This window comes from Nomascus leucogenys, chromosome 13, assembly GCF_006542625.1.
Source record: "Nomascus leucogenys isolate Asia chromosome 13, Asia_NLE_v1, whole genome shotgun sequence".
Taxonomy (NCBI): domain Eukaryota; kingdom Metazoa; phylum Chordata; class Mammalia; order Primates; family Hylobatidae; genus Nomascus; species Nomascus leucogenys.
The window spans coordinates 49,139,283-49,283,461 of NC_044393.1; the positions used below are offsets into that span (position 1 = coordinate 49,139,283).

Sequence of the window (144,179 nt, forward strand, 5' to 3'; positions counted from 1 at the left end):
CCAACTCCAGCTCTTTCTTACCTATTATCTAGCTAATAAATTTGATCCATTTATGGGGCTAATTTGAATATACATTCCTATTCTATATATTTTATACAATTTATGTGATTATAATTTTAAATTATGTCTACAAGAAAACTTTGCTAATTTAAAAGAGCTATGCTGCTATGTAGTCATATTGTTATTATTATCTATATTATCAAATAGCATTAAAAAAAAAGCAAGATTAGCTAGAAATAAGAAGAGCATAATATGTCCAATAAGGTAAACTTCCATGAGGAACACTAAGGAGAAAAACTATGAGTAATCTCTTTATAAGGGCTAAGAGGTATTCTTGACATTATTGGGATACAAATCAAAACATGATGAAGAATTTGGGCCATTTTAAAATGAAGTACAGTCTTACATTAGGATTATCTTTTTCTCTTGTTAAATAAATAATTGTTCTGGTAAGCTGATCTTTTAAAAATATCAGATTTTGCTTTGTAAATGGGAAAGTCTTTCAATGATGGAAGTAAAGGCATATGTCTAAAAGTTTAAGTGATTCCAGCAAATTAACAACATGGATTTCACCTTTCCACATCTGTCAATTTCAACTGTGATTTTACTGTGTTGTTATTTACCTTATGGTAAAGTTTAGCCATCCTTTCAAACTTCAGTGGAAAAATACCAAATATTAGTTGCAATCTCTCCCATTAATTTAATAGGTTTGAAAACAGAATCAACAAGATTTTCTTTTTTGTATAGACAGATATGCAGATTTTAGGCAAAGGTAAAAAAAAAAGTGTTTATTACTCTGTAACCATTCTCAAGCTCATAAACAGTTTCTAGACCATAAGGCTTTCGATGTGCTGTTTTAGAAGGCTCTAATCAAACCATGTTACATTATACCTTTTAAATTTTAACAAAGAGAGCACCCATATGTAAAACAAATAGACATACAAAAAAAAACCCACAAAAGGATTAGTAGACAAAACAGAAGTTTTGAAAGTATCCAATTGACAGCACTAGGGTAATAGCACTGGTAGGCTATTTTAAGTCAATTTTTCTGTACTATTGAGTAGCTAGTATTTCATGATTGGAATATCTATGATAAGCTGTGGGACCTATGGGTAGGTAGTAATACTGATTAATTCACCTGTTTTTATTCTCTGCATGTTGGTAGAAACTGCTTTCTTGTTCTCCTTTCCAGTAAACACTTAATATTAAGACTTACAGTCCTTCGTTGTAGAAATAAGGGAAAACTGGCCTTGGGCCACATTTGTAAATCTACATTCAAGTATGCCATCAATCAAATCTTACCGAAATGCCAGTGTGCAGCTGGGTATTACAGATGTTCAGTAGAGTCACTCCTTTCCTTTCCACAAAACAGATCTAGGGAACAAATTTAAAACAAAACAAAAGAAATTAATTTTATATTAGGACTCCTTCTTTTTCTATCAACCAAAACTTCTTGTTATTGACTGATACATGAGTTTGTGTTATTTACAAATTGACTGTTATTTGTACACATTTAAGGATATTCAGAATTCTTTTTCTCTACATGTTTCCATTTCATTACTTTTTCCTTTATTCTAAATATTCACGTGACTAACCATAGGATAGTTGTTACTTTGAAACTACTCTATAGTACCTTTTACATTGCATTTTACCTTGGTGAATGTTTTTTGCTTGAATGGGTTCGAATATTTGGAACACTGGTTTTAATATATTGGTTTGACATGAAGTGACACTAAAATGATATCCCTGAGGCCTTATGTTCATTCAACCAAGTTAAATAAGATTCTTGTTCTTAAAATGAAGAAAATGTAGATATCTGCATTATTCTTGGAAGCTTATTGAAAATTTGACTATTTTCAATAACGCCTGCATTCTTCAAACTTTATTCTATACTTTCCTAATAGTTAACATATGCAAGTATTTTATAACATTACATTTCAGTTCATGAAAGAATCGTAAATATTTTTATTTTAAAAATATTTTTTTAGCCAAGTATTACATTTTGTACATTAGGTGAGCTACATTATAGATTACATTTGCCAATAAGTCTTTCATAAATATTATGTAGGAAATAGCAGAATTGGCTGAGAATAGGCACATTTGTAATCTTACATGCATGAATTTTGGAAAGGAACACATGATAAAAATTTATAAAGAGTTGAATTATAGTATTAAATTACATGCAGCCACACTTGTTTTAAAAGAAATTATCAATTTCCATACTAAAAGAAGTGAAGAAAAAAAAGACTGTGGTACTCAAAGAAAATATTTAATGATGAAAAATTTCAAAAACTTATACTTATTATTCTAACCTTCTGCCATTTTTGGTCAACTCTCTATCTCTCCAGAGATATAATTCATAACATGGTCTAAGGATACATCACTTCTTATAAATAACCTAACTGTACCTAGACATTTTAGAAGCTGGCAACATGAATTGAGAAAAAAAAAAGCAAACATCATTCTTAGTCATGTTTTTAAAGTTAATACTTTTCACTAGGAATATTTTTCAAATGTAGAGAGTAGAGAATACAAATATAATAAATGCATCCCTATCTGATGAAAAGCAGTGACTATTCAGTCAATGTCTTCTACTCAGTTGGGTCTACCCAAGTTTCTCATATACGCATTTGTTTTCATATTTTGTTTTAAATGAAGCAACACTACTGGCAAGTCCTGAGTTTAATTTCCTAATTAGTACAAAAGCTGGTAGGTGAATGGCAGATTCACCAGCCAGTTTTCCCTTATTTCTACAATGAAACATTGTAGGTCTTAATAATCATGTAGTTTGGCTCTTTTCATTATAGATTTTGATTTTAGAATATTCTAATAAATGTTTTAATTTTAAAAGGTACTTTAAGTTGGGAGAACTTAAATTACATCAAAGAGTTAAAATGTAAGTTCAGACCCCCAAGAGAGTTTATAATTTTACTTGTGTTTTAATACCTGAAGGGTTTTAAATTTCATCATATCAGATGATTTTTGAATTCTTCATTGTAAGTGGCAAAAACCACAATTACCTTTGCACCAACCTAATATTAAGGCTGTATTAGAAATTCATCATAACAACAATGTAGAGAAGTCAATTGCATGGGACAACTTCAGAAACTGAAACTGTCTTCAGATGAAAGCCTTTTCTTTCATCTTAGTAACCAAATGTACTTGAAAAGGATTTAAGTTAAACTGATGACCCCTCAAATGTTGTTCTTAGGCTATCATTTGTATAAATATTCAACTTCTTATCATGAAATATTTTTACCAAGAATTCAGTTTTTAATCCAAACTTTCTTTAATCTAAACTTTTTGTATCATTGTTTATTGCGGTTGTTAAATGGCTCTGTGCACATAGAATAACATCACCTACGTAAAGCATATTTGTGTCTTTAAAAAATGAGCTCTAAGTCATTTTAAACCAAGGAAAGTCGTAAGTGAAAAATCTAAAATCAAAAATGATTAGTGAGAAAGTTGACTTCATCTTATAGAAAACAAGTGCATTTAGAAAGTTACTTATTTTCTTTCTTATACATCCTATTTTCATAATAAAATGTAAATATGTGTTTTTCAGTACAAATGTGTAAAATTATATTTAAGTGTATGTTATAATTTTCAAATAAAATAGTATAAATTTATTTCTAATAATATATAAGTGAAATTAACAGCACTCAATAGCTATAAAAGATATCTGGGTTTATTTGAACATTTGCTTCAAAAGTTGTCAAAGGGAAAATAAATACTGTTTATATGACAGAAAACAAGTATCAAAAATCCTGTCTACAACAGGCTACAATTCAATTTTCTATTATATTCTGATTATTCCCCAGCACATTTTTAAAAACTACCGATAATCTTTTTTGAATAAAAGTAAAAAGGAGATTTAGACACACAAGCTGAAATTGAGGAAAGAGATTAAAAATGTATTCATAGCAAACAAACTGGAACAAGGAAGAAGACACATATAAAATTGTACACATATTTTTCCTGGTGCTCTGCCAAGCATTTTTTCGTTTTTGACCTCTTTTAATCTTCACGGCAGTCTTACACAATAGGCATCATTATCCCTTTTTTATTGGTGAATTCAGACTTGGTCAGAGTGCTAGTAACAGAAAACACACACACACACACACACACAATTTAAAGCATAATTTAATCATAAACTCAGTTGCCTTCAAAGATATGGCTTTTTAATTTTTCTTTTAACCTCAAAATGTTCTGAAATAGCAAATTTTAGCATATCAAGTTTGATCAGCTAACAGTATTTATTAATGCCTCTAGTTTCCTACTGGGTGACTTCAGTCACTTCCTATCACAGCTCCAACCTGCTATATGTGCAATTCCTGACCTGGCTGTGCACAGATACTAATGGCCTAAAGTGGCAAAGAGATCTCTCTGGGAAAGTGCTCACTCACCTAAGATTACTGGCATACTGCACCAGTTCTAACACGCCAATCAGAAGCCAGTGATTGCTATTAAGATTTTGGCCATTTGACATCCCTCTAAGTCTCTCTGATCAAATTAACAGTGAACCAAGGGGAAAAGGTTTGATGGTCTCCCTTTTTTGCTCATGAATTATAGGTGCTCTCAACCTTCAGATTTATATTAACTACGAAGGTCCTGTTGAAGAACAAACCTTTACTATAAAATTTAAGAAACTACTAGGCCATGAAACAATACACTATTTAACTTACTTTATTTGCCCAACTCTTTATCACTCTTATGAAGTATCCATAAGGTTCCTTAAGTTTTGCTTGTGGGCCTACATCACAATCAGCTGCAGGTACAAATTAAAATGCGGATTCCTAGGGCCTCTACAGACGTAATGTATTAGAATCTCTAAGTGTGGTTCCTAGAAATCTGCGTTTTTAAACATGCTTCCTGAATTAGTTTTAAATACACTGGCATTTAAAAGTTGCAAACAAAGCATCCACACTGGTCAGTAAACCCCAGGACCTAAAATTAAGATAAAAGACATTTATGCAGAACAAAGATGATTGGTATCAATAATTATTTTGTATCTTTAATTAGCTAAGAAACCCTGGGTGAAGGGTTTTCAAGGAATACAATAGGCAGAAAGGACTCAAGGTAATCATTTTCAGGAAGATTGCATACCCAGCAAGAATTTAGTAGATAACTTAATCTCCTTTTTGTTCTGAGCTTTCATATTTTTCTTATTTGTAAAAATAGTACATATATATTCTTACATATATACAAATTTATTGAAAAATCTTACAAATATAATAAACATGAGACAATAAAACAAGTGTCTAACTGGCTTTTTTTTGCAACAGTCATTTTATACAGAGAAAAACGTTAAATGGCTATGAGTGTTTACCAAGATACTATAATTTAATCAAAACTCTTTTATTGGCTATATTAGGAAAACTTCTCAAATAGGAGCTCAAGTTTGACTCAGGTTAAAACTGGTTTGTTCTAAATAAATGTATTGATGCACACTACATTTATTTAAACTTTAATTTGTCCTCTAGAACAAAATTATAAAATTGTTCATTTAATTGCCAGCAGTTGCTTGGGGTCTTTAAGAGAGACATTTGAGGCGATTCCTTTACAAGAATGGTATCAATTTTAACCACCATTGTGTAGCAGGATAATTTGCTCCAGAGAAAAACCCATTGTGCTTTTGTTCTCCAATTTGCTATCTATAAAAATGCCTATCAACCAGTCATCTAGGTTTTAAGCCCTGCATACATTAGGTATTTCTCCTAATGCTATCCCTCCCCCGGTCCGCCACCCCACGACAGGCCTCAGTGTGTGATGTTCCGCTCCCTGTGTCCATGTGTTCTTATTGTTCAACTCCCACTTATGAGTATGAACATGCAGTATTTGATTTTCTGTTCCTGTGCTAGTTTGCTGAGAATGATGGCTTCCAGCTTCATCCATGTCCCTGCAAAGGACATGAACTTATTCTTTTTTATGGCTGCATAGTATTCCATGGTGTAGATGAAGTTACAACAGAACGATGAATCCCTTTATCTAAGGAAAAATGTGGTGGTGATAGTTCTCAATTGGTCACCCTCATTTCTCCTGACCTCAGAGAAATTTTGTTTAGTTTGTGTCTCAAAAAACACAGGCGTCTTTCTTCTCTCTCTGGTTTAATGACCTAGCAAGATAGAACTGAAGGCACAAAACACTCATTAGACAAAAGGTGTCACTCTTACTGTTTACTTTTTTTATTAATACGTTCCTAACAGTTGCATCTTAGTATGTCTGCAGTACATATAAGAATTTGAGATGAAGAAAAGTTATCCTGACTAGGAAGATAATTTTTTAAAAAATGCCTACTTCAGTAGTATGCTTCTGTTTTACATTTAGTGTAGTTAAGGAGCCCACTACATTCTCTGTGTAGTATTATTTAAAAGTATGGAATGAGAAAATAAAACTACAGTATTTAAAATCAACTAGAAAGTGTCTTATGCCTCTGGCATATTGTTATACCATCTTTACTGTCACAGGAATATCTAATAAGTTTTCTCTGTTTCCCAAGAACTGATTCTATTTAACTTTTATTTCATAAAAAAACTATTGACTGCTGTTTGTTTTGTATTTTCCCATTTTTACTGCATATTAGTAAACAATGAAGGTGTCTTCTTTTAAATGGTTTATTTAATAATTATAAATCCAATAGGATACGTTATTTCTGATATAGTCTAATTGAGTGCATTTCTTAGAGAAGCTACCATTTTACTAGACTTTTCACTGTCAGCATTCCGTGTACACATCTTACGGAGCTTCATTTACTGATGCCTAAATCTTTAACATGAGAGATAATTATAAAGATAAATACTAATTCAGAACCCTTTACAATGTAAAAATCATTTAAGTCCTTTCATTTACAATGTATTATTTAATTAATCAAGAATGGGTTGCCCATTTAATTTATGAAGAAAAAAAGTTAATGCCTTTGAAATCTTTGCTACAAACGTAGGTGGACTAAAAAACAAAATCTGTGCTACAAGTATATTTCACAGCTTTCTATTAGTTAGATGACTTTTATTCCTGTAACAGTTTCAATTTTCTTCACAGTTTAAAGAAAAATACTGGATTTGCTTCTACATAAGACTGTATCTGTTCATAAAGTCTACCTAGATTAGCTGAACCAGTAAAATTAATCAAGGATTAAAATTAATACATATATATAGGCACAATCTAAGTTGATTGATTATTACTGACATATAAATCTGCATTTGTTCTTGTGACTCGAGTCTTGAGAAAATTTGAGAGCTCTTGGGAGGTTGAAGAAAACTAGTTAAGATTGGTGAAGCTGTGGAGAACAAGAAAAAAACAAAAACAAGAGTTCAAATAGCCAAACACTTTATTGGCAACCATTTGTTTGATCTACAGTGGTGAGTGATTTGAAGTGAAGCCTGGTGATGAAGTGTTTGGGACCAAACATCTCGTCCACCAGATGTCTGTATGACAAACCAAATTGATGGAAGCAGAAAGGGTCTGAGAATTCAAAATGGTACCACGACTCCCAGCAAATTGGACTGAAGTCCTCGGCTTGGCCTGGAACTAATGAGAAATGAGACCTGACTGAAAAGACTATTTGAGCACAGTGGCTACAAATATTGAGTGGTAAAATAAGGTCTGAAGGCCAGTTTCCTCATTGTGTGCCTGAAAGACTATAGTTACATGGAAACATTAGGAAAAAAGAAACATCATATTTGAAAATAGCAAAATTTTAACAGACCTGAATAAGAAGTGAAGAAGAAACTTCCAAGGGAGCCTCCAGTGGCTCAAGATCAGCTCTTCATAAAGCACCAGAGTAGTGGGGAGTGAAAACTGTGCTTTTCCAAGATTTTGCAGCATTTAAAGGGTAATGCTTTCCTGGAACAGACGTTCACTTTCTTAAAATTCAAAGCTCGTATAGGGTTTTTTTGCTTTGCCGTCTCTTTCAAATCATACAGAATCACCCAATCCTAGTTATATTATAATGTGTTGGCCAGAAAATTGCTATTCTCCACTAATTTTGTTCAAGTGTCCAGTTGTTCATCTAGCACTTGTTAAATATTTGATAAGTTCTTTCCAGGAAAGTGGTATTTTTTTTTTCTGTCTGTATCTGTATCTCCCTCTGTCATTGCACGTAGCTCTAAATATACATGGCCAAACATGTGTATGTTTGCATATATGAACCCCACTACCCAAAGACCACCAGAAACATACTTATTATAGTCAAACACATTTATGTATATTAATTTGCTACAGTAAGGAAAATCATGCACCATGGAAATTGTGGAGAGGGAATTAAGTAAGAGGGACTTATGATAGGATTATTATAAATTCAATCTTATTCTGGATAATTTGAGGGAAAGTTTAAGGAACTATTGGTTTGTTTGGAATTAGGTACTGTCAGGTAGCAGAACCAATTTGTAATTGAGTATCCTATTAATTTGTCTAGGAGGTGGGAGATGCTAAGTTGGGCTGGAATTGTCACTGGAGAAGAAGCAGTAGTTATTAATATTTGCCAGGAGAGGATATTTGTCATTGTGATGTTTGCATTTGTGGTGTGTTGTCTTGTTCCAGTTTGGTGACAGAGTGATCTCATCTGATGCTAACATTCTCTGAAATTGTTAATGCCCAGCAGGGCACACCACAGCACAGTCGTGAGCTGCCAAGCTGGCTACAAGCTATCAGCAGCTATACAATTTTTTCTCAGCAGCTATATTTTTTTTACCAGAAGCACTAGCTAATTAAACTTTAAATTCATAGTAGCTTAATTAAAACCTACTTAATGTAGAATGGATAAATCTGAGATGAGTCTTATAAGCAAGTAAGAAGAGACTTTATAATCATCTAACAGATTGGTACCTCTATGCTTAGTCAAATGGATAGATATGAACATACAGTAAGGGATGCTGCAATGTTTTGCCACACATTTTGTGAAACATTGAAGTATAAATTTTTAAAGACATAATTTTAAAAGAAAAGAAAAGCAAATTAAAAACACACTATTAGGCTTTGAGGAATTTAGGATCTATTAAAAATTGTAAGTAGCCACTAATTTAAGGTGCAAGATTTTTGAGTAGATCAAGATAATGTGTGAAGAGTGCTTTAACCATTTGATGTGCAAATAGAAGGCATTTTTTTCTTTATTAATATTAAATGCGGTCTATTCTTCTTTAGACTGGGGTTGGGGGAAGACTAATATTATGTAAAGTTGAACTTAATTTAAAGTTTAGAATTCAGTTCTATTTCGATGATTTGGATGAAACTTTAAAAATTTTGTAATTTAAAAGGAAGTCAGTCTGGTAAATTAAAACTATCAGCAACAGGAAAATGTAGATTCCCCACCAAAACTTATACATTTATCTTCTGGGTGAGTTTTACCCATTTCTCCTTGCAGAGTTTCATGAAAGCTTTATGTTATAACCATGAAATGGACTTATTAAACCCTAGGATTAGAGTGTATCACATGTCATGCAGACAGCTGCCAAGAAGTACCCAGAGAAAAAAATAATTTGTAGGGCACCTTGTGGTAGTATAACTTCAAATATTTCCTCATACTGCCTCCAAAGGTAAAAGTGAAGAGAAATTACTGGAAATTATTGGCAAGAAAAAGCAACATGTTATACTTACAGGATATGCTTGAAAGTTCTGTCTAAAAATGACAACCATAAAAGTTAGTTTTACAATTTCTTGGGTAATGTCTTAGAACCTCTATTGCAATATGAGTTTTATATGTATGGTAGTTATTTACATTTTACCTAAACTATGAGATAGATATGTTGCTGAAACTGGTTTTGAGCAACAATATCTGGCAGAAAAAAGGAAATCTTGTAAGATTTTTTTTTTTTTTTGGTCATGGTTGCTTCCTTGCCATCCTAATTTTGATGACTTTTTGTAAAATTAATTATCCTTATATACTCACATATATGTACATGTTGTCAATATGGCATGATACTACGATGCCATCTATTTTAATCTTCTGGCTATGCCAGTAAAATATATATTATGGTCTTATAAGTTCAATGCCCCTGTGAACCTATAACCTAATTTGATCTGCTTCCACTGAAGGTTCGTTCAGTCTCTTTTCAAACTCTTAGATTAATGACATTTCTAAACAGAGCGATTTTAAGGAACCCTAGGTAAAATTCAGCAACTTTGCTTCAAACAGAATTTGCAGTGCACCTATCTGATATTCATTTAATCAGAACTTCAACCATCAATTTATGTCTTTTGCTGTGCGATTTCAGCTAGCTGACGGTACCTGGTTCTTCTCCACCATCAAAATTATCTTGAAGACATCAAGATTGGAAAGAAAAAAAATATATCTTTATTTGCAAATGACATGACCTTATGAAAAATTCTAAGGATCCACTAAAATACTATTAGAACTAATATAGATTTAGCAAAGTTGTGGGGTACAAGATCAATATAGAAAAATTAATTATATTTCTATATACAAGTGATCCAAAGTGAAATTAAGAAAACAATTCCATTTAAAAGAGCATCAACAAGAATAAAATGCTTCTGAATATACTAAATGGCTATCCCTGACCCCACCTGGTGGTCTTTCTCTACCCACCCTGGTAGCCAAAGAAAAAGGTCATAATCTCTTGGGAGCTCTATGGCCCTGCCCACCACCTGAGAAACCTGAATACATAGCCAGGTGTCCCTAGGGCAAGTTTGCAACCTCCTTATAAGACTGCAGCTGAGGCACTCTTGAAACCTCCACTTCCTGGCTGGAGGCCAACCAACACAAAACCAGTGCACTAAACAAAAACACAACCAAGGACCCTCACAGAGTCCAATTCACTCCCCTACTACCTCCACCGGAGCAAATGCTGGTATCCATGGCTGCAAGAACTGAAGACAGATAACATCACAGGACTCTGTGCAGATACTCCCCAGCACCAGCCTGGAGCCCAGTAGCTAGATCCAGAAGAGCAAAAACAATTACTAGTGTTTGGCTCTCAGGAAGCCCCATTCCTAGCGGAAGGGGAACACCACATCAAGTGAGCACCCCATGGGACAAAAGAATCTGATTGTGGTGGATAAGCTTTTTGAAATGCTGCTGGATTCAGTTTGCCAGTATTTTATTGAGGTTTTTTGCATCGATGTTCGTCAGGGATACTGGCCTGAAGTTTTCTTTTTTTGTTGTGTCTCTGCTAGGTTTTGGTATCAGGATGATGCTGGTCTCATAAGATGAGTTAGGGAGGAAACGGTTCTTTTCAATTGTTTGGAATAGTTTCGAAAGGAATGCTATCAGCTCCTTTTTGTGTCTCTGGTAGAATTCAACTGTGAATCTGTCTGGTTCTGGGATTTTTTTCATAGATAGTCTATTAATTGCTGCCTCAATTTCAGAACTTGTTATTCGTCTACTCAGGGATTTGGCTTCTTCCTGGTTTAGTCTTGGGATAGTATATAAGTCCAGGAATTAATACATTTCTTCTAGATTTTCTAGTTTATTTGTATAGAGGTGTTTATAGTATTCTCTCATGGTAGTTTGTATTTCTGTGTAGTCACTGGTGATATCCCCTTTATCCCTTTTTATTGTGTCAATTTGATGCTTCTCTCTTTTGTTCTTTATTATTCTAGCTAGCGGTCTATCTATTCTGTTGATTTTTTCAAGAAAAAAAAACAGCTCCTGGATTCATTGATTTTCTTGAAGGGTTTTCCGTGTCTCTATCTCCTTCAGTTCTGCTCTGATCTTAGTTATTTCTTGTCTTTTGCTAACTTTTGGATTTGTTTGCTCTTGCTTCTCTAGCTCTTTTAATTTTGATGTTAGGGCATTGATTTGATATCTTTCTAGCTTTCTGATGTGAGCATTTAGTGCTATAAATTTCCCTCTAAACACTGTTTTAACTGTGTCCCAGAGATTCTGGTATGTTGTGTCTTTGTTCTCATTGATTTCAAAGCTTTATTTCTGCCTTAATTTCATTATTTACCCAGGAGTCACTCAGGAGCAGGTTGTTCAATTTCCATGTAGTTGTGTGGTTTTGAGTGAGTTTCTTAAACCCCAGTTATAATTTGATTGCACTGCGGTCTGAGAGACTGTTATGATTTCAGTTCTTTTGCATTTGCTGAGTAGTGTTTTACTTCCAATTATGTGGTAGATTTTAGAATAAGTGCCATGTGGAACTGAGAAGAATGTATATTTTGTTGATTTGGGGTGGAGAGTTCTGTCGATATCTGTTAAGTCCACTTGATCCAGAGATGAGCTTAAGTCCTGAATAGCCTTGTTAATTTTCTCTCTCATTGGTCTGTCTAATATTGACAGTGTGGTGTTAAAGTCTCCCACTATTATTGGGTGGGAGTCTAAGTCTCTTTGTAGGTCTCCAAGAAGTTGTTTTATAAATCTGCCTGCTGCTGTATTTGGTACATATATATTTAGAATAGTTAGCTCTTCTGGTTGAATTGATCTCTTTACCTTTATGTAATGCCTTTCTTTGTCTTTTTTCATCTTTGCTGGTTTAAAGTCTGTTTTTTCAGAGGCTAGGATTGCAACCTCTGCATTTTTTTCTTTTGCTTTTCAGTTGCTTGGTAAATTTTCCTCCATGTTTTTATTTTGGGCTTATATGTGTCTTTGCACATGAGATGGGTCTCCTAATACAGCACACCGATGGGTCTTGACCCTTTATCACATTTGCCAGTCTGTGTCTTTTAATGGGGGCATATAGCCCATTTACAATTAAGGTTCATATTGTTATGTATGAATCTGATCCTGTCATCATAATGCAATCTGGTTATTTTGCACACTAGTTGATGCAGTTTCTTCGTGGTGTCATTGTTCTTTATATTTTGGTGTGTTTTTGCAGGGCCTGGAACTGGTTTTTCCTTTTCATATTTAGTGCTTCCTTCAACAGCTCTTTCAAGGCAGGCCTGGTGGTGATGAAATCCCTCACTATTTGCTTGCCTGGAAAGGATTTTATTTCTCCTTCACTTACGAAGCTTAGTTTGGCTGGATATGAAATTCTGTGTTGAAAATTCTTTTTTTTGAGAATGTTGAATATTGACCTCCACTCTTTCCTGGCTTGTAGGGTTTCTGAGAGGTCCACTGTTAGTCTGATAGGCTTCTCTGTGTAGGTAACCTGGCCTTTCTTTCTGGCTGCCTTAACATTTTTTCTTACATTTCGACCTTTGAGAATCTGATGATTACGTGTCTTGGGGTTAATCCTCTTGTGGAATATCTTAGTGGTGTTCTTTGTAGTTCCTGAATTTGAATGTTGGCCTGTCTTGCTAGGTTGGGTAAGTACTCCTGCATAATATCCTGAAGTGTGTTTTCCAACTTGGTTCCATTCTCCCCATCTGGTTCAAAATACACAAATCAATAAGCATAATCCATCACATAAACATAACCAATGACAATAACCACACGATCATCTCAATAGATGCAGAAAAGGCATTTGATAAAATTCAACATCCCTTCATGTTAAGAATTCTCAGTAAACTAGGTATTGATGGAACATATCTCAATAAGAGCTATTTATTACGAACCCACAGCCAATATCATACTGAAGGGACAAAAGCTGGAAACATTCCCTTTGAAAACTGGTGCAAGACAAGGATGCCCTCTCCCACCACTCCTATTCAACATAGCATTGGAAGCTCTGGCCAGGGCAATTAGGCCAAGAAAAAAAAAAAGGGTATTCCAATAGGAAGACAGGAAGTCAGATTGTCTCTGTTGGCAGACGACATGCTTCTGTATTTAGAAAACTCCATTATCTCAGCCCCAAAACTCCTTAACCCCCAAAACTTCAGCAAAGTCTCAGGATACAAAGTCAATCTGCAAAAATGACAAGCATTTCTATACACCAACAATAGACAAGGAGAGGGCCAAATCATGAGTGAACTCCTATTGACAATTGCTACAGAAAGAATAAAATACCTAGGAATACAGCTAACAAGGGGTGTGAAGGGCCTCTTCAAGAAAAACTAAAAACCACTGCTCAAGGAAGTAAGAGAGGACACAAACAAATGGAAAAACACTCCTTCCTCATGGATAGGAAGAATCAACATCATGAAAATGGCCATAATCCCCAAAGCAATCTATAGATTGAATTCTATTTCCATCAAACTACCATTGACATTCTTCACAGAATTAGAAAACTACTTTAAATTTCATATGAAACAAAACATGAGCCCATATAGCCAAGACTATCCTAAGCAAAAGAACAAGGCTGGAGGCATCACACGACTTGACTTCAAACTGTACTACAAGGCTACAGTAACCAAAATAGCATAGTACTGGTAGCAAAACTGACATACAGACCAATGGAATGGAACAGAGACCTTAGAAATAACACCACACATCTACAACCATCTGATCTTTGACAAACCAGACAAAAGCAAGCAATGAGGAAAGAATTTCCTATTTAATAAATGGTGCTGGGAAAACTGGCCAGCCATATGAAGAAAACTGAAACTGGACTCCTTACACCTTATACAAAATCAACTAAAATTATACCTTATACAAAAATTACACCTTATACAAAAATTAACTAAAGATGAATTAAAGTCTTAAATGTGAAACCCAAAACCATAAAAACCCTTGAAGAAAACCTAGGCAATATCATTTAGGACATAGACACGGGCAAAGACTTTATGACAAAAATGCCAAAAGCAATTACAACAAGAGCCAAAATTGACAAATGGGATCTAACAGAAACTATCATCAGAGTGAACAGGCAACCTACAGAATGGGAGAAAATTTTTGCAGTCTAACCACCCGACAAAGGTCTAATATTCAGAATTTACAAGGAGCTTAATCAAATGTACAAGAAAAAAGCAAACAATTCCAATCAAAATGTGGGCAAAGGACAAGAACAGACACTTCTTAAAAGAAGACATTTATGCAGCCAACAAACATGAAAAAAGCCTAACATCCCTAATCATTAGAGAAATGCAAATCAAAACCACAATGAGATACCATCTCATGCCAGTCAGAATGGTGATTATTAAAAAGTCAAGAAACAATAGTTGCTAGCAAGGCTGTGGAGAAATAGAAACACTTTTACATTGTTGGTGGGAATGTAAATTAGCTCAACCATTGTGGAAGATAGTGTGGCAATTCTTCAAGGATCTAGAATGAGAAACACCATTTGACCCAGAAATCCCATTACCAAATACCATTTGACTGAGAAATCCCAAAGGAATGTAAATCATTTTACTATAAAAATGCATGCACATGTATGTTTATTGCAGCACTATTTACAATAGTAAAGACATGGAACCAACCCAAATGGCCATCAGTGATAGACTAGATAAAGAAAATGTGGTACATATACACCATGGAAACTATGCAGCCATGAAAAGGAATGAGATCATGTCCTTTGCAGGGACATGCATGAAGCTGGAAATCATCATCCTCAGCAAACTAACACAGGAACAGAAAAAAAAAACACATATTCTCACTCAAAAGTGGGAGTTGAACAATGAGAACACATGGACACAAGGAGGGGAACAATACGCACCAGAGCCAGTCGAGGGGTGGGGGAAAAGGGGAGGGAGAGCATTAGGACAAAAAGCTAATACATGTGAGGCTTAAAACCTAGATGATAGGTTGATAGGTGCACCAAACCACCATGGCACACATATATCTATTTAACAAACCTACATGTTCCGCACTTGTATCCCAGAACTTAAAGTAAACAACAACAACAAACCAAGAATCTGATCAACAGCCCTTGAATTCCAGATCTTCCCTCTGACATAGTCTACTCAACTGAGAAGGAACCAGAAAAACAATTCTGGTAATATGACAAAACAAGGCTCTTTAACACCCCCAAAAGATCATACCAGCTCAACCACAATGGATGCAAACTAAGATGAAATCTCTGAATTGCCAGAAAACAGAATTCAGAATGTTGATTATTGAGCTAATCAAGGAGGCACTAGAGAAACGTGAAGTCAAAAACATAATACAGGATATGGAAAGAAAATTCTTCAGTGAAATAGGTAGCATAAACACAAAAGGATCACAACTCCTGGAAATCAAGGACACACTTAAGAGAAATGCAAAATGCACTGGAAAGTTCCAGCAATAGAATTGAACAAGCAGAAAAACAAAAATCAGAGCTTAAAAACAAGGCTTTTGAATTAACTCAATCCATCAAAGAAAGAAAAAAGAATTTTTAAAAATGAATAAAGCCTCCAAGAAATTTAGGACTATGTTAAACATCCAAACCTAAGAATAATTGGTGTTCCCATGGAAGAAGAAAAATCTGGAATACGTATTTGAGAGAATAATCGAGGAAAACTTCCCCAACCTTGCCAGAAACCTAGACATCCAAATACAGGAAGCTCAAAGAACATCTGGGAAATTCATCACAAAAAGGTCATCGCCTAGGCATGTAGTCATCAGGTTATCAAAGTTAAGACAAAGGAAAGAATCTTAAGTGCTCTGAGGCAAAAGCATCAGGTAACCTATAAAGAAAAGCCTATCAGATTTATAGCAGATTTGTCAGCAGAAACCCTACAAGCTAGAAGGGATTGGGGTTCTACTTTTAGCCTCCTTAAACAAAGCAATTATCAGCCAAGAATTCTGTAACCAGTGAAACTAAGTTTTATAAATGAAGGAAAGATACAATCTTTTTCCAGACAAACAAATGCTGAGAGAATTTGCCACTACTAAGCCAGCAGTACAAAAACTTCTAAAAGTAGCTCTAAATCTTGAAACAAAGTATCAGAATACACAAAACAGAAAAAGCATAAATCTCACAGGACTTACATAACAACAACACAATAAAAAATAGGTATTCAGGCAACAAATAGCATGACGAATAAAATAGTACCTCACATCTTAATACTAACATAGAATGTAAATGGCCTAAAAGCTCCACTTAAAAGATACGGAATGACAGAATGGATCAGAATACACCAACCAAGTTTCTGTTGTCTTCAGGAGACTCACCTAACAATAAGGACTCACATAAACTTAAGGTGAAGGGGTGGAAAAAGATATTTCATGCAAATGGACACCAAAAACAAGCAGGAGTAGCTGTTGTAGTATCAGACAAAACAAACTTTAAAGCAACAGCAGTTAAAAAGGACAAAAAGGAACATTATATAATCATAGAAGGACTAGTCCAACAGGAATATATCACAATTCTAAATATATATGCTCCTAACATCGGAGTTCCCAAATTAATAAAACAATTACTACTAGACCTAAGAAATGATATAGATGACAACACAATAATAGTGGGGGACTTTAGTACTCCACCGACAGCACTAGACAGGTCATCAAGACAGAAAGTCAACTAATAAATAATTGACTTACACTGTACACTACAACAAATGGACTTAGCAGATATTTGCAGAACATTCTGCTCAACAACTTCAGAATATACCTTCTGTTCATCAGCACATGGACCATTTTCCAAGCTAAGCCATATGATAAGTCTCAGTAAATTTAAGAAAATTGAAATTATATCAACTACTCTCTCGGACCACAGTGGAACAAAATTGGAAATTAATTCAAAAAGGAACCCACAAAACCATGTAAATACATGGAAATTAAATAACCTGCTCCTGAATAATCAATGGGTCAACAATGAAATCAAGATGAAATTGAAAAATTATTTGCACTTAATGATAACAGTGAAGCAACCTATCAAGACCTCTAGGATACAGTAAAAACAGTGCTAAGAGGAAAGTTTACAGCATTAAATGCCTACATCAAAAAGTCTAAAAGAACACAAATAGACAATCTAAGGTCACACCTTACGGAACTGGAGAAACAAGAACAATCTAAACCCAACCCAGCAGAAGAAAAGAAATAAAAAGATCAGAGCAGAACTAAATGAAATTGTAACAAAAAATGAAAGATAAACGAAACAAAAAGCTGGTTCTTTGAAAAGATACATAAAAATGATAGACCATTAATGAGATTAACCAAGAAAAGAAGAGAGAATATCCAAATAAGCTCACTTAGAAAAGAAATGGAAGATATTAAAACTGATACCACAGAAATACAGAAAATTTTCCAAGGCTACTATGACCACCTTTATGCACATAAACTGGAAAACCTAGATGAGATGGATAAATTCCTGGAAATATACAACCCTCCTAGATTAAGCCAGGAAGATGTTGAATCTCTGAACAGACCATTAAAAAGCAGCAAGATTAAAATGATAATAAAAAAAATTACCAACAACAACAAAAAGTAGCCCAGGACGAGACAGATGCACAGCTAAATTCTATCAGACATTCAAAGAAGAATTGGTACCAATCCTATTGATACTATTCCAAAAGATAGGGAAAGAGGGAATTCTCCCTAAAAATCATTCTGTGAAGCTAGTATCACCCTAATACTAAAGTCAGGAAAGAACATAACAAAAAAAGAAAACTACAGACCCAATATGCCTGATACACATAGATGCAAAAATTCTCAACAAAATACAGAAAAATTTCTGTATTTCTGTGGTATCAGTTGTAATATCTTCCATTTCATTTCTAAGTGAACTTATTTGGATATTCTCTCTTCTTTTCTTGGTTAATCTCATTAACTGAATCCACCGCATATCCAAAAGATAATCCACCATGATCAAGTGGGTTTTATACCAAGCATGCAGGGATGGTTTAACATATATAAGTCAATAAATGTGCTACACCACATAAACAGAATTAAAAACAAAAATCACATGATAATTTCAATGGATGCAGAAAAGGCATTTGTCAAAATTCCACATCGCTTTATGATTAAAACCCTTAGCAAAATCGGCATAGAAGGAACACACCTTAAGGTAATAAAGGCCATTGATGACAAACGCACAGCCAACTTTATACTGAATGGGGAAAAGCTGAAAACATTCCTCCTGAGTACTGGAACAAGACAAGGATGCCCACTTTCACCACTTCTATTCAACATAATCCTGGAAGTTCTAGCCAGAGCAATTAGACAAGAGAAGGAAATAAAGGGCATCAATATCAGTAAAGAGGAAGTCAACCTGTTGCTGTTTGCTGATGATATGTTTGTATACCTAGAAAACCCTAAAGACTCATCTAAAAATCTCCTAGAACAGGTAAATTAATTTAGGAAAGTCTCAGAATACAAAATTAATGTACACAAATCAGCAGCTGTGCTATACACCAAAAGCGACCAAGCTGAGAATCAAATCAAGAACTCAACCCCTTTCACAATAGTTCCAGAAAAAATAAAATACTTAGGCATATACCTAACCAAGGACGTGAAAGACCTCTACAAGGAAAACCACAAGACACTGCTGAAGGAAGTCACAGACAATGCAAACAAATGGAAACACATCCCATGCTCACTGATGGGTAGAATCAATATTGTGAAAATGAGCATTCTGCCAAAAACAATCTACAAATTCAATGCAATTCCCATCAAAATACCACGATTATTCTTCACAGAACTAGTAAAAAGAATCCTAAAATTCATATGGAACCAAGAAAGAGCCCATATAGCCAAAGCAAGACTAAGCAAATAAAAACACATCTGGAGGCATGGCATTTCCCACCTTCAAACTATACTATAAGGCCATAGTCACCAAAACAGTATGGTACTGGTGTAAAACCAGGCACATTCACCAATGGAACAGAATAGAGAACCCAGAAATAAGGCCAAATGCTTAAAGCCAACTAATTTTTGACAAAGCAAACAAAAATGTAAAGTGGGGAAAGTATACCCTATTCAACAAATGTTTCTGGGTTAATTGCCAAGCTACATATAGAACAACAAAACTTGGTCCTCATCTCTCACCCTATACAAAAATCAACTCAAGATAAATAAAAGACTTAAATCTAAGACCTGAAACCATAAAGGTTCTAGAAAATAACATTGGAAAAACCCTTCCAGACACTGGCTTAGACAAAGACTTCATGACCAAGAACACAAAAGCAAATGCAACAAAAACAAAGATAAATTGATGGGACTTAATTAAACCTAAAATCTTCTGCACAGCCAAAGAAATAATCAGCAGAGTTAACAGACAACCCACAGAGTGGGATAAAATCTTCACAATCTATACATCCAACAAAAGACTAATATCCATAATCTGCAAAGAACTGAAATCAGCAAGAAAAAAACAACCTCATCAAAAAAGTGGGCTAAGGAAAGGAATAAACAATTCTCAAAAGAAGATATACAAAGGGTCAACAAGTGTATGGAAAAATGCTTACCATCACTAATGACTAGGGAAATGCAAATCAAAATAACATTGTGATACTACCTCACTCTTGCAAGACCGGACATGATCAAAAAATAAAAAAATAATAGATGCTGGTGGGGATGCAGTGAAAAGGGAACACTTTTACACTGTTGGTGGGAATGTAAACTCGTACAACCACTATGGAAAACAGTGTGGAAAACTAAAAGTAGATCTACTGTTTGATCCAGAAATCCCTCTACTGGGTATCTACCCAGGGGAAAAGAAGTTATTTTACAAAATAGATACTTGCACATGTATGTTTATAGTAGCACAATTTGCAATTGCAAGAATATGGAACCAGCCCAAATGCCCATCAATCAATGATTGGATAAAGAAAATGTTATATATCTGTATACACACCATGGAATACTACTCAGCCATAAACAGGAATGATATAATGGCATTCACAGCAACCCAGATGGAATTGGAGACTATTATTCTAAGTGAAGTAACTCAGGAATGGAAAACCAAACATCGTATGTCCTCACTCATATGTGGGAGCTAAGCTGTGATGACACAAAAGCGTAAGAGTGATACATTGGATTTTGGGAACTAGGGGAAAAGTGTGGCAGGTGGCAAGGGATTAAAAAAACTACACATTGGGTACAGTGTATACTGCTTAGGTGACGGGCACACCAAAATCACAGAAATCACCACTAAAAAATTTATTTGTGTAACCTAACTCCACCTGTTCCCCCAAAACCTGTTGAAATAAAAAAATTTAAATAAATAAATTATATAATAATTTAAGAAAAAGAAGAAAAAAATACTCTGAAAACTACAAGACATTACTCAAATAATTAAAGTAATGACCTTAAGAAAAAGACATTCCACGTTCATGCATTGAAAGACTGATTGTCATTAAGATAGTAGTATTCCTCCAAATTGTAATCCCTATCAAAATTCCAGCTTGCCTTTTTGCAGAACTTGACAAGTTAGTATTAAAATTGATATGTGTAGGGAAAAGAAAGAGGGATCAGACTGTTACTGTGTCTATGTAGAAAAGGAAGACATAAGAAACTCCATTTTGATCTGTACTCTGAACAACTGTTTTGCCTTGAGATGCTGTTAATCTGTAACTTTAGCCCCAACCTTGAGCTCACAGAAACATGTGTTGTATGGAATCAAGGTTTAAGGGATCTAGGGCTGTGGAGGATGTGCCTTGCTAACAATATGTTTACAGGCAGTATGCTGGGTAAAAATCATTGCCATTCTCTATTCTCGAGTAACCAGGGGCACAATGCACTGAAGAAAGCCGCAAGGATCTCTGCCCAGGAAAGCCAGGTATTGTCCATGGTTTCTCCCCACTAAGATAGCCTGAGATGTGGCCTCGTGGGACAGGAAAGACCTGACCATCCCCCAGCCCGACACCCGGTCTGTGCTGAGGAGGATTAGTAAAAGAGGAAGGCCTCTTACAGTTGAGATAAGAGGAAGGCTTCTGTCTCCTGCCTGCCCCGGGAATGAAATGTCTTGGTATAAAACCCGATTGTACATTTGTTCTATTCTGAGATAGGAGAAAAACCGCCCTGTGGCGGAAGGCAAGACATGCTGATGGCAATGCTGCTCTGTTACTCTTTACTCCACTGAGATGTTTGGGTGGAGAAAAGCGTGAATCTGGCCTACGTGCACATCCAGGCATAGTACCTTCCCTTGAACTTATTTGTGACGCAGATTCCTTTGCTCACGTTTTCTTGCTGACCTTCTCCCCACTGTCACCCTGTTCTCCCATTACATTCCCCTTGCTGAGATAGTGAAAATAGTAATCAATAAATACTGAGAGAACTCAGAGACTGGTGCCAGTGTGGGTCCTTCACATGCTGAGCACTGGTCCCCTGGGTCCACTTTTCTTTCTCAATACTTTGTCTCTGTGTCTTGTTTCTTTTCTCAGTTTCTTGTCCTGCCTGACGAGAAATACCCACTGGTGTGGAGGTGCTGGCCCCCTTCAATATGGAAATTCATTTGGCTTCAGAAATCTGAAAACAAAACTTACTACAAAGCTACAGTAATCAAGCCGGTGTGGTACTGTCATAAGAACAGACATACAGATAATGAAATAGAATTGACAGTCCAGAAATAAGCTCTTGCACTTAAGGCAAATTGATTTTTGAGGAAGGTATCATGATAATTCAATCAAGCAAGAACAGTCTTTTCACAAAACGTTCTGGTTCAACTGAAAAAGTTAACACGCAACAGAAAAAAGTTAGACCCTATCCTCATACCATATACAAAAATTAACTCAAAATGGATCATAGACCTAAATGAAGGAACTTAAAATAAAACTCTTAGATGAAAATATCAGAATAAATTCTTGCAGCATGGAATCAGTCATAGACTTCTTAGTTAAGACCCACAAAGCACAAGTGACAACTGACAAAAATCCGTAAGTTATAAATTAGACTTCATAATTAAAAATATGTGTGCTTCAAAGGACACCATCAAAAAAAGTGAAAAGACAACATATGGAATAGAAAAAATATTTGCAAATCATACATTTGATAAGGGACTTGAATCTAAAATCTATGTATACAACTTTTATTATCCAATGATAAAAATAGATAGAACTTAATTTTTAAATGTGCAAAGAATATGCATAAAAATTTCTCCAAAGAAGATACATAAATGCCACTAAAAACATAAAAAGACGGGCCATGTCATTAGCCATTAGGTAAATGCAAACCCAAACCACAATGAGATACTACTGCTTCACACCTTCTAAGATAGCTGTACAGTAGCATTTCCTTATCTGTGGTTTCACTTTCCACAGTTTCAGTGTCCTGCAGTCAACCACAGTCCAAAAGTATTACATATAATAAGATATTTTAAGAGAGACCACATTCACATAATTGTTGTTACAGTATTTTGTTATAATTATTCTATTTTACTGTTTGTTAATCTCTTACTGTGCCTAATTTATAAACTATTCTTGATGATGTATGTATGTATATACATTTATGCATGTATGTAAACAGGGAAAAATAGTATTTATAGTGTCCATACTCTCTGTGCTTTCAGGCATCCACTGGAGGTTTTAGAATATATCCCCTGCAGATAAGAGAGGACTACTGTAATAATAATTTTTAAAAAAACAGAAAACAATAAGTAGAGAAACTGAAACCTCATATATTCGTGGTGAGAATGTAAAATATTGCAGTCTTTTTGAAAAACAGTTTGCCAGTTGTTCAATAACTTAAAAGCATAGAGTTAACATGTGATTGAAAAATTCCAGGTATACATTAAAGAGAAATAAAAACACATGTTCACACCAAACCTTGTACACAACGTTTATAACAGAATTATTTATGGTAGTCAAAAAGTGGAAACAATCCAAATGTCCATCAGCTGATAAATGTATATGAAAATATCCTATTGATGAGGAGAGACAGAGAGAGAGAGAGAGAGAGAGAGAGATTTTTCTTACAAGTCCAGTATTTGTAATTCTTTAGATATAAATTTATTTCTGTTGTTTCTGTGAATTCTCATCTAGGATGGCATAATTCTTTATTTTTGATGATGTTTGATTGACAGCCTATTGCTGATTTTAATCTCTGGGAATTCCATGAGGGAAGCTGAGCCTGGTACTCACTGTTTGAACTAGAAACTTTGAGAGTGGCTGAAATATTGCCAGGTTGTTGTTCCCATATATCCTTTCTGGAGAAAAGCATCTCTGATATACATGTACATATTTATCTCTCTCTCTCTATCATCTATCAGCTCTATCCATCTATCTATCCATCCATCCCTCCCTCCCGCCATAGAAATACAATAGCCATATATGTAATGTATAAACAAATAGGGGTTGGCAAACTATATCCCATATTCCAGCCACATGTTTCTGTAAATAAAATTTTATTGAAACACAGCCACTCCATTTGCTTCTGCATTACTATACCTGCTTTTATACTATAATAGCAGAGTTGAATGGTTACAACAGAGACTGCATGGTCCATGGCCCCAAAATATTTAACATCTGGATACTTAAGAAAAAGCTTGCCAAGTCCTGAAATAAGAGGATAGAAACAAAACACTAAGCTGTCAATAAGAGGCTATCAGGGATGTTCAGCAAAATATGAAAAAAAAAAAATGAAATTGTGTCTGGAATTGGTTCCTTCCAGTGGGTTCTTGGTCTCGCTGACTTCAAGAATGAAGCCGTGGACCCTCACGGTGAGTGTTACAGTTCTTAAAGATAGTGTGTCTGAAGTTTGTTCCTTCAGATGTTCAGATGTGTCCAGAGTTTCTTCCTTCTGGTGGGTTAGTGGTCTTGCTGACTTCAGGAGTGAAGCTGCAGATCTTCGCAGTGAGTGTTACAGCTCTTACAGGTGGCACGTCCGGAGTTGTTTGTTCCTCCCAGTGGGTTCATAGTCTCGCTGACTTCAGGCGTGAAGCTGCAGACTTTCACGGTGTTATAGCTCATAAAAGCAGTGCAGATCCAAAGAGTAAGCAGCAGCAAGATTTATCGGGAAGAGCGAAAGAACAAAGCTTCCGCAGTGTGGAAAGGAACCCAAGCGGGTTGCGGCTGCTGGCCTGGGTGGCCAGCTTTTATTCCCTTATTTGACCCCACCCATGTCCTGCTCATTGGTCCATTTTACAGAGCACCGATTGGTCCATTTTACAGAGTGCTGATTGGTGTGTTTACAAACTGTTAGCTAGACACAGAGCACTGATTGGTGAGTTTTTACAATCCTTTAGCTGGCACAAAAGTTCTCCAAGTCCCCACCTTATTAGCTAGACACAGAGCACTGATTGGTGTGTTTACAAACCTTTAGCTAGACACAGAGTGCTGATTGGTGTGTTTACAATCCTTTAGATAGAAAAGTTCTCCAAGTCCACACCCGACCCAGAAGCCCAGCGGGCTTCACCTCTCAAAATTGCTAAGAAAATAATAATTTTAATTTAAAATATTTCATGGGTGGATTAAAAAAAACCCCAAAACATTCAAAATCCTGGAGGCTGAGGTGGGCGGATCAGTTGAGGTCAGGAGTATGAGACCAGCCTGGCCAACATGATGAAACCCCATCTCTACTAAAACTACAAAAATTAGCCTGGCATGGAGGCAGGTGCCTGTAGTTTCAGCTACTCTGGAGGCTGGGATACAAGAACCTCTTGAACCCAGCAGGCAGAGGCTGCATTGAGCCAAGATTGCACCATGGCACTCTAGCCTCGGTGACAGAGCAAGGCTCTGTCTCAAAAAAACAAACAAATAAACAAAAATACTCTAAATAGATATTAGAAAATTGGAAGGAATATGCAGTATAGATAAGCCAGAAGACAAATATAAATGAGAAGTTTAAAAATATTGAAGATAAAACAATGCGAGTGGAGTTTAGTGGAAAAAGACAGTGGAAATGGAGAGGAGGAAACAAACAAACAAAAAACACTCGGAACAGATGTTAGAAAATTGAAAGAAATATGCAGTATAGATAAGCCAGAAGACAAATATAAATGAGAAGTTTAAAAATATTGAAGATAAAATAATGCGAGTGGAGTTTAGTGGAAAAAACTGTGGAAATGGAGAGGAGGAAATATTTAAAGAAAAATGACTGACAACATTTCAGGAGTAATGCCAAACCTGAAACCACAGATATAAGAAGCTAATAAGCACAATAAATATTACACACTTAGTCACATGATATGGCAGTTGCAGTGCACCAAAATTAAAAAAAAATTAAGGAAAAGAAAAAAAAACTGGAGGGTAAAGACTAATCATTGCAAAGTAACATAAATTACACCAAGGGAAGACTTCCCACAACAATAAACGAAACCAAAGACTAAAATAATATCTCTACAGTATTATAAGAAAACAATTAGAAATCAAAACTTTTTTACCCAGCAAAAAGTTGTCTTTTAAGAGAGAATAAACTTTAAGACAAAAAGAATCCTTAGGATTAGATAATTTCCCTGCAAAATGCTCATGAGGAAAATAGGCATACATTAATAAACTAGCCTCAAAATATATTAATAGAAATATTGATAAAACAATAGGGAGAAACTTTACACATCTATTCCTATAGTAGAAGATTTCAATTCATGTTTTTAACTATTGATAGATAAAACAGTTAAAAAATTGGTAAAGATAGAAAATATATGAACAACACAGTTAACAAGCATGGCTTAGAGGGTGAGATCTGGAATTCTGTACCCAAACAAGAGAATACAATTTGTTCTCTACCAAATATAGAACAGTTTTTAAATAAGCACATTGTAGGCAGTGAATCAATTATCAATAAATGCCAATGAATTTCTATTATATAGAAAACATAACACACAATATTTGAAAAGAAAAAAAACACACCAAGGTAATTTTTCTTCTGAGGTGCTAGGAGAACATCACAAATAATAAGCATAATATAATGGGAAGATGAAGATTTCTGCCCCACAATTAAACAATACGAGTTGCTCTCAGGAAAACACACATTTACAAAAACAATGATCACAATTTAAGCTCATAAATCAATTATCAATAAATTCAAACAATTACTGTTATAAGGCTGCATAAAGACATAAGGTTTTAAAATGATAGAACACTTAAATTAGTACAGCCACTATGGAAACCGCATAAAGATTTCTCAAATAATTAAAAATAGAACTGCCATATGATCCAGCAATCCCACTACTGGTTAGATATTTAAAGGAAATTATATCAGTGTATCAAAGAAATATCTGCACTCTCATGTTCATTTCAACACTGTTTGCAATATACAAGATACAAAAGAAAATCAAGTATCCAACAACACATAAATGGATAAAGAAAATGTGGAATATATACAAACAACGGGATACTATTCAGCTATAAAAAGAAGGAAATCCTGCCATTTGTGACAACATGAATGGACCTGGAGGACATTATGTAAAGTGAAATAAGACAGGCACAAAAAGAGTGGCACCATATAATTTCACTTATATGTGGAAAGGAAAAGAATTGGACTCATAGATGTAGAGAGAAGAAGGGTGGTTACTAGGGACTTGTGATGGTGGGGGAGGCAGGGAGATGTTAGTCAAAGGATACAAAATATGACTTAGGAGGAATAAATTCAAGAGATCTACTTTTCAATATGGTGAATCAAGTTAATAAAAATGTAATATATTCTTTAAAATTCCTAAGACTAGATGTTAAGTGTTCTCACCAAAAATAAAAGGTAAGTAAATGAGGTAATGCATATGTTAATTAGCTCAACTTAGCCATTCCATAATATATACATATTTAAAAGCAATGTATTGTACACAATAAATACATACAATTTTTATTTTTCAATCAAAATACAGGAAATAAGTTATTTTTTTCTCACATGGTATGATTCATTGTATATTAGGAAATTCAGTTAAATTTATGAATAAATTATTAGAAATAACAGAATTTAGCAGGGTGACAGGCAGTAAGATCAAATTAAAATACTTTTCTATATATGAACATCAGTTTCATAGCTATGGAAACTTTGTCAAGTTAGTATCTCTGGAATTATAAATTTCTCAACTATAAAATAGGAAAAATAATAGTAACTACTTCATATGGCTGTTAGAATATCAAATAAACTAACATGTATAAACTCTTAGAATAGTGTGTGATACATAATTTCTAAATAAGAATTAAATAATAGATACATTCGTATTTATAATATTTTAGGTAAAAAGAAATATGTAAGCTATTGGAAACAGCTGTTTATGATCTTCCACTATAATTAGGAACTGAAAAGTTTCTACAACATTTATAAGGCTTTTGAATTACAGATTAGTTCCAGTAAATGCCACTCTCAAGAAAAATGTCCTCAGCTGGTATTTTTTGAAAAATACCCATGGTAGGAGGAGGAGCCAAGATGGCCGAATAGGAACAGTTCCGGTCTACAGCTCCCAGCGTGAGTGACACAGAAGACGGGTGATTTCTGCATTTCTGTTTGAGGTACTGGGTTCATCTCACTAGGGAGTGCCAAGCAGTGGGTGCAGGACAGTTGGTGCAGCGCACTGTGCGCGAGCCGAAGCAGGGCAAGGCATTGCCTCACTCGGGAAGCGCAAGGGGTCAGGGAGTTCCCTTTCCTAGTCAAAGAAAGGGGTAACAGACGGCACCTGGAAAATCGGGTCAGTCCCACCCTAATACTGCGCTTTTCCAATGGGCTTGGAAAACGGCACACCAGGAGACTGTGTCACGCACCTGGCTCGGAGGGTCCTATGCCCACGGAGTCTCACTGACTGCTAGCACAGCAGTCTGAGATCAAACTGCAAGGTGGCAGTGAGGCTGGGGGAGGGGTGCCCGCCATTGCCCAGGCTTGCTTAGGTAAACAAAGCAGCCAGGAAGCTCGAACTGGGGGGAGCCCACCACAGCTCAAGGAGGCCTGCCTGCCTCTGTAGGCTCCACCTCTGGGGGCAGGGCACAGACAAACAAAAAGTCAGTAGGAACCTCTGCAGACTTAAATGTCCCTGTCTGACAGCTTTGAAGAGAGTAGTGGTTCTCCCAGCATGCAGCTGGAGATCTGAGAATGGACAGACTGCCTCCTAAAGTGGGTCCCTGACCCCTGAGCAGCCTAACTGGGAGGCACCCCCCAGTAGGGACAGACTGACACCTCACTCGGCCAGATACTCCTCTGAGACAAAACTTCCAGAGGAACTATCAGACAGCTGAATTTGTGGTCTCATGAAAATCTGCTGTTCTGCAGCCACCGCTGCTGACACCCAGCCAAACAGGGTCTGGAGTGGACCTCTAGCAAACTCCAACAGACCTGCAGCTGAGGGTCCTGTCTGGTAGAAGGAAAACTAACAAACAGAAAGGACATCCACACCAAAAACCCATCTGTACATCACCAACATCAAAGACCAAAAGTAGATAAAACCACAAAGATGGAGAAAAAACAGAGCAGAAAAACTGTTAACTCTAAAAAGCAGAGCACCTCTCCTCCTCCAAAGGAATGCAGTTCCTCACCAGCAACGGAACAAAGCTGGACGGAGAATGACTTTGACGAGTTGAGAGAAGAAGGCTTCAGACGATCAAACTACTCCGAGCTACGGGAGGAAATTCAAAACACTAGCAAAGAAGTAAAAAACTTTGAAAAAAAAATTAGATGAATGGATAACTAGAATAACCAATGGAGAGGAGGGCTTAAAGGAGCTGATGGAGCTGAAAGCGAAGTTTCAAGAACTATGCGAAGATTGCAGAAGCCTCGGTAGCCGATGTGATCAACTGGAAGAAAGGGTATCAGTGATGGAAGATGAAATTAATGAAATGAAGCAAGAAGGGAAGTTTAGAGAAAAAAGAATAAAAAGAAACGAACAAAGCCTCCAAGAAATTTGGGATGATGTGAAAAGACCAAACCTACGTCCGATTGGTGTACCTGAAAATGACGAGGAGAATGGAACCAAGGTGGAAAACACTCTGCAAGATATTATCCAGGAGAACTTCCCCAATCTAGCAAGGCAGGCCAACATTCAGATTCAGGAAATACAGAGAACGCCACAAAGATACTCCTTGAGAAGAGCAACTCCAAGACACGTAATTGTCAGATTCACCAAAGTTGAAATGAAGGAAAAAATGTTAAGGGTGGCCAGAGAGAAAGGTCAGGTTACCCACAAAGGGAAGCCCATCAGACTAACAGCTGATCTCTTGGCAGAAACTATACAAGCCAGAAGAGAGTGGGGGCCGATATTCAACATTCTTAAAGAAAAGAATTTTCAACCCAGAATTTCATATCCAGCCAAACTAAGCTTCATAAGTGAAGGAGAAATAAAATACTTTACAGACAAGCAAATGCTGAGTGATTTTGTCACCACCAGGCCTGCCCTAAAAGAGCTCCTGAAGGAAGCACTAAACATGGAAAGGAACAACTGGTACCAGCCACTGCAAAAACATGTCAAATTATAAAGACCATTGAGGCTAGGAAGAAACTGCATCAACTAATGAGCAAAATAACCAACTAACATCATAATGACAGGATCAAATTCACACATAACAATATTAACTTTAAATGTAAATGGGCTAAATGCTCCAATTAAAAGACACAGACTGGCAAATTGGATAAGGAGTCAGGACCCATCAGTGTGCTGTATTCAGGAAACCCGTCTCACATGCAGAGACACACACAGACTCAAAATAAAGGGATGGAGGAAGATCTATCAAGCAAACGGAAAACAAAAAAAGGCAGGGGTTGCAATCCTAGTCTCTGATAAAATAGACTTTAAACCAACAAAGATCAAAAGAGACAAAGAAGGCCATTACATAATGGTAAAGGGATCAATTCAACAAGAAGAGCTAACTATCCTCAATATATATGCACCCAACACAGGAGCACCCAGATTCATAAAGCAAGTCCTGAGTGACCTACAAAGGGACTTAAACTCCCACACAATAATAATGGGAGATTTTAACACCCCACTGTCAACATTAGACAGATCAACGAGACAGAAAGTTAACAAGGATAACCAGGAATTGAACTCAGCTCTGCACAAAGTGGACCTAATAGACATCTACAGAACTCTCCACCCCAAGTCAACACAATATACATTTTTTTCAGCACCACACCACACCTATTCCAAAATTGACCACATAGTTGGAAGTAAAGCTCTCCTCAGCAAATGTAAAAGAACAGAAATTATAACAAACTGTCTCTCAGACCACAGTGCAATCAAACTAGAACTCAGGATTAAGAAACTCACTCAAAACCGCTACTCAAAACAACTACATGGAAACTGAACAACCTGCTCCTGAATGACTACTGGGTACATAATGAAATGAAGGCAGAAATAAAGATGTTCTTCGAAACCAACGAGAACAAAGACACAACATACCAGAATCTCTGGGACACATTCAAAGCAGTGTGTAGAGGGAAATTTATAGTACTAAATGCCCACAAGAGAAAGCAGGAAACATCCAAAATTGACACCCTAACATCACAATTAAAAGAACTAGAAAAGCAAGAGCAAACACATTCAAAAGCTAGCAGAAGGCTAGAAATAACTAAAATCAGAGCAGAACTGAAGGAAATAGAGACACAAAAAACCCTTCAAAAAATTAATGAATCCAGGAGCTGGTTTTTTGAAAAGATCAACAAAATTGATAGACCGCTAGCAAGACTAATAAAGAAGAAAAGAGAGAAGAATCAAATAGATGCAATAAAAAATGAAAAAGGGGATAGCACCACCGATCCCACAGAAATACAATCTACCATCAGAGAATACTACAAACACCTCCACGCAAATAAACTAGAAAATCTAGAAGAAATGGATAAATTCCTCCACAAATACACCCTCCCAAGACTACACCAGGAAGAAGTTGAATCTCTGAATAGACCAATAACAGGTTCTGAAATTGTGGCAATAATCAATAGCTTACCAACCAAAAAGAGTCCAGGACCTGATGGATTCACAGCCGAATTCTACCAGAGGTACAAGGAGGAACTGGTACCATTCCTTCTGCAACTATTCCAACCGACAGAAAATGAGGGAATCCTACCTAACACATTTTATGAGGCCAGCATCGTCATGATACCAAAGCCTGGCAGAGACACAACCAAAAAAGAGAATTTCAGACCAATATACTCAATGAACATTGATGCAAAAATCCTCAATAAAATACTGGCAAACCGAATCCAGCAGCACATCAAAAAGCTTATCCACCATGATCAAGTGGGCTTCATCCCTGGGATGCAAGGCTAGTTCAAAATATGCAAATCAATAAATGTAATCCAGCATATAAACAGAACCAAAGACAAAAACCACATGACTATCTCAAGATGCAAAAAAGGCCTTTGACAAAATTCAACAACCCTTCATGCTAAAAACTCTCAATAAATTAGGTATTGATGGGACGTATCTCAAAACAATAAGAGCTATCTATGACAAACCCATAGCCAATATCATACTGAATGGGCAAAAACTGGAAGCATTCCCTTTGAAAACTGGCACAAGACAGGGATGCCCTCTCTCACCACTCCTATTCAACATAGTGCTGGAAGTTCTGGCCAGGGCAATCAGGCAGGAGAAGGAAATAAAGGGTATTCAATTAGAAAAAGAGGAAGTCAAATTGTCCCTGTTGACAGATGACATGATTGTATATCTAGAAAACCCCATCGTCTCAGCCCAAAATCTCCTTAAGCTGATTAGCAACTTCAGCAAAGTCTCAGGATACAAAATCAATGTACAAAAATCACAAGCATTCTTGTACACCGATCACAGACAAACAGAGAGCCAAATCATGAGTGAACTCCCATTCACAATTGCTTCAAAGAGAATAAAATACCTAGGAATCCAACTTACAAGGGATGTGAAGGACCTCTTCAAGGAGAACTACAAACCACTGCTCAACAAAATAGAAGAGGACATAAATAAATGGAAGAACATTCTATGCTCATGGAATGGAAGAATCAATATCGTGAAAATGGTCATACTGCCCAAGGTAATTTATAGATTCAATGCCATCCCCATCAAGCTACCACTGACTTTCTTCACAGAATTGGAAAAAACTACTTTCAAGCTTTCAAGTTCATATGGAACCAAAAAAGAGCCCGCATTGCCAAGTCAATCCTAAGCCAAAAGAACAAAGCTGGAGGCATCACGCTACCTGACTTCAAACTATACTACAAGGCTACAGTAACCAAAACAGCATGGTACTGGTACCACAACAGAGACATAGATCAATGGAACAGAACAGAGCCCTCAGAAATAATGCTGCATATCTACAACTCTCTGATCTTTGACAAACCTGACAAAAACAAGAAATGGGGAAAGGATTCCCTATTTAATAAATGGTGCTGGGAAAACTGGCTAGCCATATGTAGAAAGCTGAAACTGGATCTCTTCCTTACACCTTATACAAGAATTAATTCAAGATGGATTAAAGACTTACATGTTAGACCTAAAACCATAAAAACCCTAGAAGAAAACCTAGGCAATACCATTCAGGACATAGGCATGGGCAAGGACTTCATGTCTAAAACACCAAAAGCAATGGTAACAAAAGCCAAAATTGACAAATGGGATCTAATTAAACTAAAGGGCTTGTGCACAGCAAAAGAAACTACCATCAGAGTGAACAGGCAACCTACAGAATGGGAGAAAATTTTTGCAACCTACCCATCTGACAAAGGGCTAATATCCAGAATCTACAATGAACTCAAACAAATTTACAAGAAAAAAACAAACAACCCCATCAAAAAGTGGGCAAAGGACATGAACAGACACTTCTCAAAAGAAGACATTTATGCAGCCAAAAAACACATGCAAAAATGCTCATCATCACTGGCCATCAGAGAAATGCAAATCAAAACCACAACGAGATACCATCTCACACCAGTTAGAATGGCCATCATTAAAAAGTCAGGAAAGAACAGGTGCTGGAGAGGATGTGGAGAAATAGGAACACTTTTACACTGTTGGTGGGACTGTAAACTAGTTCAACCATTGTGGAAGTCAGTGTGGCGATTCCTCAGGGATCTAGAACTAGAAATACCATTTGACCCAGCCATCCCATTACTGGGTATATACCCAAAGGACTACAAATCATGCTGCTATAAAGACACATGCACACCTATGTTTATTGCAGCACTATTCACAATAGCAAACACTTGGAACCAACCCAAATGTCCAACAACCGTAGACTGGATTAAGAAAATGTGGCACATATACACCATGGAATACTATGCAGCCATAAAAAATGATGAGTTCATGTCCTTTGTAGGGACATGGATGAAACTGGAAACCATCATTCTCAGTAAACTATCGCAAGGACAAAAAACCAAACACCGCATGTTCTCACTCATAGGTGGGAATTGAACAATGAGAACTCATGGACACAGGAAGGGGAACATCACACTCTGGGGACTGTTGTGGGGTGGGGGGAGGGGGGAGGGACAGCATTAGGAGATATACCTAATGCTAAATGACGAGTTAATGGGTGCAGCAAACCAACATGGCACATGGATACATATGTAACAAACTTGCACATTGTGCCCATGTACCCTGAAACCTAAAGTATAATAATAATATAAAAATAAAATAAAATAAATAAAATGATTCATGCAAAGATAAAAAAAAGAGAAATACCCATGGTAGTAATCAGATAAAAACCATTGTAATGGTCTGCTAAAATTTTGAAACAAAATAATATAATATAGTGCTGGAAATAACTTTTTCATCAAAGTATTTTCTTATGAATGCTTCCTGCAATATTTTCTGTTTGGGAAAATTAAAGAATTTTGCTGAGGATTTTATAGCAATTATAGAATGTGGAACAATTTTGCACTTATTCTAAAACCTATAACTGTACTTTGACCACTAACCATATTTTATAACACAAATCTTCTTTTATTTGCAAATTTCCTTAAGAGGAAATTAGTATTTTCTCACAAGTACTAAATAAATCAGAATAAACATTTATATAATATTTATTTGTAGATGTGGCAAATGTTAGTTTAATCTATAAATTTCTCTTTGGCCCTTTTAATATCAAATCTGTTTTGTATAAATAAAAAAGTTACAATATCTTTTGTCCACATTCTCATTGTGCATCAAGAGGATAGTAAACTGGATGAAATCAAGCTATTAGGAACAACGTGAAATATACATATATTTACATGGCTTTCAAATGGAAGAGACGATCATAAAATGAATAATAACAATATCTTCAATGTATGTGCAGTGAATAGAGCATCGGATACTTAGTAAAGTGTAATAAATAAAGTAGGAGAGAAACTAAAGAAATTTTTAAGAAATAGGAGGAAAGGGATTAATAGAAAAAATATTGAACAATTAAAGGATGAATGACAAGATCAAGTGAACCAATTAACAATTGTAGAAGCAAACAGAGAAAATGGAGATGAAGCAATAATGAAAGAAATAAAGGGATATTTAAGAACCCCATAGAAATAAAGATTGACATAAGCAAAAATATTAAATTAGAATAACATTAAGACAGCCTAGTGTCTAAGTCTGATATTTTCTTAACATTAAGAATAAAAAATAGAACTTCAAATGATATCTGAGATCAATATTTGCCTGCAAAGTAATTAAACTAAGGATAATCTAAGACTTTTTTTAGGATAGATTCTAGAAAACCATGATCAATCTACACAGTGGTTTCCTGAAAAGTGACTTGGGTCAACCTGAATATCACTGCTTTGCCAAATGGAAAGAAACATAATGTTAGCTACATAAGAGCTTAGAAATGAATACTAAAGTCAGTGTATATAAAAACTTGAAAGATACAGGTGAAAAGAGAAACACATCATAAAAATGCTTTTAAAAATAATGAATATAAATGAACAATTTAATCCCTTAATGGATGTAGAATAGAAACAAAATAAGTCCCAAGAAAGCAGACACTCTCCCACCAAAAAGATAAAGCAGAAATTAAATCAGTCCAGGCCTCATGGCTCACACCTATAATCCCAGCACTTTGGGAGGCCAAGGGGGATGAATCACTTGAGCCCTGGAGTTTGAGATCAGCCTGGGCAATATGAGGAAACTCCACACAAACAGAAAAAATAAAAAAAATTATTAGGTTAGCGTGGTGGCATGTACCTGTAGTCTTTGTTACTTGTGAGGCTGAGGCAGGAGGATTGCTTGAGCCCATGAGGTCAAGGCTGCAGTGAACCCTGATCTTGTCACTATACGCTAGCCTGGGTGACAGAGCAAAACTCTGTCTTAAAGAAAAAAAAAATAAATAATAATAAAAAATATAGTAACACAAAACTAAAAACAATTGATATTATCAATAAATACTTGCCTAAAATCTAGATGAATCTTTAGACAGGAAAAAAGTTTCAATAGGTAAAAAAAGAACAAAAATAATTTACTCAGCATTTAGTATAAGGAAATGTAAAATCAACAATCAAATAATCATACAGAAAGAGAACAAATGTAGTAACAATATAGGCAAATGGAGGAATTTACAGATGCTAACCTACAAAGATAGTTTAAAAAGTGAAAAAACTCTTCAATTTGCTTAGTGAAATTTGAGACACCCTCCTAAGTGGTGTCAATCAAATTAACAAAAATAAGAAAATGCCAATACAAAAAAGTAGAAATAGTGTATACTAAACAGCAGAGAAACGATTTTAACAAAACCCAAAGGATATTATTCAAAATCATACAAATTTGAATAAAACATCAAACATATGAAATAATTTCTGGGAAAATGAAATAATTGAAAATGACTCAAGGTAAAATAGAATAATTTTTTAAAAGTAAGGAAAAATGAAATGCTTTGAAAGTACTACCTTGAAAAAAAGTCATTTTATAGAATTTTAAAGATACCATGGGAACAATTACATCTCAAATAAAATAAAAATTTCTACTATTAAGAAAAAGAGGAAAATTGTGCTAATTTGTTCCACACCGCTGTGAGATCTCTAATGCCATTTTGATTATGATGGATTTTCCAGTATCAAATGTGCCAGCTGACATAAACAAATAAAAACGGCAAAATATATTAAACCACACTTTAGACATAGGAAAAGGGCAATCCAGGACTGTAGTCCTTGAGAGAAAAAAAATAATGAAATTATTCTTCCCTTTGCCTTAGTTTTCTGAGAAACTTTTTGGACAGTAGAATGGGCTGGGGTTTGGGAGAAACCCAAGTAGAGCATACGTCTCTTGCTGGGTTGAGGCATAAAAGATTAGAGTGCAGGGAGACTGCAGCAGATGAAATTTTTGGTGCATAATATCAGCAAAGAAGGAGCCACATGAGGCCGGGCGCAGTGGCTCACGCTTGTAATCCCAGCACTTTGGGAGGCCGAGGCGGGCGGATCACGAGGTCAGGAGATCGAGACCACGGTGAAACCCTGTCTCTACTAAAAATACAAAAAATTAGCCGGGCGTGGTGGGGGGGCGCCTGTAGTCCCAGCTACTTGGAGAGGCTGAGGCAGGAGAATGGCGTGAACCCGGGAGGCAGAGCTTGTAGTGAGCCGAGATCGCGCCACTGCACTCCAGCCTGGGTGGCAGAGCGAGACTCTGTCTCAAAAAAAAAAAAAAAAAAAAAAAAAAAAGAAGGAGCCACATGAAAAAAGAGCTCCAGAAACCTGCATGGGATTCCCCTTGACAAAAAATAAAGGACACATGTATAAAGATTCTCTGCTATGCTGAGTAAAGAACTACCAGGAGGCTATACACTGAACAAGTTCCTGATCATGCACAGGACTAAGAGAACTTGAGATTCTGAACAGCCAGAATAAAGAGGCCACATTGGACATCACGGAAATTCAGTAAAGACCACAGAAGGTCTGTCTTTCTAGTCAGGCTAAACTAGTCCTAAATTAAAAGCAACTCTAAACTCACCCTAAAATCATGGAGAAATGAGACTCCTGCCAACAGCTATGTGAGTGAGCCACCTTGGGAGTGGATTCTGTATCTCCAAACAAATCTTTAGGTGATTGTAGTGATGGCCAACACCTGATGGCAACTCCATTAGAGACCCTGAGACAGAATTTCTGAACCATGAAAATGGAAAGAGATACAAAATGTTTATTGTTGTTGTACCCACTAAACTTTGGGGTAACTTGTTACACAGCAATTGATAAATAAAACAATTACTTATCCAGCTACCTTTACTGCTGTGTCCAAACTGTAACACCAGAGGCCAGTGGTCATCTCCCAAACTGTAATCTCCTAGGTAAGCCAACCTGAGGGTCCACTGATTTCACTGTACCCCTTCCATACATTGAAGAATCTTTTTGTCCTATCAAGAAAATACAGCAGCATAGGTATAGATTTGCCTTTCCTACAAAAAAAGACTTATGTAAGAACCACCGTTAATTAGTCACTTGACAAAATGCTTATCCTGGATATTTTACACAATATTGTATTTCACCTGGAGATGCAGTTCATGGCAAAGAAAGTGTGGTAGTAATCTCACATCTACAGAAACTTGTCTTTCATCATTACTCATCATGTAGAAGCAGCCATCTTGATAGAGCAATGAAATAGTCTACTCATGTATGATCTGAGCTGGGAGACAGTACACCATGAGGCTTGGCATAAACTTGCCAGATCTGGCACATCTTTTGAAGCTGCAACCAATATATATTGCCAGTCTCTCCATGAGTAGGGTACAGAATCAAGATGGTGATGTGAGTACTGTTATTATTGAACTTAATATATAATTGAAAAAAAATTTCTTCATCTTCCCACAATTGGTGGACTTGGACCAGTCTTAGTGGAAGAGTAATATTCCAAATAAACAAAATCAGGTTTCTAATGGATAGGGAGATGAGTCTGTCACCTGATCAATTTGCTCTCAGAATGTCTATGAAACAACCGTTTGAGAAGGACAGTTGTTAAGGTAACATGGAAGAAACAATGTTAACTTAAAATATAAAACATTTCTTATTTCATCCTTATTTTATGAATATTTTATTGGACCTCGTGAACAGGAAAGCATGTAGAGACTGTAGCAGCTATGTTTAATGTTTTCAAAGCACTTCTCTTTTTTCCCTCCCCACCTTACAAAAAGTACCAGTGAAACTTAAAATTTCAAGTGGGAATAGGACCTGAGTTATTCCAGGACTCTACAATTACAGTGAGGCTGATGAGACAATGATATGTTGTGCATCTGCTATGATAGGGAAGTGTTCTCAAGCAGGAAAAGGATATGAGTAGATGGTAAGGGGCAGAATGGGTGAGCTGTACTCTCTGCTCTGTACTCTTCTCCATTCTGCCTTCTACACCAAGAGGCTGAAAAATAAGAAGTCTGCTTTCCACTGGTTTCAGCCAATCCACAAAGAAGATCCAAGGTAGAGAGGAGAAAGAGATGACAACATATATTTCCCTGATTTCTGCTGCTCAAGGTCACACTGAGCTGGCCATGTTCCTTAGCCAAATGCCACTACCTCTTTCAAAATGGCCAGCTTTACATAACTCTCCCTCTGTAAGTTCTTCAGACACCTTCCTTCCTTATTCTTGCTGGCCTAGGGAACAGTTGTAAGAACTGTTATGCTGCAGGTAACTGCTGATTCCCTTACTCTTTTACTTTTGTAGTTAGTTCTTTTAAATAAGCCTTCTTTGAGTTCTGTTTGAATGTACCGTCTTATTGGGATCCAGACTGATACACTAGGTTAACTGTTAATAGCCAGAAATATTTAAGTTAAGATAACTCTATCAAGAATCATGAAAAAATAAGTTGATCAAAGTCAGGTACCATTACTTGGAACTCTTGATTACACAGGATTAAGTATCCAGCAGACATTCAGATGGTAGTGCTGATTAATTAAATGATATTTTTTAAAACATAAGATTATTCTTAATTCTGAGATGTGATTATCAATTTTATAAATAACACCTCTAAGAAACACTAAAATATTATTTGCATAGAAACATAAAAACTGCCAGGTAATAGATGAAGAAACAGTACAACAATTTTTCTCTGAAATTGGCATCAAGGACCTTTACAATTACATTGTTCTGTTTTTATATAATACATGTTAGGAAGATTTTCTCACCTCGGAATTTACATGATAATAAATATGAATTCTTTTTAAATCTGTTTACACTATTAACTTATATACCCATTGTCAGTAATATCACCATTTTCCATTTAAAATTTATGTTCTTGTCCTACATCTACCTCTTCTGGGCTTTCAGGGATAGTCTCTCATTCTGCCTCTGGTTCTCTTAAAATTCACATTTTTCCACTCACCAGGGCCATTTTCCTGTAAACCATTAGGCTCCAATCTTATTTCTCTATATGAGCAATTTATTTTTGTTCTTTCTTCATTAAAATTTTGATTTCTTCATGGCAGACAATATTCATGAGGAAATGTCAACTTAGCCACCACATTCAGTCACCTTTAATTTTAAGCTGAGAAATTATTCTGGATAATGAATTACACCTTTTAAATTGAGATAGTTGACCACAGTGATATATCTGGGTATGTTAATTCAACATGTATAAAGCACCTACAGTAATTAATAAAATTTTTCTAATTTGCTATAATATAAAAATTATGCTGAGAGTAAGGTTATGAATAAGACATAGTTTCTGTCTTGAAGGTGCTCACAGGCAAGTTGAGTTATGATGAGAGGTAAAAATCCCAGAGGTGTATGACTCAGGATTCATTACATTTAGAAATTTCCCCAGTAAGTCCTCTGCGTTTTGTTGCATGGTTCTCTCCCCAGTCAAAAATAATTTCACACTGTTCATCAGAAATTAAAGTTTGTATTTTATTGAAAATGGTTTAGAACATATTTTATTTTATTTTTTACTTTTGGATATTTGTGGTATGACTTTGTTCATCTCTTATTATACTGAAACAAATAGGTCAACATTAAACAAACCAACATAAATGACTAATAAATCAATCTTTTGTTTTTACCAACATTAGTATTATAGCTGTAAAGCGTTTGAATCCCTTGGAGTTTGGATGAATTATTTATTGTAATTCAGTAAAGGTCTATATTAATTTATCGTAACAACTGCCTAAAAACAATGCACTGATCATGCATTCAGATCCTATGTAAAAATAGAGAAAAAAATATAAAAAGACAAAGAGGGGGAGAGAAAATTAAAAGAAGAAAATTTAAAAAATAAATTAATAGAGCTGAACTATCTTTTGTCTTAAATTCTTAACCTTACTTTTTTAAACACAGTGTAGAATTTATTAGAATTACTTTTGGTGGGTGATGCATATTTATTTTGTTTAAGATTGGGTTTCTTAATTTAATAATTTGAGTCGTGTAGGTAAGGAGAAGAGATATTAAAATAATATGTTTGAGGGCAAGATAAATCTATCTGGTCAAAAAGGCTGTCTATAAGTTTGATGATTTTTGATAATTCAGATAAACTTTAGCAAAATCTCGCTTACTTGAAGTTAGTATATAGAACTTCAAATATTCATAATCCAGTCAAGAAGTCTGAAGAAAACACCCTGCTCCACCACAAAAAAAAAAAAAGAGAGGACACTCTAAGAAGCAAAGACTTATAATGACACAAAGTACTGAAAGTCTATGCTTAACAGATGGTAAGATTCAGTTACAGTGCTGAATGAATAAAATATCACCATATTTAGACAGCGAATAAATTGGAATTCTTAAGATTCTTTAAGTTGCATGTGAGATAAATGTCTATATTAAAATAAACTTGATATGCAAAAATGCTATTTTAATTAAATAATGCATAAATGGTAGGAGAATTAAACGCACTTCAGATAATTTCAGATGTTTCATTATATTACTATTCTTGACTTTATGAAGGAATTATAGTATAGAGAGCATCATATTCATAAATTATATCAGAAGTGAGTAAAGCAATTCAAGAAGTAACTGGCCTTACTAGTGTACCCACAGGGAGACATTCCTCTAGAATAGTTAGACATAGTGGGAGATAGGAGCAAGGATAATTCGATCATGACAGTTGTTCAATACATAGAAATGCACATTCAGCAAATTGTGGAAGAATGAAAGAATAAGTCAGAAGAGAAAAACAGAGATTCTACAGTTTTACCTTATAATATACGCTGAATATAGAAATGAATTTGAATCACATGCTTGAAATCTTTCTAGGCACCAGTGCCCTTGTGCCTACAGTTCCACAAGATGCTCCTCAAAGACTTGCAGTTTGATTTTTTATGTATTTTTGAAATGTAGGAGAAAAAAGATCTTTTACCTATCACAAATTCATGCTCAAGACTCCTCTATCAAAAAACAGATTAACAAGTGCAAAGAATACAGATGTATTTAACACAAGTTTTACGTGACATGAGAGCCTTCACAAATCAAGATGGTAAGAAAGAGGGAAACCTGAATATTTTTATGGACTGTAATGCAGACGCGTGATTGGAAAAGAAGAGGGTATGGTAATAAACTGAGGTGAATTTGGCTAGCCTGTTTCTTCATACATTCCTTATGTGTGGGTAGAGGGTGGACACCTCTGGAATAAAGGTTCTATGACCTACTTCAGATTCAGATAATTCTCTTATAGCCTGCTTTATGGGAGAGTAGCGAGAAGAAAGTGAGAATAAACTTCTGCTGCTGCTTCCTTGAATGCCAAAATGCTATATTTTAGAGTAGTATGTCCTGAACTCCATCAGAGAATGGAAAGAAATATACAAACTAAAATATCTTTTCAGGCCACACAGAGATTATAATTCCTTTAGTGTTAAACTGAAATTTAAATTATTTCTTATTTCATCTTTATTCCATAAATTTTTTAAAATCCTATAAAAATATCTCATTGGTATGTTTTCTGTCTTCCTTTTTAGTAAGTATGAAATTGATGAATATATTTCTGAATATATAAATTCCTCTAATTTTCTTCACATTGTTCAAAAGTACATCAGAAAAAAGCCATGGGTCATTTAATCTATGGAACATATTAAGAGTAATTAAAGACTGAAGATTTTGCAAACCTAAACTTTTAAGATAATTTTTTTCAAAATACTTATTTCTCCTTCAAATTTCTTTTGTCTTAACTTTTATTCTAGGTTCAGGGGTACATGTGCAGGTTTTTTGTGTAGGTAAATTGTACATCACGAGGGGTTGGTGTACAGATTATTTCATCACTCAGGTAATAAGCATAATACCTGATTGGTAGTTTTGTGATCCTCTCCCCTCTGCCACTCTCCACCCTCAAGTAGGCCTGTTATCTCTTGTTCCCTTCTTTGTATTCATTTGTACTCAATGTTTTGCTTCCACTTATAAGTGAGAACACGTGGTATTTCGTTTTCTGTTCTCACGTTAATTTGCTTAGGATAATGGCCTCCGGCTCCATCCATCTTGCTGCAAAGACATGATCTCGTTCTTTTTATACCTGCATAATATTCCATGATGTATATGTACCACAGTTTCTTTAACCAGTCTACTATTGATAGGCATTTAGACTGATTCCATGTCTTTGATATGGTGAATAGTGATTAACATATATGTGCATGTGTCTTTATGGTAGAATGATTTATATTCCTTTGAGTTTACCCAATAATGAGATTTCTGGGTTGAATGGTAATTCCATTTTAAGTTCTTTGACAAATCACCACACTGCTTTGTACAATGGCTGAACTAATTTACATTCCCACTAGCAGTGCCTAAGTGTTCCCTTTTCTCAGCAACCTCACCAACATTCCCTGAGGAATCACCACACTGACTTCCACAATGGTTGAACTAGTTTACAGTCCCACCAACAATGGAAAAGTGCTCCTATTTCTCCACATCCTCTCCAGCAACTGTTGTTTCCTGACTTTTTAATGATTGCCATTCCAACTGGTGTGAGATGGTACCTCATTGTGGTTTTGATTTGCATTTCTCTGATGGCCAGTGATGATGAGCACTTTTTCATGTGTCTTTTGGCTGCATAAATGTCTTCTTTTGAGAAATGTCTGTTCATATCCTTTGTCCACTTGTTGATGGGGTTGTTTGTTTTTTTCTTGTAAATTTGTTTGAGTTGTTTGTAGATTCTGGATATTAGCCCTTTGTCAGATGAGTAGATTGCAAAAATTTTCTCCCATTCTGTAGGCTGCCTGTTCACTCTGATCGTAGTTTCTTTTGCTGTGCAGAAGCTCTTTAGTTTAATTAGATCCCATTTGTCAATTTTGGCTTTTGTTGCCATTGCTTTTGGTGTTTTAGACATGAAGTCCTTGCCCATGCCTATGTCCTGAATGGTATTGCCTAGGTTTTCTTCTAGGGATTTTATGGTTTTAGGTCTAACATTTAAGTCTTTAATCCATCTTGAATTAATTCTTGTATAAGGTGTAAGGAAGGGATCCAGTTTCAACTTTCTACATATGGCTAGTCAGTTTTCCCAGCACCATTTATTAAATGGGGAATCCTTTCCCCATTTCCTGTTTTTGTCAGGTTTGTCAAAGATCAGATAGTTGTGGATGTGTGGTATTATTTCTGAGGGCTCTATTCTGTTCCATTGGTCTATATGTCTGTTTTGGTACCAGTACCATGCTGTTTTGGTTACTGTAGCCTTGTAACATAGTTTGAAGTCAAGTAGCATGATGCCTCCAGCTTTCTTCTTTTGACTTAGTATTGACTTGGCAATGCGGGCTCTTTTTTGGTTCCATATGAACTTTAAAGTAGTTTTTTCCAATTCTGTGAAGAAAGTCATTGGCAGCTTGATGGGGATGGTATTGAATTTATAAATTACCTTGGACAGTATGGCCATTTTCATGATATTGATTCTTCCTACCCATGAGCATGGAATGTTCTTCCATTTGTTTGTACCCTCTTTTATTTTGTTGAGCAGTGGTTTGTAGTTCTCCTTGAAGAGGTCCTTCACATCCCTTGTAAGTTGGATTCCTAGGTATTTTATTCTCTTTGAAGCAATTGTGAATGGGAGTTGACTTATGATTTGGCTCTCTGTTTGTCTGTTATTGGTGTATAAGAATGCTTGTGATTTTTTCACATTGATTTTGTATCCTGAGACTTTGCTGAAGTTGCTAATCAGCTTAAGGAGATTTTGGGCTGAGACGATGGGGTTTTCTAGATATACAATCACGTCATCTGCAAACAGGGACAATTTGACTTCCTCTTTTTCTAATTGAATACCCTTTATTTCCTTCTCCTGCCTGATTTCCCTGGCCGGAACTTCCAACACTATGTTGAATAGGAGTGGTGAGAGAGGGCATCCCTGTCTTGTGCCAGTTTTCAAAGGGAAAGCTTCCAGTTTTTGCCCATTCAGTATGATATTGACCCTGAACACGCCTGATCTCGTCTGAAATGAGTTCTTATTGTCTTTCACAGATTCAGAAATCTAGGCTTAGAGGAAATATGCAATATTCTTCCATGTTAAACTACTAGTAACTAAATATAATTGTTATTAAAATCTAAGTCTGCTTGTACCCAAAGATCTCATTTGTTAGCTAATATATCATCTTATACATTCACCCAGTACATTTTAAAGCCCTTACCCTGTCCTAAGTACAATACTAGACAATTTTTATAATTGGAAACTTATCTTTTTGACAAGGCCTCATTCTTATTAAGAAAAACACTCTGATTGTCATTAAGAGTTTGCTGAGTTAAGAAAAAAAACCTCAAAACACTCAGAAAAAAACTTGTTACAATGAATATAAATAAGATTTGAAGTTTTGTCTTATTCACCTATGTGAAAAATAAAACAGATTAATAATAATGTTAGAATTAAGAGAGTGCTCACAGCTGTACTACCATCAGTTGGGTTATGTGAAATAGTCTGTATTCAGAGGATAATTTGTGATGTATGCTTCTTCAAGGGGTGTAATACCTGGAGAGAATAATATTTACCTGAGCTATTACAGGATTCTGCTTTAAAATAATGACTTAGTTTAGCTCTGGATGTGAAACTTGTAATAAGTTCTAAATACAGACATACAGAATTTATAGATATAAAAAAAAACTGTAGAACTAATTAGTTTTGCTGAAACATTTGAGCTGAAAAATTTGCTCTGATCAGTCACTGGGAACAATTGAGATATCCATAGATGTCAAGGCAAACAAGTTATTTCATTGCAGGTTCTGGGAGAAAAAAGCCCTTTTTAAAATTTTCATAAATCCTTACATTATCTCAGAGGTTCTGTACTTATTTTTAGACCTTGATTTCACCAAGATCATGTTCACCTACAAAATATTTTAAAAATTTAAATTATCAGCTGCTGAAAGATAACACAGAATGGTCACATGCGATTTGCAAATAGGCGCTAGTAAGAATACCATTGAGTTCTCACTGAATAAAGTGTTGTGATTGCTCTTTTGTCTTCCCACTGGAGAAAACTGTTACCACTGTGCCTTTGGTTTACTATCTAAGTAGTAGAAATAAAAATCCTCAAAGGAACCATTTATTATTAAGTAAGTGAAATAAATTAGTCACAGTTCAGCACTTGGAAATGGTAGTTATTTAGGAAACGTCTGTCTCTAACAAAAATTTAGTTTGTGAAAAAAATAAAGAAACTCTTACCAACCATACTTATTTTCATATTAAAATTTCAGCTAATGCTGGGGAGGTCATCTTTCTCTTAAGACTGACATTTATTTTCCTCACAAAGAGTAATATCTTTTATAACTTTATATGCAAAAGAACAATATTTGTGACAGAGCACAATGACTTCTAGCTTACATTGCATTTGGGTTGATTTTATGGTCTTTTCTTGTCATTCAGAGTCAACCATACTGTTTAAACAGAGGAAGACATGACTGCATCTGAATTAATTTTCTTCTTTTTCACAATATTAAAATATATATATTATTATCACATTCATAAACTTAAAACTTTCCAAGTATTTACTTTAACCAGTTAAACTCATAAACTGCTACAAGCACTAAGTACCATAATATACAATAAAATGTAATTTTATATTTCCCTTTTTTAATGTGATATATTCTATATTTTAAAAGTAATATTTGCAGTTCCATTTTTGGTAATGAATGCATATACTCCCACAGATAACAATTAAACATTTTATTCAAAATATCTATAAACAACTATTTGAAGTACTGGTGAGTGACTAAAAACAGGCAGAAACTGCAGCATAAAATAGATAAAAACTCCATTTAGTGACATTTGTGCTTATGTAAATTTTTTTCCTGAAGACACCAGTTCACAAGATGAAGATAGCTGAAAGTCAAACAGAAATCCATAATTTTACTGATTTGAGGCATTAGAGGATAAAGTTATAGGATGCCAAACAGCTGAAAAGTGAATGAAGAAATTCTGGAAAGGAGAAAGAGATAGAGAAAGGAGCCCTAATGTTTGTCTTTAAACTCCACCTAAAGTGTGGAGTTTAAGACAAGCATGCTTATTACTACTGTTTGTATTCAAATTTGTGGCAGAGATACTAACTACAGCAATAAGATAATAAAAAGGAACAAAATGCATACTATTGTACAGACACTAAAAGATGATAAAGATGATAATGAAATCTTTTAAAAATGTTACACCAAGAAATTTGATGACTTACACAAAAAAGTCCCTGAAAGAGTCGAACTAGTAAAGCTCACTCAAGAAGAAATAGATACTCTGAATGGTACTGTGTCTATTAATGAACATAAATTTGTAATTAAAAGCCCTTGTGGCTTCACTAGTTAATTCGACCAAACGTTTATAGAAGAAATAGTATCAATTTCACACAAAATCATATAGCTAAAAGAAGAGGAAGGAATATTTTCCAGCTATTTTTAGGAAGCCAAAAGTAGAGAAAATTATTACGAGAAAATAAACTATGGACAAATATTTCTCATAAAGTTATATGTGGAAATCAGTAAATCATATCCTAAAATATGTAAAAATACATGATTCCCTAATAACACAAATAAATCAATGTATAATTAAAATATGAGAATGAAGGAAAAGCTCTTCTCTAGAATAGAATGTCAACCAGTATACATATAGACACAATGAAGGCGTAAGAAAATCACGAGACTCTGAAGTCAGTAGGTAAAGATTTTTAGAGAATAGGGTATTTTCATTGTCTCAAGGTATTCTCTACAAATTGGTTATCAGTTGATAAGGAAAGAGCCACATCATAATGGAGAAACCTGGGGGACCCACTTTACCAAGTGATCAAAGTTGAAATCATTAATATTGGGTCTGTACTGAAAGGAATTAAAATAATGGCCTGAGACTGCTGTCTTTACAAAGGCTTCTTGCAAGGTTAGTCACCAGCATCTGGGAACTTGGCTCTCCAAATGTTCCCTGGGCAACAGTTAACTGATAATATCGGTGGGGTTCACTGTGCATAGACTGCACGTGCAAACAATATGGTTATGTTAAATGCCTGCTTTTCTCTTCAGAGTCTAGAATTTGTGTACATGTTAGGTACAGGGTGCCTACAAATAAATAAAATCTTAAATAAAAAATAAGATTTTTTCTTTTTTACAATATGAATGCATATCTACTAATTATCACATTCACAAATTAAACGTTTATGAATAAAAAATAAAAATCTTAGCTACTTAAATTAAAAAACAAAAATCTTAGCTGCTTAGTCTCTAATGAGCTCTCCTACGCAGGAATATTGCACATTTGTTGCTGCAGTTGGGGTTCAGGACATGCCACACCAAAATATGGCAGCTTGGCCTTTAGAAAACAGCAGAAGCAGGATGTCCACTTACCTTCTCCTTTCCTTTCTTCTTTGAAGTAGGCCATAAAACCTAGGTCATTCTTTAACCTTCCACCCTCCCTTCTCTTCTGAAGACCTTCACGTGACAGGTATCCTCCCCTGCCCAGATGGAAGGAATGTTACACAGGGATGCCAAGAAACATTTGAACAAGCCGGCCTTGCTAAGTTCCTCCCAGTTTATTACCAGAGATCATACCCTTTTGTCCTCCAATAATACTTCTCTATGACTGTCCATAAAAATACACAGATTCTTCTGTTTCTTGGGGGTCTTCATTTCTGGAGACTGCAATATCATGTAAAACTTATATTAAATAAATTTGTATGCTTTTCTTTTGTTAATTCATCTTCTGTTATGGGGCCTCAGCTATGCACTTGCAAAAGGTGAGGAAGAAAAAATATGTAATTTTTTTTCTCCCCTACACTACATTTTTGTTGCTGAGGAAAAGTGCACTCTGGGTGACCCCACGTGGGAGGCAGAGAGCATAAGGAAGACAGGCTTCATGTGAATTCCTCCGCATTCTGACTTTTTCCTTTCTGATTCGACCATTTGTCTGTACTACATTGCTGTAATAAATTTTAGCTGTAAGTACTACTGTGTCCAGAATTGGTGGGTTCTTGGTCTCACTGACTTCAAGAATGAAGCCGCGGACCCTTGCGCTGAGTGTTACAGCTCTTAAGGTGGCGCGTCTGGAGTTTGTTCCTTCTGATATTCGGAGTTTCTTCCTTCTGGTGGGTTCGTGGTCTGGCTAGCTCAGGAGTGAAACTGCAGACCTTCATGGTGAGTGTTACAGCTCTTAAGGTGGCATGTCTGGAGTTGTTCGTTCCTCCCGGTGGGCTCGTGGTCTCGCTGGCTTCAGGAGTGAAGCTGCAGACCTTTGAGGTGATTGTTACAGCTCATAAAAGCAGTGTGGACCCAAAGTGTGAGCAGTAGCAAGATTTACTGCAAAGAGCGAAAGAACAAAGCTTCCACAGTGTGGAAGGGGACCCGAGTGGGTTGCCGCTGCTGGCTCGGGCAGGCTGCTTTTATTCTTTTATCTGGCCCCACCCACATCCTGCTGATTGGTAGAGTCAAGTGGTCTGTTTCGACAGGGTGCTGATTGTTGCGTTTACAATCCCTGAGCTAGACACAAAGGTTCTCCACATCCCCACCAAAGTAGCTAGATACAGAGTAGGGACACAAAGGTTCTCCAAGGCCCCACCAGAGTAGCTAGATACAGAGTATCGATTGGTGCATTCACAAACCCTGAGCTAGACATAGGGTGCTGATTGGTGTATTTACAATCCCTGAGCTAGACATAAAGGTTCTCCACTTCCCCACTAGATTAGTTAGATACAGAGTGTCAATTGGTGTATTCACAAACCCTGAGCTAGACACAGGATGCTGATTGGTGTATTTACAATCCCTGAGCTAGACATAAAGGTTCTCCACATCCCCACCAGACTCAGGAGCCCAGCTGGCTTCACCCAGTGGATCCTGCACAGGGGCTGCAGGTGCAGCTGCCTGCCAGTCCGGCGCCATGCACCCGCACTCCTCAGCCCTTGGGTGGTCGATGGGACCAGGCACCGTGGAGTAGGGGGCAGGCGGCGCTCATCGGGGAGGCTCGGGCTGCATAGGAGCCCATGGAGCGGGTGGGAGGTTCAGGCATGGCGGGCTACAGGTCCTGAGCCCTGCCCTGCGGGAAGGCAGCTAAGGCCCAGTGAGAAATAGAGCACAACACCAGTGGGCTGGCACTGCTGGGGGACCCAGTACATCCTCCACAGCTGCTGGCCCTGGTGCTAAGCCCCTCATTGCCCGGGGCTGGCAGGGCCGGCCAGCTGCTCTGAGTGCGGGGCCCGCCAAGCCCACGCCCACCCGGAACTCCAGCTGGCCCACAAGCGCCACTTGCAGCCCCATTTCCCACTGGCGCCTCTCCCTCCACACCTCCCTGCAAGCTGAGGGAGCCGGCTCCAGTCTTGGCCAGCCCAGAAAGGTGCTCCCACAGTGCAGCGGTGGGCTGAAGGGCTCCTCAAGTGCCGCCAAAGTGGGAGCCCAGGCAGAGGAGGCGCCGAGAGCGAGCAAGGGCTGTGAGGACTGCCAGCACGCTGTCACCTCTCACTACTGTATGCTTTGTCTCTTGAATTTTTTAAGGGAATATCTGAGGTTCTCTTGGGTGCTTCTGTCACAGGGGCAAACTGACCTGCTGTGCATCCTAACATGAAGCAATGAGAAGAATAAAACACCATTTTTAATGTTTCTGTCAAAACTGTATAAGCTAAATGTAATCATGAGAAGACATCAGACAGATTAAAATTGAGGGACATTTTACAAAATAAGTTGTCAAAAATGTCAATGGGAAGAAAGACAAAGAAGCGCTAGGGACTTTTTTAGAATAAAAGAGACTGAAAGAGACATAAAAACTCCATACGATGACCCTGGAGTGAATCCTGAACCTCACAAAATTAAAATAGTTTTACAAGACTGTTGAATAATTTAAAATTTTTGATTTGGGACAATGAAATAAATAATAGTGTAACATTGTGGTTAAATTGTTCACACTTTAATAATTTTACCATGGTATATAAGAAAATATTACTTTTTAAAGAAAAAATATGAAGATATTTAGGAGATAGAGGCATGATGACTCCAACTTACTCCCTAATGATCCGGAAAAAGAGTAATAGCAGTGTGTGTGTGTGTTTGTGCATGTGTGTGTGCATGTGTGTGTATGTCTGGAGAGAGGGGAAAAGAGCAAGAAGAGCATGAGAACAAGAGCCAGAAAGAAAAAAACAAATGAGGCTAAATATAAATAAGTGACAAATCTGGGTAAATAACACATGAGAGTTCTTTGTATCATTCTTGCAAATTTTATTCTAGTTTGAATTTATTTCAAAATTAAGATAAAAATTAAAAAATTAAAAATAAAACAATGTATGCATTAAATTTAACAATGCAATGTTGTATAAAGAGAAAGGTCAACAGCCTCCCGCCAATCCCACTTGTGAAGAATAACCATGATAATAAACTCATGGGTGTCATTGTGCAACTTTCTCTTCATTATACAAAAAACCCCAAAGAGTGTTATGTTATATAATGTATTAAAATGTTATATTATATATATATATATTGCATTTAAGTATACATATAAAGTGTTAAGCCTTGTGTGTTTACTAAATGGAATAATAATATAAATACTACCCAACAACTTATTTTTTTCACTGAATAATATGTCAAGAACAACCCTATAGGTCAGTACATAAAATTCTAATTAACCGTTTTTTTAAAAAATGCACACACAAATATATAATTTTGTATGAAAGAGTATTTTGTTGTTGTTTTTAGAGCAATCTTTTTGTTTATTTCTCTTTTTTTTTCTTTTGCCTCTCGCTTACCTTTTCTTCCACCACTTACTTATTTCTCCACACATCCTCTCTAACCAAGTAACACATGCTAAAAATCTGGAGTATTTTGTTCTATTCCTTACTTCCTGTCTGTTTAAATTATTTTTATAGCTTTTAAAATTACTGCTATAAATGAACCATTTTCACAATTCTATTTCTATGTTTATTATTAGATTTATAAGGTTAAAAGTATAACTATTTTTGTCTCTGATTTTGCTAAGTCTGCAAAACAACAGCTTTCACATTGCAAAATGAATTGTGAGACTAACATCATCTATTTGCATAAGGAGATGAAAATCCATTTTTCAATATTTTTAACAGCTACTTACAGCCCATAAAGTCATTGGGTTGTGGGAGGTTAAAGTGGTTCCTTAAGGAAAATCGGTGCTGTCTCCAAGGGAGAGGGTGTATGGCTCCCACAATCGCCTCCGGTCAGGGAAAGGGGCTTCAGTGGGATCATTGGGGTAGCTTCCTTTGTCTTCTATTTATGTCTGAGAAATATAAAGGAGGTGAGCAGCACTGGCTTCAAATATGCTCTTAACATAGAGAAAAGCAGAAGTGGCGCTTTGGATGGTTTTTGTATCCGAAGTTTGAGCGCAAAGGATTCGTTAAGTATTTTCTATGGATTAGAGCTGAACCAGATGCAAGAAAGTCAGAAAGCATTAGAGCTTAAACAGCTTCCAAACCTGGGGATGGCTTTGCCACCTGACAATAGCACTAGTCAAGTAAAATCTTTACTGTTTCCTACTCTCCCTCCAACTCCTCTCGTCCAGTAAAAAAGAAACTGTTAATTCTGTTGTCCTTTATTTGGGCAATGGAAAAAGTAAATGATGGGGGAAGGAGAAGCAGCCATGCACTCACACTTCTTTCAATACCACTTGACCATCTTGCAGTGGTCCAAAAATGGGAAAGAAGAGAGATGAGGGGGCTGTCTCAAAAAAAAAAAAAAGAAAGAAGATAGATGAGGATGAAAAAGTTGATGACATTTAAACTTTTTATTACTTCATTGAACTGGACTTAAGGATACTGAATATTAATTACCTACAATGACCTGAAAAGTCATGAGAATGTCTATAAATTTTATCTAGGAGAATGAGAAGACTCAGCATCATAGAATAAACATAAACAGCTTTGAGAAACTATTTGTATTATTCTAAGGTAGACATTTATTTTTTTCAATGTTTTATTGACCAGTTTTCTGATACAAAATAACAGACTTTTGCTGTAGTCTATTAACTTTGTAATCCAGTGCTGAATTTTATTTATCCAATTTACTAATATTTATTCAATCTTTATAATTATTTAAAATTTTTATATTAAGAAATATAATTTGTCTTATGCTTTTCTATTCATGTCTTCTTTTTAGATTTTATTATTGTTATAAAGGCTTTAAAATATGCATCAGAGATAGTGTCATTTCTTTTGGAGTGAAGTAGTTTAAATATTATTGGAAATCTTTTATAATTCATTTAACCAATTTTTCCGTGTGATTATTTGTCATTCCAAATCTTACATAGTTTTATTCTTTTTAATTTATGTAATCAAAATCTCAAGAATATTATTGGCATTCTTAGTCAAAGAAACCATGTTCGAATCCACTTATGCTTTTACAATTTTCCATTTTCTATTTTATTAATCACATATAATCTTTATGAAATTCTTCTCTTTTCTTGTTTTTGCATTTTTGAAAGTACTATGAATTTTTTTTTAATGAAGGCTATACATTTCCCACGGAGCAAAAATAAATAAATAAATAAATGGATTACTCTTTGTAGTGTAGGTGGACGTCATCCAATCAGTGGAAGGCATTAAGAGCAAAAACTGAGGTTTCTAAAAAAGAAAAACAATAGTTTCAAGTGGCAGTGCACACCCATAATCCCAGCACTTTGGGAGGCTAAGGCTGGAGTATGGCTTGAGCCCAGCAGCTTCAGACTAGCCTGGGCAACAAAGTGAGACCCCATCTCTACAAAAAATAAAAAAAAAGTCAGCCAGGAATAGTGGTGTGTGCCTGTGGTTCCAGCTACACCATACCCTGAAGTAGGAGGGTCAAGAGCTATGTTCCTGCCACTGCACTCCTGCCTGGGTGATATATTGAAATACAGTCAAAAAAAAAAAAAAACAGACTAATACAGGAAATTGGTACCAGAAGTTTGGGGCACTGCTCTAAAGATATTTGACAATGTGGAAGCTACTTTGGAACTGGGTAATGGGCTGAGGTTAGAACAGTTTGGAGGGCTCAGAACAAGATGTGGGAAAGTTTAGAACTTCCTAGAGACTTGTTAAATGGTTTTGGGCAAAATGCTGATAGTGATATGGACAATGAAGTACAGGCTAGGGTGATCTCACATGGAGAGGAGAAACTCATTGGGAACTGGAGCAAAGTCATTTTTGCTATACTTTAGCAAAGAGACTGGTGGCATTTTGCCCCTGCCCTAGAGATCTATGGAACCTTGAATTTGAGAGAGATGATTTAGGGTATGTGGCAGAAGAAATTTCTTAGCAGCCAAGCATTCAAGAGGTGACAGAGCAAAAAAGTGGAGAAAATTTGCAGCCTGACCATGTGGCAGAAAAGAAAAACCCATTTTCTGAGGAGAAGTCAAGCCAGCTGCAGAAATTTGCATAAGTAACGAGAAGCTGAATGTTAATCACCAAAACAATGGGAAAATGTCTCCAGGGAATGTCAGAGATCTTGATGGCAGTCCTTCCCATCAAAGGCCCAGAGGCCTAGGAGGGAAAAATGGTTTCATGGTCCAGGCCCAAGGCCCTGCTGCTCTGTGTAGCCTTGGGACTTGGTGCCCTGTGTCCCAGCTGCTCCAGCTCCAGTCATGGCTAAAAGGGGGTAAGGTACAGCCTGGGCTGTTGCTCCAAAGGGTGAAAGCCCCAAGCCTTGGTGGCTTCCATGAGGTGTTGTGCCTGCAGGTGCACAGAAGGCAAGAGTTGAACTTTGGGAGCTTCTGCCTAGATTTCAGGGATGTGGGGAAACACCTGGGTGTCCCAGCAGAAGTCTGCTGCAGGAGTAGAGCCCTAATGGAGAACCTCTGCTAGGGCAGTGTGGAAGGAAAATGTGGGCTAGAGCCCCCACATGGAGTCCCCTCTGGGGCACTGCCTAGTGGAGCTGTGAAAAGATAGCCACTGTCCTTCAGGGCCCAGAATGTTAGATCCACTGACAGCTTGCACCATGCACTGGAAAAGCTGCCAACACTCAATGCCAGCCTGTGAAAGCAGCCACAGAGGCTGTACCCTGTGGAGCCACAGAAGGGGAGTTGCCCAAGGCTGTGGGAGCCCACCCCTTCCATCAGTGTGCCTTGGATGTGAGAAATGGAGTTAAAGGAGATCGTTCTTGAGCTTTAAGATTTAATGTATGCTCTGCTGGGTTTCAGACTTGCATAGGGCCTGTGGCCTCTTTTGTTTTGGCCAATTTCTCCCATTTGGAATGGAAATATTTACCCAATGCCTATACCTCCACTGTATCATGGAAGTAACTAATTTGTTTTTGATTTTACAGGCTTCTAGGCAGAAGGGACTTGCCTGGTCTCAGATGAGACTTTGGACTGTGAACTTTTGAGTTAATGAAGAAATAAGACTTTGGGAGACTGTTGGGAAGGCATGATTGGTTTTGAAATGTAGAAGAGACATGAGATTTGGGAGGGACCCCAGGCAGAATATTATGGTTTAGCCCTGTGTCCACATCGAAATCTCATCTCAGATTGTAATCCCCATGTGTCAAGGGAGGGACCTGGTGGGAGGTGATTAGATCATGAGGGCAGTTTCCCTCATGCTATTCTCATAATAGTGAGTTCTCACAAGTTCTGATGCTTTAAAAGTGTGTGGCAGTTTCCCTTGTCCTCTCTCTCTCTCACCTGCCACTATGTAAGATGTGCCTTGCTTCCCCTTCTGTCATGATTATGTTTCCTGAGGCCTCCCTAGCCACATGAAACTGTGAGTTAATTAAACCTCCTTTGTTTATAAATTACCCAGTCTCAGGTATTCTTTATAGCAGTGTGAAAACAGACTAATACAATACTTTTATAAATTGGTATGCTCCTGCTTTAGTTTTATTTAGATTTGAATCTTAAATTTCTTCATTTTTAATGTTAACCATGTTTTGTTTTTGTTGTCATGTGTCTGGTACAGTATTAGGCATACCAATTCTTTTTTTTTGAGACAGGGTCTTGCTCTGTCACCCAGGCTGGAGTGCAGTGGCACAAACATGGCTTCCTGTAGCATTAATTTCTCATCTCAGCCTAAGTAGCTGGGATTTCAGGCATTCACCATGCCTGGCTAATTTTTTTATTTTTTTTTAGAAAAGGGGTCTTGCTATGTTGCCCTGGCTGGTCTTGAACTCCCGGGCTCAAGCAATCTGTCTCAGCCTCCCTAAGTGCTGGGATTACAAGCGTGAATCACCATGTCAGGCCCCAATTTTTTAATTCTTAAACTCTCTTTCTGACTTAGCTGTATTACTTATTGAAAGACTATGGCTGATTTATATTCTAACCTAATCTGATAGTGTCTTGTTATGTAAGACTTCAGATCATTCTCATTCAGGGATTTGACTAATATACATGATTTACATTTTTTTATTTATATTCTATTTATTATATAATTTATTATATTTTATATTGCTTACACTTATATTATTGATCTTCATACTTTTCATTTTTTGATTGAATTTTCTCTAATCACCTTTAGAGTTTTTTTCTCACACCAAATAGATCTATGATACCACTGTTGCCACTGACATCCCAATGATAAGAGAGCTTTAGAACATTTACTCTTTCCTGCTTTTATTCTCAAAAAAAATTTTGACAATGATTTTACTCACCTATTTGCACCATTACTCTCCACAGGGCTGGCAAATGCTAACTGTGGACTGCCTAAGGCTGATCCTAGGCAGATGTGATGTGCTGGTCTTGGGGATGTAGCATTCACTGTTCTCTCTGTTCCCAGACTTCCTTTGTTGGGCCCAGTGCATATTCCTGCTCCTGCTCTTCTTCCAGGGGTAGTTTTTTTCCCTCCTGTTTCGTTCCTCCAGCAGCAATTAGTTTATACCTGCTCCCCTAAGTTGGCAGTGTTATGCCCTCCACCTCAAAGATTAAGGCATTTATTTCATATGGTAGACAGGGGAAAAGAGTCCAGATAACGTTTTTGACATTCCCACACCACTGATGTTCCCCTTTTCAAGTCTGTACCACCAAAAACATTTTCTTAGGAATCTTCTCATTCTTTTCTGTGAGTTCCTGTAAGAGTTTACAGACAGCCTGCAATTGTGTGGGGATTTCTCCCGTTTTCAGGGTCCTCACAGACTCTACACTCTCCATCCCACACTCAGCCTCTAACAATTCATCACTCACTCTAGCAGTGCTCTTTGTACCTGAGTCCATCAGTGTTTCCCTCAAGTAGAAGAGTGAACGCTTGTCCTTTCTTCCTTCAGACTCCTGTCTCTCCTTATATTGTGGGCCAGTTGGTGGCTCTGCAAACTTAGGTCTAGTTGGGTTTGAAAAAAAATTACGAATCTGAAGTTTATCTCATTCCTTTTTGCTGTAACGGTTAAAGGGACACCCCTTACAGGCTGTCTGCATTCTGGAGCCAGAAGGTGTTCTTAACTCTTTGAAGTTTCTTGGAAAATTCTCAAAAAAGATATGTTTTCTCTTTAAAATTAGTGTACTTAGAGTGGTGTGCTGGAACTAGCTAGTACCAGCTCAACAGAGTTGCTTGTATATTTTCAGGAATTTTATGAGCTAGTTGCATCATCCATGGTGAGAATATCCAACCATAAAATAAGCAAATGCTGCAAATAAGGGTGTTTCTTTTTTTTTCCTTCTAGAGAGTCAGTTTTTAAACACTAACGAGCATACCCTACATGATAAATCATAGGAATATCGGTAAGAATCTTAGAAGAAAACTAGGAAATTATAGGTAAAAACATGAAAAGAGTTAGGAATTAATATTTTTTGTGTGTACAAACGGCTATCAACACTGAATATAAAACCAGGAAAATATCCAGAAAGTGAACATACATGGAGTAAAAAACAGACAACGCTGATCTTGCAAAATTTTTATTCTTTGGGAAAATTAGGCACAAGGATGAATAAATGAATGAATGAATGAATGAATATCAGCAGTGGGATGGGGCAGGGTGCAGTAAAAAAGCAAGCAATAGTAGATATAGGACATTTTCTATTCCAGTAATTTATTCAATAAAATGATTCTAAAATTTATCCAGGGTAGTTCAAAGCGTCATTTTCACTTTATGGCATGAGGTTAAGCATAAGATTGAGAATATTTTGTTTTAGATTACGTATCAAGTCTAAATTTTTAAAAATCTACTTGCAAATATTATGAACAAACTCTCTGGCTGTCTTTCATACTTCACTGAGAAATTGGAGGTGAATTTCAAACTCTTTCCACCTTTAATCATACATATGGATGACCTTGTTTTTAACAATAATATTTTCAACATTATTATCAATCAAGACTTTTTATTTTCAAAGACTCTTGCTCTAATCTTGTAAAGTTATAAGAATGTAATCAACAGTCAATACTTCTAGATTTATTTTCCCATAATTGAAGCCAGATATAAAGGGCTCTTGAATTTGTTCACTGAAATACTTTTTTTTTCCTCAAAGTGAAAATTGTGCTCTTTATGAGAAAGTTAATATGGAAAAGCACATTTATGTGATCATAAATTGAATTTGAAAGAATGTATAAAATTAAACTCTCACTTTTCTCCTGTACCAATGAAGATTTAATACAGCTACACTGAATAAAAACCAAGGTTTCCAATTTACATAATTGCCAATTTTGATGTTACCCAGTGATTATAAATACCTCTTGGGTAAATTGTGTAGCTCTCCTTTTTTTCTGCACTTCTCAATGAATGGTCTGTCTAGAAAATAGCCAATAAATTGCTATCAATAACATTTTGAAAATGGAATATTTTCAAATATCACATAATTGAAATTCAAAGTGTTTTCATTTAATTATATTGTTATTCATATTGGTATTAATGGCTATAAATTAGCAATGATATGAATACTAGAAAAATAATTAGATATAATGGTTGTTTACAAAGAAAGGTACAACTTCTTTGCTTCTTCATGTCAAAATGTCATTATAGTATAGAATATAAGGTCTCCTTTAGGACATATTCAACTAGAAACCAAAAGTTTAAGAAGGTATTTATGGAAAAACAATTTTCCAGTGGATATGTAACCATGTAATCAGGTGATCCTTTTACCACTGGTATGTAAGGCATAGGATACAATTGTAATATATATGTGTATTTATTTTACAATTGTATTATATATGTGTATCTATATTACAATCATACCTTTGTGTGTGTATATGTATCTATACACATATTTTTACATATAATTTTCTTACCAATAACATAGTCATACATATGCTCCTATCAGATATTGTTTTTCAGCAGCCTTGGCAAGCAATAGTTCATTTTATTTAAAACTATCTGTGTTTTGTTATTGCTGTTCCTCTGCTGAAGCTGTCTTTATTGAGCTAATATCTACATTTATCTCTTTCTATATGTTTCTCAATACATTTATGCAATTATTTTGTTTTCCTGATGTATTTGCTATAAAACGTTTAGTGGCAGTTGTAATAATAGTAACAATATTTCCTTGAGCTGTCTTCATTTTGTCCAACCCCCAAAAGTTGCCTTTAAAAATGGCAGTTTATTACCTTCCAACTACAAGTTCAGACACATTTCTATTATAAGTTTTAATATTCAGGTCTTATTTTAATAGAACTCTCAATGTATGTGAAGGATAGTTTCCAAAGACTATATAAGGAGGATTATCACTGTTTTTGTCACTTTTACATTATCCTCATTAATTTTCCCCAAGAATTACTTTTTTCCATTGTTATACAATATTTATCTTACTTATATCCTTTCACAAAAGTAATTAGACTCAGTAACAGTGATCTGTATATAAAGCATATTCAGTCCAACAAAATATGGAGGAAATAATTTATTAAAGTGTTTGTATTTGGCTTGAGCTGTTGAAACCTGTGATTGGGCCTCATTCCCTCTATGAAGTAACTTTGAAAACCAAAAACTTAAAGAAACTAGATCCACTCCTCTTCATTTTCTCATATTTATTTTTTCTTTTAATTGAATTGCCTTCTTTGTGTTGCTCTTCTTATTTTCCAGTAATTCTCTTAAAGTCTGAGACAGAGTCTTGTTTGAAGGTTTTTTTCAAGTGTTTAAAACTTTGATAGAAAAGGTTTGTGTGGACATTCATTAACACTATGTGTCTCCTCTCTTGGCAACATGCCAAAAAATATCTGCCTCCCACAAATACATAATTTCTAATTTTTTATTCATCAGTAAAAAATATTCATTGGGAAGTATACTCAAATAACCATTAACAAGGTAAATGAGAAGTGGTTGCTGGTCTCTAAGAGCTCTCCCTCAGGAGAGTGGGGACCACCAATGGATATGCTAAGAAGGAATAAGAAAGAGACATGAAACTAGAGTGAAGAGTGGCTGCTTTGAGCTTCCGAACTGTGCAATTTTATTTCAAAAAATTTATTTCATGGCATCATTAAAAACAATATTTATATAAATAATCTTTGGTTCACACACTATTTAACATGATCTTATTAAGGTTTGGGGAAAGGAAAAAATGCAGGTTTCCTGATAATAAAGGATAACATAACTTTCACTGGAGAAAATGCATAACGCATTTCAGGACCAGAAGCAGATTTTACTTTTCTTTTACTGGAGGTCAGTTTTGTCATATTGAATGTATATTTGGGTTTTAAAGCACTTTATGTTCCCAGAATTCACTCATCATAGGCCTTATTCCTCTCAAATTGTCATTTTCAAGACTGTTGTATCCTATGAGTTAATGTTTTTTAGGAGATCAAGGTTCAGTTCTTTGTTATTCTTGTAAATAAGTAACAGGGAAGAATGACATAAAGTAACCTGGTTTGAATCTAATTTTTAAAAAATCGAACCAGGACATACAAAATCACCAAGTTCTCAGAATTAAAATGAAAGATTGCTTTTCCAGATATTTTCTCTATACTAAAAAAGACAGCTACTTAAGCATATTGTCAGTCTGAATGAGTTCACTAGCAGCTGTCACACAATTTTAGCCAATTTCCTACGGTCACATAGAGAACAATGTCATCACAATAAGGAATGTCATTAACTGTTACTAGAATGTACATATGTTACTTGTAAAATTTTCATTAAAATATATGTTGTTCACTCAAGACTGCATTACTTAAAAAGCTTGATAGTTTGAGGCATTGGTAAGAAGACTCTGTTCAGACAAAGCCATCAAAAGCAGTATGTATCTCTTCCTCAGATAAGACATTGAGTCTCATGTTTAACAGTAAACTATGTTTTGAAGTGATGACAGGCAGTGCCAACACTGGTGATATTTATGCCGGACTGCCAATGCCAACGCTTTGGTATTAATTGGGTATTAGAATTTTTGAAAGAATAGACACTAATGTAGATTGACTTAAGCAAAACAAGCAAACAACAAATAAAAACTATTTCATATGAAACATTGGGCCATCTTGTCTCACAGAATCCAATCCAAGAGAAAATGTCCTTGCAAGTTTTCTACAAAGAAAAGCTCTTAGTCTCAATGACAGGGTTTAACTACCCCACCTTAAAAGCTCAATTATTGCTAAGACTAACCTTCTAATGCTATTCACCATTTCCATATCTCAGACCAACATTCCAACACTAGGAAAAATAGCTAGGATCATAGTGTGTAAACATAGCCACAGGGGGGTCCATCTGTGAGGGTGAATTTAAGATCCTAGCAAAGAAACGTCAGATATTACACCACAGTATGTTACATCTCTAGAAATTTCTGAAAAAAAATCAAGCAAAGGAAAAAAATCTAAAGCTAAGCAGTGCAATAAATAATTAGGCCCACACCAAAAATAAATTATTTTAGAAGAAACGTTCAGTTATTGGGTGAACTATAACACTGTGCAATGTTGATTAGATTTAACACACATGGAAATTAACATTGGATCTTCCTTATTGGGAACAATGACACTCAATGCAATTACCTCCTTCACTAAGGCTCTCCAAGAAGAGAGCAAAACTGGGGTCAGAAAAAAGCAAAACTCAGTCCAATAGCCAGGACAATGGGAAACATGAAATTTATTCAATATACTTTGAGTAGGTCTACTCTTTGAAGTAGAGGCTAATTCACATTAATACCATACCTGACCACATAAAACCCACTTGGCTTTTTTGTTTTTTTCCCCAGAGAAAAATCTACTTTGCAGCAGTAGGTTATTTCTAAATGAATTCATTAAAAGCACTGCCAATATACTCTGTTCTTTAATTCATCAGTTGGGCATTCATAAATTTGTCAATTTTGTCAGAATTAATAAGCTTGTTAATTTCAAATATTTTGCAACAACACCCCTGAAGATCATATTTTGTTTTGAACTTTGCATTTAACATATGTTATTTCTGACTTTAGATTTCTATAAATAATAAGACACTAAATAATAAGCTTCCTCTTTGGCTGTTATTTCTACACATCGAAACATTCAATCTTGAAGTCAGAAAAAGCTGTGAGAAAGAGTTTATTTGGGACATAAATTCTCCTTGTAGTTTAATTAAAGATTGGTAATTAGGATTATTATGTGTTGTGGCTTATCTTGAATTCTGATCACTATGTTTTGTTCCCAGTTGGCCCGTTTGATCTTTTCTTTCATGCCCCAAATAGTTTTACCAATTTATGTCTGAAAAAAAAAAAACCCTTTGTGACTCAATTTATAAAATATGTGCCACATCAGTTCAGGGAGAATAATAATGAAGATATAATTGAAATGTTATGATGAAGTTGTTTCTTTTGAAGTGTGTTCTGCCCAAATTTATTTTCCTTATCTATTTTTAAGATATAATTAGTATAAACTCATTATAAAATAATTCCCAATTATCTGTAGGATATGTGTATCTGTTTATCTATGTATGCATATATAACAATTTCTTCTTTATGATTTTTTAAAACATAGTTATACTTTTAATAATTTCCAAATGGAAAGCATACCATTTTCTTCTTTTTTAACAGGGTAAATAAAATAGCAGAATTTCCTCAAGACTTATCAAGTGTTAGATAGCTTTTATTTTTTCAGTTTGTCAAAGCTTACTACTTTGATTTATCCAAGACAGTGTGGAAACTTAGTTGATATAATAAACTATGAAACTCAAATTTAAATGGTTGAGAAATTTGCCAGATTCACAAATCGTGCTTTAGGGTTTCGGGGAGAATAAAAAGATTACGTGCTGGAGAATGTTGGCCAAACCAAATTCAAACATTCTGTGTGACACAATGGGGAAATCTTCCATGCTATCTCAATTTCAACCTCATGGAAAATTCATGAATGCCATGAAAAGACCAAGATTGTGAGCTTTATTTAACCCAGCTCTGACACCAGCAAATTCAGGAGGGAAACAAAATCTAGGTATTTGAGTTTTTAATTTTCCTTTGAAAACAAAAAGTTCCATGAAATCCAAGCTTCGGTTTTAAAGCCCATGTTCTTTTGTGCTACAACTTAAAAAGGCAAACATATTTTGTTATGTTTGTATCTGTACAATTGTTAAAATAATGGGCTACTGGCTCCAGTCAATTTGCTATTTCATTGTACCACAGATGGTAATACTTAAAAAAAAAAAAGATCATAGGTTTATGAAATGTAGGATTTTTTATAAACTGAGGTTGTAATATATTCATGATAATTAACACTGCATTATATCAATTTTTATTTCTTATTCTATTAATTTAATTAAAATTTTCTTATGACTATAATTCTTTGACAAACTGAATTCTATAGTGATTTACCACTTAAAATATGTAGATATGGGCATATTAGTAAGAATATATATGCTTTTCTAGTTATTAAAATTCTATTTAAGATAGCAGTCATAAATACGTCTTTTGAGGAATCCTATACCTATCATGTTCATGCTCTGCAGGCAGTTGAAGAAATGACTTTCTGTTGTTTTTTAACTTATTATATATATTTTTTTACTGTGAATCTACTGGCTATTAACACATTATAAAAAAAGTTGTTCTCTTTGTCATTCATGATAGGCTGGGTAAATATTATGGTAATAAACAGCCCCCAAATCTCAATATTTAATGCATTGAATATTTATTTATCTTTCACACAATTTCTGCTGGGCTTAGGTAATTCTCCAGGACAACTGACCTACATGATGGAAGTCAGTATCCCAGGTTACACCTCCATATCATCAGAGCTTCGATAACCATAGCAGCAAGATTAGGCACAGCAAGAAAAGTCATACATATTCAGTTTAACACTTCAATCAGGAAGTGATTCATGGTATCTCTGCTCACACTTTATTGCCAAAGGAAGACCTATGAGATTGCTTAAAGTTCAAGGAGTCAAAAAAGAGCAATCCTCCTATATGCCTGAAAGGAAAAGAGAATCGGAAATATTTATGGGCAATAGTAATATCCACTATACCCTCTGAGGTTTTTTTATTTACTTGTTTGGTTTTATTACTTGATTTGTTTTCACGATTGCAGTGTACTTCAGCAGGGGTTGGCAAACCTTTCCTGTATAGAGTAGCATAGTAAAGATTTTCATCTTTGTGGGCTATATCCTCACAAATACTCAGCTCTTTTGTTATAGCATAAAATCAGCAATAGATAATAGGTAAACAAGTGAGCATGGCTGTGTTCCAGAAAACCCTTTTGTATGGCCTGCAGGCCATAGTTTATTGGACTCTGACTTGGAATAACACCCATCCCTTCTGATACTGATAGCAAGAAATCCCTTGGATCCTTCTCTTTTTCATCATTTCTTGGCCTCCTACAAAGGCTTCCTCATCTAGCCATGCAGATTATTGTGCACTGTGTAAACTCAATGAGAATTTTTCACATTGACTACAATAGGAATGGTGCCTCCTGGATTTCTTCCCTGTGGGAGCCCCATCTACTAAACCTTGCATACAAGTTACAAAAATCTCTTATATTTCTGTGTAGATACCAGTGTGTTCTCTTTGCTATTACAACATAACTTCAATATAGTACTCAAGGGAATGGGCAAGATGTCAGGGAACTGTACATGCCATAAACATTATCAATATTTTTATTTGATAATGGCTCATTTTGATATATGATTTGTAAATAAAAATTAGCAAATGCAGAAAAATAATGAAATAAAACAAACTATAAAAGTAGTTGTTTTTTAATTTAATATTTTCCATTATTATAAACTTATGGCACTATAATTTTTAATGAATCTCTAGTTTTTTATTAAATGAATTAGCTATAGTTTTTTTATCAACTCCCACTTTTGAAGTTTAGCAAGTTTTAAATTTTTGCTAGTAAAAATAATACTAAATGAAATGGTTATACATAAGTGTTTGAGCATTTTCTCAGGATAAATTTGTTAAGATAAATTATTTTCTTATGACAAATTTCTATGGTATATTTTCTAGGTTACCCTTACATATTCTCATTTAAAAAAATAAGAATGTGTCTATTTCATGTTTTCCTCACCAAGATTGGGTATTATCTTCATACAGTAAATTCATGTAAAAATACACATTCTTGATTATTTGACTATTATTTCCTGATTAACAAATGACTCATTTATCTGGCAATTTCAGGAAACAAATTTACACACAGACACACACACATAACTTTTCCAGATATTAGTACATACCTATTAGAGAGCATATATTTGCTGTATATTTATCTGTCTTATTACAAAGGGCATAACGTAAACTTTTCTCAAAGGTTCTAAATTATCATTGAGATAACACAGAATGAAATTTTCAAAGATCATTATCAATACTAATGAATGTTCACTCTGTGATATATTTGTAGTGTTTGACTTTGCTCACCTTGAAGACTTATTATTCTTATGATAAAAATAGAGATAAATACATACAAATGAGTTGGGACTATGCACTAATAAGCTGTTTTCTTAATGTCCCTCGGGAAAATCAATCTTATTAATGTGTAGCTATATCCTTACATTATTTATGAGCTTATGTTTTGTAGTTGAATAGTCTGTGTTTGTTCTTATTCTATCTTGATGAGTAGTAGGGACAGGGGAAATAAGCACCTCTTCCAGTTAGTCACAGAAAGGGTAGGTACGTAGCAAGCCTGGAGAAAGATGGTTTTAGAGGAAGTCTATTTGAGGATTGTTTAATCTAAGAAACAAGTGAGGGCAAGCATTTTATTCCGCAGGGATAGGTGGGTTTAGGAGCCCCTATTTCCTGCTATACTTTTGTTTTTCACATTTTTCCAGTTTTCTTAAGCTATCCTGTGTACTCCCAAATGTCCCCTCCAATAATGTTTTACTTGTCTACTTGATTCTGTGAGAACACTTTTATATGTCACTTTTTTCAAAGAAAATATGAAAGGTAGTTGTTGACTATAAAATTGTAATTATTGTTAATTAGTAAGTTTTCCTTTGCCTTTTTAAAATGTCATCTACAATCTCTATCGCTATTTTATTTACTAGACACGTGTTGAAAAAGTAATAATGAAATATGTTGGAGCAAGACAGAAGAAATAGGAGTAGTGGTCAAGGAAAGAAATTTGAATTTCAGAGTAATAAACAGTGTAAAAGGCCTATATTTAAGCAGACAGGTATATTCTATTTTTGTTACTATACACCAGTGAATGAAAAATGTTAACATTAAAAATCTAAAATATATATATTAGCACTGCTTCTGAATGATGTCTTGCAAATAACGAAGGCACTACGTCAATGATACTAGTACTCCTGACTTTGTATAACCTCAAACTCTAAGAAGCTCTTAGGAGATAACATCATTAGCCAAAAAGATTATCGTTCTCCTCTAACAGGGAAATGAATCAGATAGTTTACAATTGTCCTTTGGTATCCGGGGTCAGGGGGATTGGTTCCACTGTTTTGCACTAGAAAGCAAAAGTTAATGCACAGTACCTATCTGTAAGAAAATCAAAATCAGTCTTGGAAGTAAAGGCAAGCAAAAGTAATTGTAATAGATGGTAATATGTGGAATAATATTAGTATGAACAAATACTAATGGACATAAGTATAATATAATAATATAAGGCCAGGCGCGGTGGCTCACACCTGCAATCCCAGCACTTTGGGAAGCCGAGGTGGGCTCATCACAAGGTCAGGAGATTGAGACCATCCTGGCCAACATGGCAAAACTCTGCCTCTACTAAAAACACAAAAATTAGCTGGGTGTGGTGGCGCATGCCTGTAATCCCAGCTACTCAGGAGGCTGAGGCAGGAGAATCGCTTGAACCAGGGAGTCAGAGGTTGCAGTGAGCCGAGATCGCGCCACTGCACTCCAGCCTGGCAGCAGGGTGAGACTCTGTCTCAAATATATATATATATAAAATAATGGTAGTATAATATAATAATATTAGAACTTTGGGAGCAATATGGGTGATTACTTTTATTCTGGATATCAGACTAGGTTTCATAGAAGAATTAACACATGACTTAGACCTTAAAGAATGAGTTGTGTTTTTCCAGCCTTGTCTATTCAGAGGTTTCCAAGAGCCAAATTTATCACAATGTCAAATGGGCTGCATCAAGAAGCAGTAAATTTTCTATTACTGAAGATGATAGCACACAAGCTGGACAAAGCTTACACAGAATGTTGCGGTGGGTCCTTAAGCATCTATGTCGGGGTGTTTGTCAGATAACTTTACTTCTCTAAGTTCCTTCTTCCTTGAGATGATAATTTTCTAAACTATCTGAGTTGGGGGAGTTGTTGGGGGTGAGGAGAGAGTGGGAGGGAGAGAAAGAGACAGAGAGAAGGAAAGAGAGAGACAGAGACAGAGAGAGACAGACAGAGAAAGAGATAGATAGAGAGATGTAAATGCATTCCAGGCGAGTAGTCTTCACTTCTACGAGTGACTTTTATATTTGGAAAATTTGGAATAGGCTTATGTGACCAGGATGGATAATGGTAGGAGTGCATTGGTGAAGAGGCAAGTAAATTGGAAAGAGATAAGAGATGGAAAGTAAAAGCTGAGTTCAGATTAAGAAGATCCTTGAACATAATGTTAATAAATTTTAAATTTATTCTATTAGCTACTGAAATTCAACAAAGATTTTGGAGTAAGAAAGGTGAACAAGTTTGGAAAAAATCGGGTGAAGATACCATTTGAAAACTTAAAAAAGATCATAGGCCGGGCGCGGTGGCTCATGTCTGTAATCCCAGCACTTTGGGAGGCCAAGGCCGGTGGATCACAAGGTCAGGAGATCGAGACCATCCTGGCTAACATGGTGAAACCCCATCTCTACTAAAAATACAAAAATATTAGCTAGGCGTGGTGGCAGGTGTCTGTAGTCCCAGCTACTGGGGAGCTTGCAGTGAGCTGAGATCGCACCACTGCACTCCAGCCTGGGTGACAGAGCGAGAGTCCGTCTCAAAAAAAAAAAAAAAAAAAAAAAAAAAAATCAGTTAAGATGTTTAGTGGGCATCTGATATTTTGGCCCACAAAGCATTTCTCCTTCTCTTGCTAAAAGTACTCTCTTTTTCTTTTAGAATTACCTCTTCCATTATAAACAGTCTTAGTAAAACTGTCAATTAAGAATTTGTAAAAGTAACAATTAAGAAGGAAAAATAATCTCAGCTAGAAAGTGAAGTTCCCCTTCAATTTGGATATTGTGCAAAGCACCACAATTGGAGCTAATGATTCTCCCATAATGACTGTGCCTTAAAAAGACTGTTTACTAGTTCACAAAATCGAAATCTGAAGGGCTGCTTTGTTCTTGTTTTTCCTGGTGGTTAGTCAGAGTTCATTTCTGTTGTTTACAAACAGAGAATATTAATTCACAGCCACAGCAGCCCTGTGTGAAAATAAGTATATGTTTCTCACATTACCGGGTCACATAGTAAGTGACATCATTGGTATTATTTTTAAAATAATGCTGGATATCAGCAAAGTGGTGGATCAGCAAGTTCTGAACACTCCTTTCCTCCGCAGACACAGTGATACAGTGATTCAACAACACACAGACCAATTCCCTTTGTGAGTAACTGGATTCTAACATATATGATGGGTGAGGAATTGGGTTGTTGTTATTTAGATACTATGCAAAAGCTGACTTTCACTTGTCACAAATGACAAGTAAACACGGAATAACAAATAATTAAGTTTCGGAAAGGCTAATAGAATACAATTCTGGATGCTTTGTTCTACCTATGTCTGGCTCTTGTAGCCTCATTCCTGTTAGAAAAGTAGAAACTAGGAAATGGCAATATGACCGTTCTACTGGAAATCTTATTAGAATTTTCTCTCCAAACTAAGAAAGACTATGTTTTATAGGTAATAATTATTTCACTTTGTCTCATTCTCTAGTGCCCCTTATGCTGCCCTGGGGCATGGTAGGCAGACAGCAACACTTTATTGTTTCTTCTTTGCTCTTAACAGCCTTGAATCAAACCCTAAGCATCCCTTGGCCATAACTGTCATATTCATGCCACAATAGGGGCTTCCAAGTCCATAGAGTATTATGGAGGCCACAGAGAAGTGCACAACTCTCTGGGATCACTTCCAGAGTCAGAGAGGTGATGATTTCATTTGTGGTGACATCTGGAAGCCTTTATTATTTCTGTGCATAGAATTCTTCAGAATTTCTCTAGAAAATACCATCTAAATTGTTAATGTTCATTTTCAACATTTCATTATTTGTTGTTGTAAAGAAATCTACATATCTGGACCAAATAGAATATTGTAATTATACTGAGGATAGAGCCAGACTCTACTTATTTCATGTATTCATTCACTTATTTAACATATATTTATGGAGTGCCATATTAGGGTTCTCCAGAGCAACAGCACTAACAGAATATATATGAAAATTAATGATAATTGGCTTGCATGATTATGAAGGCTGAGAAGTCCCCTATTATGCTATTCAGATAGCACTTTCTTACTGGAGACCCAAGGCAAATTGGTGGTATAATTCAGTCCAAGGCCAAAGACCTGAGGGGGGCAGTCACTGGCGTAAATCTTAGTCTGAAGACCCAAGAAAAAAGAGCTCCAGTGTCTAAGGGCAGGAGAAGATGGATGTCCCAGCTCAAGAAGAGAAAGAGAGAATGTGCCCCTCATCTGCCTTTTTGTTCTACTGAATCCTTCTACAGATTGGATAATGCCCACCCATGCTGCTGAGGGCAGATTTTCTCTACTCAGTTTACTAACTCAAATGCTAATTCTTTGAGAAGTGTCTGTTCATGTCCTTTGCTCATTTTTTAATGGTGTTATTTGTTTTTTGCTTATTGATTTGTTTAAGTTCTCTATAGATTCTGGACATCAGACCTTTGTTGAATGCATAGTTAGCAAATATTTTCTGTAGGTTGTCTGTTTACTCTGTTGATAGCTTCTCTTGCTGCGCAGGAGCTCTTTCATCTAATTAGATTCCCACTTGTCCGTTTTGCTTTTATTGCAATTGCTTTACGGGACTTTGCCAAAAATTATTTGCTGCAGCTGATGTCAAAAAGGGTATTTCCTAGGTTTTCTTCCAGGATTTTTATAGTTTGAGGTGTTACACTTAAATATTTAATCCACATTGAGTTAATTTTTGTACATGGTGTAAGAAAGGGGCCCAGTTCATTCTTCTGCATGTGGTTAGCCAGTTATCTCAGCACCATTTATTACATAGAAAGTCCTTTCCCCATTGCTTGGTATTGTTGGCTTTGTTGATGGTCAGATGGCTGTAGGTATGCGGCTTTATTTCTGGGTTCCCCATTCTGTTCCCTTGGTCAAAGTGTCTGTTTTTGTACCAGTGCCATGCTGATTTGGTTACTGTATCCTTAAAGTTACTTTGAAGTAGGTAATGTGATGCTTTGTTCTTTTTGCTGAGGATTGCTTTAGCTATTTGGGCCCTTTTTTAGTTCCATGTTAATTTTAGAATAGTTTTTTCTAATTCTGTCAAAAATGATGTTGGTAGTTTGATAGGAATAGCACTGAATCTGTAAGTTGCTTTGGGCAGTGTGGCCATTTTAACAATATTAGTTTTTCCAATCCATGAACATGGAATTTCTTTTATTTACTTGTGTCATCTCTGATTTATTTCAGCAGTCTTTTGTAGTTCTCTTCATAAAGATATTTCCTCTCCTTGGTTAGCTGTATTCCTAGGTATTTCAGTTTTTTATGTGGCTACTGTAAATGGAGTTGTGTCCTTGATTTGGCTCTCAGCTTCAAAGTTACTTGCTTACAGAAGTGTGACTGACTTTTGTACATTGATTTTGTATTGTGAAACTTCACTGAAGTCATTTATTAGTTATAGGAGTCTTTTGGCAAAGTCTTAGGGTTTTCCAGTTATATAATCATATTGTCAGTGAAGATAGTTTGATTACTTCTTTTCCTATTTGGTTGTCTTTTTTTTTCTCTTGCCTGATTGCTCTGGCTATGACTTCCAATACTATGTTGAATAGGAGTGATGAGAATGGGCATCCTTGTCTTATTACAGTTCTCAAGGGGAATTGTTCCAGCTTTTGCCTATTCAGTATGATGTTGGCTGTGGATTTGTCACAGATGGCTCTTATTATTTTGAGATATGTTCCTCTAAGGCCTCTAATCTGTTAAGGGTTTTTATCATGAAGACATGTTGGATTTTATCAGAAGCTTTTCTCGTGTCTATTGAGATAATTATATGTGTTTTGTTTTTAATTCTGTTTATGTGGTGCATCACATTTATTGATTTTATATGTTGAGAGAAGACGATATGGTTTGGCTCTGTGTTCCCACTCAAATCTCACCTTAAATTGTAGCAATCCCCATGTCATGTGGGAGGGATGCAGTGGAAGATAATCGAATCATGGGGGCAGGTTTTCTTCCATGCTGTTCTCATGTTAGTGAATAAGTCTCACAAGATCTGATGGTTTTATACAGAAGAGTTCCAGTGTGCATGCTCTCTTGCCTGCCGCCAGGTAAGACATGGCTTTGCTCCTCCTTCACCTTCCTCCATGATTGTGAGGCCTCCTCAGCATTGTGGAACTGTGCACCAATTAAACCTCTTTTTTTTTTTTCTTTAATAAATTACCCAGTCTCGGGTATGTCTTCATTAGCAGTGTGAGAATGGACTAATATAGAAGACATACTAGTGGCCAGCAAAGCAATGAAAAAATGCTCATCATCATTAAACATCAGAAAAATATAAATCAAAATCACAATGACATACCATCTCACACTAGTCAGAATGGCTATTACAAACTCTAATAATAGCAGGTGCTGGTAAAGCTGCAGAGAAAAGGCAACATTTATACACTGTTCGTTGGAATGTAAATTAGTTCAACAACTGTGGAAAGCAGTTTGGAGATTTCTCAAAGAAAAGGAAACAGAGCTACCATTGAATCCAGCAATTCCATTGCTAGGTTATACCCAAAATAAAATAAATAGTTCCACCATAAAGACACACGCACTCATAGTGTTCATTGCAGCACTATTCACAATAGCAAAGACATGACATAACCTAGGTGCCCATCAACATTAGATTGGATTGGATAAAGGATACAACATGGAATATTATGTGGTCATAAAAAAGAATGACACAACATCTTTTGCAGCAACATGGATGCAGCTAGAGGCCACAATCCTAAGTGAATTAATACAGAAACAGAAAAGGAAATACCATATATTCTCACTTATAAGTTGGAGCTAAACATTAGGTACTCATGGACATAAATATGAAACAACAGACACTCTGGACTACTAGAGGGGGGAGAGAAGGAGGGGGTGTTGGTTGAAATGCTCCCTATTGGATACTATGCTCACTACCTGGGTGGCAGGAGCTGTACTCCAAACCTTGGCATCATGCCATATACCCGTGTAACAAATCTGCACATGTACCCTCTGTATTTAAAATAAAAGTGAAAATGTTTTTTTAAAGTGCTAATCATTTCTGGAAACACCTTCACAGACACATTCAGAAATAATGTTTTGCCAGCTACCTGGACATTTCTTAGCCTGGTTAAGCTATGCATAAAATTATCCATCATAGATACTTACTAAGAGCCAATCACTTTGCTAGGCACTGACTATTGAGTAGCATAAAAGATAAACATAATCTGACCTCGTGGAGCTTGAATTACAGTAAGGGAGACTTTGCACCAAATTAAGAATATATATTAACGGCAGTCTTGCCCATGTCCTCAGTATATTAAATTCTATGCTCTAATGTCACCTACTCTGAAAAGATATTCCCAGGACAGCATGTCTAGATTCTTGAGTAAGAATGATACTACAATTTGCTTTTCTATTTAGTCATATAATAGCATTAATATATTTGTAGTATATGTATACATAAATCATATATTACATATAATAAACATACACAAAATATTAAACATGTAACATATTTAAACTGTAATATAATCTGTAACAAAGCAGGGGAACATTTATTTGTTATTTAACACATAAATTTTATTTGAAAAACAGAGCACTCATAGCAGAATACAGAACAGGAAGATGAAGATCAGTGTAATGGAAAAGACTTTTTTTCATTTCTAATGACACAGAGTAATATGAAAAGCACTTTAAAATGTTAAGTGTTTTATTTACTTCTTTTTGTTGTTGAGTGTGAAATGACTATGAAAATGTGTGAAAAAATAATGGTTTTTCTCTAAAAAGTACACAGTTAAAAATATGCCCATCTCAAAATGAAAAATAGCATTTCTTGTTAGTTATTATATATTGATAACTAGATAAGTATGCATGAAAATGTGAGTGTGATACTAATACATCATGCAAGAAAGCCAAGCAATAAAGCCTCACTTTCTCAAGAAAAATTACCGATTATCTTTACACTCCAAAAACAACTTTTGTATTTTTATAAAGTAGTAGTAGATGTATTTTCAGTTCTTCAGATTCTGTTCAAGCTACTGAGTTTTAAGCTCATTTATTTTCACAAAAGTGCAACAGAAGGTTAATTTGCATTTTTTAATTACTGCATATTGTTTTTGTTTATTTTTCCCCTCCTTACCTGCCTTTCATTAGTTAGATTTTTGTCATTATTTCTTTCCTGATAACTTGAAAGTTGGAATTGTGAGGCAATTTTTTATTTGAGTGATTATATCTAAATTCTTAAGACCTATTGCCCTATTTGATCTCCTTTATAAATTTCTAAACCTTATCAATGCCTAGATTTTTGCTAAAAACAAGACCATTACTTTAGGTTTTTTAACCTTCTGTTGTCCTTGACATTCTACCTTATAAACTTTCTTACATGTTAAGAAAAATTTTTGGCTCACAAAACTAGAAGACCAGATATAAGTCAGGCTTCAGGATTGGCTTGATCTAGTCACCCTATCTCTGTTTTTCAGTAATTCTGTCCAATATAATTTATTCAAATTCACTCTGTGCTTGCTTCATTGCCAGCCTCAATTTTTTTTTTTTTTCGTGATGGAAAAGTGGCTATAGTATGTCAGACATCTGACCCCTACATCAGGAAGAAGGAAACCTATCTCTTTTGGTGGATCTCTTTTAAGAGAGAAGAAACTTCATTTCCAAAATCCTCCAGCAAGTCATTGTCCACATCTCTTAGCCTCATCTTAGTTCATATATTCAATTTATATCCTTCATTTTGCCTAAAGGTTATGCTGTATGATGATTGGCTGAGGCCTGTATCATTGAACCGGTCATTATTACTCTTGAACAATAAAATTTAAAACTTCGAAGCAGAGTTTAGGTCAGTTGCCCTTAATGCAAATGAGATATTTGGAGAATTTTGAATTGCTCATTTTAAAAATCAAGTCATTGATTAAAAGAGGAAATAGGCAAGGCTCAGTGGCGGCTCACAACTGTAATCTCAACACTTTGGGAGGCAGAGGTGAGCGGATTGCTTGAGTTCAGGCTCAGAAGTCGGAGACCAACCTGGGCAATGTGGCAAAACCCCATCTTTCTAAAAAAAAAAAAAAAAAAAAAAAGAAAGAAAGAAAGAAAGAATTAGCCAAGTATGGTGGCGCATGCTTGGGAGGAGCAGTTAAGCACAGAAGGTGGAGGTTGCATTAAGCTATGAGTGCACCACCGCACTCCAGTCTGGGCAAAAGAGTGAGACTTTGTCTTAAAAAAAACAAAAGAAAAAAGAAAGAAAGAAATTAAAAGTAAATAAATAAAAGAGGGAACAGATGAATAGTTACCAACAATAACCTCTCCATTCATTATCACCATATTTAATTAAAATATACGCCAAGTCTTAGTTTTGAAGAACAAGAAAAATCAAAAATAAAAGGAGATATAAATATTGGAAATCAGCGACTGGAAGGGTTACAAATTTGTCATTTTATAATATTATCTTACAAGAAATTAATTAGAGTTCACTGGAAGTATAGATTATTGGATAAGATAACTGGGTACAAGATCAACACTTGAAAATATTCCACATCAGCATAACTGATTGGAACTTGTAATAATTTATTACATTTTCATACTCGTAATAGTCACAAATATCTGTTAAATGTTAAAATAAACCTAATACATAATATGTAGTATCTTTATGTTTAAAGTTATAAAACCTTACTAAAAGACTTAAAACGTATTCCCCTATTTGGGGGACTGAATTGCATGATTAAATATTTAAATTTTTACAAAATAAAATGTAGAAAGAACAAAAAATGAGCCACAACATTCCTCACCAATATTTCTTTAGCACAGTCAAGGGAAAAAAATTTCACATTCTAACTGCTTTTACTTTAACATACTTTAAATAGAATCAGGAGCCACAACTCTGTGAGTACACATTCATAGTGAGTTCAGTTTGTTGATTTTTAGTAATATAACTTGTTGAAAGGACAAAGCTTACAATACCTAAAGAATGGAAGCAGAGTTTACATTTTATTCTGTGGCTTCTGGAAATGATCTAATTCAGTGTTTCTCATCTCCGTCTGCATGGGAGAATCACCTGGAATCTTTAAAAATTACTGATGTCTAAGTCTGTGCTGACCAATTACATCATATTTCTGGGAGTGATACCAGGCCTCTGGAATTTTTGAAAGTTTCCCAGGTGATTCTAAAGGAAATCTTGTGTGACAATCTCTGACTAAATTCCCCAACATAGGCTCTGTGACAATGGTGAGGAACTGCAGAAAAGAAAGAATGCAATAGCATTTTTCTGGAAATTTAGAAATATTGTTATAAATTGTTGGGTTACAAAGAAATTGATGGGCAAAACATCTTAACCATTCCAAGACAATATACTTTAAAAGACTAAAATGATTAAAGAGCAGGACAGAATGTTTTGGAATCAAAACATCTTTCATTCTTATAAAAGTATAAAATTGCCCAGAAAATTACCTGGTGTGTTGCCATGAGAGATTCTGTAGATGTGTCCATTTCCTAATGCTGAAGCAGACATCCAGCCCCAAAATAGACTCAGACGTGGTCAAGAGGGTGCAGACCAGAGTGGATGATGAGGAGGTGGCAAAGGTCAGGTGCAGATCTGGGGGCCAGAAAGCTTAGCTGAAACAAAAAAATTCAAAAGCAGGCTGAAAATTACGTAGAACCAAACCTGAGATTTCATGATACATTGTGTTTTTCTTTATTCCAGTCCTGACCTTAACAGTGGCTTGGAGACAACAAATGCTGTGTTTCAGGGCATTACTGTTCAGTGCTATTTCCTCGAGATGATTTCTGCTTCACCTATATCAAATATCAGTTGTGAAGCATCTGAAAACAAGTTGTTTAGCAAGCAACAAGTTACAAGGTCTTATTCAGGCATATTATTAGTATTATTAGAAGGCTATTTTCATAATTCATAGGGCTTCGTTAAAATATGTTGAAATAATGTTTAAAATAGAGTTATTTTAGGCTGGCTGTTTCCAAGTTACATTTTATGGGAAAATATTCCCCACTGTATGATTCTGAACAAGCTTTGCCTCTGGAAAGGATGATTTTAAAATAATTTTGGCAGTAATCTGATGTATTTTCTTTTTCTGTGATTGTTGTTTCAGTAATAAATATTTTTTAATTTAAGGTGACCATTTGTAAGAACATGGATAAACCTGAAAGAAGTTATGCTAAAAGTCAGTCAGTCAAAGAAGGACAGATATTTCATAACTGCTCTTACATGAGGCATCTAGCTAAATATACAGAAGTTAGACAACAGAATGGTGGATACTAGGAGATGAGGTTAGGTGAAAATATGGGGAGTTGTTCAACTGGTGTAATGACACACTACACAAGAGAAAATTCCAGAGATCTACTGTATCACATACTGCCTATAGTTAACAATACGGTATTGTATAAACTGAAATAGCACTTTTTTTTAATTAAGAGGGTAGATCTCATGCTAAATGTTCTTGCCACAAAACAAAACAACAACCAAAAAACACAAAAAAGGAAGAAAAGAAAACTTTTGGAGGTAATAGGTATGTTTATTACCTCAACTATTGTGACTGAAACACGACTGTATATATATGTGTCCAAACTCACCAAATTGTATACATTAGTTATATGCAATTTTTCATATACCAGTTATACCTCAATAAAGCTGGAAAGGGTCAGCCACAGTGGCTCACACTTGTAATCCCAGTACTACAGGAGGCTGAGGTGGGAAGATTGCTTGACTCAAGGAGTTCGAGAACAACCTGGGCAACACAGCAAGACTCTGTCTCTGCAAAACATTTTAAAATTTGCCAGGCATGGTGGCACACTCCTGTAGTCCTAGCTACTCGGGAGGCTGAGGCAGGAAGATCTCTTGAGTCCAGGAGTTTAGAGTTATGGTCAGCTATGATTACACCACCAGACTTTACCTTGCAAGACAGAGCAATTCTTTCTCAAAAATAAAAAGCTGGGGCCGGGCACGGTGGCTCACGCCTGTAATCCCAGCACTTTGGGAGGCCGAGGTGGGCAGATCACGAGGTCAGGAAATTGAGACCATCCTGGCTAACACGGTGAAACCCCGTCTCTACTAAAAATACAAAAAATTAGCGGGGCATGGTGGTGGGCGCCTGTAGTACCAGCTACTCGCTACTCGGGAGGCTGAGGCAGGAGAATGGCGTGAACCCGGGAGGCGGAGCTTTCAGTGAGCCGAGATCTCGCCACTGCACTCCAGCCTGGGAGACAGAGCGAGACTCCGTCTCAAAAAATAAAAAAATAAATTAAAAGCTGGAAAAAAATAAATATTTTTGATTTAGTGTCTTTAACTGTTAATACTAAGAATATATGTTTGTGGGATGATATAAGAGAAAGAAAAGATCTACAAAAAGAAGTGACAATCATTATTTTAAGTTAAGAATGCTATATAACCTTTTAAGTTTGGTAAATAAATATTTTCTTATAAAATTCTATGCTTAATAATCTCCACATTATTCACACATTATATGTTAAAACTCCAGCATGGCAGACTACCATTTTCTTTACTTCTTAATAATACAGGCAAAAATATTAGAGCTTGAGAGTTGATCATCTATAAAACATTAAATCAAATTTATAAGAAGTTTCCTACTGATGTATTTGCACCTTTTTATTTACCCTGTGACATTCAATTATTCTACCAGATACTTTTATGCTTCTTAGTCATATTAAAGTCTTCACAAACATAATTAGTGTCTCCAGTGTTGAAATATAAGATGTTATATAGAAAATATTGAAAATATTTACATCTTTATAAATAATAATTTCTTTTTAGCTGATACACCAATTGAAGTTCCACTGAACTGTGTTTACTGGATAATAGTTCTACTGAATATTCTTAATGCCCTTTGGATAGGCCTAGCAAGCCCTGGCAAGCCACGAATATTAATGCCAGGAAGACCGGTCCAAGCCAAAGTCTTACAACCACACTGATCCCAAGACAACTTACATAGGTATCAGAAAAATTAGTTTTGGCCACTTTTCTGTCTCCTGGAAATAATACTGACAAAACTAGAAAATTCCAACATCACAGAGAAAAGTACTAGGACAACAGTGGGCTACAAGATCTTACGCCCACAGGCTGTCTAATACTTTGGGGCATACAAATTTCTTCCACTCCTGTCTTCCTTCTTGGCCTCTGACCTAAACCGTTTTACACGTGTCTCAGATCTTCCTACCATGTGTCGTTTTTCCTTGAACGTAGTTTCCCCCCTCCTCCATCGTAATATTATTAGCACGAGAAGGTCCTTCTTTATGAGGGTGGTGGGAGTGTTGTCTGCTGTAACCTAAACCATACATGCTCAAACTCTCACTTCACTTTTGGTTCACCTCTATTTTGCAGTAAACAAAATATAAGTATTTTTAAAATTTCCTCTTACTATGTCTTTTACTTTCTAAAGTATTATCGATTGAATTGTGTCCCCAAAAAGACATATTGAAATCCTGATCCACAGTGCCTCAGATGTGACTTTATTTGGAAACATACGTGGAAAATCTTCTACTGAGAGACCCTCCTAATAAGCCCAAGTGAATTTGTGTCATTACTTCCTAATGCGTCTTATTTTTATATTGCTGTTATTCTAATCATCATGTCAAGAAACATCTAAGAATAGAAATTGAATGCAATTTGCCTAAAAGCTCAGTTATCCAGACTCCTGCTTGGTAACCAAATAGAAGTTTAAAAAGTTCTGACAACAAAAATATTGGACTTAAAATATATTACCTTAAATCTGAGCCCTCGGTCGCTCTTGGCGCCTCCTCTGCCTGGTCTCCCACTTTGGCGGCACTTGAGGAGCCCTTCAGCCCACCGCTGCACTGTTGGAACCCCTTTCTGGGCTGGCCAAGGCCAGAGCGGGCTCCCTCAGCTTGCAGGGAGGTGTGGAGGGAGAGGCGCGAGCGGGAACCAGGGCTGCGTGCGCGGGAACCAGGGCTGCGTGCGCGGGAACCAGGGCTGCGTGCGCGGGAACCAGGGCTGCGTGCGCGGGAACCAGGGCTGCGTGCGCGGGAACCAGGGCTGCGTGCGCGGGAACCAGGGCTGCGTGCGCGGGAACCAGGACTGCCTGCGGCGCTTGCGGGCCAGCTGGACTTCCGGGTGGGCACGGGCTTGGCGGGCGCCGCTGGGAGCAGCCAGCAGGCCCTGCCGGCCCGGGCAATGAGGGGCTTAGCACTCGGGCCAGCGGCTGCGGAGGGTGTACTGGGGCCCCCAGCAGTGCCAGCCCACCGGCGCTGAGCTCGATTTCTCACCTAGGCCTTAGCTCGCCGGGCAGGGCTTGGGACCTGTAGCCCGCCATGTCTGAGCCTCCCACAACCTCCATGGGCTCCTGTGCGGCCAGAGCCTCCCCGACCAGCGCCACCCCCTGGTCCACGGCACCCAGTCCCATCGACAGCGCGCACGGCGCAGGACTGGCAGGCAGCTCCACCTGCAGCCCCAGTGCGGGATCCACTGGGTGAAGCCAGCTGGGTTCCTGAGTCTGGTGGGGATGTGGAGAATCTTTATGTCTAGCTCAGGGATTGTAAATACACCAATCAGCACTCTGTACCTAGCTCAAGGTTTGTAAACACACCAATTAGCACCCTGTGTGTAGCTGAGGGTTTGTGAATGCACCAATCGACACTGTATATCTAGCTACTCTGGAGGGGCCTTGGAGAACTTTTGTGTCCATACTGTGTATCTAACTAATCTGGTGGGGACGTGGAGAACCTTTGCGTCTAGCTCAGGGATTGTAAACGCACCAATCAGTGCCCTGTCAAAACAGACCACTGGGCTCTACCAATCAGCAGGATGTGGGTGGGGCCAGATAAGAAAATAAAAGCAGGCTGCCCGAGCCAGCAGCGGCAACCCGCCCGGGTCCCCTTCCACACCGTGGAAGCTTTGTTCTTTCGCTCTTTGCAATAAATCTTGCTACTGCTCACTCTTTGGGTCCACACTGCCTTTATGAGCTGTAACACTCACCGCGAAGGTCTGCAGCTTCACTCCTGAAGCCAGCGAGACCACGAGCCCAGCAGGAGGAACGAACAACTCCAGAAGCACCGCCTTAAAAGCTGTAACACTCACCACGGAGGTCTGCAGCTTCACTCCTGAGCTAGCCAGACCACGAACCCACCAGAAGGAAGAAACTCTGAACACATCCGAACATCAGAAGGAATAAACTCCAGATGCGCCACCTTAAGAGCTGTAACACTCACCGCGAGGGTCCGCGGCTTCGTTCTTTAAGTCAGTGAGACCAAGAACCCACCAATTCCGGACATAAATCCATGCTCCCAGCTCAATGGAAATATTTTGGGCTGTCATTCAAAGCCTATGCCCTCTTAATTTATAGACGGGTTTACAAGCGAAATTCACTATTTTCAGATCAAATGCACAGAAATGTAAGAAATTCCTCAAATTTAGTGTATTTTATTTCTGAAGCAAACACATTAAAGAAAATGCTAAATATATTGTGAAAGGTACCAACAGATTAAATTGCCATGCATTAAAAACTTATATTAGCATTTTAAAATTCTCTTGTTTTTACCTGTGTATACATCTTTCATAGTAAATGCTGTATATTTATAAAAATGTATTCTTTCTACGTTATCTCTTTAAATCAAAGATTTTTTCCATGCCATTACTTATTGGCCATTACAACCATTTTAATGTCTGCATAATATTCTACTTTTTAATTTCATTCCATTAAAACTATAAATTAAAATAAGTAGATAGCAACAAACAACGGCAGATGGAACTGTAGCTTATAGGGATGAGCTGAATGATTATTTAAAGTTGATATGTATATCAGTTTGTTCTCACACTGCTATAAAGAACTGACTGGGACTGGATAGTTTATTTTAAAAAGGGGTTTAATTGATTCATAGTTCTTCATGGCTGGAGAGGCTTCAGGAAACTTACAATCATGGCAGAAAGGGAAGCAGGCATGGCCTTCCTGGTGGAAGGTGAGAGAGATCGTGTGAAGGAGGAACTGTCGAACCCTTATGAAGCCATCAGATTTTGTGAGAACTCACTACCACAAGAATAACATGGGGGAAACTGTCCCCATGATCCAATCACCTCCCACCAAGTCCCTCCCTCAAAACGTGGGTATTATGGGGTTTACAATTCGAGATGAGATTTGCGTGGGGACACAGAGGAAAACTATATTAATATGTAAACTCTAACATGACAGTACGATGTTCCTCAATAGCTATTGCATGATTTATTGTAATACTGTATACCTAGAGTTATTCAAAAGGTTTTAATTTTTATGTATCTGTTGGTTACTAAGTCTGAAAAGCATGCAATATCCAAGACATGTTAGTCATCTTTGTAGAATATTTAGGACTACTTTAGCTTAATAGAAGATGTTTCAGATATAGAGAAATAACTAATTAACCACACTTGCTTGATTGGGACAGGCTAAGTGTATTAAACACTTTGCTGCCTAATTTTCCAGCTCTGGTTGCAGCTAAAATAATAATCAACCAGTCCTTATACTGGGAAAGAAACCATGCACTGTTCTGGTGGGAAAATCCCTGCTGGTAAGGAAATATTAATATAACCCAAGCCACAACATTGCATGGGATCCAACAAGTTGTGAAAATCGCCCCATTCTGCAATGAAACTAGATTTTGAAACTCCTTTGGAAAGACTCTTCCTTACAAAACAAAAATAACAAAAATCAGTTGAGGGATGTATTAACCTAATTATTAAAATATGTATAGGTGACTTTTTAAGAGAAAAGAAACATACATTTTCTTCTCATAACAACAATTACAGATGATTAGACCTACTTAAATTTAAACCTCCCAATTTGCTAACTTCTGGATTTGTTTTAATGGTAAGGGAAGGGGAAATATGATTTGTTTTTAAAGAAGCATGAACTGAATCAGACGATACACATCACTCAATTTAGTAATTATGACATTGCTATGGAGTATTAATTACAGATGAGGAAACAGTCCATGAGAAAGATACATGGCAAATAAATGGGATATTCAAGATTAAAATTCTGATACTCCTTTCTTCCTGTATTCTGTTAACTTGATAGGTCTTTCCCAAGTTCAAAGAACCACAAAGGATCCTTCAAAACTATTAAGACACCTTCTTTCTTTCTGATTTAAACTCTAGCTGGAACTATTTCAGCTGCTCTTGTATGTCTCTCAATTGCATCAAAATTTAGTTCTCAGTATCTGCAATCTATGGTCTAGCAGCAAAAGAAGGTAAAAAGAGGAATAAAGAAAAATAGTACAGTTGAAAAAAGATAAAAAGATATAGAAGAGAAAGTAAATGAGAAAATAGAAACACAACCCCAATTCCCTACGTTTTAGCTACTGTACTTGAGAAATGTAGTGATAGTGTGTTTCAAGAGCCCCCAGCTAAACTGGAGTTCCAGCACCAGAGTGGCTAGCAAGAAGAGTGGGACATAGGTTGCTACAGTGTGATTTCCCCAGGATACTTCTTTTACCTGCTGGGCAGACTGATACCTAATTGTCTGACCTATGACAAGGTAGTTCTCAACAGGAAAATAGTTATATTGGAAGACAACTGTATTGTCTTGTGGCTCTAGTCTAACCTATGCCCACTTTATGCCATAACCATTACCTTGTCCCTAAACCTTGTGTTCTCTCTCGCATTCTGGGGAAAACTTGGCCTCAGATTCTTCGGGGGGAAGACACAAACTGGTTATATAGCACCACAATAGGAAACAGGTTTAAAGATTTTTACTTACAGATTCTGGGCAGGGTGCAATGAGCTGGGAGGGCAGCCCACTGTCCCTGAGTCACATGAGGCAAGAATGAAGAGTCAGGCAGAGAGAGAGAGAGAGTACAACTAGTAGTATATGTAAGAGAATAGGCTGTGAGTCACTGTAAGCTCCCAGGCAAATGCCTCAGTGGTCCATGTATTAGTCAGGGTTCTCACACTGCTAATAAGGGCATACCTGAGACTGGGTAATTTATAAAGGAAAGAGGTTTAATTGACTCACATGGCTGGGGAGGTCTCACAATCATGGTGGAAGGTGAATGAGGAGCAAAGTCATATGTTACATGGTGGCAGGCAAGAGAGCTTGTGCAGGGGAACATTCATTTATAAAACCATTAGCTCTCATGAGACTTATTCACTATCATGAGAACAGTATGGAGGAAACCACCTCCATGATTCAGTTATCTCCACCTGCCCTTGACACACGGAATTATTACAGTTCAAAGTGAGATTTGAGTGTGGACACAGCCAAACCATATCAGTTCATTTAAAGGAAATGAAGGGACAAGCTGGGAGCCCAGTCTGGTAAATAAGAGGGAAGCCTCTAAGCTGTTATCTCACTATCAGCTTTGGCCTTTTGGGTGTGGTGTTCTACTTCTAATGTCTACACAGCAACTTTGCTGTGATGTTCCCATGATAGCATGTATGTGTAATCTTATATTTCAACTCTGTTTTTGTTTAAGTGTCCTGGGTTAAGTTTTGAATTTGTTGAGAGCTCTGAATGCTGACAAAATAAATGGAAAAAGCAATTCTAGAATTTAGAGTAAGACCGATACATCACACATTGCATATTTCATCAACTGTCATCTCAGTTTCAATTTTTCTTTAGGATAAATCTGCCAGGAAGTCAGCCAGTCTTCATATCTTGACTTCATTATCTCTGCAGTATTTGGTACCATAAAATAATTTTTAAACAGAAGCAGAAGGAAATGCAACTGCATACCATATCTTGTGTGATGTCCCTGGGATTTGTATTTATTGCCTCTGCAATCTCATTCCTTATCAGTACTTGCAAAGTCCACCTATGACTGACAGTCCACTTAGCCAGCAAATGTGACATATTTTGTATTTTGCACTTTAAAAATTATCTAAAACACATTAGCAATTCTTTGAAAATATGGCAGCATAACCTGAAAAAAAAAATGACAGTACTGTCATTCAGTATACTCCAGTTGCAGTCCATTGTCTGAATCCAGATTCAGGATTCAAGGTCTACCTGTGCTACTTTCTGGCTGGGTAGCATGGGTAAATTCGCTTAACCTGTCTGTGTTTCATTTTCTATTTGTAGAAGAGAGAAAACAGTACCTATCTCCTACTGCTATGGCGATTAAAGGATATAATTCTTGGAAAAGAGTATAATATCATGCTGTCCTCTGCAGAGTACACTCAACAAAAATAGTAAACATCACTGTTATTATTATTATTATTACTGTTATCACCAACGTAAAATACCTGAAGAAATAATCTCACACACCCACAGGTAGTCTAGAAATATCCCTTCCCTACACTGTTGACTATACAATGTTTATTACTCCAATTTGTTAATAGCCAATTTGCTTCAAAACTGTACATGCATACAGGTCAGGTGAGAAGAAAAGAAAATTACGTATTATTTGTGAATCAATTAAATAAAATGCATTTTGTATGTGGTTTCTAGGCATTTGAAAGGAGACTGTATATTTATGCTGGCAAATATGGCCTAAATGAGCTTTGAGGGGCAGGATGTCTCAATAATCCTACACCACAGAGGCTGAGTATAACCAGCACTCTAAGGATGACTAAGTGGGAGTCCTGTGTGTTTCTCTCACAGAACATTTGTGGTCTCTATGTCTCCTGAAACATCCTGTAGATACATAGAACTACTGCATTTCTGTATCGCAAATCAGTGTTGATGCAACAAAAAAGTGAATATACACAGTTATCTTAAAGAATGATGACTTTTACTCTGGAATAATACACAATTTACTAATTCAAGATGTCTCTTGAACAGTTAAATATAAAGCCCAAATAATGAAGATGTCATGAAGGCAAGCCTTCTAGTTCATTTCAGCAATTATCTGTCTCCTATGTAGAAAATGGATACACTAGTAATTGCAAAAGTGATACCTCCATGACTATTTTACCACTAAAAACTTGTGCTGTTACCCTATGTGTAATGTCAATCAACAAAATTTAGTTAAATATATTTTATAAAAATGTATTTTAAGTTTCCTCCCTGTGGCTTGCTAAATGACAGTCATGTTACAACTCTGTAATAACATAGTTTGTCATAGATATGCTGAGATCCACAAAAGCAGAAGATGCTAACGGGCACTATTGTAAGAACTGAATTGTGATGCCTTCTTCTACAATTACCAGAAATGACTAGGGAAAACGTCATGAGATCGTTTGAGAAAGTTTTCAAAAGTGAATTAAAATTTAGTGTGGGTATTATCACTGACTAAGCATTCCTGAAAAATCAGTTGAGGTTTCTGTGAGTAAAGTAAAGCTACTCTGGGCATGACAGTACAACAAAGAGAACAATAAAACTCTTCAACCAGTGATAGCCTTATATTACATTTGTTGAAGGGAAAGCAAACAAACAAACAAAACCTGGCATTTGTATCAGTTAAGTCTGGGTACCATTAAGTAAGAAAAATAACTGTAATGAAAACAGAAGTATGTCTTTCATTCTAAACTTCTGCTTAATCTTCCATTTTGTCAGATTTAAGCTTTTACTTTTTCATCTGCCTTAGGTCTTTTGAGTTGCAAACATGTTCTCTTACTTTTAAGATGTAATTATCTTTTCCATAAAAAAACCCTCCTGAACAATCTATTTTATTCCACTGGAAAAAAGTTGAAATTCAAGTCAAACACCACTATTTTTTTTTCCAGCAAGGCTTTCATAATGGAATACTACAGTTTGCTTAACTTACTATTTAAAAAAAATTCCATATATTACTCCGTAACTCTCTATGTAGTCAAAATTGTTGAACAACTCTTTCATAAAACTATTTCCATTTTTAAACTTTAATTTATGCCTTGAACATCCCTATATTTTAACATCTCAGGGTTAATCCTTGCTCTTACACTTGAAAAAGTTTGAATATTGCAGCGATTATTATTAACAACATCTATCAAAAAAAGGAAAACAACAATTTCTATTATTTCTGAATGTCCTCTAGGAATAATAGGAATCACTGTATCATGATTTTGCCTCTACATCTGTGATTAATTTGTTTCATTTGTTGTAATTTTGTGTTATTAAAATCATATCTTTTTATCAATTTCTATTTGTGACCTCTAACTTTGCTCTTGCATCAGTGACAGGCTGTAGCAAAATCTTAATTCACCATGCCACAACTATGCTCTATTGGTCACAAAGGGAATTCTTTATTGGACCAGAGATAGTACAAAGTTAGTGCAAAGTCACCATCCAGATTACTAAAACAACTTTGAAAGTCAGGTGTATAACTATATTCATGATGGACAACACATTAATAGCATCATTATATGTAATTTAGATTCATAGCTTTTACAACATATTAAAAAAGTACAAAATACTAGTAGGCATCATCGGCTTTTATCTTTCAGCTTCTAAATATGCATTATAATAAGAGTAATAAAATCTATTACTGCTCAGAAGCTGAATCCTGTGATGTATAAAATAAATTAACATTATGCCATACACAAGCTTTCCCACTGATCTTTTATGGTAACCTTCAGTTTTCCAGTAGGTGACCACTTGCAGTAATTTGTCTCTAACCAGTGGTCACACATGCTGAGGATGAAGCTTTTATAAGGCCTTAATCTAATTTGAAAGAAAAGAACAAACCTTGGATATTTTCCAAAAACTAAAGATATTCCCTCTGTAGCTCTTTCTCCCTCTATTTATTTATTTTTGAGACAGAGTCTCACGCCCAGGCTAGAGTAAAGTGGCGCAATCTCAGCTCACTGCAGCCTCTGAATCTCAGGTTCAAGTGATTCTCCCTCAGTCTCCCGAGTAGCTGGGATTACGGACATGCACCACTATGCCTGGCTAATTTTTATATTTTTAGTAGAGATGCAGTTTCACCATGTTGGTCAGGCTGATCTCAAACTCCTGATCTCAGGTGATCCATCTGCCTCAGCCTCCCAAAGTGCTGGGATTACAGGCATGAGCCACCGTGCCTGGCCCCTGTCTCTTTAATACATACCATATTTTGTATTATTGCCATTGCATTTCATATGTAGTTCACAGTCCACAGTCACACACACACGCACACACATACACGCACGTGCACACACACACAAGGCACAAAAGTCATCGTAGGGGCTGGGTGTGGTGGCTCATGCCTATAATCCCAGCACTTTGGGAGGCTAAGGTGGGCAGATCACCTGACGTCGGGAGTTCGAGACCAGTCTGACCAACATGGAGAAACTCCATGTCTACTGAAAATACAAAATTAGCCAGGAGTGGTGGTGCATGCCTGTAATCCCAGCTACTCGTGAGGCTGAGGCAGGAGAATCACTTGCACCCGGGAGGTGGAGGTTTCAGTGTGCTGAGATCTCACTACTGCACTCTAGCCTGGGCAACAAGAGTGAAGCTCTATCCTACCCTCCCCCCTCCAAAAAAAAAAAGTTATGGCAGGTTGTATAATGGCCCCCCAAGGATATCAAGTTCCTAATCCCTGGACATGTGAATGTTACCTCCTATGGTGGGGGCGGGGGGGAAATAACCTTTCCAGATTTGATTAAAATAAGGGTATCAAGACAGTGAGATTATCCCGGATAATACAGGAGGGCTCTAAACACAATCAGAAGTGTCCTTAGAAAAGGGAAGCAAAGCCAGATTAGACTATAGAATGGAGAACAGACCACATGGTAACAGAAGTGGACAGAGACTAGAAGATGCCACACTCCTGGCTCTGAAGATGGAGAAAGGGACCGTGAACAAAGGAATGAAAGGAGTACAGCTCTAGATACTGAAAACGTCGGGGAAACATGTTCCCAGTGAAGAGTACCACTGGGAATAATACAAAATACGTTATACACAATAATATGGTATATATTTGAAATACAATAATACAAAATATGGTATATGTTTGAAATGGCTCCCAGTTTCAAATATCATTACATTTAGGGAATAGAATAATTTCTTGGCAAAAGCTGAACCTATATTACTTAAAGTTGTCTCAGCAACTGCCCTGCTTCTAACAGGTTCTGTTCCACCATTACTGATGAAGAAGCAGCAGAAATATTTTCTGTCACAGGCTCTTATATCTCTAACTTCTCCCTAAATCTTTCCAGAGATTATAGGATCAGAAATGGGCAAATGAAACAAATGCAGCCAATTTCTAGGTGGCCAGGGACCCAAGGCCTGGAAAAAATGTGAAGATATAACAATATATCTATCTCAGGAACATGTGCTGAGTTTGCCAGAAAATAAGGAGCAAGAGATATCACAGCACATTTATAAGGTCTAGGAATTATGAGGCAGTAGGAGAAGCCAATTGAGAAGATACACACAAACCAGAATACAATTAAAGTGAAACCATGTTGTCCAGAAAAAAAGACAAAGAGAATATATCACTCCCATGGTGTCTGTGGTTCAAGGACATTTTCTGTCCTTAACAAGTCTATGAGGATCTCTGCACCTGGTAACAAAAATGGACCTGGCTACAGTAACGTAAATACTTCCAAAAATATTGTTTGAATTTTTGAATGTACTTATTTTAATCAGATGCTCTACATTGTACTTTCTCTTTCCTTCTTTCTTTTTTGAGACTGAGTCTCACTTAGTTGCCCAAGCTGGAGTGCAGTGGCATGATCTTGGCTCACTGCAACCTCCAGCTCCTGGGTTCAAGTGATTCTCCTACCTCAGCCTCCCCAGTAGCTGGGACTGCAGGAATGTGCCACCATGCCTGGCTAATTTTTTGTATTTGTAGTAGAGACGGGGTTTCACCGTGTTAGCCAGGATGGTCTCCATCTCCTGATCTCCATCTCCTGATCTGCCTGCCTCGGCCTCCCAAAGTGCTGGGATTACAGGCATGAGCCACCACACCTGGTCTCTTTCTTTTTTTAAAGGACATTATTAGAATTTGAGTATATTTTGTATGATTTTGAAGTAATGATTAAATCTCACGCTTCCTGAATCATATAAGGTCTGCATGTATCATGTGAAGCCTGGGCTCTGAAATTCAACACATCCAGTTTGCTCTCAAATTTTTCACGTAGCATCTATGGAACCTTGGCATGTAACTAAACCAACTTACTCAGATCTAAGGTTACTCCATAGAGTAATTGTGTTGGTTCATATAAAGCATCTTACCCAGTGCCTGACAAATAGTAACTGTTAAATAACCACTGGTCATTCTCTCTCTTGCCATTATGCTAGAAGACAGTTTAGTTGGCCAGTAGAGTTTGGGAATGTAGGAGAAAATAATGGAGGAGGGATGAAATTAGAATGGTAAGCTTATAGAATTTTATTTTTCTACTGATCATCACTAAAAATTATACTTCTTTAAAAACTAAGTTGTACAATACTAAGTATGGGGGCAAACCCTCGGCCCATTCATTCTCCCTGCTTCTGCTCCATTTTGCATTTCAGGGAGGCTCACCCCTACAGACTCTTAAGCTACTGTGTCTGCTGGCTTTGGCAGGGATCAGCGAGCAGAAAGGTCTCACGGAAGACTGGAGCCTGGAATAAGGCAGAAGCTAGAGTATTTCTTCCTCCTCTCTCTCCCTGCCTCTAGTGACATCACTGGTGTACACCTGCATCTCTTCTATGGTTCCAGCTGCCACCATACTGTTCCACTACAGATCAAGCTTCATCCAGGTGACTATAATCTTGGACACCAATAACACTACTTCGTCCCTTGTCCTTTTATCCCTCTTGGTCTTCCTAAGCTCTAGGTGGACTTAGTTTCTCATTTTGCTTCTCAGCTCTTTCTCTACCTCTTGTTTCTATTTACTTCATTGGATGCTGACAGCTATAGTTTGGGTAAATAAAAGCTGCCTCTCATCTTCTCTGAGCATCTGCATTAGTTCATATTGTGACTGCTTATTTACTATCTTTCTTCCCTATTCCATTGCTACTTTGTGAGAATGATATCCATGTTATTTTGATCACTGATATATCCTAAGTGCTTAGCATACACAAAAAAGTGCTGAAAACATTGCTTGAACTTATGGTTGTTATCAAGGTTTTCCAATGCTAGCCACTATTATACTAGACTAAGTTGATTAAAGGTCTTCCAGAAACCTGGAAGATACTTAAAAATTACAGCAACTGTCACTGTATTTGCATGCATTGCCAATAATAACATCACTTTGCTAAAATGGAGAACACGATAGTCAATAGCATAAAAGGTAGTTATCACATTTATCTTATTAATATGTTAAAATGAATTTTAAAATTAAAATGAGTTATTTAAGACTAAAAAGTCAAGTCACAGACTATGAGGAAAATATTTGCAAACCACTTATCTTTTTATAAAGTCATTATCCAAAATATTCAAAAGATCTTGAAACTCAACCATAAGAAAACAACAACCCAACTGAAAAATACGCAAAAGATCTGAATGGATAACCTCACCAAAGAAGATATACAATAGAAAAATAAGCATATGAAAATGTGCTCAACATCATTTGTAATTAGGGAAATACAAATCGAAATGGCAATGTGATACCACTTCACACCCATTAGAATGACATACATCCATAGAAACCTGACAATATCAATTGCTAGTAAGGATGCATAGCATCAGGAACATTCATTTTTGCTGATGAGAATGAAAAATGGTACAGACACTTTGGAAGAGAGTATGGCACTTTCTTGCAAAGCTAAATGGAGTATTAATATGCAATTCAGCAACTGCACTCCTAGGTATTTACCCAACTGATCTGAAAACATATCCATGCAAAAATACGCATGAGTTTTTATAGAAGCTTTATTCATAATCATGAAAAAATGGAGCAGCCAAGATACTCTTTAAATAGTAGAATACATAAACAAAATGTTTTACATTTCTACATTGGGATACTATTCAGTGATAAAAGGAATGATACCAGTGTTTACTAGGGATGTGTGTGTGTATGTGTACATGTTTATACATGTTTGTGGTTTTCTGTTTGAATTGGTAAAATACAGGAGAATTGTTAAAGTGGTGAAACTTCTGTATAGTATTGTAATGACAGAAATGCTATAGTATCTATGATACTGAAAGGTAATGCTAAGTGACATTTTGCGTTGTCAAAACCCAAATCACTTCCCATAACAAAAAGTGAACTTCAATTCATGCAATGTTTTAAACAAGCATTTAGGATATGGGGATAACCTAAAATGGAATGTAGACTATTACAAGATAATTTAAATGTATTACAAACATATGAAACAATGTCACTGAAGGGGATGGGGGAAAAAGGTGCTGACCTAAGTAAATTTTGAAAATGAGTGAAGTCTCTAAGAAAGAAGATAAAAGTAGCAGTATACAAACACTGTACACTAGTTGATAAAGTTGTGTACGTGGGGTTCACTTAATAATTCTAATTCAAATAATTCTAATTAATAATTCTATACTATACATATATACTGTAATAAAACAATGGGTGGTTAATGATGAAAGCTAGGTTTCTCTCATTGGTGTCATGGGAGTTTACAGATAAGAAAGGAGAAGCTAGAATGATCCATGTGTCATGGATTAGCATTGAAGGGATCAATAGAAACTCAGGTTTACATTCATATAGATACAGATGACTAAACAGATAAATATTTATAGATAGGTTACACAGGTAAGTATATATACAGGTATTTCCTTGTTCTACCAGTGGAGGGATGAGAAGCAAAGACTTCAGTTGCACTAAGCACACCGAACACATTATCCAATGAAAAGAACCAGGGCTCCTTGAGAAAAAGGCTGGTTCTAGGACTAGGGCAGGTAATATACTTGAGGAGCCTACAGCATTGTGTAGTGTCATAAAGTATGAAAGTAGTCGCCCTTCCTCCCACACCACACACACACACACACACACACGCACACACACACAATGATGGGGTATGTCAAAGAAACAAAAGAGCCAATGGAAAAAAGCTTCCAATGGCTAAAATTGAAAAATTTTGAGCAAGAAGATAAAGTAGTGATGAATTATAATCAAAATATAAAATAAATATCCATGAGTCCATACTGACATAAATAAATGAATAAATAAATGGATGAACCAGAACAGAAAAGTCTTCAATGCAGAAAAATGTCAAATAAATTGAGTAGATTTTCTGTCCTTACTACCCTTTCCTTAATTTGGGCTGCACAGAGTGACTACTTTCTAAAGAATACAGTATGCAAGGTGGGTCGGGAGGAAGAGGAACTTTGCCGTGAAAAAAAAAAAATCGGACAGAAAATACGTCAGTGAGGAGATCAGGTAAAAAATAAGTCAAGTTGATAATATGGAGTATTGGCATGATGTAATAAGAATGGCTTTAGCTTTAGCTTTAGCTCTGTGGTCTTCTGCCCCAAAACTCACTCCTCTAGTCCATGCCTGAGTAAACCATCTGACAAATCTCAAATGAAAGACATTTTACAAAATACTCATTCTACCAAATACCAATTCTCCTCAAAGTTCTCAAAACTTCAACAGGGAAAGTCTGAGAAAAAGTTACACCAAGAAGAGGCTAAGGAGACATGACTAATAAATAGAATACTAATTCTGAACGAGATGCTAGAATAAAAAAAAAAGGAGATTAGGTAAAAACTAAGGCAATCTGAATAAAATATTAATTACAGTAGATAATGTGTCAATATTGGTTCATTATTTTTGACAAATGTACATTCTAATGTAATCTGTTAATAACACGGTAAACTGGGTGTTAAATTGTATTCTTCCATTTTCATGCTGCTGATAAAGACATACCTGAGACTGGCAATTTACAAAAGAAAGAGATTTATTGGACTTACAGTTCCACCTGTCTGGGGAGGCCTCACAATCATGGCAGAAGACAAAGAGGAGCAAGTCACATCCTCCGTGGATGGCGGCAGGCAAACAGCGAGCTTGTGCGGGGGAACGCCTCTTTTTAAAACCATCAGATCTCGTGAGACTTACTCACTATCACAAGAACAGCATAGGAAAGACTCGCCCTCATAATCCAATTCCCTTCCACTGGGTTCCTCCCATAACACATGGGAATTGTGGGAGTTACAATTCAAGATAAGATCTGGGAGGGGACACAGCCAAACTATATCACAAATAAATGGAATTCTGTGTACTGTCTTTGAAATTTTCTGTAAATCCAAAACTACTCTCAAATAAAACTTTTATTACACAACGGAATATGATTCAGCCATTAAAAAAAAATTGAAATCCTGCCACTGGCAGCAACATGGATGAAACTGGAGGTCATCACGTTAAGCAAAATAAGCCAGGCTTGGGTAGGCAAATATCACGTTCTCACTCATCTGTGAGCTAAGAAAGTGGATCTAATGGAGCTAGAGTGTATAGTGGTGGATACCAGAGTTTGGGAAGAGTAGAAGGGAAGGAGAATAAAGAGAAGTTGGTGAAGGCATACAAACATACAGTTAGATAGAAAAATAAATTCTAGCATTCAAGAGTACAGTAGGGAAATTATGGTTAGTAATAATTTATTGTATATTTCAAAATAGCTAGAAAAAAACAATTGCAATGTTCCCAACACAAAGAAAAGATAAATGGTTGAGGTGATGGATATCCCAATTACACTGATTTTATCATTACACATATTCAGTCATCAAAATATCACCTGTACCCCAAAATATAACTCTTAAATGTCAATAAAAATTATTTCATACAAGCAATCAATTACATCAAAATGAATCTATAAATTCAAAGCAATTGAGATAAATTAATCAAAGGAGTTTTTTACATAGACAAGCTAATTATTAAAATTATATGAAAGAGCAACCATTCAAAAAATAGCAAAGAATCATCAAAGAACAAGTTCAGAAGACTGCAATTAATGATGCAGCAATTTTTGTAATTATTTTTCATAATATAATTATATTTTAGGGATAATGTAATTGGGGAAAATGACCTATCTAATAAATGGTACTAAGATAAACTTGCATTCAAAGATAAAAAATAAACTGGATTTCCATTTTATACTAATGATTAATGTTATTGGCATTAAAATACTAAACGTGAACAATTAAAATACTCTGGAACAAAACAGAAAAGAATAACTTCATGACTGCAAGATAATCAATAATTTTGTAATAATGTGTTTTAAAAATCAAAATCAAAATGGTGGCACTCTATTCAAATACATTGAAAAATAAATCTCTGTGTATCACAAAATGATTTAAAAGGCAAACCACAGACTACATAAAAAAAATGTTTGAACAAGGTGGCCATCAAAGGGACACAGATCTGAGATGATAAAGATCTCTCACAATACAAAAACAAGACAGACTGCAAATAGTTAAGAAAATAAGAGATAGTGGCAAAGACTATAAATAGGCAGTTCACTGAAAAGGGAAATAAAATGACTAGTAAGAAAAACAGATAATCTACTTCATTGCCAGTGAGGGCAATCCAAGTTAAAACTATGAGAAGCTATGACACCAATCAGTGTCTCAGAAGCATTGGTGAAACTATACACAAACAGGATTTCACCCTCACTGCTTCTGAGATTTAGTTGGCACCAACATTCTAGACAGGAAAGTGGAAATATCCATTTAGCCTGTACCCTACTATCAAGGAATTCAGTTCCTAGTTACATATTTTAAAGCAGTATTTAAAAAAATTGACCACATTCCCAGTAAAAAAAAAAAAAAAAAAAAAAAAAAAAAAAAAAAAAAAAAAAAAAAAAATTGTAGTACAATCTCATACAAATATACCTTTTTTTAAGGAAAAAACAAGGTCCGTGAAACAATACCCTTACTATGTGTGATACATTCAGATATTTTCTTTTCTTTTCTCTCTTATTCCATTCCATTCTGTTTCAATTTTTAAATATTAAGGAGACATGTGCAAGAATGTTTATTGTGTATTTTTTGTAACAATGAGAAAATATAAAATAGCTATCAAGCGAAGAATGAATGTATAGTGAATAAATGAAATAGAGAATATTACATCAACCTAAATAAATCTTAAAAATACATTGAGATAAAAATTAGGCCCAGAATCATACTTTCATATAAAATTTACAGACATACAAAATGAAATTATTTTGAGGTGTAAACATATTTAATAAAAATATATGATATGCACTTGAATGATAACCATGAAATTTGGGATTTACACCTCTAGGGAGTAAAGGAGAGAGTATGGAACTGAGAAATCCTATAAAGGAGGTTTTAGTTATATTTATAAAGTTGTATTGCTTAAACTAGAGGGTAAGCACTTGGGAATCCATGTAGTATTCCATTTTTAGTGTGCTTAAAATATTTCATTATAATAAAAAGAACCCAATATACAGAAATAATTATAAGAAGCAAGCTTTATAGCTATTGTGATACTTTGCATAATAACTTTATTCAAGCTAAAATAATTAATTCAAACTTGGTGTCCTCTTGGAGTTAAGATCTGGCATATTTCCAAAAAGCTCACTCAGTGAATTCATCATATTTGCATCTGGTTTTGAATCTTTATTAAACCACCTTGATCTGTTCAGTTTTCCTTGTCACTGAAAGCCCCGAAGTGAATTGGTAGTTTTTTTCCTATGTAAGAAAAGTTTGCGGGTAGGACACGGTGGCTTATGCCTGTAATCCCAGCACTTTGGGAGGCAGAGGTGGGTGGATCTCCTGAGGTCTGGAATTTGAGACCAGCCTGTCCAACATGGCAAGGCCCTGTCTCTACTAAAAATACAAAAATCAGCTGGGCATGGGGGCGTGTGCCTGAAATCCCAGCTACTTGGGAGGCTGAGGTAGGAGAATCGCTTGAACCCGGGAGATGGATGTTGCAGTGAGCCCAGATCAAGATACTGCACTCCAGCTGGGCAACAGAGTAAGACTCCCTCTCAAAAAAAAAAAAAAAAAAAATGCTAACCACAGTATCTTACCAAAATTCTACATGAAAACCTATGGCTTTTTAAAGAGTAAACCCTCAGTTTCATGTGGATTTTACTCAAGCTGAATCTGTTTAAATATTAAATTTTCCTCAGGCAAAAATATGCTTTCGTTTTCAGGTTTTTGAACTAAAAATGAAGTATCTTTAACAATGAATTTGCTGGGCTAAAGAGTATGAGCTGAGTTGTTCAATTTAGAAGAAAAGTACATCTAGACAGCATTGTAATGGCTCAGTAGCGCATAATTTAATGTGTGAAACTTTGCTTCATTTTTATAAGCTCACAGGCAAATCTGATTTATTTAAATTAATGCTTAGTTTTTAAGATATAGTCCATTTATTTGAAATTATAAATTGAGTTGATGACAAACATCAATGACCTTACTGTATATGTGTGTCTTGGTTAACTGATGTCCACTTGGAAAAGACAGATGACAGGACAGTAGAGGCTATTGGATATCATGAAGACTGATAGCTTTTGCCTTTGTAGAGTGAAGCATATTTGCCATCGATTTAAATGCTGGCTGTTCATTTCAGACAGAACCAGACAAAATAAGAAAGAAAGTACAAGGAAAGGATCTGTACCTTCAAAAAATATGAATATAGGTGCAATAACTTAAAATGTCAGTGAGTGGAATTTTCATGTTAAATACGTGTAAGTGAGGAGGAAAAAAGGAGAAAACATACAAGTTGTATTTTTCTCTAATTTGAATCATAGATATTGCCACTTCATATAATTTTTAAATTTTTTAAAATATTATATTTTGGTGTGTAACTATGGAAATATGGAAAAATAACAAAATAACCTCCCAGCAGTCATCATCAAATAAAAGAAATAGAACATTACCCATATTGTTGTAATTGTCTGTATATTCCTGCCCCCCCAAATTTCATCCATTGTCTTCTCTCAAACCTGTAATTGATATAATTTTAATTTGCTGCTTTTTAACTTAAAATAGTATCATGAATTTTTTAGCTTTCTACTTTCTATAATTCTGCCCTTCTTTTTCCACTTATTCTTGATTGTAAATTGTTTCTTTGTTATGTTATTACATATTTTCAAACCACATGTTTTAAAGTTACAAATTCTATTTTGCTATCCTGTTGTTTACACTTCATGATTTCCTATGGAATTTTACAAAGTGTAAAGTTAATATTTTATATCTTCTTCCAAAGAAGAGTGTCATAGTCTTATAAGATTTTAAGTCATCACCGCTGCCTTAAAATATGAATACTGTTTTTCAGGGTTGGCCTTTCTAACTCCACAAAGTGGATTTTTAAAGTTGTTTTTGATAGACCATTCTTATATATATTTAACTTAAATGCTTACATATTTCTTTGTTTACCATTGCTTTTTGCGTCTCTTGATTCCTGAAGTACATTTCTCAAAATCTTCTTAATGAAGATTTATTAGTGGTAATTTCTCTCAGATTTTCACATTTATAGAAGCCCTTATTTCACCCTCCTTAAAATATTGTATGCAATCACGAGACCATAATTTTAAGTTTACAGATTTTTTTCCCAAAATAGTTTAAAGATATTATTTTGAGGTGTTCTGGTTTCCATTTTTCTCATAAAAAGCTGGAGAGGATGTGGAGAAATAGGAACGTTTTTACACTGTTGGTGGGAGTGTAAATGAGTTCAACCATTATGGAAGACAGTGTGGTTATTCCTCAAGGATCTAGAACTAGAAATACGATTTGACTCAACAATCTCATTACTGGGTATATACCCAAAGGATTATAACTCATTCTACTATAAAGACACATGCACATGTATGTTTATTGTGGCACTGTTAATAATAGCATAGACTTGGAACCAACCCAAATGCCCATCAGTGATAGACTGGATCAAGAAAATGTGGCACATATACACCATGGAATACTACGCAGCCATAAAAAGAATGAGTTCATGTCCTTTACAGGGACATGGATGAAGCTGGAAACCATCATTCTCAGCAAACTAAACAAGAACAGAAAACCAAACACCACATGTTCTCACTGATAAGTGGGAGCTGAACAATGAGAACACATGGACACAGAGAAGGGAGCATCACACACTGGGGCCTGTTGGAGGATGGGGGGCTAGGGGAGGGATAGCATTAGGAGAAATACCCAATGTAGATGATGAGTTGATGGGTGCAGCAAACCACCATGTCACGTGTATACCTATGTAAAAAACCTGCACATTCTGCACATGTACCCCAGAATTTAATGTATAATTTTAAAAAAAGAAGAAAAAAAAAAAGTCTGTTGTCAGGCTTACCGTCATTCCTTTGCAAGTTATTTGCTTTTTACTCTATCTGCGTATAAGTACTTCTCTTTGCCATTGATAATCTGGTTTCACAATGACATATCTAGGTACGGATTTCCTGGTATTTATTATGCTTAGGCTATGCTATGCTTTCAAAGTCTATAGATCAGAATACCCATCCCCTCCTCATGAATATTCTCTACTGCCTTACCTGATATACTTCATAAAATATACTTTATATTTGACTTATGCATATGTCTCCCTTGATTAGAATGTAAGCTTTATGCAGGTGGCAATTTTGTTTGTTTTATTCACTGTTGTATTTCTAGTGTCTAGACAGTGCCTGGACTTTATGTAAGATTTAAAAGTTATATGTGTGTGTGTTATATATAAACTAAGAGACATAGACTAACCTATATTCTAGAATTAGAAGAAAAATGATTCTAAATCAAATCTCAGAGGAAAAAAAGAAATTAAATACTACAGAAAGGGATACGTATGTTGGAAAATCTAAAAGAATAGTGGCCGTTTACTGCAAAAAATAATTTGGATATTTAAAAGAGAAAATTAGTATATGTGACAACAATGGCATGTAAGTTGGAAGAAGAGAAGATAGACTTGAATGATGTAAGGTCTGGACAGATGTCAAAATCACAATTTAGCATTATATTTGATGAATTAAGGAGACATGCAGTAATCACTATGGTAAATAATGAATAGGAAAATAACGCAATAACTTTCAAATTAATTGAGATCATGACAACAATTTTTAAAACACTTAAATAAAAATAATGTGTTTTAAAAATCAAAATCAAAATGGTGGCACTCTATTCAAATACATTGGAAAATAAATCTCTGTGTATCACAAAATGATTTAAAAGGCAAACCACAGACTACATAAAAAAAATGTTTGAACAAGGTGGCCATCAAAGGGACACAGATCTGAGATGATAAAGAAAATAGAAAGTAAAGAAAGTAAAGCAAGAAAATAGAAAGTAAAGAATCACAGGCAGATGAATCAAATAGCCCTTTGTAATGTGGTAGTTATAAATTAAATATATGTTATTTATTTATTAAATATAAGTGGGCTAAATATTACAACAATATGAAAAAAGGATTTTAGGTTATGAACAATAACGAGTGAAATTGTAAATTTTAGAAAACACATCTAACATATTAGTAAATAAACATATGACATATAAATCTAACTTTTAAAAAGCTGGCCTATGATATGGTAGCTGTAGGATAGAAACAATTACAAGAGATAATGATATAAGGTAGACATATAGTGGAAATATGAGAATTCCAAAAATTAACAAAAGTATAAGACAAACCAGGCAAGTCTATGAAGGTACTGAACGATTTTAGTATTGCTCTTAATTACTGATAGAACATGAAGACAAAACTCAATAAAAATAGACAATGATAGAAAAGAGTCTAGACTCAGGTATATTATGAACCCTTGAGTTTCAACAAGATAGCACTGCAGAGCAAATTTGTAGAAGCAGTCTTCTTAATACCCGGTGCTACGGCTGACTGGATATATATATGGGAAAAAATACTTGAATACTATCTTTTACCATATACGTAAAAGTAACATCTGGATTATTTCAATCTAATTACGATAGACAAAACAAAAGTTACTAGAAAATAATACAGGAGACTTTATTTATGGGCTGAAGTTAAGGTCAATCTTCTTAAATAGAATGCAAGATACATGAATAAAGGGGAAATTTATAAATCAGATTACATTAAAATTAACAATTTCTATTTATTAAGACACCATCAAGAAACCAAACATAAAAGTCTTGGACTAGAACAGTAAGTTTGTAACACATATAAATGACAGAAGGAATTATATTCAGAATTCATTTTTAATTCTATAAAGGAATGAGAAAAAGAAAAACAGTAAAAAAATGAATAAGAGGTGTTAAGCAATTTAAAAGAAAGGACACCCAAACAGCCAATTAAACACAAGAAAATATGCTGAGACTATTAGTGATAAGGGAAATTCACAAGCTAAAACTAAAATAAAACAACACACTTACCAAAGTGGCTAAAATTAAAAGTACTAACTAAGAATTAGAGTGCAGGAGGAACAATGGAAATTTCATAAACTGCAAATGGGAAGGCTAATTTGCATAATTTGGAAAACTCGATAGCAGAATCTAGTATAACTTATCATATATACATGCCCAATATCTATATGTGGCTAATAGCTACTGAATTGGATAATGGAAAACATTTATATCATCTCAGAACGTTCTGTTGGACGGTGCGGATCTACTATTAATATGTTAAAGTCAGACAGTACCTTTGGCTAATTTGGTACCCAAAAATCTTTCTTTCACTAAGATTTGGATAATTTCTTGAAACAATTTAGATGTTGTATTTTTTAGGGTGTGGTGTGGCTGTTACAAAAAATGAAAAAATAGCAGTGGCTCAGGCAAAAGGCAAATATATAACCCTTTCCAAGTGGAAGCAATCTGTTTCATGACATCAAATAATACAGGCCCTGCCAGTTTATGGCTTTGCGAACTTCCTCATGCAGGTCTTAGCTCAGGTCTGAGATGGCTGTTCTAACTCCCACCATTACATCCATATTCCAACAAAATTACTATAGGGAAAGAACAGGAAGAACCTGCCCCTTTTCTCGTAAACCACATAACCCTGAAATAGCGTATATTGCTTCCTTCCAGTCCAAGAAAGTAATCTTCAACTTGATGTCCATGTGCCTAGCTAAAATTCCTATTCCTGTAGAAGACAGAAAGACTTGATTTCGTTAACCCATCTAGCAATCCTTCCTATATATAGCTCCATTTTATACTCTTTTACACATGTAATTTAGTTTTCCTGCTTCCCCCTATAGCTATTCAGATAAAGACATGTAAAATTTTGATTGCAAACATTCAGAACCTCAAGCAGGATATTTATATTATCATCTGATTTTTATAGTAGAATTCTTATTGTCAATTTTGAGCTCCCTACCACCGTAAGTAGTGAGTTACCCCCAAACAGGAAATAGAAATTCACTCCCATTCAGAAAAACGTTTTGCAGAAACAAAATGTCAATACAAAAAGATCGCACAGCTGACAAGATTATCAAGTTTTGATGAGCAGTAAAATCTGCTGTATGCCATCTATTCACCTGTGTGTGAAAGCTGAGTATTTGTAATGGAAATCTGTTCCTACTTAGATTGTAAAATGGAGTGCAATAATTACAGTTAATTTTTGCACAGTGCAGCACATAGTAAGCATTAATTAAGGATTGTTTTACATAGTATTTAATAAAACTCATTTAATGGAGATGGGTATTGTGTATGTAAACCATTCTCTTCACTGAATATAAATGCAAGTTAAATCAAATGTATATGGGTAAAATTTATCAGATTAATAATTTCATATAAATTCTTAATAATTGAGAAATCTCTTATTTCAGGTTTTTTTCTTTTGAGATAGGCTACATAAAAAGAAAAATCAGATGCTCAGATTATATTTTACTTTTTGAAAGTGAACTAATAAAAGGATCTTCATGATAAATAGTATGGCTACACAACTCTTCAGCCAGAGAACATAAGCCTTCATTTGATGACCCTGTGCTCCTGATTTACAAAGTGGCTGGCACCATAACACACTTGTGACAACAAGGTCAGGTTTGACATTGCTATCTATTCAGGTGGTAGACACTATATTAATAGAGATTGATGGAATACTGAGTCATTTACTAAAAATTTGCCTTCCACTTTGCCTGTTCATCATTTATATGATGGAGTACCAGGACTCTATAATATAATAATAGGACTTTTGTCAAAGGAAGTAAAGGTTATTAAGAAAAAAAAAAAAACTCTCAAGAGATGCCTCTAGGCCAACTACAGATAAACATATCGTAATTCCCTTGACATTTCATATGTGAATTTTTTTATCAAACACTTCCTCATGTCTACCATTTCTTTCTTCACATCTTTATCTTTATGCCCTCAGATTATCTCCTTCTGTTTAAACCTCTCTCCTCACCTGAAGCTTCTATGTCAAAAAATACCAGACCATAAAGCCAACGTACTGGCTCCCAGAGACTCACAAATAAAATCGAAAAGACTGATGCTTAACTAGGGGATAGGATTATGTATTTGAGAAATACTGGAAACTGGGGGAGGGGGCAGGAAACCAGAAGATTAGGAACATACAGTGATTGACTTACCTCCAAATTTAAGCTACAGATAACTATAATGACACTATCTGAGAAAAGGAAAAACTACCTGTGTCTTGCTGTATCAAAATTGTACTTAATCCTCTTTAAATTTTTACTTAGTTGAACTATTACGAAGCCCCAATTCTTAAAAATTAGTGGAAAGTATTCCCATTTGTCTACTTCCACTTTATGTAGTTACCCAGCTATTGGCAAAACTATACCAGAACAATGTAGCATGCATAACTATATCTTTCTACAGTGTCCCATAGTGCTCTGACCACTAACTAATAAAATGACATATAGGTAGAGAGAATGTTCCTTAGATGTGTGTTCTTTCCGAAGTTTTAGTTTCTTGAAGAATGGAAATATTATGTATCACTTGTTCAGTAGTAAACAACTTTGTTCTATTATATTTATTAGGTTTTCACAACAAGAGAGAATCTCACAGAGGAATATTTGTTTGTTATGTTTTGAACCTCTGGTCTATACATCAGGAATCAGTCATCTCTGGAAGTTTAACCAATTTTTGTAGAGGCATTCAGATCACACTATCACCATAGGACAATCATACATTACTATATTTTTATTACGATCGTGGGTTATTTTTAAAAAATTTGAATAATATTATTTGTGTACTTTCTATGTTCAGATTTCAAGATAAATTACCATAAATGTGATTGTTTTCACCTTTTCTTTCTAAGCCTACCCCAATACAGGATATAATCATATTACATCTGTATTACTGGAATACATTCCTAAATGTTGTAGGAGGCACCAGCAATCTAACATTGGTGCAATTGATACTACAGCTTTGAGACACTCTTTTAAGCAAATTACTAGAAACAAACAACTCAAAATGAAAATCTAACCTTTATCAGCTCTACATTGCTACCAAATTCTCAGTTCAATAGTTGAAGCCCTATACCATCATATATCACACCCTGCATGTCCACACTAGCAATCACAGTCTGAAATCTAAACCTACAATGCTTCAGTCCAAGCATCATCTCCGAAACAAAAGAAAGTAAGGAGATTAAATTTATTATTTTAAAATATGTATTAGTCCATTTTCACACCACTGATAAAAACATACCCAAGACTAGGCACTTTACAAAAGAAAGAACTTTAATGGACTTACAGTTCTACATGGCTAGGGAGACCTCACAATCAAGGTGGAAGGTGAAAGGCACTTCTTACATGGTGGTGGTAAGAAAAAGAATGAGAGCCAATGAAAGGGGTTTCCCCTGATAAAACCATCAGATCTCGTGAAACTTATTCACTACCACAAGAACAGTATGTGGGAAACTGCCCCCATGATTCAATTATCTCTCACTGCATCCCTCACATAACACATAGGAATTATGGGAGTACAATTCAAGATGAGATTTGAGTGGGGACACAGAGTGAAACCATATCAGCGGTAGCTGGCTCCTCCCAAAATCTCATGTTGTCTCATTTCAAAATCAATCACGCCATCCCAACAGTCCCCCCAAAGTCAACTCATTTCAGCATTACCTCTAAAGTCCACATTCCGAAGTCTCATCTGAGAAAGGCCAAGTGCCTTCTGCCTGTGAGCCTGTAAAATCAAAAGCAAATTAGTCACTTCCTAGATATTATGGGGTACAGGCATTGGGTAAATACAGCCATTCCAAATGGGGTAAATTGGCCAAAACAAAGGGGCCACAGGCCCCATGCAAGTTCAAAATCCAGTGAAGCAGTCACATGTTAAAGCTCCAAAATTATCTCCTTTGACTCTGTGTCTCACATCCAGGTCATACTGATGCAAGAGGTTGGTTCCCATGGTCTTGGACAGCTCTGCCTCTGTGGCTCTGCAGGGTACAACCTCTTTCCTGGCTGCTTTCACGGGCTTGCATTGAATGTCTGCGGCTTTTCCAAGGAAATGGTGCAAGCTGTCAATGGGTCTACCATTCTGGGGTATGGAGGATGGTGGCCCTCTTCTCAAAGCTCCACTGGGTGGTGCCCCAGTAGGGACTCTGTGTGGGGCTCTGATCCCATATTTTCCTTCTGCATTGCCCTAGCAGAGGTTCTCCATGAGGGCTCCGTCCCTGTAGCAAACTTCTGCCTGGGCATGCAGGCATTTCCATACATGTTCTGAAATCTAGGCAGAGGTTCCCAAACCTCAGTTCTTGACTTCTGTGCACTCACAGGCTCAACACCTCATGGAAGCTGCCAAAGCTTGGGGCTTACACCCTCTGAAGCCACAACCAGAGCTCTATGTTGGCTCCTTTCAGCCATGCCTTGAGCAGCTGGGATGCAGGACACCAAGTCCCTAGGCTGCACACAACCTGGGGACCCTGGTCCTGGCCCATGAAACCACTTTTTCCTCCTAGGCCTGTCAGCCTGTGATGGGAGGAGCTGCCGTGAAGACCTCTGACATGCCCTGGAGACATTTTCCCCCATTGTCTTAGGGATTAACACTCAGCTCCTCATTACTTATGCAAATTTCTGCAGGCAGCTTGACTTTCTCCTCAGAAAATGGGGTTTCTTTTCTATTGCACTGTCAGGCTGCAAATTTTCCAAACTTGTATGCTCTCCTTCCCTTATAAAACTGAATGTCTTTAACAGCACCCAAGTCACTTATTCAATGCTTTGCTGCTTAGAAATTTCTTCTGCCAGATCCCCTAAATCATCTCTCTCAAGTTGAAAGTTCCATAAATCTCTAGGGCAGGGGCAAAATGCCACCAGTCTCTTTGCTAAAACATAACAAGAGTCACCTTTGCTTCACTTCCCAAGTTCCTCATTTCTATCTGAAACCACCTCAGCCTGGATTTTATTGTCCATATCATGATCAGCATTTTGGGCAAAGCCATTCAACAAATGTCTAGGAAGCTCCAAAGTGTCCCACATGTTCCTGTCTTCTTCTGAGCCCTCCAAACTGTTCCAACCCCTACCTGTTACCCAGTTTTAAAGTTGCTTCCACATTTTTGGGTATCTTTTCAGTAGCACCCCACTCTACTGATATCAGTTTACTGCATTAATCCATTTTCACACTGCCGATAAAGACATCCCCAAGACTGGGCATTTTATAAAAGGAAGAGGTTTAATGGACTTACAGTCTCACGTGGCTAGGGAGGCCTCACAATCATGGCAGAAGGTGAAAGGCACTTCTTACATGGTGGCAGCAAGAGACAGAATGAGAGCCAAGTGAAAGGGGTTTCACCTTATAAAACCATCAGATCTTGTGAGACTTATTCACTACCATGAGAACAGTATGTGAGAAACCACCCCCATGATTCAATTATCTCCCACTGGGTCCCTCACACAACAAATGGGAATTAAGGGAGCATAATTCAAGATGAGATTTGGGTGGGGACGCAGAGCCATACCTTATCAAAATGGTTTATAACAGTGAAAATATGCTCAAGGCACTATCTTTGAACCAGAGCCATGAAAGAACAAGGTAGATTTAGGAAACAGTAAATAGTTTTGTGCGGCTTCAATATAAACAAGATGGCCAGGAAAAATGCAAACTGTTAAGAAATGTCTATGTCATATTAAAGAACCAAGATTTTATGCAACATACACAAATTCATTGAAGAATTTTAAGCAGAACAGTAACTTGATTAGATTTGTACTTAAGAAAACTCTCCTTGACAGCCTGTGGATGATTTACTGTCAGGGAGAGAGATTAGGGAGTTTAGTTTGGAAGTCCAAATGAAAAATGATGATGGCCCCAAATAAGAAAATGATACTGGAAGGGAATGATTTGAGGACAGGAATTATTTCTTATCCCTTTCTTTTGGCCACAACACTTAGCAGAGTGCTTATCACCTATCTGTCCTTAATTTCAAAATGACTCTATAGGTAAGAAAAAGTAACTAGTGTCAAAATGAGACAAAAATATAAATAACTGTCACATTTTATAGTTTATTTATTCATTTAACACAATGTTATTAAATGTCTCTGATATGGTTTGGATGTGTGTTCCCTCTCTATCTCATGTTGAAATGTGATCCCTAATGTTGGAGGTAGGCCATAGTGGGAGGCATTCCATCATGGAGGTGGGTCCCTCATGAATGGCTTAGCACCATCCCTTTGGTGATGAGTGATTTCTTGCCCAGTTCATGAGAGATCTGATTGGTTAAAACAGTCTGGGACATCTTCCTTCTCTCTCTTGCTCCTCCTCTCCCCATGTGATATGTGGGCTGCCCCCTTTACCTCCCACCATGATTGTAAGCTTCCTGAGACCCTCACCAGAAACTGAGCAGATGGTGGTGCCATGCTTGCTGTACAACCTGCAGAACCATGAGCCAAGCAAGCCTCTTACCTCAGGCATTTTTTATAGCAATGCAAAATGGACCAACACAGTCTCTGAGAGTACTGTTACAATCAATCTGTTAGCAGACTTATTATGAACCACCTCCCCACAACAGAATGCTCTTCATTCTGGTTCCATTATGTTTATGGTAAAATCACTCAAAGAGGAAAATTCAGCCCTCTTTCACTTATCTAATTTACTCCTTATTTCAGCCAGAAGAAAACAAGCCAAACATCCCCATTAAATCTTTTCCCTATCCAGTAAATACAAAGCTACTCAATTCCCCTGGCTAATAACACATATGTTATCATGACTGTTTTTCTCTTTAATTCACTTTGCTTTCTCAGCCATAGTGTCAGTTTATTGAGGGTAAGGATTTAATTTCTCAACACTTCTAGAATTGTACAAGGTGCAGCATGATAGACACTTTAAAATAATGTTGGTTTATTAGTTCCTAAATTTAGACATATTTAAGTCACTGATATTATTTTACATTAAAATACAATTACGGTTGAGGAGGGATGATTTTCATATCACTGTGATGTACAGGTGCTCTAGACAGCTTTGAAAGTTTGAAACTTTGTAGGTTTTTCTGAATATTTAAGATGTCATATTTTATTATTGTTACGTGCAAAAGAAAGGAACTGTGGCTGTGCCTGGCATAAAAAAAATTCAGAAGGATGGAAAAGTCAAGTCTAAACAGGATTTTCTTCACAAAATCCTAGATGTAAGTGTGTCACCAAGATAAAAGCCGTGGAAGCATTGTATGAAACCCTTGTATTGATCCAATTTTACTGACAGAATTAATTGCGATGGATTTTGTTCTCTTATTTACATAATACAATTTATAACTACATTTTAGTAATATTCATCTGAATGTTTTACCTTTTAGGTTCAAAGTGATTTGTTAAATGTGCTTATGACTTTAATAGTGAGAAATAACCATATAAATTCACTAACCCATGTTTGGACTCAAGGCTGCTTGTGCATGGGCCACACCCAGGCCTTGCAATCATTAATTAAGGCAAGGGTCAGTGTGAAAATGGGGAAAAAAATTACAGGTGCATAAATTGAATACTGCTGAAGGTCTATTTGCCTAGTTTGTCAGTCTTAGCTACTATCTCGTCATGGGAAGAAAGGGGGTCATAACAAAGCATATTCAAGAAACATTTATTTAGTGCCAGTTATATGTCGGGCAACCAAACCCTGAAGCTATAAATCCGAGCCATCCCTGGAACCTGACAATCTGCAAGGATCAATGGTGTCCTCTGAAATTCAAAGACCAGAACAGATCACTTATTTCAGCTCAACTACTATGTATCCAGTCCTCAAAATATATGTCTAGTTATCCAACTAAATAATTTAATTGGCTCTTGTCTAACTCTGAGTTGACCGATTTTTGTCCCTCAGACTTTGCATAACATTTACCTCTCTGGGAAAGCTGGAAACAAAGCAAATGCAAATAGCTTTTACCTCTCTTCTAGGTAATTCCCTTCTCAAATAGAAAAGATAAAAGGAAAAGCCTGGCTAGGTGTGATGGCTCACGTCTGTAATCCCAGCAGTTTGGAAAACTGAGGTGAAAGGATTGCTTAAGCCAGGAGTTCAAGGTACAGTGGGCTGTCATCACCCACTGCACTCCAGCCAGGCAATGGAGCCAGACCGTTTATAAAGGTTAAAAAAAAGTCTAATTAATTGTATCTACTAAATACCTTGAATCTCTTCACTGCATTCCACAGTCCTTGTTATCACCTGCTCTTGCCTAGACGATGGCAAGTGCTAATTATAATTTCTGGATGTTCTCCTTCATATCCACTCTCGCCCCTTCAATCCATTCTTCCAGAGCAGCAAGGGCAATCCTTTGAAATCTGAATCAGTACTTGTATACCCTACTTAAAATTTTCAGTTACTTCTCACAACATGTAGAATAAAGAACACAACACATGGCATTAACATGAACTCTAAAATTCCATGTGATTTTAGCTCTGTATCATGCTACTTTACCTGAAACCTGTGCTCTCTGCAAGACAGGCTATTTAACTTTCTCTACTTCACCTTGATACTTTGCACTTACTGGAATCTTCTCACTGTCTGTAAAATTTCTCTTCCCTAGTTTGCCTGGTTAGTTCTTTAAAGCTACACTGGCTGATATGGAAGCCACTAGCCATATGACTATTGGGCACTTGAAATGTGGCTGGTTAGACTTGAGATGTGTTATATAGATATGCTGAACTATACACTGGATTTCAAATACTTAGTAATAAAAATGTAAAATAGTAGGTCTTTGTTAAGTACTCTTACCACCAAAGGAAAAGCCAAAACAGCGATAACAGCAAAAGAGCCAAAGGGGATGGGAGAAACCTTTTGGAGGTAATGGATACATTTACAGCATTGACTGTGGTGGTGGTTCATATATGTATAGTTCCAAACACATCATGTTGCGTACATTAAACATGTACAGCTTTTTGTATGCCAATCACACCACAATAAAGTGGTTATAATACACACACGCACACATACACAAAAAATGTAAAATAGTTCATCACTAATTTTTATATGATTGTGTGACAGGAGAATAGGAAATTAGGGTAACCAAGGTTTAAAACATAAGCAAAGAAAAAAAAATAAACAGCAGGTGCATCCAATTCTAGGCAAAATTAAGCAGTATACAGGCCACATCCTCACTCCTGTGATAACAAGTTTCCACTTCAGCCTCTGCTTGGCTGCAGGCCAAGTCTCCACTTCAGCCACTGATTAGCTGTGGGCCAATCCTTCATAGGGTGTAACCAATTGGAGTCTAAAGGGTCTCTAGTGATAGCAGGTAAGGTTTCTTTTTCTTCCAAAAGGGAATTTTTCGCTGAGGGGATCCCTCTTGGCAGTAGGTCCAACTTGTGAGCTTGTTCACAATAGTAGTGGCACTGGTGTCTGATGAGTGGCACTCATTGAGTTGTCACCGAGCTGAAGCCTAAAGCATGAACACACGTGGAGAGATGATAGCTCTGGGACCTTGGACAGTAATGGCACTGGTGTCTGGAGTACTAGCACCCTTCTGCTGCATTGGTAACAGTATGCAAGGGATGGATGCTTGTGAAGTATTCAGGGAGCCTATTATAGGAACATAGTTGTGTGCAAAGTTACAGTGGCCCTGGGCTTGGCCTCTGAGCCTGGCCTCAGCCCAAGCTCTCTATGGCAGCTGAGCTGGTGTCCAGAATGCAGGCATGCTCAGAGAGATTTTGGCTCTGGGGCTTGGAGTGCAAACTAGTTTGCCATGACAGTGCTCCAGCTTCTGAGATGTAAGCAGTTACAGTGCAACCACAGAGCCCAGGGCTGGAGTATGGGCACTTTGGATATAGCCATAACTTTGGAGTTGGGGCATACAGAAGATTTGGAGAGGTGGCATTTCTTTTCCCAAAACAGCTCAACAATGGCTGCTTTTTATGGGGTTAGTGTTGGGTACCCAAGTCTTCCTCTCTAGAGTTCCCTGGTGGAAATGGATGTGTGTTACCTCAGTTACAAAAGGAACCAGTATTCTCAACAGAGCTGGCCACTGGAAACCATGGTGGTTCCTGCCACATGACTGATACCTACAGTCTCTGCCTTTCTTCTTTGTTCTTAGACATTTACTGGCATTTCAAGGATGCTGATCTCACCAGTATTTCTTTCTGTGTGTATATTCTCCATTTGTTGTTTGGTTTGGTTTTAATTATTTTTTTTTTGCTTTTTTTGAGGGGGTTGGGGGGATGGATACTGCTGTTTCTTACTCTGCCACCTTGTCCCTTGTTGATGTCATTTCAAAGTCATGTAAATATGTTTTTCTCACAGTAATGCAGAAAGATAGGATCAGAAAGATGGGTACTGTAATCTTAATTTGTGTCAGTGAGAAAACTGAGGGTCTGAAAGTTTATAAGGCAAGCCTGAATTTGAACTCTGAGTCTCTCATATTTAAAATCACAAAAACACACCTATTCTGATGCTGAATTTTTATGACACAGTTGAGTATACTGGAATGAAAATATTGACACAGGAAGTAAATAAGGTTCTCACCAACTTTCTCTTTCCATATATTCTTTTGTTAACAATTACAGTTGTAGTTTATAATACTGAGCAAAGGGAGAGCTGGCATCTGTGTCTTACCATGGATCAATATAATGAGTCCATTAGCACAAAACACCTAGCTGTCATTACCTCAATTTGTGTATGCAATACATTGTAAAGTTGTCATAGAACATTCTTTATTCTATGCTTTAATGTCATGATATTTAGGAACGGCCATTATCTGGGAGCAATGTTGCCGTAAAAGGCCCATTAAACTATGAGCCACACTTAAGAGAATTTCAATTAAAAAGATTTTTAGACGCTGGGGCACTTTCAAAATCCTTTCTGTTCCTTTGCAAAATATGTGGTTTCTTTTTGCCTAAAGATTGTAACGTCTTTTTCATTTGCTAGGATATTCTACTCTTAAAGTAAAAGTCTTATTAACATAATCAAAAACTGAAATGCATTTCTCAAAATTAATATAAATTAACTGCTGAGCAATTTAGTCCATTACTTTTGACAGATATGTCACTAAATTGTGAAAATGAAATGCTGCTAAGTGGCAGAGATCATGACACTGAGGATGAAATGTAGACTCTAGGGCCCAAAGCAGCTATAAGAGAAGCAAGTCATGCAAGGTCTTCAAATAGAAAAAACTTGGGGGAAAATTTGTAGCAAAAACTTATTTTGTAAGATGACAACTTGTTCTATATTTACCATTGCTATATTTTATAATAACGTAGAGAGAATTCTCACCCACCCGCAGCATGGATGACAGCCCAGTGTCTTCATGCATAATCCTCTCACCTTGCTCTCAGAAACTCTAGTTCCCTGAAGGTCTTCTGTTCTTTTAGCTGGCAAATACCAGGCATATCACAGAAGCAACACATTTCACACCAGCACATAGGCATTGAGCTAAGCTTCCTATGTAGCCAATTCAACGCAAGCATTACTAAGCAATTCTAACAGAATGATAGTTGACATTTCAGCCTCTCTGTAACAGCCAAGAAACACAGAAATCAGGCAGTGACCACAAATAATAGTTTCTGGAACAATTAACATTATGAGGATATATGAGTGTCCCAGCCCAATAACTCAGAATTTTTCAAACATGAGAAATTTATCTTTTGTGAAAGCAAACAAACCAAGTGTGAAGTCTATAAACGTGAATGTGAATGCAAAGATGGATAAAAAGTATTCATGTTAACTCAATGACTTATCTGGAAGAGAAGATGTATCCTGTGGTGTGGAGGGTAGCATTAAGGAGTCAGCCCAGCTGCTTTCTTCACCTTACAATAAGCACATATCACATTATCAGCTGTATCATTCCACTTCCATATCTTTGCACATACTATTCCCCTGTCCCCAGAAGTTTCCTTCATATATGCAGCCTCTGCGAACCTCCACTGTCTCCTTCTTTTGCAATTATTCTTGACACCACAGAACTAATGATTTACTCCAATTGTCTTATTCTCTGGTAGTCTATACTACATAGTTTAATCATTTAGATAACTGAATAATCTGTGGACATCTGGCACATTCTGAAGAAGTCCAAAGGAAAGTGAAAGGAAGAGAATAAAATGACTTTGCACACACGCTCACACACACACAACTTTTCCATCTGAAATTTGGGAGTGATGGGAAACATATCACTTCCACTGATACCCACACCAATATTACCAGGCAAATATAAGGGATGCTACAATTATTTGAAAAACTAAATCACTCATTTCTTGCTTAACCGAATTATTGATCTTTCTCACCTCTCACCTCATCTAGATGTGTGGGTTGCTTGCCTCATGGCGACTGAGATGGAAAACAAAGCCCCCTCATGTCACCAATATCTACATCTGTAACTAAATAAGCTAGACAGATATTTCTTTGAATATTGGAATTTTTAAAAGTAGAACATACATTTTAACTGTTTTGAAAACAGATGCTTCTATAAAGTAAAATGAGAAAATCTTTTATCCCTTATCTCCAAAGTCATTTCCCAACAGACTATATGTTTTAAGGTGGACAGAGTGTATGTGTATGTAATATTGAAGGGACTTGCTATTCTAGGAACAATCAGGGAATAACTATCATTATCTCTCACCTTTTCTCTTCCAACCTGCTCTTCTTTCCCAACTCAAGGAAAATATCTTAAACTCATAGCTTTATGGTCATTTTCAGGCATTACAGGAATATTTATTTTTTAGGTCTAGAAAATTCCAGGTTGATCGAAATCAAATGTTTCGTATCTTAATTCAAAAGTTCTCTGATGTTCCTCAGCTCAAGACTGACACAGACTGGAGAATCTGAAGTGGGAAAATGGGTGTGGTCTGTTTTCTTCCTTTTGGGCCCTTTCCTTCTTTATTTTCTTCATTGTTATGGGTCATTCTAGTTTTCCCCCCCGTCTTTTACCCTGCTTTTGTTTCTATTTCATCCAGGATCAGATGACACAGGGAGGAAGGATGGAAGAACATATATATGACTTATTCAACACTGATTGTCACCTGAGGTCAGTAGCTGTATTCCTGTTGTTGCTATGATAAATTACTACACTTTTTTTTTTTTTTTTGCTTAAAATAGAATAAATTATTTATCTTAGAGTTCTGGAAGTCAGACATTCAGAATTAATTTTATGGGACTGAAATTGGGATGTTAATAGGGCTACACTCGTTCTGGAGTCTCTCATGGAAAATCCATTTTCTTTTCCAGCCCCTAGAGGTGGCATGCACTCCTGGTCTTGTGGCCCTTTCCTCCACCTTCAAAGCACATCACTCCAACCTTTGCTTCCATTGTCATATTTACTTCTCTCATCCTGATACTCCCGCCACTCTCTCTTATAAAGACCCTTGTGATTATTCCAGGACAATCTAACCATTCAAGATTCTTAACTTAATGATATCTTTAATTTCCCTTTTGTCATTTAAGGTCTGGGGATTACGAAATATACATTTTTCAGGGAGGAGGTTATTATTCTGCTTATCACAGCAACATCCCTCAAAAATTTTTATTGGTTCTTCAGTCAAGCACAGTAGTAACTGGTACTTCTGCAAGACCAAAGGACACTGTTCACATTCTCAGATTCTCTGGACCATCATACTCCTGTGGCAGCAGAAGATTCCAAGTCACGTCACCCATACCTGGCTTAATTTATGTGCAGGGAAAGCACTTGGCAATTTCCTAGAGAAGAAGTGGGAGGGTGTCCAATACTCTTTTGGCCCAGTTTTGGGCCAAAAAGTGAATGTCTACTTATTGACCTTGCCCTCCTAAATGCTTCCTTGATTTTTTTCAACTCTGCACAACTTGCAGCTGAGTATGAGCCAAAGTCCACAAGTTCTGTTATGTTACCACTGAGTCAGTGCTGTGGTCTATCACCTTGCTCTAGAATGTTTGGGGCCTCAGCAGTCATGGTCTTAGCATGGGACCTTTGGCAAAATCCCAAGATAAGAGGAAGATATAAATTAAATTTCCTGCTACATATAAATGTAAATTTTATTTTAATCATCTGAATAAGATATTAAATTTTACTTATAAGATTTGGGGTAAAAGTCTCTCCTTTCCCAAAGACAGTCTATCATTATTTGAAAGTATATCCTAACTCTTTGTACCTAAAGAAATGTGCCATTTTGTTTTGTGTGGTTTTTACTTTTTACTAATTACTAACTTTACTAATTACTTTTTATTTTATTTTATTAATTACTTTTTACTAATTCACTTTTTACCAATTTACTAATTACTTTATTTAAAGTATCATATCACATTGTGTAATCTATCTCATTCTTTTAAACTTTAATGCATTATTTCATTGACTATGCCACAATCTGTTTAGCCATTTTACCAAAGCCAATTCACTGAAAGGCATTTTGCCAAATAATCAATTTGTCAAATAAACATTTTGCAATGTTTACTTTTTACATTTTAAATATTTATGTTGTAACAATGATTTTATTTCCTTCTTTTTAAAGGCTAAATAGTATTTCATTGTGTATAGATAGCACATTTTCTTTCTCCGTTCATCTGTTGACAGATACAGGCTGAGTCCATAACTCAGGTAATTTGAACAATGCTTTAATGAACATGGTGGTGCAGATATCGCTTTACATAATGATTTTATGTCCTTTGAATGTATACCCAACTGTGGAACTGCTAGTCATACAATAATTCTTTATGCAGTTACAATTTGTCAATTTCCAATGAAATAAAATTTAATAATTTAAAAATTACTTGTAGTACTTACACAAATTTGAGGACGTAAGATAATTTTGTCAGCTTTTGCAGATTTCTGCAAAATTTAAGTTGAGTCATTTAGAAATAAAAAATATTTCACTTTTCAGAAGGTGGTGATCATGTTCTAAATATATGCCCTTCTGGCTTCCCTTCTTTGTGCCCCTCACTCACCTGTAACCCTGGTATCACCATCCTGAGCCGATTCTTTCCTTCATTTTTGTCCTAGCAGCAAGTTTTCTCTGTGTTCTGATTCTTTCCACTGAAGCTTCAAGTTGCTAAAGCACAAATGGACATTCCTTATAATACTGTCAAGAAAATAAAAATAAAAAATGTGTCAACTATCCAAAAGAAAATGTTTGTTTAAATTTTTTCATGCAATTTAAATTATTGTAAACTTTAAAAATATATCTTTAATTTAAATTTGCCAAATTGATTTTTCTATGAATTGACTTTTGCAGTTTGGCTATTTGGTGAATTAGCTTGTCATAATTGGCTTGAGTGAATTACCTTCAGCAATTGCCCACTTTCCCTGTTAATAGAAGACTAGTGTCTGGTTTTTTATTTTCCAGTGGGCTTTTGGAAACAAAATGTAATAATATTCTGCCTCATTTTCCTCCAAATTGGCTTTTGCACACCCACAGGAGTATATATAAGGTATCAATTTCACCAAACTTTTACATATGCTAGTTATTATAAAAATTAGTGTTTTATTATTGTTGTTTTTGTTTCCCTGTATTAGGAAAATTAATAATACTTGCATTTCTAGTTTGCAACTCAAGTGTTAGGTGTGGAGCTTTTGGCAATTTTTTCTTTTTGTGGGATTTGGGGGCCTAGTGTTAATTATTTTAAGGGTTTTTGTGTTGTTAAATTTGCTGATAATGTTATTTACCATATAGAAGTTTACTTTTGTCAATTAAAATATTTTATTTCAGAGATCTTGCTTCATTTTTGGAACATAAGATGGCCTTCCCTGCCTTAAAATCATAAACATTTTTTATTGTATTCTGCCAATATTTTTCCTTAATGTTCAGTAAATGTGGAAGTTATAGTTTTGAAAGATATGAGATAGAGACTTCATTCAAACTTGATTTTTTAAATTATCTAAATTTATAAGATATTTTGGCATTTGATAGGTAAGTCCCCATCTTCTTCATTTCCAAAGTTGGTCTTGCTAAGCTGACATACTGATTATAGAATCAAGTTGGCAAGTCCCATAAAAGATCTTCCGAACAACTTTGATTAAAATTGTAGTACATATATAGGTTGATTTGAAAACTAAATGTGTACCATGCTTATTATTTATGAATATGGGCTAGATCTATTTCTTTCTTTATTGTATTTTTAAAAGTTTTCTCAACATACATCTTGTCCATTTCTGTTTTAGTACATGCATAGATACTTTATTGATTTTTGTTGCTGTTTTAAAGGGATTTTTGATTTTTGCATTTTTATAATTAATTATTGATTTTTATAGGAGAATTTGGGGTTTTTATGTATTTAATCTTATATCCTTCTATTTTGTGGTACTTTCTTAAATGGCCCTGAATTTATTGGAAATACTTCTAATGCTTCATAACAATTTATTTTGCTTGCTGAACGTTTTAGATAGAATCACTAAATCAGGTATTATTTCTTTCTATTCCTTGTATGTCAAATATTTATATCAGGAACAAGATGTAAATTTTAAAAACACCTTTCTGGTATCTATTGAAATGACAGTGGTGCTTTTCTCTTGAATGTGCTACTGTGTCCAGTATAAAATGAATACTCTATCCAAGCTTTGGGTAATGTGTCCAATACTGTCTGACAGAAGGAGAAGGGTCATTGCAACCCAAATCATATAAAATTGATCTTATTTTCACAAAGCTCCCAATGTTCTAAGGTATATTAATAATGTCTTGGTTGCAAATGGTAGAAACCCAATTTCTACTCAAGAGAAAGAAAAATTTGGTAATAAAATGGGATTCTGCATAGGTTTCAAGATGAGGATGCAACCTTAGAATGAAACTAAGGCCTACATTGATATTAGAAAACTCAAATTATTTTCCATTTTCCTCACTTCTTCTCTTTGTGAGTACCTGTTGTATAATTAATCTTCTATTGCAAACTAACTTCTGTTTCTTAGATCTTGTAGCAGAAAATGGCTACCACATACAGCTCCCCAGTTTATATGTGATAGTCCAGGAACCCACATAATTTCCAAGGGCTAAAATCCCCAGAGAAGAGACCTTATGTCTCTATTTGAGTAAGATGCTTGCCATTCGACCAGTCGTCTACGGCCAGAGAAAAGGGCACAAATTAGTATCACCACAGCTACTGCAGCAAACATGCAGGTGGAAATAAAAAGGGGAACTTACCAGACAATCCTTCTGGACCCACGATTCAAAACCTGTCCATTACACAGGAAAGACAGACACCTTCTCTTGTGTGCTATGTTCTGTGATAAGGAAAATGTGGAGTCATTAGAGATATCCAGTGCAGAGAGAAGAAGAGGCCTTATTTTTGTTTAGGGAAAAGTGCACACCTCCCAGTTGAAGTAATATTTCCCCTAAGCCTTCGAGAGTAAGTAGCCATGCAGATGTCCTAGCTGGTGATCAGCTTGGATTTTCACAGTAGAATCTCTGATCTCATTCAAGTGAAATTTGTTTTTCAAGTGAAATTAGAAAACTTTATTCTGATAAAGCTCTAGAATTAATAATTCTCTAATGCAGTCATTCTCAAACAAACTTTAATGTGTATATAATATTTTGGGGTAGTCTTGCTAAAATGCAGCTTCTGTTTTCAGAGGTCTACAGTGGGAATTTTGCATGTCTGCAAGCTACTAAGTGCTGCTGTTAGTGCAGATGCACAGACTACACTTTGCGTTACAAGTTCTCGTGTATTTTAAGGAAAGATTTACATTTTGGAGATTAACATGAGGCTTTGTGCCTTAAATCACAAAGAATATTCACCATGTAATGAGTATTGGATGAATGAATCAAGTGATAACAGAATGAAGCATAATCAGAATTTGGCTTTTTTAAAGTGAAATGTCAAGTATCTTAAAGAGAGAAAATTGACTAATTGCAGTTGATGCTATGGCATATAAACTAGCTTTTCTTTAACATCTGAGGGACCCACTGTAAATAAAGTAATTTTTTTATACCGTGTTATTTTTATGTCTGATTTATGACCGTTTGCTGCTTTGCAATTATCTTCAGTGTCCTTTAGTCAGCTTCTGAGGCAAAATATATAATCCTCTGGAGTTTATACAAACACCTACTGCAATTCCCCTGTAATTTCTTAGCTGAATTACTGAGCATGGGAAGCTAATTTAAACACACACACACACACACACACACACACACACACACACACACACACAAAACTTGCATTCAAAGGTCAATGTTAAACAAATTGAGAAAATCATAGTATCTTCCCATTACATACTGTGAAGTTCTCTGTGTAAAATAAGATTTGTAATAGAGTAATATTTTTAAAGTGTTTTAAACCAATAAATCAAAACCAATTTATAGTTTAAGCCTGATGCAGTAACTTTATTTTTTAGAAAATAGACTCCAAGCTAAAGATTTGCATGCAAGCTTTTTACTGGAAAATATTCCTGGTGGGGCAGGAGGAGGACACCCACAAAGAAGCGAAAGAAGGAGAGTTGGGCAAAGAGAGAAGATGAACTGTGCTACAGTTACAAAAGCGACTTTAGCAGAGCCTCGGTGGTAGCTGTGAACCTGGCTGGTCAGAGATGTTCTGGATTGAAAAAAAATAGTAAACTATTGTTTCCTGCTCCTTGTCTGAGAGCAATTGTCTGGGAAGGATATAGCTGTGACATCAACTGCCAGTACTCCCAGAGATTGGGGTAGTGAGTGTCTCCATCCTGAATTAAGATCTGAGCCAGACACCACAGCATCCATTGCAGAATGCCTCTTGCACCTTACATGTTCATCATCTCTCTTCTGCCCAGTCAAGATTCTCTTCTCTAGGCCCACCCCTGCTTAGCTTCTGAGATCAAATGAGATTTGGTGTGTTCAGGGTGCTATGGCTGTAGGAGATTCTCTTCTCTCTTAGTACCTCTGCTGGCCTAGGCTACTTACATGATGGGTAGTCCACGCCCTTATTCCTGAGGGCTCTGAGTCCTGGTACTTTGTCTTTCTCAGGCTGTGACTGCTGAATTGGTTAATTAATATCTAAATTGGCCAGGACAATACCAAGTGATGCCACAGTAGCTTGACTGCATACTATGAACATTTCATCCTACCCTTGTTTTATCACAGCAGCCTTGCTTCCTCCTGATGGTTAGTGTTATTTGCTTTGGCCAGAATAATTAGTCCACTCATTGCTAGCTTCTTGTTGACCAAATGGCAACTATAGCTTAAAGTTTAGTGAGATTCTTGTTGTGTCCCCTGGTAGAAATAGTCTTTCCCTGGTATTCTGTATGCGTATAAACATTAGAGCTCAGAATTGTGATGGAAAGCACATTTGTGCCCACATGGGTCATTGCAAGTAAAGCTAAGAGGGAATATTCCAACTTCTACACTTTGTTTCCTAATATATAAAATAGGATGAGTGTAGCCAAGAGTCAGATGCCCAGGGTTGCTTGTCTTTTGCTGTAAAGTGTCTTCTCTGTGTGATATGATATTAGATAGGATTCTATACTAATGACTCAAGTACTCTATAACCTCTGTGTGATATATTAGATAGGATTCTATACTAATGACTCAAATACTCTATTAGCCCTGGAATAGTGATTTGACTTGAATCAAAACACATTACCATTATGAACTTGTCTTCCCTGTAGACAGGAAAGATACATTCATAACAATAATATGTTTTCATTCAAGTCAAACTGAACTGCTGCCCGCTCCAGAGTGGAAGTGGTTTAATGAGACCAATTTGCCACAAAATAGCTCAAGTCTTCTTGGGAAACAATGCTGAATTATGGCCTCAGCTTTGATCTCTGTTGCTGGCATGTTGGAAATTTGGTAGCAAAAGTAGTTAAATTCGGATTGGTGAGTGAAAACCTATTATGTTGGGCCATTTCCTGCTGCTATGACTATTCTGGTCACAAGTCCATCATGCCAGCAATTGAATGGCTGATATCAGAGGCAGGCAAAGAACTAATAGCCAAATCACTTTCTATGTGATTGTTGAGTTCTTCTTACATAGACAATGCAATGTAGGAGGCCCTAGTATATAATACACAGAGCTTCACATTCCAGTCTTATCAGTTCATTCACAGCTTATTACCCAGAGCTTCTTGTCTCTAATCTTTCAAACTTTCTCTTTCCAGGCCCATGAACAATCAAGCAAGCCCTTACACACTTCCCATGAGATGTTTTAAATTCTAAACTCAGGCCACTTTTCTAATAAAGTGGATGACCATATACAACTTGTAACCTCTATTCATTGGGATAATTTTCCCTCCTCACCGTCTTTCAGCACTAACCCTGCAATAGTAGTAGCAGTCCAATTACGGCTTCAGTTTGTATACCAAACTGACCAATTCATAAATCTCGTACAGCATTTCTCCTTTTCTGCCAGCAGGTCTAGAGGGAAACACAAAACCACAGGCGTGAGCTGAGGAAGATGCACTAGTGTAACAATGGTAGATGACATGACAGTCTGTTTTCTTGTGCCCAAGTATTCAAGTAAAATATGTCTTCAACTCAGTGCAGATACATTAAAATAGCCCAAGTTCTATACTAATGAATATTTCAACCTACAAATCACATAGCATCAATATCCAAAAATAACTTAATTTATAATTAATGACTTAAATGCATCACTCTCTTTTAATGAATAGGAATATATTATTGCACGTTAGCTCCAATTTACAGGGAAAATGCATTCAGTGAAGAAGATTTCTCTCAATTCCTTTTAAAATAATAAAGAGAATTTATAAATAATTATGAGTTAAATGTAGCAGCAGCAAGTTTTGAAAACATAACTTTTACTAATGTGAATTTTCCTGATGTTCTTTTCATTGGAATTTAATTTTAGGACAAATTGAAGCTTTCAAATAGCACCATCTGGTCATCTATTAGACGGTGACATACAATACAGCAGTTGCAAGGAAATGAAGCAATGTTAACAAGTAAAGGCAAAATTGTTTTAATTTCCCAAGATTTCTGAATTGATAGAAGACTGATTTAGTGACTGTACAAGTAGGAGCATCATATTCTGTACCAGAGCCATAATAAACCTTAAATTCATGTTTCAGCGGCAGAAGTGGAAGGTGTACTGTACAGTAATTCTAAGTGCCTAAGAATACAGCAGAGTCCGACAGTGTACCAGGAGTTGTTTTACACTATGAACACTGTGTTTTTAATGTATAGGTAAGCCATAACCAAGCTGATAAGCCACTTGTTAAATTGTTTATAGTCTACACATCTGGGTGGGGAATGGGTAGAGGTGATGGCAACCAGTAATTTTGGTAACTTTTACCTAAAATCTTTTTGTTTACATGTCTATGAGTTGACAATGGAAGCACAAGAGGCAATATAACTTGGCTGAAAAAAATGCCATATAAGGTATAATAATACTTTGTGGAACAAGTCTGCTCACTGAAGCATAAGTGGGTCAGTAATTGCTCCTGGCTATATAATGAAAATTTTTGCAATGAATTAACTAAACCCTTTCCAAATAGTATCTTTTAAAAATGTTCTTACAGAAAACCTCAAAATACACAAATATAGCAAAAGAAGTAGAGTGAAGTTCTATTTCTCCACTTTCCAGTGTCAGCAATTACCAACTTTTGAGCCATCTGGTTTTATCTGTACACAACTCACTTCCTTATACCCCTGATTATTTTAAAGCAAATTGAAAGTATTACACCTTTCCAGGAATAAATATTTCAGTGTAAATCTCTAAAACATAATGCCTCTTTTTCTACACATAGCACCACCAACATAACACCTGAAAATTAACAGTTAAGTCCACATTATCATCAAATATCCAGGGTTTATATTTACTAACTTTTATAACTTTTGTTTGTTTGTCTGCGATTTGCAATCCTAGAAAGATCTGTGGATTACACTTGGTTAATATATCTCATACGTTTCTTTTACTAGAGTTTCACCTTCCATTATATTATTTTTCTGGTAATCTTTTATTGAAGAAATACTGTAGTTAGCCAGAGATTTTGCTCACTACATTAGTGTGGTGCTACTTAACACATTCTTCTGCCTCCCATATTTTCTGTAGTTACTATGAAGGCAGGATAAGATTTAGTTTTCTGTGTGTTTTGTTTTGCAAGGCTATTTCATAGCTAATCATGGTCATTCTCATTAGAAGGGATATATTGCCTGCTTTACTCTGTTTTTGTGCTATTATCAGTCATTGATGATAATTTCCTGGATCCACTAATTAGAGATTTCAAAATGATGATATAATTCTAATATTTCTTCTTAATTTTTATTTGGATACTTCTATAAGAAGAAACTTTCTTTTATCAACTCTTTGGTTAACTGGAGTGCAAATAGCATAGAAAACACAATGAATGGTGTTTTCTCTCTGTTTATTGGTTTTAAAATAATGAGTCAATTTCTTCTTATCATTCAAAGATGAGGATTTTTTACAATAAAGGTTTTATTATGCATGCATGGATTTAAACATGCGTGATGTTTTTTAATCCATTGCAGTATTCTTTATGTTGACAATCAATGACCCGATTTTTGACCATTGGGAACAACTTTGGCTTCTGTGCCCTTTTGGCATGACACCAGTAGCCTTTGATAGATACATTTCTTGGTAGCCTAACAGTATACTCCAGGCTTATGTAGTATCTTTCCTGCTTTGACTATTTTTTAAATAATTTTAAAACTTATTTTAAGTTTCTTTGTGTGAAAATGTATTTAGAGACCATAGCCTGAGTGACAGAGGTGCTCATTGCTATGGGGTTCATTATTATTCCCTGGCCTCTTTAGTGAAGACAGCTAGAGTACGTATATCATGTTATTTATAAAGTACATGAGTTTATACTGATACTTATAATTCAAATTCAAGTTAACAGAGTTTTATTTAACTTCATTGATCTTACATCTGTATCTCTTGTTCTCCAGGCCAAATATTCTACAGTTTTGTGACACCAAAATTTACCAACTTGCTTTATCTTCTAAACTGCATACAAAAGAGTCTCAGAATAACACTCGCCCTATCACCGTTAATATGCTTATGAAGAATTCAATTCTTAATTTTTTTCCTTTATATATTTCCCACAAGAGATGTGTAGTCCAGATCTACATTTTAATATCCTTAGATTAGTTCCATTCTGCATGGAAATGAAACTAACTCTATACATTTTTAGGCTAGTCACAAGATACTATACAAGATGACTATGTCCAAGACACGTAATCATCAGACTCTTTACGGTCAATGCAAAAGTAAAAAACATTAATGGCAGCTAGAGAGAAAGGGTGGGTCACCTACAAAGGAGCCCCATCAGGCTAACAGTGGACCTTTCAGCAGAAACTGTACCAGCCAGAAGAGATTGAAGGCCTATATTTGGCATTATTAAAGAAAATAAATTCTAAACAAGAATTTCATATCCATTCAAACTAAGCTTCATAAGTGAAGGAAAAATAAAATCTTTTTCAGACAAGCAAATGTTAAGGGGATTCATTACTATCATACCTGCCTTATAAGGGGTCCTTAAGCAAGTCCAAAACATGGAAATGAAAGATTGTTACCGGCCACCACAAAAGCACACTTAAGTACATAGACCATTCACACTACAAAGCAACTACATAATCAAGTCTACATAACAACACAAGACAGGATCAAATATGCGCATATCCATATTAACCTTGAACATAAATAGGCTAAACACCTCACTTAAAAGACACAGAATGGCAAGTTGGATGAAGAAGCAAGAACCAAGTTTATACTATCTTCAAGAGACTCATTGCACATGTAATGACACCGATAGGATCAAAGAAAAGAGATGGAGAAAAATCTACCAAGCAAATGTAAAACAAACAAACAAAAAGCAGGAGTTACTATTTTAATTTCAGACAAAACAAACTTTAAACCAACAATGATCATGAAGGACAAGAAAGGGCACCACATGGTAATAAAATGTTCAATTCAACAGGAAGACTTAACTATCTTAATTGTATATTACCTTAACACTAGAGCACCCAGATTCGTAAAACAAGTTCTTAGAGACCTATGAAGGGACTTAGATAAGCACAGAACAGTAATAGGAAACTTCAATACCCCACTGGCAGTATTAGACAGATCACTGAGACAGAAAACTAACAAAGATGTTCAGGATCTAATTCGACATTTGACTAAATTGACCTAGCAGACATCTAAAGAACACTCCAATGAACAGTAAAAGAACATAGGATCTTCTCAGCAGCATGTGGCACATACATTAAAACTGATGCACACACTTGGCCATAAAGCAATTCTCAAAAAATTTAAAAAATCCAAAATCATACCAACCACACTCACAGACCACAGCACAATAAAAATAGTAGTCAATACTAAGAAGATCTCTCAAAAACATACAATTACCTGAAAATTAACCTGCTCCTGAATGACTTTTAGGTAAATAGTAAAATTAAGGTAGAAACTCAGAAATTATTTGTAATTTATTAGAACAAAGATACAACATACCAGAGTCTTTGGGGCACAGCTAAAGCAGTAAGAGGAAAGTTTATAGTGTTAAATGCTCACATCAGAAAGTTAGAAAGATCTCAAATTAACAACCTAAAATCACACCCAGAGGAAACAGAAAAAAAAAAAAAAAAACAAAAAAACCCAACCCCAGAGCTAGCAGAAGAAAATAACCAAAATCAGCTGAATTTAATCAAATGGAGACACAAAAAGCCATCCAAACGATCAACAAAACCAAAAGTTTGTCTTTTGAAAGAATAAATAAGATTAATAGACCGCTAGCTAAAGTAATAAAGAAAAAAAAAGAGAGGAGATCCAAATAAACGCAATCAGAAATGGCAAAAAGAACATTACTACCAACCCCTCAGAAATACAGAAAATCCCTCAGAGACTATTATGTACACCTCTATGAACCCAAAGTAGAAAACCTACAAGAAATTGATAAGTTTCTAGAAACATACAATCTCCTAAGAGTTAACTAGGAAGAAAATGAAACCCTAGAGAGACTAATGAGTATGGAAATCAAATCAATAATAAAAATCCCACCAAACAGAAAAAGCCCTGGGACCAGATAGATTAACAGTCAAATTCTACCAGATGTATAAAGAAGAGCTGGTTCCAATTTTACTGAAAATATTTCAAAAAATTGAGGAGAGACTCCCCTTTAACTCACTATATGAGGCCAAGATTATTCTGATACCAAAACCTGAAGGACACAACAAAGAAAGAAAGCTTCAGGTCAATATCTCTGATGATCACAGATGCAAACATTCTCAACAAAATACTAGCAAGTGAAACCCAGTAGCACATCAGAAAGCTAATCCACCATGTTGAAGTAGGTTTTATTCCTGACATGAAAGGTTGGTTCAATATACTCAAATATATAATTGTTATTCATTACATAAAGAGAACTAAAAACAAAAAAACATATGATGATCTCAATAGACACAGAAAAAGCTTTTAATAAAATTCAGCATTCCTTCATGTTAAAAATCCTCAACAAACTAGGCATCAAAGGAACATAGCTAAAAATAATAAGAGCCATCTATGACAAACTCATAGCCAACATCATTCCCCTTAAGAAACCAAATAAGACAGGATGCCCACTATTGCAACACCTATTCAACACAGTATAATACAATAGTTCTAACAAGAGCAATCAGGTAAGAGAAAGAAATAAAAGGCATCCAAAAAGGAAGAGAGGAAGTAAAACTCTCTCTCTTCATAGACCATAGGATTTTATATCTAGAAAATCCCATAGTCTCTCTCTCTCTGAAAGAGTCCTATATCTGATAAACAACTTAAAGCTTCAAAATTAGAAAATAAATGGGAAAAAATCGGTAGCATTTCTACACACCAATAATGTCCAAGCTGAGAGCCAAATCAAGGAGCAATCCCATTCACAGTAGCCACCTAAAAAGGAAAATACCTAGAAATAAAGCTAACTAAGGAGCTGAAAGATCTATACAAGGAGAACTACAAAATGCTGCTAAAAGAAATCAGAGACAACACGAACATATGGAAAAACATTCCATGCTCATGGATAGGAAGAATCAAAATTGTTAAAATGGCGATAGTACCCAAAGCAATTTACAGATTCAATGCTACTTCTACCAAACTACCAAAATCATTTTCACATAATTATAAAAAAGCTATTCTAAAATTCACATGGAACTAAAAAAAGAGACTGAATAGCCAACACAATCCTAAGCAAGAAGAACAAAGCCAGAGGCATCACACTACCTAACTTCAAACCATACAGATTACAGTAACCAAAACAGTATGGTATTGGTACAAAAACAAATACATAGACCAATTGAACAATTTAGAGAACCCAGAAATAAAGCTGCACACCTACAATCATTTGATCTTTGACACAGCTGACAAAAATAAGCAATGGGGAAAGGACTCTCTGGTCAATAAATGGTGCTGGGATAACTGGCTAGTGGTACGCAGAAAAATGAAACTGTACCCCTACCTTTCACCACATACAAAAAGAGACTCCAGATGGATTAAAGACTTAAATGTAAAACCTAAAACTATAAAACCCTAGAAGAAAACCTAGGAAATACCATCTGGACATAGGCCCTGGAAAAAATTTCATAATAAAGACTCCAAAGGGAATTGCAACAAAACCAAAAACAGACAAGAAGGGCTTAATGAAACTAAAGAGCTTCTGCACAGCAAAATAAGCTATCATCAGAGTAAACAAACAACTTGAAAAATGAGAGAAAAATATTTGCAAACCGCATTCAACAAAGGTCTAACATCCAGAATCTATAAGAAATTTTAACAAATCAACAAGCAAAAAACAAAACAAAACAAAAAACACATTAAAAAATGGGCGGCCAGGCACAGTGGTTCACAACTGTAATCCCAGCACTTTGAGAGGCCGAGGCGGGTGGATCACCTGAAGTCAGGAGTTCAAGACCTGCCTGGCCAACATGGTGAAACCCGGTCTCTACTAAAAATACAAAAATTTGCCTGGTGTGGTAGCACGTGCCTGTAGTCTCAGCTACTCCGGAGGCTGAGGCAAGAGAATCGCTTGAACCTGGGAGGCGGAGGTTGCAGTGAGCCGAGATTGTACCACTGCAGTCCAGCCTGGGTGACAGAGCGAGATTCTGTCTCAAAAAAAAAAAAAAAAAAAGGCAAAGGACATGAACAAACCCTTCTCAAAAGAAAACAAACACGTAGCCAAGAAGCATATGAAGAATTGTTCAACATCACTAATCATTAGAGAGATGCAAACCCAAACCACAATGAATTACTATTCCTTACCAGTCAGGATGGCTATTATTTAAAAGTCAAAAAATAACAGAACTTTCTCACTTCTCTTTTTTATTTTCTGTTTTTCTTTTCTATTTAGTTTTTTTGAGATGGAGTCTCGCTCTTGTCACCCAGGCTGGAGTGCAGTGAGGCGATCAAGTCTCACGGCAACCTCCACCTCCCGGGTTCAAGTGATTCTCCTGCATCAACCTCCCGAGTAGCTGGGAATACAGGTGCCCACCACCATGCCCAGCTAATTTTTGTATTTGTAGTAGACACTAGGTTTCACTACGTTGGCCAGGCTGGTCTCCAACACCTGACCTCAGGTGACCCGCCCACCTCAGCCTCCTAAAGTGCTGGGATTACAGGTGTGAGCCACTGCACCCGGCCCATTTTCTGTTTTTCTAATAATCAAATTTTTAACTTTAAAATTTCTAATCCATAATGCTTTTTCATAACTCTTACTCTTTTCTTAATTTCTTCATTTCATTCTGAAACACTGGTTTATAGTTTTTCTGCAAGATGTCATTCTACCTCACTTTCCCTTTTGTTTTAAAATAGTTTGTGTGGAATTTAACCAAGGTATTTTTCTGCCATTATTTTTTAAGTAAAATTAGTTTTCTTATGCTTTTAGGAGGGAGAGACATTCTCAAATAATTTTCTAGTTTTGTAGCTCTGTAACTCTATTAACCTTACTGAAGTAATAAAATATGTCTGTATACTTTGTGAGTTCTTTCTCCTCACTTTCCCTCTCCCAGCGTTATCTTGATATTCTCTTTCTTTGCTTCTATTATCTCTGTTTTATTGAATTTTTCTTCTCCTAACATTTTCTCTATACATGTCCTTTTTGCTAGAAAAGAGCTTTTATGTGTTCAAGAATTCTCAGGGTGCAAACTACTTCCAGGTGTTTTAGACTTTCTGATGATTCCGTGAAGTCATCTGAAAATTGAAGTCTGAATGCCCCTACCAGTTATACTGTTCATCTCACAATGGCCTGACACCCATTTCACTATGTTCCTGATGACCACTTCAGGGTTTTCCTTTTCTCAGAGCCTCCACTTCCTCCATACAGATTTCAAATGAATCTAGTGAGATGTTGGTATTTTTTGCTTAGATTTTGGTAGCACTTCTTTCTGTTGCAGTCTTTTTTTCTGAAGTTTGGTCTTTACCATCCTAATTGCTCAGTGTGTTTTATGTGGAAATTTAGGGAGATGAAAACACTACTCCTGGCACCAACATCTCCCCCAAATGCAGCAGAAATATAGTAATTATTATTAACTTTTCAAAATCATATAGTAAATTCCCAGGATATACAGATAGAGCAAGAACTGGCAAAGGAAATAACAAAATTGACATTAGCAGTGATAGATTACATGTTTTATAATGACAGCTTTGGCCCCAGGAAATGATGACTCTATAACAGTGCATTATTTTATATGCACACACACACATACAATGTTGCTAGATAAATGAGCAATAGCAGAAAAACAATGTTTTAAAAAACAAAATAAATAAATTAGATTAAGGAAATAAATAAATAGGCCAATACTAGCCTATAATATCTAAATAGAAAAAACAAATGGCTACTGCGAATGAAAGAATAAACATTAGCTAGTCTTGTAATACATACAGAATCTCAGAAAAAAAATGTCTAGGAATTGTCAGGAATCTAAGAGCTCTAATCTAAAACTCCACCTTATGTCTAAGCAATTTTCTTAACTCTCCCAGTGTGTGCATTATGTTCATTCCTCAGTTTAGCATTATTGTGCATTGAAATCATGTAAAACTAAAATCTTTCATTAATGATACAGAATATCTAAAAGTGTCTTTACCTAACCACATTGCAGACAAAGAAATATTAGCTAAATATTATGTTAACTTCCAAATTTCATACAATGCAACACAGTATATTTCTGTGACTTTCAAAATTAGTACCTCACTGTCACTTCTTAATTTCCTTTTCTTTCTCTTTTACTTTCAATTGCTAAATATTGGAGACCTAATGTAAGTTAAAATGAGTTGATACAGTCATTAAAAATGGTAGAAGCAGGGCCAGGAAAAAGCATACTGTATGTATGAAGGAACAATTGATAAAGACAGTTTTTTTCTGACCCTCAAAATCCTTTACTGTTCACAACTACTTTGCAAAATAGTTATATAAATTTTATGTTCCTAATCTATTCCTTTTCTGAAAGCCAAAAGCACTTTTCCAAAGTTAATATGCACTTTAGATTCAGTCCTCCCATTTGGAATAATGGAAAATAAAACTTAGTGTTAGAAATGACCTTAGAAATTGAGTTGTTTTTTCAAACGTTACTAGCAACGTAAGCCTTTCTTAACAAATGAAAATGTTCTGAGAGCACCAGTAAATCAGACGAGAGCAGAACTGCATTAAATGAATTTAACAAGAATGGTTGGAGATCCCCACAGTTGACATCACTCAGCACCTTTGGAAAGTATTTGAATAATTCTGGAGAGCATATTAGGGCTTCTTCATAGTTTAGATACCGCACATTTAATTCAACTACTTCATGGCGTAGATGAGAAAGTTGAAGTTAAATGATTTTCCTAAGTAGAACAGTTAATTAGTAGCAGAACTGGTGTTTTAAGTAACTTGAGTCCAATTATATGCCATTTGCATTATTCATGGTACCCTGAACTTTCCTAGAAAATCTATTAAACAATTTTACTTTTATTTTTCCATTTTGATTATATAACTATGCCGTGGTTTGATTGATGGTTCAGTGTTAATTAAAGTGTTATATAAGTTGAATTATGTAAACAAACTAGTGGAGCTCACAGTTTCCAAAATATCTTAATCTTTGTGAATCAAAGAACTTTATTGACCATATAAAAATCATACAATAATTTCCCTATGTTATAAACTGACTTGTTTTATATAAGCAAAGACCAATTATGTAAATTTGCAAGTGTACCTGTAGATAAACAGAAAGTACACATTAAGGAAGTGGGGGAAAATAAGGAAAAAGAAACCATGTGGAACAGATTTTGTCAGTGACACACAAAAGCCTACTGAGACAGTACAATTGTTTAAAATGATGAGTGTCATCTCTTCCTAGTTTCTGTTTTGCATGTGAACTGGTTATTACTTCCTATGGCTCAATGTCATATATTCTTATGGCAAACATTGGGCCTATAGTAATCTCTAATTATAATCCATATTTAATGTGAAACCAAGAAAATATATTAACTTACAATATACTTCATGAAAATATAAACTTCTCAAGAAACAAAACATGAAGCACTAATGCTCTAATATTTTTTCTCTATTTAGGCAAATTTTTATTTTCAAACAAATGACAGTGAGTTGCCCCTCAAAAGGAACGGTGCAAAAGTTAAACAGAGATAGCTTTGAAACCTAAGTAGCTGATGATTTCAAAATAAAACATTAGAAAATTGTCATAATTATAATAATAGTAAAGATAACTAATATCTATTTAACACTTTCTATGGGAAGACGCTGTGCTAGTAATTTACATGCATTTATCTTATTTCATTAGTATAAATATTTTAGGAAGTAGATACTGTCAACATTTTATAGATGACAAACTAAGGCTCATAGTCAATGAATGTACTACACTCTTTGTAAACATGATTATCAGCATAGAAAGATACTTGGGTCAAAAATCTAGCTCTCTGGCAGTGAGCCGAGATCGCGCCACTGCACTCCAGCCTGGGTGACAGAGCGAGACTCCGTCTCAAAAAAAAAAAAAAAAAAATCTAGCTCTGCTACATCTGAACTGTGAAACAAAAGACAAGCTATTACATATATTTATTAGGATTCCTACTCCAATAATTGGGATAATTATCTTACAAGATTATTATTAAGAGATTATGTATGGATGAACCTGGCCAACAGAGGCATTAAACATGTTGGAAACAATATGGTACTGCTTTACTATTTTTGTAACTATTGTTTACTACCATAAATATGGTTATACTATTTTATGCTCTTCATATTTCTGTCATCAAAAATACTTTCATTTTTTAAGATTTTAATTTTCTTTCTTAACATATGACTAAAAGGGCAAAAAGTGCAGTAATCATAATTGTAAGTATTCACTATAAGCTATTTGTTCAAAATGACATTTCAAAAATGACCTTATTTCCAAACTGAGTCCAGTCTCTTGAGGAATAAGTAGAGTATGTAAGAAGTTCTACTTTACTGATATTCACAGCCCTAGGCCATTTACATGCCTAAAAATGTAGGAGACATTGAAACAAATTGCTATTTATTTTCCTAAAACTGACATTTCCTGAAACTAGCTAGTAATCAGTGGCTAATTTAAAAGATAATCACTCTCTACAGTTGACTCGTTTTTAATAGCTTTGGTGGAACCTTCAGAAAAAGGTCACTTACTATGATCCCAAGGAAAAGGTTCTAGGAGCCTAACAGTTTCTCCCTTGTGTGAGATTATTCTCCCCGTTAACCTTTTAAATGCAATTACATGAGTTTATTAACAAGAAACAAATCTGTTAAAACTCAAGAGGATTTTTATGACATATGACTTGTCATTTTAAAACGTATTAATCTCAATCACCCTACATTACAACCAACCCAACATCATCTTAGGCAGTTTATTGTATGTGCCATTAGCAAACATAAAATAGAGCTTTATTACCACCACATAATTTTAATGATTTTTTAAAATGTCAGTAAATTCTCATCTAATCAGTTTGTCTTCTCTAACCCCATTTATTATTAGCACTTGGAATAATATAACATTTGGAATATTGGCCTCTCAATATTTCACTCAAGATTAATCATTATTTAATATTTCCCTGCAGTAGTATAAATCTGATAAATACTTCTTACAAATCACATAGAAATTTATATAAAGTAAATTTTTAATGAGTGAATTAAATCAGTAAATTTGTCTCGGTGATGCTATGTTCAAGTGGTGTTTTGAACATGGAATAACACAGAAATGCTATTTTTAAAAGGAAAACTTCAGTGTCCATTCATTCTGACAAATACTTATTAAATGCCTAATTGTATTCACCCTAAATTATTCAGCTTCACTTTCTATTGAGTAGTCTGTTTCTAGTTTTCTAAGTCACAATTTATAGTTGTCAAAATAATTTCCCCCATTTCTAAACTCCTTGCTACTGTCACATTAATGAACCAATTATTTTTCACCCCGAAAACAAAACATTTTCCATATTTAAACTGCATGCCATGTCTCTGGTCTGGGAGGGCAGCCCCACCTCATCACTAACTGATGGAATCTTAGATATTCCTCAAAGACACTTTAAATAGAGTCCAAAAGTAGTATCTCCCTACATTAAATTGCTAGAATTAAAATCAGGAATACTGAAACACATAAACAAATAAATGTCATTCCCTTTGTTGTCAGAACCTCCCTCACAAGAGTTACAAATTGTATGGAAGAAAAAGGAATACCAGTCGATGCCTTCCCTGGGGAAATAACTTACATTTTCCTGGCAACTTCAGAGGTGATCACACATTTTAAAGACTTAGGCATATATTTAATAAATACTGATTCAGTGCCTACAATATGCGAACACACTTCTGGAGAGTTAATGATAAGATAGGCAAACTTATACTCTAATGGGGAAGAGAGATCATACAAAAACAAATAAATGACCATGACAATTGTAGATGACACTAAACCCTACGGAAATAAAAATATATATGATAAAGTGCTGAAATATCATGGCTAGCAGAGTTGGAGCAGTCAGGGAAGTCAGCTCAAAGAAGCTGACATTTGAATAAATAAATGTAAAACTAAATAAGAAAAAAAAAAACCTGAATGACAGGAACAAACTGTATAGCCAAGTGAACTGTTCTTAAAATCTCCACCTTCTTAACATGGGTGTGCTTTCCAGCTAGCAGGGCTCTGAACTAGATAAGGATTGAAGGTCAGAACCAAGACCTCAAGGACTTACACATTTCAGGAAGTTCAACCCTGAAAATGGTGACTATGGGATAGATTATTATTTTTTTTAATTCTTTAAATCATAACACAAATATTTAGTAGTGCCTATTATGTGCAAAATACTGTTCTAGGACTGGCTTAAGATATCACAAACTAAATTGTTCATAGGCTGATATATTCAGCAGAGATTTATTGAACTTCATGTACTTAGCTAGCATTAACAGGATTTTTAAATTAACCTACACTTCCTGATGATGTAAAAAGCTGTTTTTGACATCCTATCCTTGACATTTTAAAGCAAAAGGTTACATTTCAGAAGGATAACGCTCTTGCCTTTTTTTCTCCCAAATTTGTCACCACTCATTTCCCTTAGCGTATATGATGTTGGTGTTATTAACCATTTTGACAATGCTCACAGCTATGACTTGTTCTCAAATGTTTGCCTGAGTCCAGAGAACAGGTTTCGCTTCCGGCTACTTAAACAAAATCCTTTTTGAAGGACCATTATGATAATTTTTTAAGTGGAAAGTTTTCCAGCATGCTAAATACTTTCAAAATGAAAACACAATATTTATAAAACAGATCAAAAGTGCTTCAGAAAAACTATTATAGGGTAGTGAGTCAATAAATAATGAAAGCCTATTTCAGAAATACAGCACCTTTCAGCCAAAGTGCTTTACGTATGGAGACAGCTTCAATCATTCTCTCCAAAGTAGAATACACTTTATATCATGGCCATTTATGATGGAAAAAATAAAATGACTGTACCTCACTTAAAACACAAAGAGTGTGTTAGATGACAAATTGTGATCAGTAAAATGCATCTAGTTTAGGATGGCAATACTCAAGCCAAAAGTTTCATAAAAATTAATTTCATCCTCAAATCAATTATGAGAATGCAAGTCCAAATTGTACAGTCAGTGTAACTGAAAGTCATGAGGACAGACAAAAAGCTGGCACAAGTTAAAGGCCAATATTCAGCACACTGACTTAGACATATTCTTGTCACAAGTCTCTGTGCATCCAAAGCAGGAAAAAGCAAAGAAAAAGAAAGCCAACAACAATACAAAATACGATGGTGCCTATGCCTCATGTCTTACATTACTCCTAAGCCCCAAATAAACAGATGAATACACACTGAACTATTGAACTCTGTCTTTTGTCTTTCAATACAAAAATCAAGCCAAAACATGAGTTTGGCTACACGTGAGTTACACTTCAGCAAGTAAAGGATAATTATTTTAAAAAAGGAAGATCTGTTTGAAAGTGACTTTACTTTTTACATGGTTTCTTTTTATGTATGCTCAGGAGATATGGTTGTTTTGTGTTTGTTTGAAATTCATGAATAGTTGTATTCTATATAAACAAGAGGTAAATTTCAAAACTAGACATGATATTATAGAAATCAATCCCATTTTCTTACCTGGTGCTCTAGCAACATGAAAAAACCAATTCAGCATCATACTGTTAAGTGTCTCTATGTAGTCATGCTATGTATTTCATAGATTATATTTTCACCATTATAAATTAACCCCTTTATAATGCCAATGTCAATAGTTTACTACTGAGTCCAGATGCTTGTGGGACTATGATTGAAATATTCCATCAATCATTCTAATTATTGATCTACTCTTTCACATATGGATGGAGGATAAATTTAACCTTTCTTTAAAAATAATTTTCTTATATGGAACTGAAAACCTCCATAACTTCAGGACAGCTCAGATTACTATTTGAGATATTTCTATGAATTCTATCAATTAATTTTATATTTTCTTGGCTTTCTTGCTATACTCCATTTTTTGTCTTCCTTTCAACTCTCTGACTTTCATTGCATCATAAATATTGGTCCTCCCCATTGCTTGGGGCATTTTTTTTTCCTGAAATACTCTTTTTTCTTGTATCAAATATTTATACTTTCTCTTTTCATTTCATAACTGTCTACATAGTTCTAAAATCCACTTGCATTCTATATTGCCATCCCTAAAATTTTTCTTCACCTCCAGTTGCACATTTTCTTATTTTATATTTTCAGCTGTTTGCTAATAATTAACTTCTGTTTATTCTACAAGTTCCTCAAACATAGCATTTTAACATTTTAAATGAAATCTGCATCTCTTTCTAGTAATGTGGTTGGTTAGATATTTGGACTAAGGAAGAGTAAAATCAATCAAACAAAAACTTCTAATAAGCATTATTAAGCCATCAAAAACATAATATTATACCTTCAGGCAGAGACCAGGTGAAGGCAGGCATGAGAAAGAAGCAGAGCACTCGAGCAGCCTGTTATCCCGGGTGCATTTGTCAAAGGCAAAAGGTTTGGTACACAAACCTGCTGGGGGAAGGTAAAAATGGTCTAAACCCAGTTTATGGCCAAAGTGGAGAGCGTTGCAATACAGCAGCCATCCAATAAACCCAGGGCCCTGCCTGCAGTATCCAGACTGTAACGTTTGAGCACACAGTCCTCCACAGATGGCTAGCCCTTTCTAATATCAACTGCAATGTCGGGGGATTACAAAAGCACTCTTAGTCTTGATAATTTGCTAGAATTCATAGAACACACTAGAAGCTATTATACTCACAGTTAAGAGTTTATTACAGAGAAAAGATACAGATTAAAATGAGGCAAAGGAAGAATTTCATAGGGTAAAATCCAGGAGGGTTCCAAACATGGAGTTTTTCCTGTCCTGTCTCTGTGGAGTGAGAACACAAAACAATGCATTGCAGCTTCCATATTCAAACCTTTTATTGGGGCCCCATTGCATAGGTACGATGGACTGATTAATTGACCATGTGGTTGATCTTAGCTTTCAGGTCAACTCATACCACATGACCAGAACACCACATGATAATACGTGGCCCAGCTTTAAGTCACATTATTGGTCTTTCTGTCATAGCCAGCCCACATCCTAGGCCTATGGGGTATGGTTCACCCCATCCTTAACATCTGGTGTGACCCGCCCCCACCTTAAAAAGTCTAATGCAAAATCAGACTTCTCTTTGTTGAAGGCCAATTTCTTTACTCAAAAGACTTTATAACTAGTATAAGAGTGAATTATATATAAACTCATGTTGCCCAAACTGGAGAATGAAGTTATGCCAGCCATTTTATATATTGGTGCTCAAAAGAAAAGACAAAATAATAATCACTAAAAATTTGGAATCACAGCTGACCTCCACACAATATTGCAACCTAATTACCAAGAAATGAGAAGTTCAAGAAAATCTCAATCCAAAAACATGCAGAAGCAAATGTAGATTCTCTTTAGTGTGTCACGTTCTGTCTCAGGCCTCAAACAGTTTCATTAGATATAATTCCAAGAAAAATGAATATTGCGTAGTAAAAATGAACATACAATGTATCAAGACACCATAAACAAGAATATGTAGAAATAATAGAGGCAAATCAGACTCACAAAATCTTCAAATAATGAAATTATTATGGATAGACAATAAAGTAAATATGTGTAGGACAAAAGTAAAGCTTAAATATGTTCATGTAATAAAAAACTAAAAGTTCAATTATATGTTAATACAGTGAAAAAAATGTATCTCTATGAATAATACATGTGAATTGAAAAAATCAATAAAGAATACTGTATAATTTCATTTATATGGTTGACAGTGGGTGGGGTTGGCTAATAGTATCTATAAAAAGTCATGAGAGGCTTTTTTTCATGATAGAGCTGTTTAAATTTTGATTAATGTGGTGGTTGTGTTTATATGCACTTTTAAAAATCTCATGAAACTACACAAAAAGGGTAAATTTTACTGTATGTTAATTATACCTTAATATTTTAAAAATATTGAATGGTTTAAACAGCAAATTAGAAAGATGAGATTTAGCAACTGGATAATGATGAGAAGAAATACGTTCCACAAAAAAGAGATAATTGTATATATACAATAAGATATATGGAAGATAACAAGGTAAATTGAAATTAACGAGATGGAAAATACACAGTAAAACAAAACTTCAAGCAATTCACTACAAGGCCAAACATATATGTCTAATCAGAGAGTCAGAAACAAAGGAGAGAAATAGTAAGCGATAGGCGGAATTAGGGACAAGGGCCAAATTTTTCAGTCTATAAAACACTCAATCCAGACTAAAAAGTCTTTTTATTAGTCAAGATTCTTTTTTTTTTTTTTTTTTTTTTTTTTTATTATACTTTAGGGTTTTAGGGTACATGTGCACAATGTGCAGGTTTGTTACATATGTATCCATGTGCCATGTTGATTTCCTGCACCCATTAACTCGTCATTTAGCATTAGGTGTATCTCCTAATGCTGTCCCTCCCCCCTCCCCCCACCCCACAACAGTCCCCGGAGTGTGATGTTCCCCTTCCTGTGTCCATGAGTTCTCATTGTTCCATTCCCACCTATGAGAGAGAACATGCGGTGTTTGGTTTTTTGTCCTTGCGATAGTTTACTGAGAATGATGTTTTCCAGTTTCATCCATGTCCCTACAAAGGACACGAACTCATCATTTTTTATGGCTGCATAGTATTCCATGGTGTATATGTGCCACATTTTCTTAATCCAGTCTATCGTTGTTGGACATTTGGGTTGGTTCTTCAGGCTAACTGAACCAATGTTCTAGAGAAAAGAAAGGAAGAAACAAAGGAAGGATGGAAGGAAGGAAGGAAGGAAGGAAGGAAGGAAGGAAGGAAGGAAGGAGAAAAGATGTTTATTATGGAAATTGGGTCATGTGATTATTGAGGCTGAAGTCCCACAATATGCCATCTGCAAGCCTGAGAACCAGAAAAGCTGGTGGTGTAATTCAGTGCATGTCCAATGCAGTGGGGGATTGCGGGGTAGGGAGCAGGATACTGCCATAAGTCCCAGAGTCTGAAATCCCAAAAATCAAGAGCTCTGATGTCTAAGGACGGGAGAAGATGGACGTTCAGCTCAAGAAGAAAGCAGTAATTTGCCTTTCCTCTGTCTTTCTGTTCTATTCAGAACCTCAGTGGATTGGTTGATGCCTGCCTCTTAGGTAAGGGCTGATCTTGTTTACTCACTTTACTGACCCATGTCCTGATTTCTTCCAGAAAGACCCAGAAATAATGTTTAGCAACTATCTGGGCATCCCTTAACCCAGTCAAGTTGACATATAACAAGGATAGTCCTGAATGTTTCAATAAACATACACAGAAATCACATTGTGATGTATCAGAATCAAATGAAAAAAATATGATAGACAAACAGAGTTTTAAAAATATTCCAAGGCTGGGCGTAGCGGCTCATAACTGTAATCCCAGCACTTTGGGAAGCCAAGGCAGGAGGATCACTTCAGGTCAGGAATTCGAGACCAGCCTGGCCAACATAGCAAAACTCCATCTCTACTAAAAATACAAAAATTAGCCAGGCATGGTGGCACATGCCCATAATCACAGCTACTCAGGAGGCTGAGGCAAGAGAATCAATTAAACCTAGGAGGCGGAGGTTGCAGTGAGCCAGGATTGTGCTACTGCACTCCAGCCTGAACGACAAAGTGAGACTCCATCCCCCCCACCAAAAAAAAAAAAAATTCCAAATAAAAGACAGACTACTTTAAAAGAGTAAATGTGTATGCAGTAGACAACAGCAATACAAAAGCAAAAGAGAGTGGAATGATGTATTTCAAAATTCTAAAAAAAAACCTGTCAATTTAGAATACTATATCCAATGAAATATATCTTCAGAGCAAAACAAATAAAGCAAAAATTCAAAAGACTTACTACTGCAGACTTTTATTAAGGACAAATATAAAAGGATGTTTTTCAAATAGAAGAGAAATGACTAAAAGAAAGGTCTGAGATGAAGGAAAGAAAAGAAAAATAAAGTGAAAAGCCAGTGGCTAAATTGAAAAAATACATAGTTTGAAAACATTTTAAAAACCAAAAATAGCAATTCTATGTGAATATTTAATAAAGAAGAATTTATATATATATATATATATAAAATAAGATGGAAGTGGGTGAATGCAATTAAGGTATCGTTAGTGTATTGCTCAAGAGGAGGGTATAGACATTGATTAACTCTAGACCTTGGCAATAATTGAACTTGTTATTATTCAAGGAACTGCTGAAAAATTATAATACTATATGAATCTTCCAAACTTGTCAAAGGAAAACATTGAATGGTGGGGGAAAAATAAAAGGATATAAAATAGGAAAGAGAGAAGCCGACAGATATAAAGAAAAAGAGAAAATAAACGCAGGATAATGAAAAAGCACAAAATAAAAAATTTCAGATAAAAATTCATATATAAGTCATTACAAGAAATACCAATGGACTAAACACTTCAGTTAATTCACACTTGTGAGACTGGATTAAAAATAGTTTTAAAACTTCCATGCTAATTGCAAGGGACACAATTAAAACATAAAACTAAATAAATATTGAAAGTAAATAATGAAAAAGTATATCAGACATATTTTTACTAAACAAAAGCTAGTATAACTTGTGATATAAATTTTTATGTCAATTTTGATATCAAAATGAATTATCCTTAAGGAAAAAAGCATTACTTCAAATAAACAGGGTAACAATAATATAGTTAAAGAAATAAAAATATATCACAATTTTTAATCTGCATATAAATGTGTATACTTCTAGGAAGAGGGCCTCATGTATAATGAGCAAAAGTTGACAAACCTACAAGAACAATTTGAAAATCCTCATTTATAATGTGGACTTTAATATACCTCTCAATAGTTAATAGAATCAAAAACCAAAATAAGTCTGTAAATATAAGAAAATTCTCAAAACCAAAATTGACATTCTTGATCCCATAAATACATAAAACTTATTGCATTGATGAGATGCAGAGCACATTCTTCTCAAACATAGGTGAGGTGCATATAAAAACTGACCATATGCTGGACCATATAACAAGTCTCAACAAATTTAAAAAGCTGAATTCATATGGGATATGTTCTCTGGCTAGAAGTGCAGGTAAATTATAAATCAAAAATATAAACATAGCAATAGAGAGTTCTTACATCTGTGGAAATTAAGAAATAGGTTTCTAAGTAATCCAAAGACTACAGATAACATGTATAGTTATGAATCTTAAATTAGAAAAAAAAACTGAAAGAAGTTATGGGGAAAAACAAAAAACAATACCAGAAAAATTCAAAAAAGAAGAATGAATAAAAAGAAAAGAGTAACAACTAATAAAATAGAAAGCAAAACTTCAATGGAGAGAATCAAAAAACCAAAAGTTGGTTGGTTCTTTAAACACACTAATACAACTGACAAATTTCTAGTGAAATCGAACAAGAAATAACAAAGGCACAAATAATATTGGTAATGCAAGAAAGCTAGAACTGCAGTCAAATATTATAAGGATAATTGCAGAATAATACAAATTATTATATGCCCATAAATTTGAACATTTTGGGAGAAATGGGCAAATTCCTAAGAAAATAAAACTTATCAAACCAAATTTAAGAAATAGAAAACTTCAGCCAGTTTCAGTGAATTACACCTATATTCCTAGCAGTCTGGGAGGCTGAAACAGGAGGATTTTGTGAAGCTAGGAATTCAAGATCAGCCTGGGTAACATGGCAAGACACCTGTTTCTGGAAAAAAAACTAAAAAAAATTTTGTAAAAAGGCTGAGCCCAGGAGTTTGAGACCAGGCTGGGCAACACAGTAAGACCTTATCTGAATAGTCCTATAACCATTAAAGTAACCAAATTAGTGGTCAAAAATTTTCCTACAGTGAAAACTCAGGCTCAAATGGGATTCATTTGGTTGTTCTACCAAACAATCAAAGCAAAGATAATTTAAACTATTATAAAAAGGAGAAAAGAAAGAATATTCAGTAATGTCGTTTATGATACTATCATACTGTTTGTACTCAAATTCAATGAGAACAAAATGAAAGAATGGAAATTACAGACTAATACAGGTGCAAAATCCTTAAACAAATAACACTTAATCTAGCAATTAGGAATACTAAAACAAAACAAACAAACAAAACAAAAAGTTTCTAAAAATAGCCAAGGTGCACATAACCTCTAAGATAGAGTAACTTTTAAAAATTACACAGTGATTTCTTGCAAATTTGAAAAGTTGCCCATCACTAGCCAAGCCATATGCTGATGGACTTTTATCTGCTTTCTTAGCCATTCATGCAAAATAAAATATAAGATTGAAGCCACTCTGTATGAAATAGATAATACATTATAACTCTTCAGGCCTTTCTTAGGCATGCAAAAACATCAACAAAGTAATAAACCACAAAATTATTAAAGGAGAAAATACAAAATCATTTCAACAGATGCATACCAGATTTATCAAAGTGGAAAGCTAAACAATGTCTAAGAATACTTTGAATAAGTATGGTATGATTCCATGTAAGTCGAGATCTATTTGTATAAAACAGTTATTTTCTTCTAGGCAATTACTTCTTTTTTTTTTTAAGGGTTAAGTCTTTCTGATAGCTTACCAATTTCTATATTAGGAAAGTCAAAATAGGCAGTATTTTCAAAGGACTGTCACATCTAGAATCCCTTCATAATAGGTATAGATAAGAGAGAAAGAGAGGGGTCATATCAAGGTCTATATATTTATACCATTGAATTTATAGTGATATATAGATTTTTTGTTAGTATTTTCCTTTCACTTTTACTAAAGATTCTTTTTGAATTTCATCACATATACTTGCTGTTATAAATGCATTTCATTTTTTAAAAAGTTTTCACTTACTTTGAAGTTATCAAGTGAAAATAACTAGTAATTTATTGGACATCATAAGTTACAAATCTATATAAAATGCATTGCTTTATTTTATTCCCAAAATACTTTGAAAAAGAGGCCTTACCTTTATTCCTATTTTTCAGTCTGGTAGGAAGGTGTGATCAAATATGAAATACTGCAGATAAACCAAGTAAGATGAGGACTGAGAACAGAATTAACAGTCAATTAAGCAACCTGAAAATCACTGTTGAACTTAACCAGAGAGTTCCTGTAGAGTTGTGGAATTTCAAAAGAAGAGGTAGAGAAGGATTGAAGATGGACAGAATAGAAATCTCTTTTGAGGAGTTTTGCTTCAGAAGGGAGCAAAGAAATGATGTGGCAATTGATAGAGGAAGTGGGAACAAGAGCCGTGTTTTCCCTTTTTTTTTAAGATTAGAGAAATAATGACATATTTACATGACAACTGGAATCAATGCAGTAGGATCAAAACATTAATACAATAGGACAGATGAAAGCACGAAGGGCCCACTTGAAGATCATGACCTGGAATGAAAGTGAGGCTAGTCAACCTGTTGTGTGTTTCTCTCATTCAGAAAATGTGTACATCACATTCAGTTTAAACTGGGATATGGCTTTGTCAAGTCCTTAGTAGAAATGCTAAATCCTAAATATCCCTTGCCCTGTCCTTGCAAATGAGTACATTATTTATAACAATAGCAACAGTAAATCAATGAAAATAACAATAAGATACATTATTAAAAATGATAATAATAACAAAATAACCACTTCATCACCTTTATAAAGTGCCACATGTGTTCCAGATACTGTTACATTATCAATATCCTTGCAAATATTCCATAGAATGGGTATTATCAACACCAGTTTTCAGAAGAGGAAACAGAAGCTCAGAACTAGTAAACAGTAATTCCAAGTCTTTAAAATTGCAACACCAGGTAATGTAAACTGCCTACCATGGTATCTGGAACATAAGACCTTCTCAAAAAAAGACAGCTCTTCTTATGTATGTCCACTACACCATTTTCCTAGACAGTATCAGAAAAAGAGTAAAGAACTCTGGACAATAAATATTATTAAAAGCCTAGATACTTTTGGGTTTGTGCACTACTGTTGCCGGGTGTTTACAAACTGTTGGTAGATAACATCATGTTTTGTGGCCAGAGCACTCTGGTCCTCTTTGTTTATAGCCCTGACACAAATGGAAGAAGCCCCATCTCTATGTACGACTGTTTCTCTAGTTTCTCTGACCTTCAGTATTTCTCTTTATCCATCACACCAAGACTTTTAAGCCATTTCAATCAAGTGATATAACACAAAAAAAATCTGCAAATGTCCCTATTCCAACTCCTCCCAAAAAGAGGCTACCAGGTACAAATCTGAAACACAGAAAGATCTACATCTACTACTTGAGGAGTTACTGCTTCCATTTTTCAACCTCAACAAAACAATCTCCATGTAATCAGGGATTAACGAAACGTATCTTTGAAGCCCAATTACTCTTCCTAAAGAGAGAGGACAAGTACATCTCTCAGTAAATGAGGACTGTTTCAAAAGTCAAATAATCCCCTGAAACAATAACATTTACTGTTGAAAAAATTTCTTCCAGAATCAAGAGTGACAGAAATTTATAAATCTTAGGGGAAGAAAAGAAATATTTTAGATGGGATTCTGAAACCCTCAGGAAATTTCCTACATAAAAAAGGACAGGATGTTCATAAATTTAGAAAGAATTTTATAAGCACGTGCTGTGCTTAATACATTTTAAGGGCAAAAATATTCAACAAGGGATGCAGAATATGGGGAGAAGATAAAGCTTAGAATTACTTTGAACTGTTCCGTAATTAAGCTGTAATTGACCAAAAATATTTAATACTAGTTTATCAGTTTTCAAATATTTAAAATTCAAGCATTGAGTTCACTCGTTTAATGTGTTTCTCTACCTAATTCCTCTTTACCATAATCAAGAGAATAAAAACTCGGTTTGGGGATCTTGTTTAAGAAACATAGATTCTAGAAAACTATAACATTTTTTAATAACTAATTTATTTATTCATTGATAGATTTCTAAATGTGCTTATTTTCCCATTTATCCTAATAAATTAAAGTATAATGC

General features: G+C 35.8%; 1 long non-coding RNA gene across 3 annotated transcripts; it reads right to left on the minus strand.

Annotated features, from left to right (window-relative positions):
* Positions 1-1,302: 1,302 nt before the first annotated feature.
* On the minus strand, positions 1,303-117,498 carry LOC115837931. Of its 3 annotated transcripts, none has more exons than XR_004032949.1 (5): positions 117,414-117,498; positions 115,228-115,361; positions 104,043-104,103; positions 75,796-75,960; positions 1,303-1,374 (listed from the first exon to the last, which is right to left on the minus strand). It is a non-coding gene; the product is annotated as an uncharacterized LOC115837931 (long non-coding RNA). The 3 variants fall into 3 exon arrangements; XR_004032948.1 differs by lacking the exon at positions 1,303-1,374 and adding an exon at positions 75,059-75,581; XR_004032947.1 differs by lacking the exon at positions 1,303-1,374 and having other exon boundaries at positions 75,059-75,960.
* Between the last annotated feature and the right edge of the window lie 26,681 nt (positions 117,499-144,179).